A 144,179-nucleotide genomic window follows, 5' to 3' on the forward strand; every position below is an offset into this window, starting at 1 on the left:
AGAAAAAAAGGAATGTTCAAGTTGTTTTAACACGACAATCTTTATACTTACCAGTTTACATCTGTTAATCACATTTGGGCTCGTCTAGTCTCTGGAATAATTACTAAAAATGCAGCGTGCCAGCCTAAAACTTTGAGTGTATAATCGTTTTCCTCCCCCACGACGTAATGACAACGATTGGGCGAGGATGGATCCAGTCGGGGCTCTGTGTATCATTACTGTCTTAATCTTTGTTCCATAAATATTGATAACAAGAGTCCCACGTCATGAGTTACTAGTACCTGCTGTTATAAATAGAAGCAGGTTATCTCTTACTGTCAGATCCAAATACCCCCCCCCCCCCCCCCAGTATCTACAGGAAGTTGAGCTCTGGGAGAAACAAAGAGCAGACAGAAAACAATAAACAGTCTGATTACACACCAGTAGATCAAACTACTGTACCTCTTGTCTCTGCTACTCACCCTCTAATGGTCAAACAAACTGCCGTTTAGTGAAAATAAACAGCCAAGTGTAAAAACTTGTGATTTGTTCATGCGAGGTCCTAATTTCTTTTGAAATAATTAATCATAATTTCCACGTCAAAATGGCTTTTAGTGCGGTCAGCCTGTTGACAATGTGCTTCATGCTGTACATCTGTCATTCAGCAGTGCAGCTTCATAATATTTCTGTGGAGTGTGGAATTAATTATCAGGCTCGCTTGGTGACTCAGAGCTCAGGTCCTCAGAAAGTAATTCAGCCCGTAAATAATCGCCCCTCTGCCACCATACTTCACACTGATGGCGAGCACTGCATTTGTGCTAATTTCCCTGTTCTATGTATAGTGTCATGGACAGCGTCAGGATGAATGATATTTGGGTTGCCCCAGTGGCTTAGCAGGCTGAAATTGAACTGAATGTGCTGATGTGTCACTGAGGGGTTTCTTTCTAGTTTTGCAGCAAACATCATCATCCGTCCTCTCCTGATCATCCCTTACCAGTTAAACACCAAAAGTGACAATGTAAACTCTGTCTTTAGTACCCAGCGGGTAGAAATCTGTAGCTCTGGGTGTGACATATAAGTGTATTGATCTCCTAACTCTGACTAACCTCCGTCTGCACAACAGCCTGGAGTGGAGGATGCTGCCTGTCTGCCATTATCTTTATGACTGCCGGTGTGAGATGGGTAATCTTGGGCCTGCCACCGGACTGAGAGCCTGCCAAACTAAAGCAAGGAGGATAAGCACTAAAGTTTGGATTTAAATGATTCAGAGTACGCTAGATAAAGCAAATTTATTGGTCAAAAGGAAAAGTGAACACAGAAATATAGATCCAAACTTGTTTCAGATCAGATATTGCCCCAGGACTGTGACTTATTCATGACTGAAATTAATGCAGTGTATTTTAATTCTTCAGCTTGGTGTTCTGAGATGAGACTGTGTGTGTTAGTGTAAGCTTGGATGTGTACGGAGTGGTGCAAATTTGAATAGATATATTTGCATCTTGTTGCTTAGCCAAAGGCATTATTGGTTCCCAGTGGTTGTGACCTGAAATTTTGCATGCAAGGCAACCCTGCATATGGTAGCCCCTTTATGCTCAGCCAAATATTGCACAGAAGAAGTATGAGGCACTGACCTTCAATGCAGCGCATATATGTAACACATCTTGACGCAGGTGATCACATTTCATGATTGTCCCTCCCTCCCAGCTTGTCTTCTGAACTCTACAAGGAAAAAAAGGAGAAACAACACTTTAAGTTTTAAAGTTAAGACTGCTTTGGTGTTTTTTTTTATTGTTGCTGTTTGTACTCATTCCTATTTGCATGCCAGCCTCACCTACGAAGTCAGACTTACTGGAACACAGAAAGACAAAAAAAAAAAAAAAAGCAAGTGTGTGTTTTTTTTTCTTATTGCTTACAGATGTGTGGAAGTCCCTCCACAGTGATGGAGCTGCACATGCAGACGTAGGTGGGAGATTGTGAGCTCAGATATTCACGTTGTGTAATTCAATCAGATACCAGCGAGGTGAACTGAGAAACGGACCCCACCTTTTCATTCAGTTACTTTTGATTGCAGGGCAGTTTGCCAGAATATTCAGTCAGGCTTTAGGTTTCCACCATAAACACTTACCACTGTAAATAGCTTCCTGTAGAATCCAGTGTAAGCCAACTTACAATACACAGTCAGTCAAGGTCATCCTCTCTGCAAAATTCACATCAGGAGGCTTTAACACAGAACAGTTTTTTTCAATGTTTTTATGTAAAAGCCCTTTTCTGACCCCCACACTGAAATGCCTATGTGATGAATATAATCTTTATCTGCTTAAGTACTTGTGGGCGCCCAGGAACAGAAGGGTCAAGAGTTTTAACTCCATTACTGGTCGTCTGATATGAAAGACAGCAGCCTGCATAGGAAGTGGAGGCTCATAACTTTGAAGTTCAATTCTCTGAGCTGCAAAACTGGGCTCTGGCTACATGACACCTGCAAACGTGCTGTTGCACAGAGTCGCTGAAGTCCCAACTGGTTGGTTGATAAAGTGTGAGATGGTGGCAGTGTAACAGGCAGCTTTAGGTGTGACTCTGTGAGGTTTCTTCTCACATTTTCTGAAGCAGATTTTTAAATCAAGTATGGATTTCAGTTCAAATCAATGCTGACAGGTTGTGCTTCAAACTCAGTTCTGAACCGCACAACCAGACAATCATTATGTAACATCAGGATGTAGATGTGAAAGTAAAACTCCAGATTATTCGAAGTTCATTTATGACTAAATGGTTTTCCACAAAAAATTGTATGTGTCCCATTCATTTATTTTTTCAAACCCAGTTTTGTCTTATTTCCACCAACTTTTATTTTGAAGGTGACAAGTTATGCTCTTTTTTAATAATTTTAACAATTTTCCGACGTCTTATTGAGATGCATGAGACAAAATCTGTTGATTTAGGCACAGTGGCCTTTCTCTCATCCCGACTGAAACACTTCTCCTGAGAGCAGGCTGTTTGGAGGGGCAGAGACCATGAGCAGCACATCCCTCCCTTCTGGGGATGAAAGCACGCTTCTTGTTTGTGTCTATAACCTGTCATCAAAACCTGGGCAACTGGGGCACAATTTAATGGAGTAAAGGCAAACACAATGACACTATTCCTCCAGTCATTCCTTAAACACTCTACCTCTTATACAAGAGGGAAATAGTTTTGTAATGTAGCTGTAAGTTCGCAACAGATGCTAGAAAACAATGCTTTCTCATCCACAGTCATCAACAAGAGCGAGGAGAGGACCAGTGTTGTGCAGAAAACACACCTTATCCAAACACCTGCAGGTTGTCTGAATTAGGGAATATAACTGTTCGAGTAGAAAGCATTCAATTAAAAGTAATGTTAATTAATCAAAAAGTAACATCAATAACTCCTTGGAGGTTGGTATAATCACAATCCTTACCTAAGCCATTATGCATTAGCTACTGCTAAATGTAAAAAAAAAACAACAAAAAAACATGGAGAATTATTTTCTCAGATACTTATATTTCCCTTGTCTGGAGTTCATGCACTGAGAGTTGGAACTAATTCCTCTTTGTGTTTCAGTTTCTTCAGTCCATCTTTGAACTGGACCGAGTTGTTAAAACAGTCTTAATGAAAATGGATTGCTGCAAATGCACAGTCTTTAGCTAACTCTTACTGGACCTTTATCCCAAAACATAGTTTATCCACTGAGCTCTCATATCCTTTGAGGCTGGGGGGTGGATGTAAGACGCATGCTCCTCAGGGCAGCTAACAACAGGACCTTTCCACGCGTAGCTTGGCTTAATCGGACTAGCAGGGTGGATGTGAGCGGGTGGGCCTCAGAGTTCTTAGCAGAGGAGGTGGAGTGAACTTCAGGAGTGATGTCATTTTGAAATGAAAAGCAGTGCCCCTGTTCAATGAGGAACTTTCAGACAAAGGGGAACTCAAAAAAAATGCAAGGGTTGTGTTTTTGGAGAGTTTTTCACTTGCCGGAGAAAAAAGAGATTTTTCCATGATATGTTTAGGTTTAAGTTGCTATTTTACTCTTTTGTAGTTTGCTATTTGGCCGGGTGCAAAGATCAGACTTCCTTTTTGGAATTCTGATAGACCTTTTAACTATGTTAAACGCATGTTTGAAAGCTTCATTTTCCATGTTTCTACATTGCCAGGGGTTAGCACTGTTGCCTCACAGCAAGAAGGTTCCAGGTCCAACTCCCAGCTGGGGCCTTTCTGTGTGGAGTTTGCATGTTCTCCCTGTGTATGCGTGGGTTCTCTCTGGGTACTCTGGCTTCCTCCCACTGTCCAAAAAACATGCATATTAGGTTAATTGGTGTCTCTAAAAATTGTCCTTAGGAGTGAGTGTGTGTGGCCTGTCCAGGGTGTACATTGCCTCTCGCCTGATGACTGCTGGGATAAGCTCCAGCCCCCCCTGCGACCCGAACGACGGATTCAGCGGGTATAGAAAATGGATGGATGGATGGATACATTGCCAGGGTGATGTGTTCTCTTCTATTAGTCTAAAAAGCAGGAAGGGAGAGCGCTCCAACTGGAGAGGTTGTCCTTTTGATGCTTTTTTTAGCACTTAAAGCTTGCTGATGAGGATCATGTGATATGATCAAAAGTTTTAAAGAATTTGTGACACTGATCCTGGGCTGAGGTTGTTTACTCATCTGATGCATGAGCAGTGGACATCAAAATGAAGATTCATGAAAGTGCTCGAAAAAAAAAAGAAAAGAAAAAAGCTTATAAGTTAAGATTAAGATAAATGTTCCGTTTAATGACGTGTTGACGAGGATCATTTAACCATTAGCTTGTAACAGTATTCGTTTGCAAGTTTTTCTCAACAGCTGATTATTTGTTCTTTCTTAGATTACACCGGTGAATTTTACAAATAAAACTGAACACCAGAGATAATTCCAACTTTGTATTTTACAGATAGCTGCTCATTAAGTATGAATGAATTTAAACTGGCTGAATAAGCTGTCACCCACATAGGCACAACACCCAACAATAAATGCACCAGTCTGGCATATTATTAGACTGATAAATTGGCCCGGGAGACATAATGATAGATATCAGCTTCATGTAGATATATTGGCTTCAGGTTACATATGTAGGCTGATTACTGAGAAGAAATGGCAGCACGGGGCAGTCACATATTTGTTTGAGCTGATTTACAAACAATGTCAGCATTACATGTCAAGAATTATTTTTCAGCTGTAAAATGCCTGTAACACGCTGAGGTCAATGTTTTGTGAGAGGTGCTTGTTAAACGGGCTTCTCTGTCATAGGAACAATAGTATGGTATATTTGTATTAAAAAAAACAAAAGAATAAAACATTTGTAGTGCTATGATCAAAGCTCAGAACTCGCCATTTCCACACGATGAGCTACAAGCTCTTTTCTGAAATAACGTAGACGTAAAAAAGGGAACAGAATACAATGAGAATTAAAGCTGTAAGCAGCAATATCTGGCTCCTGCACCTTTGGGATCTTTGCATTCAAGGGGTTTTACCCCAGATGCATGGAGATCTTCAGGAATGAAGTGTTTGTAGATGCTGCTCAAAGGACTTAAGTCATAGCGTCTATATCATCTGTAAAACACAACCTGTACATTTAATTTAATTTGGATGCTTTTTTTTTCACATTGTGCACACTTCCTGTAAGTAAATAATACCGTCTAAGATGATCCTCAAACATAACTTGTTTACCAGTTATGAGATCAAACATAACATGTTTGAGGAGGATTAAAGCATGTACATTAAGTGTAGGTTAGATAAACTACATCTTTTACGGCACAACACTGAAATTTGCCAGGCTGTCACAGACACTGTTTATTTAAAACAACAAATGAAGTGAATTTTCGCCTCCTCTCTTTCTTTGGTGCAACTTTATGAAATATCACGTTGATCGGATAAAAATTATTCGAGAAGTTTGTGCAAATAAGTTAACTGTAAATGGCAAAATTATTGCCAAAAGGAGTGAAATCAAAAGACTTCTTGTTGGAATCGGAAAATGGGTTCCTTTGTGGTTCGTGGGATTTTTCATTTGCATACGGAATTCTGTTGCATCCTTATGGAAGAACTCAAGGAGGTTCTGTGGACCTATTCTGAAAGATCATCAATGAATATTAATATCCATCAGTCGTGACTGATGTCTGACAAGATTCCTGAACTTTCCAGAAGATTTAGTTCCTCCAAGTTGGTTGAGATTAATAAACAAATCTGGTACAGGTACTGTTCAAAAGTATTTCTGGTGACACTCCACGCTTGGATCATCCTACTTTGCTTCCAATTAATTCGACTGGATAGGGTCATAGCTTCTAGAGTAACGTGATAAACAACTTGGATGGTCCAACTCCTCCTTCACACAGGTTGCAGTGAGAGGCTATTTAAAGTTTGGGTATGACTGGACCTTATGAATGATACCGATTTCCTTTTTCATGTACAATCATGACTATAATTTAACATTGCCATCTTATATCATTTTATTTGGCTATTTATGTCAATCCAATCAAATCTTGAGTTCAGTAAAATACGGCACATGAAAATGGCAAAAACGGGGAAAAAATTGATTCAAATCAAATCCAAAACGGCTCACCTTCTGTTGGGTTTGTCTCATGGGTTCAAATTGCAGTTTTAGTCATTGGATGTTTCATCGGTGGACCAGTGAATCCAAGTAGTGTGCTGTAGTGAGTCATTCAATTTTCCAGAGGGATTGCTTTAGTAAAGCCTGAATTCTTTTGAAAAAAAAGATCTTTTAATTTGATACATTTTTAAAAGCCATGTTGTGTCACCTCTTCTTTTAACAACACACTGTGAGGGTTTGGGGCCTCTCTTGTCATATGTTTCTTTCATTAGATGTGAAGTGTTTTCCGTGTGTCCTGACCTGTCTAGGTCCTGGCGGTAAGTTTAGCATCCCGATTCTTTTACTTCAGAGCAATGCTGTTACAATATATGCGGAATGTGTTTTGGCATTGAGTTGCTGAAATGAGCAAGATGTTTCCTGAAAATGATGGTGCCTTCAGGGATGTTCAGTTACCCATGCCATGTGCTCTAATGCCCGCTAAACATTTTAAGATCTTGTCACTTTTTTTGCAGTACTGTTTTAATTTGTGTTTGTGGATGCAGCAATGAGGTGAGTTCACGTTTGTTTTTTTAAAGATTCAGTGTCTTTTGTCTTTTTATCCACACAGACTTTCATAGAGTGATAAATCATTCCCCAACTTTATTTTTTGAAAGACTCATCCTCCCTAGGAACCAAATTTTTTATTTTACCCCACTCTCAGTTCCAAACTTTAACTCAGAATCTTTCCGCTATTTTCATTCAAATTTAGGGTTATTATGATTTACAAATAGGTTGTTTTATTGCTCAGCATCCCAACATTTTTGGAACTCAGCTAAATGTCTTATTCAACACTCAGCAAGAGAGCAAATAAGCACCTTTCCCTAAATGCACCCCATCCCCCAACGTCAGACAAGATACCCCATCACAGGTGACAGACAGACAGTGGGCAGAAAGTTTAAAATAAAGGTCTTAAAGGGAATAAAAGCTTTGGAGTGAATGGTGAGGGAATTGTTAAGGATAATACAATGGAGTGGGATTTCTTGTGTATTGTCTGCGAGGGATATCCCAGCCAACGTTTCTCTATACATCAAAGGGCCGCCGCAAATAAAAGCACACTTGTCGGGCGAACAAACTGCCTCCTTTATGTCTTCTACCAACTTTGGATGTACAACACTGCAAAGAAGACAGACTATTCAGATGACATGCTTTGCTCTCTGGTGGTTTGCTGTGTGCTTTTGTCTGCCCTGACCAGGACAGATATATAATATCACTGGATCAAAATCCTTTCAGTCCTTTTTACTCTCTGGTAAAGACTCCCGTTACACTCCCTCCCCCATACACTCCACTATTCTTTCTTTCTTAAACAAAGTAAACTTGATGCAGCCAGACAACACTTGCAGCCCTCAGGCCTAATGCCCTAAAATGAGTCTCAGGTTCATTCAGGTTTCTTTTCTTTTCTTTAAGCAGAGAGCCTTAAACAAACTGTGGTCAGGCAAACTAGACACGTTTCTCAGTTGACAGTGAGTGGACTTTGTTTTGTTTTGCCATTTCTTCAAACATCTGTTGCATGGGTCTTTTGCATTCCTCTGAAGTAAATTGTCACAACTTGAAAAGTTTGTCCATGCAAATTCAAGTATGGAAGGAAAGTAGCTTTTCTGCCGGCACACTTTGACATGACTCACCCTGCACTGCCCTGCTCCTCTTCATGCACTATATGTATCATTACACTGCACCAAAAGTTATTTTTCCCTCATTTTAATTTTGATTAAATTCGACTGACATTTAAAAAAAAAAAAAACTTATATTGTGTTTTAATATGACATTGGCAGTTGTTGCCATGGAGCGTGGGTGGGGACCCCTTGGAGAAGCCACAAAATACATCAGAGGGGTCTCCGGATGACGAAAAAAAAAACACTGCTATGTCTTACAAAATATTGTTTTAATACTTCGAAGATTTCATTTTAAAATGCTCCTAAAAAAAGTTGTACATTTTCAAGCTCCCACAAATGATTAAAAATAAACTCACTGCCATGGGGAAATTTGCTGAAATGTTTACAGGTCATTGATGTTTCCCTTAATTTACTGACAGGGTGTGAAGCATTGTTGCTTCTTTTTTTTTTATGCCAACCAGTTGTTTACTGAAATAATTCTAAGAATTCTAATAAGTCCATCCTATGGTACATTCGCTTTAAGTTTTGATAAGTCTGGTTAAGAAAAAGCAGGAATGCAGCGAAGCATTTATAATCTTCATTTCACTGCACATGTAATGAAATGGGTAAAAACAGGCAATGATCCTTGATTTTTATTTAAAATTTTTTTTATATGGAAACATGTTCACCTAGAACACTTCAGCAAAACACATAATTAAAAACTTGCTGATAATATAACATAAAGTCCTGTTTGATTAGAAGCTAAAAGGAAAAAAAATCTCTTCCATCATAATTTATACGTGCGTGGTTTCAGAGTACTATTTCTACCCCACCGGATCGAACGTTTGAACACACCAACTGACTAGATATGTCTCAACTTTTGACTGAATATACAGTATATGTATATATATATATATCCATATTTGAATATATTTAACAACAGTGAAAAGCAGCGTTTCAATCTGCCTTTAGAGATTTCAGTGAGTTGAATACATAACTCTATAAGAAAAAATCTTAATCTCTGAGTGAATGCAATGACTCATCACCAGGGTCATTTGCCTTTCACTGCAAATGAGTGTGGGTGTCTGCCTAACTTGCAGTTATAAGCTGGATGTTGTTTTTTAATCATGCAAGAGAGAAAGAAAGGGTGAAAAAGAGAGACCTCGTTTTTCTGAGTACATTGTGCATGAAAAGCATGTAGAGGCACGAGTGTGTCTGAATGTGTGGCTGCGTATAGTATGTGTGTCAGAGAGACAAAGACTAAGGACCATATTTTGAGTCACCGAGATTCATTTTGCGCCTGGAGACACGTTTTTTTTTTCCTTTCTTTTTTCAAATCAAACAGGCGCTTTGGCCTGGAAGTACCGTTTCCTGCCATTTGACAGAGGGGCCCTCTGTGAGTTGGCATTGAAATAAGCCTCTCTTTCGTGTGCACAAGGGGTAGGAAAAGTGAAAAAAAGTGGGTGGGGATATGATTTGTGTAGTTGGTTGTGCACTTTTTCAAGACTAGTTTTAAAGGCAATTTTTTTTTATCATCTCTACAAAGCAGTAGTATCTTAATTTTTTAAAAATCATTTTATGCAAGTTTGTAAAACTAAAGTCGAAAGTAGGCAGGAGAATATTTAATTAACCTCTATCTGCAGAAATCCAACCCACATACAGTTGGAGTTATATCCATGGAAACGCTTCCTTTGATAAGGTGTGCACGAGGCTTGTGCTACACTATCATGACTACTCTCATAAAAATGAACACGATCAGTTCATAAAATTCAAACTGACAGTAAGCTATCAGATGCTAACATAACCATCGTGACTTATTTGAAACTTATAAACGCTTTTGCCACACAACAAAACATCATCGATATATCCGCATTGATTTGCAGGCCAATCATCCGCCTTTCACAACATGGAAGCGCTTCTGAGGCACCATAGCAGCAAAGGTGAGCAGGCACATGAGTCAGCATGTGAGCTAGGCTCAGAAAGGCACTGAAAACAACACCAGAGATTTAAATCACCAGCCGCTGGTCAATCAAGCTTTTACGCAAAACTCTAAGTGTCCGGTTGAATAGTCAAATAATTACGACCCAACGTCTTTTCCTAAGCTCTTTCCTTAAACTTGTTGGAAACATCATGGTGTTAAGTAAATATAGTAAATAAATTGTGTATAGGAAGAGATTATGGTGATGCAATAGGAATCCGACCACACTCATAAAACGCTGTGATGTGTGTGTATATATATATATATATATATATATACACACACGTGTATATATCTTTAAAGATATATATATATATATCTTTAAATATATATATATATATATATATATATATATATATATATATATACAGTGCACAGTGAAAATGAGTACACCCCTGTTGAAAAGTAACATTTTGAACAATATTTTAATACACACACAAGTTATTCCCAAAACGTGCATAGAGTAAGTTTAATACAACATCTGTTCAGCTTACAACAGAAAAGAAAGGTCAATAATATAACTTAAATGACATATTTGTCCATTTTTGTGAAATTATGCTGGTGCAAAAGTGAGTACACCCCTATGTTAAACTCCCTGAGAATGGGCCGTGTTGGCCCGAAATGTCATGAAATGAAAAGGCATTAAAAGGGAGGTCATCGTTGTGCGTTTCATCCTTGCCTTACATTGAAATTTTACATTTTGAGTCTGCACCAGGCTAAAAGAGACGTGTGTGAGATTTGACTGAAATCCTATGGAGAGTATCATGATCTGCTTCAGTAGTCACAGTACATGTTGACAAGCATGTTTCTTTTGGTGAAATTCAGCTTCCTACTGTTGATGGCATCCATACAGCCCCAAACCATGTCACTCCCACTACTATGCTTGACTTTAAGCATGGGGCACTTTTCTTTGTACAAATCACTTTTTACCACCACACATGCTTGACACCATCGAAAGCAAATTTGTTCATCTTGGTGTCATCAGATCACAGGACATGGTTCCAGCAATCCATATCCTTAGTTTGTTTGTCTCTGATGAGACAATGTGTGTATTAAAATATTGTTCAAAATGTTACTTTTCAGCAGGGGTGTACTCATTTTCACTGTGCACTGTATATATATATAAAGATCATTCTCCCATCAGTTTCCCCCTAGATAAACTCAGGGGACAGTGCTCTGGGCAGCAGAAAACAGGATGGCGAGTGGGAAAAGAAATTATTATGGAAAATCAAGCCCATCTATGAGATACCATAGGCAGATAATATTGTTGTAATGGAGTATTTTAGCAAGAAACAACCATGACATTCAAATTTAGCTGATATTGAGCAAAAGCCAAAGCAAAACTCTCATTAAAGCTGTTAATTCAATTCATTTCAAAACAATCTTATTTTGGATCAGCTAAACGATTGAAGAGAAATGTTGTTCCCAATTGCAATAAGGAAGGGTATTAATCTTACTACAGCTCGGATTGAGCGGACAGACAAGTGAGGACAATTTAAGATGAAATACAATTAAAAACGATCACATTCACGTTCAAATACTATTTGATCATGAAGGATACTGAAGATTCAGGAAGAAGAGAATTGCTCCTCTGTGTTGAAAAAACAGGAAGGGATTCACAAAAAGAGAAGGGCTTAAATACAACTTTCGACTTGTCTTGTTTTATGCCAAGGTCAAAAGCTTAAGCTATACTTGCAAAACTGGTGCAACAAAACTAAAGGGCAGAGCGATGCAGATGTGAATTAAGCAGAGTCTGTACACGCCTACACAGTCCTGAGAGGAGGTCTAATCAAGTGAAGCAAGTGAAAACACCTGTGTAGGTGTAACATGGATGAGGCTCTAACTTTATTTGAAACAAATCCAATTAGGCTTGAATAAAAGTTCAGTCATAGAATAAAAAAGGATGCCTGGATGGTTGAGGGGTCTGTGGTGTTGTGTTGAGATTACACTGTCGTACCGCAGCAGGAAGTTCACCTTCCTGTGCAGCATGGTTACTTAGTGTTGAGCGTGTTGCACTACAGCAAAAAATTCTGAAAATTATAAAAATGATTTATATTTGAGGGCTCACTTCTTTCCACTAATATTTGCCTTTTACTGTAAAAAGAATATGATAATTTCTGCATTACAAGCCTGAAAAAGTATGTTTCTACACTTAGTCCTCCACTAAAAACACAGGCATGTCCTGTACATTCCGTGAGTTCTTCTCACGAAACATCCAAGTGTCCCAAAAACCAAGTCACACGGAACAACACAAAGCAGTATTTCCCTTTTGGGAAAAATTTTGATACCTAACCAGGGTTAGACCGACATAGTGAGTCCTTTTTTTTAGGCCTTAACTAAGTAAATTAGACCAAACTGTGAATGAAAGGTAATGGGAAGTGTGATATGTATGAAACGTACCGGCCTGGATGAGAGACAACCCAGCCCTTGGTGTTAGTCCACTGCAGTGACTCCTACTGCTAAGCCTGTACTGGTCCTGTATTTAATCCATTTTCTGCCTCTTCTCCAGGTCTAAGCAGAGATACCCAGACCTCCCTCTCGCCAGCCACCTCCTCCAGTTCTTCCGGTGGGACACCAAGTTGTTCCCTTGCCAACCGGGAGATATAGTGACAAAGGGCAGCCCTGGCGGAATTCAATATCACTGGAAATGCATCTGACTTACTGCCAGCAATGAAAACCAAGCTTTCACGCTGGTTGTACAGGGACCAAATGGCCCATCGTAAGAAGCCCGGACCCTATACTCCCGGAGCACCAAAAAGGGCATGGTCATAAGCCTTCTCCAAGTCCACAAAAACACATGTTGACTGGTTGGGCAAACTCCCTTGCACTCTTTAATACCCTGTTGAGGATAAGGAGCTGGTCCAGTGTTCAACGTCCCGGACGAAAACCAAACTGCTCCTCCTGAATTCTGAGGTTCGACTACCTGTCTGACTCTTTTCTCCAGCCCCCTGACATAGCCTTTCCCAGGTACGTTGAGAAGTGTGATCCCTCTGTAATTGGAACCAGCCAAGACAGCTTAACAACATCCAGGGGTTGAATATATCCTTGATATATTCAGTCTCTGGAGCCTTGCCGCCACAGAGTTGTTGAACTACTTCAGCAACTTCAGCCCCAAAGATTGGCAAATTCCCCCAAAAGCCTCGTCCAAATGCGAGACCCAAGTTTTTGCCTATGCATCTGCCTCAGCCACCTGTCAGTACCCATCAGCTGCCTTCAGAGTCCCACAAGCCAACCAAGCTCTGTTGGACTTCCTCTTCAGCCTTCACCTCAGATGTCCACCATTGGGGTCAGGGATTGCCACCATCACAAACACCAATCACCTTACGTACCAATCCACGTACAAAACAAATGTCATATGTGAGAGCAGATTGACTGTAGTCTTAACTTTGGAGCATGTACGGAGCCAGGCTCATTTTAGTCTAGTTGAGTAAAGTAAAGTCAGCTGATCCTCAACCTTAATATTTGGGTGTTAGTCCAGTCTTAACAAGCTCTATTTTGTACGATTTTGGTCAGACAAACACTTTTACATGCATTTAAAGTCTTGTCAGACTTACGTAATATATATAAATATTTGTTTTGTGTGTGTCATTGTAAACATGTTTAGTGACACCATGTTGGCATCTGAGGTTACAGCATCCTCAACTGTCTGTTAAAAATACAAAAGAGCCTTCCCCTGTACAGTTTCTACAATAATTCAGATTTATTTTGTGTTTTATTCCCCTTCTTTTTAATACCCAAACCTGACAACACACTCCTTTGGGGGCGGCTGTAGCTTAGGAGGAAGAGCGGTTCGATCCCCAGCTTTCCCTGACCACTTATCAAAGTGTACCCCGAACCCCAAGTTGTTTCTGATGCATTCATGTGTGTGTGTGAATAGGTGAATGTGGCTTGTTGGAGTTATTTTCATAGTGACAAAAAATGATATGAGAACTTTGTGTCCCTACTTATAAGCCAATATTCCCCACTAACTAGTTTAGCACTGAAGAAGCCTTTGGGATGAGAGGACCAAGAAAAAGAAGTCCAGTTGCCCTTTTTTAAACTCTTAGGACTCCCCTTATATAGATCCACAACACAGGCAGCTGTACTCATTATAAAGTTTGGATTGGATTTTTGCTGTGTGTTACTGTGTAAAAAGTACTGTTTGGATGATGACACAATTGCACTTTTGTATGGAAAATTTCTATGAAGCAGTGTAGCTCAGAGGAAGGGAGTCATATGCTCGGACACGGTACAGAGTGAATTACACCTTATCTGTAGGACTCCGAAAAGGGTTTGAAATACTTCATCACCCTTTGGTTTCCATGGTCAAATGGGTGGATATTTCCAGCAAGAGTCAGAAGTAATAAAGTCTGCATAGCTGCGCTTTGGTGATTAAACCAAAAACGTTTAAAAACACAGATACACTCATATTCTCTAAAAAGACACGCATGCTTAATCAGTTTGTCCCAGCCCGAGGCTACAAAGTGTCTCAAATTGAAGAAAGTTGGACAAAAGTCATGTAAACTACACTTAAACTGCTTTGTAAACAAGAGGAGAACCACCCCCCACTTACGACAAACTTTATGATATGAACAGCACATGAAGACCACAGAATTACAAGATTCTGCAAAGTGAACGAGGAACTAGGGAGGATTTTACAGGGTGTTGAGATGATGCGAAAAGCTGTGGGAAATCAAAGATCATTTGAATGTGAGCATATTCCCTGACCATCCAGTAAGAGGAGGAGTCACTCATCCACTTACTGAAAGTTGTGGTGATGAGAATGCACTGTATTATGGCAGCAGGTTTGGGACTTAACACAGTCTCCATGGCAATTGCTGCAATGATGACAAATTTGCTGTTTCAATAAACAACATGACAAAGACTCTGGAGCCTTAACCGATGTGTCAGGGTTGTGTTTTATCGACATCGGCGGCACGTGTGTAACGCAATGGAGACATGTTAACGCAGGAGATTATTTTAAGGTTTGCACCCTGCAGACAGAATAAAACGGAACCAGTTTGTGAGTTTGTATTTGCAGTCCGTGGGATCAGACTTCAAGTCAGCAAAATACTTCAGTAGACTGCAAATCGTGAAATGTTTATTTGCAAGGCTACCTGCACCATGCAGCTCTTTCTCTCGAGGATGAGTCATCCACAGGCTACATACGGTATGTTTGAGGTGGGCTTTGGATAAGCTCCTGGAGGAGAATGTAGAGGGGCAAAGAACACTGCTGAGCCATCACAGATGTACTGATTTTCTGTCACATTGTTTCACAACAGGAGACATTACCTGGTAAAGGAAACTGTAAATCTCACCCATCCCCCATGATTACCACTGCACAAGGTCCTGTCAACAGTCAGCTGAACAATGATAAAGGGAGCCAGGTATTTGCTGCCACATCTATTTCCTCACATAGTTGCTTGCAGAGTCAGATGTTGGCAGAAATTTTAACCTGAAACATTTCTCAAACTGTGAAAAATAACGGTGACAGAAGCATCTAACCAAACACGTACTGCATCTATAAACAGGTCAGTCTCTAATGCAGATATCATCCATAATAAACAATTCTTGAGTCACATTTGATAGAGAACGTGTACCAGCTGTCTATAATGTTCCCCAGAATGAATGTTTCTTATTACCTCCGACTGACGTGGCCTCTTTTATCAAGTGCACCAACAACCAACATCACCTTCGTCCTCGTCCTTCTTTTTCCTCGGACAAAATTGGGCACACACCTTAAAAGACAAACGGTGCCTGTGCAAAATCTGCTCTTTTTGTCGAAAAGAACGTTTCAGATCGTCCTGTACGAGCCAATATTTAGTAAATGAAACACCATGACATGGTTAATAAAGCCTTGAGAAATCTCGAAAAGAACAAAGAGCCAAAATACAATCTTCAACAAGCATCCTTAACAATGTTCAGCGTTCTAATAAACTGTCTCATCAACTAATTGTTATTGCACCTGCTTAAATCCAAAGCTATGAGGGCTTACCTTCTCCAAAATCAATACTTCCAACTGCCTTTTGAGATGAAGTATCCCCCAATATGTGTAACAATTTTGTGGACAACAAAGCTAATCTTGTTCTCTAGTTTTAGATCTATTCTTTTACTTCCCACAGTGGGAGTAAGTGGACACAAAGGTTTGTGGCGTCAACAGCAATCCTCCAGGCCCTGCTTTACATGCCAAAGCAGGGTGGATCTCTCGTATTTCCATAAACCTCATTTAAATATTTGCATTAAGCATCACGGGACATGATCACAGGCAGAAGCAACTCATTTGAGGTTTTATGCCGAAGCTCTGTTGTCAACAAAGATCTAATCAAATCTGATTTCTCCAATATGTATCCAAAAGGTTACAGATTTACCTTTTCAAACTTGTTGTACAAGTCTTCCTATTTCAAACGGAATAGTACTGGAAGAGGACACAAGAATAAATACCAAGGTTGGTCCTCTAAGCTGCTTCTGAAGCAGAGATATTCATCTTCATTTTTTCAGCATATTCACATCGACATGAGACACAGTAAGCCGTGTGCACACTCATCAAGCACGCATTCCTTTTTAGGTGTCATATACATATTATTCCAGGCTAAAAGAGGTAAAACAGAACGAAGCCAACAAGCGACACCATTAGTGGTGAAAGGACACAGAGTGCTGGTGGTCAGCTCTCCACAAGTTGTTCCACTCTGACATATTGCTTTAAGATATCGGGTCATCTAATTAGACAGGGGGATGAAAAGTTCACAGCTGTGACGTGCGGCATTGTGGGAGTCGGGAACATTGTGGGAGAGATCATGTAGTATGCTTTTATTTGTAGTAGTCTGTGTCTGCACAAATATAAAAGCTCTTTGCCAACGCCGGATTTATCAAAACATGAGTGATTTCTTTTTAGGTTCGCACTCATGGTTCCTTTAATCAGAGTTGGAATAAAGAATAATAATTAAGTGCATCGGTGCTCCGTGTGTGATGGTATCTGAGGGGGGGGTTGTTGTTAAATGTTGCAAATGCTGATGTTTCGTCGACAAGCAACCTCTTTGTTTTCAGCTGCCTTGTCTGCTGCCTGTGTTTATATGCACTCATCTTTGACTCTGCATAAGGTTCAGTGAGGGCTAGTACCCTGTAATGTGGAGCAAATAATAAAAGAAGAATTTTCAATGACCTCATATATCCAACGGTGACATGGGGATGAAATAAGACAGTTGCATGAAGTGGCATGATGGCAATCAATCAATGTTGGGGGGGGTGAAATGCCATTAAAGACTCTGTGATCTTTGTTTAACAATGCAAAAATAGAGTTAACAACTTTGTGACGCATTTGCACAAGGGTGTTTCTTTCTTTTTTTTTCTTTCAAAAACTAACGAATGACAACAGATAGCATGTAATGTCTCTCAGGGAGGCAAGATAAAACAATGGGTCCGACATGATCTGAGATTCTACCTGCAGTTGCTAAGCAACACCCACCTCCAACCTCTCAATCTGTCCCATTGGTCAGCAAGAAAAACGCACAAAGCACCCCATTGGCTAAGAGAAAGTTAATAAACTTTAGCCAAGACCTGCCTCCCTGTGTGCTCACACACTCCCTCCCCTCCTCACACACACAATGAAGAGATTCTTGTGAATGAGAGCATGAGAGGGTGTCAGTGCTTGCGCAGTACAGTGCTGATATATGCATTGAGCTCCTGAGCTATAAATAAAGATCACACTGAACGCTGTGCCACTGAAAGTTGCAAGACTGAATTCAAAGTGACAAGTCTAGTTCTCTCCAGACAGAGCAATGAGGTTCCACCCTCATAATGGATCCAGGAGGTATCTTTATTTATTTATTTTTTTTACTTTGTTTTTCAGCAGAGAATTCTAATAAAAGATTGTTCCCAGCGATTCTCCGTGTGAATTCAGGCTAAAAATGCAATCAAGAAAAGACTGAAATATCTTTCACATGTAAATCAAAGGAAGTTTTTAAGCATCCGTTTGCCGTCTTTGTCGCTTAAGGCCGCCCCACAGCCCTGAAACGATCCCAAGCACCTGCAATGCCAAGATGATCTTGTGAATCAAAATGAAAATGGGTTTTACTTAACGTTCATGGTATTAAAAAAAACTAAGCAAGTTCTTACTACAGATGAATATTGCATTGATCAAGTTTGCATTCATGCAGCCATATAGGTGTGGAAAAAGCAAGATATTCAATTAAATTGACAGCCATTCTAAGTTATTTCTACTCAATTAAAGCCTCATTTTCTGTCAGCTCTACTGTAACTTTAGCGAGTTATGATATACTCGTGATTACATTTTAGCATAATTACACCATTATTCTGTTGCAATAGCCGTCGCCAAGGTGTGAGATGTGTTAAGTCAGCGAACACTCAGTTCGGCTTAGGTGTGAGGATCTAAGCAACATATAGGCATTTTATGGTCCATCGATCCCTTGGACAGCCTTAAATGAAAACCAAACAAAAACTAAAAGAAATAAACAAAACCTATTTAAAAAACCAAACAAACAAAAAAAAACAAATGGCAGCAAAGTCTATGCAGCCAGTTTATCTAATTTTAGGAAAAAGCGCTTTTTGTTTAGGATTAAAGTAGGCCTCAAGTATTGAGCCAAGTTAGGAAAGTCAGTTTAAACTGGCAGAACCAGACTAAGGACAAATCTTTCAACAAAGAATTTACGATCAATATATATGTACATTTGTATTTCTTTAAAAAAAAATTTATAAAGTTCACAAAAACAGCATTTCGGTGTCAGAGAAGAAAAATTTGGGTAGAAGGAAGAGTGGATTGGGGAGCGTTTTAAACATCATGCAGTCCATTAGTGAATTCAAAAGCCTGCATACTTACTTAACTAATCTGAATGCTGGATCATCAGGCCACCTGACAGAGCGGTATCACAGACTGAAATGCTTCTGTTGTTTTACACTTGTCAGCTCACCATCACGTCTTCTGGAAGCATTTTGTCAATGTAAAATTAAAGTCAACTTATTTTCTCCATCTTCCGTGGACGGTGAAGTTCATTTACTTCTCTTTTCCTAAATTCAATTCTTTGAAAAGACGCTGAGAAATTTACAAGCAAGATCCTCTCAGCTAAGTTCCGCGTTCCTCTTCATTGTGATTGTCACTTTCTCTGAGCCCGTCTGATGTCATTCATTTGGTGTCGGAACGCCTTGTAACTGAAACTTCATTGAAAGCCACACTCATGCAACAGCAGCGGCACACAAAGAAAATATTACATTTGAGAGGGATTATTTTTTTATTTATTTTTCAAAATCAACCACAGATTCTGTTAAAAGTACTTTTATTATCCAACATCTATAATCCTATTATTACCTGTACAAGACATTAAAAGTAGTGTGAAACAAAAAGTATAAAACAACTCAGAGTCGAGCAGTTTCAGTTTTATTAGCTGCCCCGGGACACTTGGTCTTCTAAAATACAATCACTGTTCTAGAGAACAGAAAACCACACCATGTGGGTGAAACAGGTTGCTCTATTTTCTGCTGTGTGTATATGAATGTTCTGACCAATATCTACTGTTTAAATACAATCAGGTACAAGAAAATAATGACGGCTCCCGTGGTCAGGTTACCATTCTGCTGGAGAAATCTCCACAACAGATTTTCTAACTCTTGAGACAAATACGGACGACGGCACAGACTGTGGAGTGAAATTGATCCTAAAAGTGAAGTGGACTGATTCAAATGCACCGCTGCTTCACATCCGCTTGGCCACCCGTTTGAACTGCTGGGATGTTTTATAGAAGATGGACCTGGATTTCTGAGGCTCGAGGAGGTTTAGATTCCCCTCAGAGATGCTCCTCACAACCCTGCGAGGCTTGTTCTCTGAACCTGACGACAGACACCAAACAAAGACCGCCGTGAACAAACAGGGAAGCACGTCTTTACTCCCCGTAGCTCGGAATAATAACCAATACTGATCCATAGGATCGTACGAGTGAAGATAAAAAGCATGGAGCGGTTACTGAAGATATACAAGACAATAACTGAGGTGGGTTTCCCCACCCCCGAAAATAATAGCTTCCCTGTTTTTATGCTTACCAACGAAGCGATGCACTCGGACTGGCTTCTGGGCCACTGAGGGGTCTTTTTTTATACGCTTTGGTGCAGAGAAGCCCTGCGTCAAGTCTTCTCTGGTGCTCCTACAGTCAACAACAGACAGGAAAACAAGTCGTCAGTTCAAGTTCCTCATTATCTCTGTAACGACGCGCTCGCCGTTACCTCCGTATTAAATCGCGGATTGAAAGGAACTGTGACAGACAGGAAAAAGACAATCTCCGTTGGCTGAGTAACACCAACGAACAGAAGAAAAAACTAAACAATAGGTGCATTACCGGCTGAATTTCCGCTTTCCTTGCGCAGCAGATGTCATCTCCATGTAAGTTGGTTTTGCTCGTCTCACATCTTGAAGAAGCGGGATCTGTTGTCTAAAGAGCAAAGGTCTGCGTTACCGTGACAGCCCGACTGTGGGAATTTTACCTGGCAATAGGGAACCTCGTCCAACAAAATAAAATGACTGAAATAAAAAAAAAAAGTTTACCAAATCTTTCATATGTACACAAAACTGAACTTGAACTGAACTAGTCACCGGTTAAATCAAAGCATCAGATATGCTTTGATTTAACCGGTGACTGTCCCTCTATTATACCTCAAAGCAGGAAAAAAAGAAAACATGTTTGAAAGTGAGCTCTGAAAACACCAGTTTCCAGTAAATCTAATGCATCAAGTCATTGAGTCTCTCCCTTACACTGTCTGCTCATCATTTAGCAACATCTAAAACTCGGGTATCAGGTCCTAACTGTTCTCCTAACATCTGGCTTTGCTTGGATCTTCAGTATTTGAGGAGAAGCATCATCTTGTATGAACACATGTTAGGTGAACAGCACATTTATGATGAAGCGATTTGGTCTGTGATGCGACGTTATTGTTCAAGGGGATGCACTTTCAATTGGAGGTTGGTTAGGAACAAAAAGTCTCCACAACATACTGTAATCCTCAGTTCTGTCCCCCCCCCACTTTCAGCTGAATTCTTGAAGACGCTGCTCAGATCAGCGTACTTAAGCCTCTTCAGCCACTCTTCCAGAATGTAAGCCCGCTGCTTGTGAGAACACTTGGTATTTACACTCTAGTTTCAGTCTTGTAGTGAATAAGGAATGGAGGATTTTCCACCTTTGGGTGGTTTAGGTGCAGTACAGACCGAGTGCTTTCAAACATTTAGCAGGCCGCAGGAGGGAAGTTTGGAAACTTTTCATAAAAAGATGTGTTCGTTCTCTGAATCTGTTATTAGAAATAATACATATACATCGCTAAATATATCAACGTTAACATGAATCAAACTGGTCTCATCAATGCAGACGACACGCAGCTGATGGAAAATATGACTTGATATATTGAAAACTGAACTCGGATTTGACTGTATGTAATACAGTTAGGCCCAGAAATAGTTGGACAGTGACACCATTTTTATTTGATTTGGGCTCTGCATGCCACCAGATTGGGTTTGAGATAAAACAACCGAGAAGCAACTGAAGTGCAGGCTTTCAGGTTTAATTCAAGGGGTTGACCAAAAATATCCAACAAAACGTTTTGGAATGGCAACCATTTTTCTACAAAGTCTCCTCAATTTCAGGGGCTCAAAAGTCATTGGACAAATTAGCTTTAATTTAAATAAAAATGTTAATTTCTAATACTTTGATGAGAATCCTTGGCAAGCATTGACTAACTGAAGTCTGGAAGCTATGGACTTCACCAAACGCCAGGTTTCCTCCATTGGGATGCTTTGCCAGGACTTTAATGCTGCCGTCTTCAGATATTGCTTGTTTGTGGGGCTTTCTTAGCCTGGAAAACCAGCGCCAACTGCTGGACGGCAAAATGTTTTGCCTGCGGTTGGGTCTGGCCTCGATCCACTTGTCATTTTGAAAATACTGCCCTGAATCTGGCAGATGGCAACTAAACCAATCACAACGCAGAGATGTGTTTTGAATCAACGCGGGCGGGCCAGAGGGTTCTGGTGCGGGGTTTTGAGGGAGTGACGACAGAGCAGTGCGACGTTGGGCAGTGGAAGCGAACATAGACAAGCGAAAGCACAACAAGAAAGATGGCGGCGGCAATGGAACAGTGCTCGTTTGATTCAGCCTTGGCACACAGCCATTATAACGAACAGCCTTGCCACTCTGTATTAAGCCCCATTGTACCGGCTTTTTGGCTGCAGTTCCACCAGAATTCCACTGGGAGCGTCGGTGGAGACCAGAATGAATGGGGCCCTATGGAGCTAGATGCTACAAATGGTCAGTTTCACCTAAGTCTCCTCAAGAGCGCTCAGATTTGAATGTAGTTTCTGAGAGCTCAACATGGGTTTCAAGTAAAAAATCTACTGAACGAGTACATATATCGCTTTGATTTCTTACTGGTTGGCTTCTTGTTGTCCACAACGCGCTAGCATTGTGCTAATGACAGCTGGTCGACCCGCTATGTATGACGTCATATACACTTCAAATCCTTTTTTTAAGCAAATGAGTGGCTCTAAAAATCTAAAACTCAGCCATGGGTATTTTCTAAACACCCTTTTTCGAAAACAACATTCGAATTACTAGAGAAAAAATTATATCTTGAGATAAGGGCACGAAAGGGCGTATAGCTCCATAGGACTCCATTCATTCTGGTCTCCAACATTGGGCGCCCCACGTGGAAAGAGGGTGGAACTGCAACCAAAATCGCCTCGTTGGAAACCGGAAATGCACCGTGAGTGGCGTATCTGTCCTATTATAGAATCTGTGCTTGGCATCAGTTTTGGAAGAGTCCCCTCCCACCAAAGCTTTCTGTCGCGCTTACTACGTCACAGTCAGTTGCGCTGATTGGTCAGAGCGTTGGCCTATAGGCACAGACGCGGTTTGAAAGACAACGGGTTGTGCTCATCAACAATGTTCCGTTGTATCCATTGATCGGTGCCAGACTAAATTAGACATCCAATCCATTTAGGCTGGTTTATCAGGCTAGGGCTTTCTGCCTTATGTTCTGTCGTAAACTAGTGAAATGTATGCTCGATCAGTGTGACTGACTACGCCATTGGAGAATATTCCACTTCTTAGCCTTAAAGAACTCCTGGGTTGCTTTCCCAGTATGTGTTGGGTCGTTGTCCATCTGTACTACAAGGCGCCATCCAATCAACTTTCTGAGCAGAAAGTATATCTATACACTTCAGAATTCATCCGGCTGCTTCTGTCACATAGGACATAGACACAATTGACCCAGTGCCATTGGAAGCAATGCATGCCCATGCCATCACACTGCCTCCACCATGTTTTACAGAAGATGCGGTGTGCTTTGGATCATGAGCCTTTCCAAGCCTTCTCCATAGTTTCTTCTTCCTTTCGTTCCGGTACAGATTGAACTTAGCTTCATCTGTCTAAAGAATGCTGTTCCAGAACTTGACTGGCTTCACCAGAGGTTTTTTGTCAAAGTCTAATCCAGCCTTTCTATTTCTGGGGCTGATTAACGGTTTGCACCTTGTGGTGAACCCTCTGTATGTGCTCTCATGAAGTCTTCTCTTTAGGGTAGACTTAGGTACTGATGCACCTACTTCCTGGCACTTGACTGGATGTTATGAAGGGGTTTTTCTCCACCATGAAAAGGATCCTGCATCCACCACGGTGGTCTTCTGTGGCCGTCCAGGCCTTTTCGAGTCCCCGAGCTGACCAGCGCACTTCTCAGATTGTACCAAACTATTGATTTAGCCACTCATAACATTTCTGCCATCTCTCTGATGGATTTGTCCTTTTTTCCCTTCAACCTAAATGACTCAATGGAAGTAAATATGGTCCGTTTCATTTCCATTGAGAGCTCCTTTGATCACATGCTGTGGGTTCACAGCAACAGCTTTGAAATGGAAATGCCACACCTGGACCCCAAGGCGTTCCCAGGCCAACCGAGAAACGTAGTCTCTCCAACGTGTCCTGGGTCTTCCCCGGGGCCTCCTCCCAGTGGGACGGGCCCGGAACACCTCACCAGGGAGGCGTCCAGGAGGCATCCTAACCAGATGCCCGAGCCACCTCATCTGACTCATCTCGATGCGGAGGAGCAGCGGTTCTACTCCGAGCCCCTCCCGGATGACCGAGCTTCTCACCCTATCTCTAAGGGAGAGCCCAGACACCCTGCGGAGGAAACTCATTTCGGCCACTTGTATTCGCGATCTCGTTCTTTTGGTCACTACCCACAGCTTGTGACCATAGGTGAGGATAGGAACATAGATTGAATCCTTAAACCCTTGCTCCAATTTGGATGTGAATAGCCTCAAATTAAAGATGAGAGTCTGCACTTTAAGCCCACATTGATTATCACCTGATCATTCCACTGGAGAGCACTGATCGTACCAGACATTAGCATGTATTTTGAGTGATACAAATGAACAGCTCTAAGTATTTTAGTTCTTCATTTGCATTAGGAAAGGTTGGAGGCACATAGGTTGAGTACGCAGCTCTTTGATGTGGAACGGGACACATTTGTTTTCATGCTGCAACTGGAATCTCCCTACATGTGGCCTGGACAACCATCTGAAAACATCCTTGGTGTAATCACATCTTTACTACGATCAGATGCTTGGAAAAAGCACATGAATCAACTGAAAAAGTTTCTACTGTGTCTGTTTCTGAATCAGTCTTTTGTTTACAGCTAATATGTTTGGGGACTGCTGATGGTATGGTCTATTGTAAGTGGCAGTGATCTGTACACACCAAAAGTGAAAATTCTGCCAACATTACCGGCATGTTTTCAAAATTGCACACATGAGCTGATAAAATGAAACAAGTCAACACTAAAGTTTGGATGAGGGCACAGTCGGCTGCGAAGCACAACTAATTCAAATTCACTACAACTAGGTAATGGATCCAGCACTGAAGCATGAGGTTCAATCAACAGTTTGATTTATCTATAGCAACCGACAATAACCCATCATAACTTTAATAGATGCTGCTGATGAACTGGCTACCGATTGGCCAAATGCTTAATTGCCATAATGTCATAATAAAACCGCCATCAGCGTGAGAGATAGAAAAACAAATAGCACACACACAGTTGTGTTGTATTTGCAGCAAATGCGTTTGATACTGCAGCCGTTACAGGTTTTTTTACCCTTTAAAATTGACATTTTAATGCAGGTCGGGATCATTTTTGTAAAAACTGCAAATACAGCACCGGCCTTGGTGGAAGATGTTCTCTCCTCTGTGATGTATGGTTTATAGATGTCTGAATAAAGCAAATGTAGAGTGAATGACAGCCCTACTTCTGAATACCATGCTGCTTTTAAGGCTTAAGTTAAGTTAAATTCACTGAAATGATTGAAAATGGCTGAAACAGAAAGAGTCCTCTGCTAAAATCCTTAAAAATCAAAAGAGAAAATAAGACAATTATTTTCTCACCTTCTGGAAGGAAGCTGGTCTCCCTCAGTGGCTGCGGGAACATGCCGGTGTTGACTAGGCCCTAACACGTCTGTGGACTTTGACTCTTGGCACAGACTACCACAGCTTATTATGATGGTTGCATTACTTGCAGTTTGATCATCATTGTCTATAACTTCAAAGGTCTCGTTCGGATCCTTGTTGCTGGAGCTTAGTGGCTGAGCCTTATCTGTTCTCTGTACAGGTTCTGGTGTGCTCTGCAGTGGAAACATGCCCTCCTCAAACACCTGGGGCTTGGTGATGGTTCGTGGGCTTTGCGGTGGGAGTAACGTAGATAAATTCCTCCTGATGGGCATTCGAGGAGGTCCATCTTGCGTCATTTGTGGTTGATTTCCTCTGTCTAGAAAAACCAAACAAACAATAAAAAGTTAATGAAAATAAAATAAACAATGCAGCAATAAAGTCAACTGTTAAAGGACAAATTATTTCCTCAAAAGATAACAGAATTACAATGTTCCTTATCTAAAACCAAATATTAGAACAGTAGAGATGAGAGTGAAATTGGAAGTAAGCTGAGTAAACTGGAAGGGGAACGTCCCCGCATGCCACATCCTGTATTCTGCATTTACTTTCTATGTCACATTGTGTATTCAGGGTTTGTTGCTACAGATATTGTGCGTTATGTGTTCTCAAGCCCAAATGTCACATGACGTATTACTACGGTATTTGGCAACAGAATGAACATCACCACCTCTATTAAAGCTCAAAGTGCTGCTGTTATTGGACTCTCAAGGAGTCAGCCTTCGTCTGTTGCCCAATACACAACGCACCAGACCCCTTGGCTCCTCCAGCAGGGCGTGGGCCCACTCAAAGGTGGTCCCATGAAGCCTCTTCAGCATTTAACCCCATTTTTGGGGTTTCCTATGGGAATGTTTTGGGATTACTGGCTACTTCTACAGGTAATTCAGACCAGTTGCAAACGAAGGGAGAGCCTGATTTACGTTGGTAGCAGTCAGTGGGTGCTGGAATCTGTCAAGGCTTCCCCTTGCCACAGCTCGTGTATGACTTTTAAGGACAACATTTCTTGAGCAAGTCAAGGGTTACTGGGTGTTTGGTTCAACAAGCTCTCTGTTGCACCTTTGCAGTGATGCAGATCCTGTACCGATCTGCTGTGGTGCAGAGAGAGCTTAGCCAGAAGATGCAGCTGTTGATTTACCGGTCAATCAATGTTTTATGTTCCCACCTACAGTCAACAGCTGTGGGTGGTGACTGAAAGAATAAGATTGTGGATACAAACAACGGAAATGAGCTCTTTCCGAAGGAAGTCTGGGCTAAAGCCAGGGAGGCAGAGTAAAGCTGAGGAAAGCAAGGTCTGGCCAGGTCTGCTTAGCACGCTGTAACGCACATCCAGACATTCAATAGAAAATGGACGGATGGAAGACATACAGTACTATTAACTTTAGAATGTAACTGTTTGCATTATTTATGTCTGCAGCAAGACAAAAGGTCTACAAATGGAAAGACATGGTGATGTTATGTCACCTCCACAGATCTGATCAACACTCAGTGACTGAGCGAGGTGTTAACAATTACTACAGGAACCTGAGCTTCAGTTGTCCGATTTTACATCTTTACAATCTAACACTATGTCTTTTTCTTTCTTTTTTCATTTCTATAATTATCAATTTTAAAACTTTCAAAAGTATTCAGGGAAACAGAAAACAAACGGGGCAGTCTGACACACTCAATCATTAATCAGTAATAAGTGCCAGCTCTGGGCTTAAGACTGCAATTTAAACAAATGTCACAATGTAGACATGAGACAGACTGCTCCCTGAAGGGGTCACAAGTGTCGGAGTGGCACAAGGCAATTAAACATTATAGCCCGCCCCCATCCACGTATATGAACGTAAACTTGGAAATATCAGAGCAGAGCTGTGACATGCATTATTCACCTGACAAGCGCTTCATTTTATAAATAGACCTGAAAACAAGGCATTTCACAGCCATGAAACTTTTTTTAAACTACAGATAATATGCAGTTAAAAACATAACTTTAAAATCTGGGAACAATCGAAACATTGTCCTTTAGGGATTGGCTCTAAATTAGTTAATTAGTAGCAATAGTTACAAGAAGATTAATCAATTAATCATAGGAATGCCAGAAAAAACGTTTACATTTAAATTAACATTGAATATTGAACTTTATTGACAACTTTGGACTCGTTAGCAATGAATAATCTGGAGTAATTCTAACTAAAACAGGAAAGACAAACTATATTGGCTAAGTCTTGGTATTATAAAGGCTATTCTCCACATGACATCTATCTAGGTTAATTTAAATACGACAGCAACTGAAAGTTGCACGGGTTCCGGAGCAGAGAGAGGTTAAATCACAATGTCGACACCACATTAGGAGCACTATTACACTCATGGCATTTTCCTGCAGAGGTGTGGTGGGGGTTGGGGAGCAGGCTAAAAAAGGAAAAATGCCAGCACATAAAGGAAGTGAGAACACGAAATGCAAAGGTGAATGACTGATTTATACATTTCCCTAAATATCAAATGCAATATTTAGCAAATGTGAGTCAGACGTCAGACATAGCTCCGTGCGAGGAAACGGTGAGAAATAGCCCTGTTCTGTGGGAGAGGAGTTGTCCCCAGCAATAAATGGCAGCAGAGTTCCTTCAATCACATATTTTTGGCTTGTAGGGGATTAATACATGCATGAGTTGCTATTTCTGGTAGAAGCTGCACTGAATTAGGGTCGCCTGGTTGCTGCTGCCTGTTTTTTATAGTGCGCCTTTTCTGGTTGGTGGAGCAGGGGAGTTTACGTCTGTTGACGTTTTTTCCTGCCCTGCTGTGGATCTGTATTTTCATGAATGAAGCTCAAGAGGGATTGGGAGGGTTAGATGCTAGACAGACAGAGAAAAAACATTTGAGGGTAGGAGGGAAAGAGAGGTAGAATGGAGGAGAATGGCAAACTAGTGCACATTTGAAGCCGAAAGGAAAACTAAAACCGAGGGAGGAAAAAGCCAATTGGAAAATTTAGAGGTAGATTATCTGTTACAAATAGAAAACTGAACACCTACCTCCTCTCATCTCTGTGGGAGATAGGTGAATGAAAAATTACAGAGCTATTAATATAAGCCTGCGAGGACATGTGACAATGATCACTAAAATCATATGCTTCCTTCACAATAATCACGTTTGTGAAATTTGCTTTTATAATGCAGCCCACAAAGGGTTAACGCTCTTTCAAAACCACGACCCTATCTAAAACCGATGAAATTTGATTGGCTTCGCAGGCTGCAGGGTGGAGCTATTTCTCATAACATGCTGCAGTGACTACCATTAACAGCTGAGGAGGCAGTGAGGCACAGACAAACATCAGCAGGAGAAGATCAGAGGAGTTTGTCTGAATGCTAAATGAAAGCCTAATTTGATGAAATAGCAGTTTTTTTCCCCCGCCCATATCATTTTCAGCCGGCCGGTGACCATTACAAAAAAAAAAAAAAAAAAAAAAAAAAAAAAGATTCTGCACAGCTGTTACAGCTGCACCGCGCAGAAGAAGCTGCGTTTTCCCGTGTGTGCATTCATGTGCCTGCAAATATGAGACCTATGTAAGACGAGCAGCTCTGCACTGAAATCAAGATGAACATGAAGAGTTGTTACAGAGATAAAAACCCTTTTTAACAATAGGGAGTTATCATTAAAAGGAACGCATGTAAGTTGTATATGCCTGGAAAATAAATTGCTATCAGTATTCGGCATACTGATCTATAATAACGAACGGCTGATGATAAAAAAGGAACACAAAGGACAAGAGGAGTAAGTGGATTTATTTTATTTTTTTTACCTTCAAACGAGCGACAGCTACACCTTCTCTGTAATCCGACACATTTTTCAGGCTATGAAAATAGTTACAACCAACTGGTTGTTCGCACACGAGTCCTAACAGCTCTGCCAGGCCCACCGGAACCTTGGTCGAAGTGGCCGAGGCCACTCTCTTTCCATGTTTCCCTGTCCCGGGAAACTCTCGTCGCCTTCCACTGTCTTGATATCCAAGAGTTGGGAAAGAGCAACAGTTTTGCTGTGACTTCCCACCTTCAAACATCGCCTTTTTGTAATACCACTAACAGAGCAGCTCTGAGAAGAATATCGCTTACAAGGAACGGAGCAGAAATTAAGATACATCGGTCAGAGACACAGAGGGGACTCTTCTGCTGGGCTTCGTGTTGAAACTAATTAGAAAACATTAACATTTTGGTCCTTTGTATTGCAGCGTTTTAATGCAGCAGCACTCCTCGGAGAAGTAACACCCATCATTTAAGAAAACATTTTTCTTTCCTAACAGAAATGTCCAAATAAAACCTTAAAAAATGCCTTTCCCTTTTAAATTCACAATTTACTCGGACTTCCCACACACTTTTACAGACAAAAGTGATTTTTGTGTGGACTTTAATCGTTCCAAATAACTAGACCTGTCGTGATATTGCTTTAGTTCGAAACTTCATCGATAAAGTCTGAAACTAGTGGTAACACATCAGGGAAAAGCGACCAAAGTTATCAATATACAATTTCAAGTGTATAATCACCCAGTTTAACTTGCTTCCTTGCATATTAAACATGCCATAGTGCATGTCAGTGTTTTATTCTACCAGCATGACTTTACTTTGGTACATTTGTTGCATTCATTGTAGAAAGAAAACCTCATGATATATTTACTCCCTGTTGTAGTCTTAAGTGTTTGCAGAAGTGGCAGAAAACTGTATTATTTTCAATGGCTACAATAATCGAATAATAGTTCCAACTACTGCTTTTGCAGCTGCAAAGTCTAAAGATTGGTAAGACGGACCAACATTAGAGAGTGTGGCTTTTTACATCTGAAAAACTTTGAAAACGTAATGCTCCGTTGGAGTTTACTTATTACAGTAAGTTTGAGGGGAAATCTAATAGCAGAGGTGACAAACTCGCTGGAGTGTTTGCATTTCGTACTCGGGTCATTTGGCAGAGGTTTTTCCTCTCAAGTTACATTTCCCACCATATGTTTCAATGAAATGTGGACCATCTGCAGTAAATATCATTACAGCCAATTTGAATGACCATATTTCACAAATGCTTTTGTGTTACCCCCCCCCCACCCCTGAAGGTTCTCCTTGTAAAGAGTTCTCTCTATTAAAAAACTCTTACGAGTATTCACATCATTTCATTGTTTGGCTGGGAGAGCATGTGTGCAGCACAGCCGTAAATCAAATTATATTACATGTCTGAGTATTATTGTGTATTTTACTGCGCTGAGCAACTTTTTTACAGCCAAATGTAAAAACAAAATGCCGGTAAAGTCTTAGGCTTGCACACAATTTTAAATTTAGATGACAATTTAAAAATAAAGGTGTAGTTTTTCTGTTTCAATTTGCCCAAATGTGATAAAGTGAGTAAAAGGTGACGAAGAGAGCGCGGATAGAAGAATGATTGAGGGAAGGGTGAAATTAATGGGTGTGCAGGTACACAATATGTTAGCAGGATGGGGGACGAGTATTTACCTTTAGGTGATGGAGCAGCATTGCACGAAGATTTTCTTTTAGTGTGTCTCTCTGCACCTGAGAATAAGAGAGTAAAGGTCTGAACACAACGCCGACACATCATCACAATTACCACACAGAAAGCTTACGCAACTCTTTGGTGGTTTACACTCATAAAAAATGTGAACTCACCGCTAAATGTTTGATAACTTTTTGTTATGTCTGACATAAACAGCTTTAATTTGGTTTTCTTTGTGCAGACTTTACAGATGTTAGACAAATGGATTCTTTTTCAATATAAAGTGATCCGACCCTAGAATGCAGAGATAGAAAATGGAACCTGAAGCAAAAGCCAAAAGGTTTACACGGTGAATACAGCAGAGGTTTCAAATCAAGGGATAAAATGAATTCCCAAAACACTAAGTCAGTGTTTTGGTTCATATACGGCATCTTATCTCTTAAACAATAAACTATGACTCACCGCAGGCTGACATTAATATCCATATTCACATGTCGTCAGATTCTTTGTTTTACTAACAAATAATTTAATTAAAAGTCAACAAGTTTTCCAAATTGAACAAGTAAACAGCACAGGGAAAGGTGCAGCCTTTCCTCCCCGACAAACAACTGACACGATCACGCAGAGTGAGCACTGTTGGCCAGCTTCAGTTCATGCTCCACCGTGTGTCATGGCTAATATGTCATGAAGGTCTGGTGCTGCTAGGTCATGCAGAGATGACAGTTAAAAATGAAACATGCAGTCTCACGGCTCACACAAAACACACAAGACCTGGACCGATGTCAAATACACTGACTCTATTGATGTCCGCTGTCCTCACAGGACACAACATTTAGAGGCCTCTTAAATCCCAAGAGTCGCATTTGAGTATTTTTTGTAAGCTCAAACCCTGATTTGACCGGTAAAGGTGGTCAATGTGAGAACAACAACAACAACAACACCCTTATTAGTAGTTGGCTAAAACAAGTATGGAACTTTTGACCCCTTTTTAAAATATATTACGATAAGCACAGCCTTACAGACGGGACTTCCTCCAGCAGGACAATGAGCCCTGCCACACCGCAAAAAACAGCTTAGGAGCAGCTTGAGGAAAATGACAAAACCCACTATGTCACTCCACAACCACCATGACCTGATGAACTACAGAATGGACAGATGCTTTAATCCTGTGGCTGATTGGTGTCTCATGAGGGAAATAATTAGCCAGTTCCTTGGCCCGGCATCGTACACAATAAGCAACAAGTGTAAGGAACCAATCTTTTAAACTAGCAGGGTGGAACTTGTCAGCTGACAATCAGGGACAAGGTTTATCTGACATTATCAACACACTATTTGCTGTTTTCTAATGTAGTCAAGCAAATGTGTTTGTTCATAGCAGACAGTTCTGCATGATGGAAAAACTAAATTTCAAGCAGAAGTGTTTCGCTGAGCTCTTTTTAAAACATTATGTCTCCATCAACTAAGATCTGTCATGTGAGAAGAACTTACTTGTTTGAGATAGTTATATATACATTGGGAGAGGAAAGACTGTTGTTGATAAAATAGCCTTTAAAATGACCACCAGATTTATCCACAACAGTATAAGTTCAAAGTTTTTTTCTTTCTTGATTTCTTCATAAGTTAGGGGCTGTGATGTGTCCTTAAAGTCCATCATTTACCAGACAGAAAAAACAACATCTGATGTTTTTGTTGGTTGAACATTTTATAATCATGTTTTCCTTTATTTCCATAATTCTCTGGTGAACCGAGTCAGGTTATGTAAAATCAATTCTAGCAATGAAATGATTAGTTGAAACAAAATGTACAAAAACTGACTGATGATGGGAATTCTCTGACTTCCCCCGACTCTTAACACATGCTGAATAAGCAGGAGAGTAAACAGGATGATGAGAGTATGATGACTTACTGCAGGGGCTATTCTGATGGTATTGCAGATGTGAGAAAGAGAGGATGGGTGCCAGCTCGCTGCGGAGCCCAACGCTTCCCACCTCATTTGTCTCCTGCAAGTCCACACCAGTCGTTTCACCTTTCAGCTGCTGCTCCGCCCCTTCCAGGTCTGCCCAGACCACACCTCTCTCCCTCAACACGAGGTGCTCCAATTCATGGTTTTCCATCTCATCTGCTGCCATGGCCAACCCAGCCCCTCTCAACGCAGAGTAGTGTCTGCCATAAGCTGGCAGTAGGATGTTCACCATTCTGAAACGCAATAGAAAAATTCTATTGTGATAAACCAGGTTGAGGCCGAGGTGAAGTGCACTTTCTTTAGACGCACTGTAATAATAGCGCACTAGAGTAAGTGGTCAACCTACTTCTGCATGCGCTTGTTCTCCTGATCCTGCAGCGTAGTGAGCTCAACCATCTGCTTGATGTGTTGTTTGAGATCATTTACCTGCAGCTCCAGCCTGTGGCAACGCAAGTCCTTCTCCAACACCTGAAAGAGAAAGAGGGGGGTGACTTCTTGAAGCAGAAATTTGATGAATGAACAATCTAGTGTGCAGAGTTAGAAAGAAAAAGTTGGTTAGGGGTCATTATACTAGGGAGAGGACACAAAGTTCAGTGTTCATCCATGTTTCATCAGAAAAGCTGTCTGCTTGGGGTAAAGGAGGGAGAGAGAGAGAGAGAGAGAAAAAACTCTGACGTAAAGAAACTATGAAACAACAGCACTGAGAACATTTGACTGGTGGGTGCGTCATAGTTCTGGGTCAGTTCCTGGAAGAAAGGATAAAGAAGAGGAAAAAAAAAACATGGACATGGTTTTAGGTAACTGGCTGCTGTTTGAGGGATGAGTAAAGGGTATTGATTTATTCTCTTCAGTGATCCACGAGTGAGCTGGAGAAATAAAATGAGCACGGTTCTAATTACTGAGAGGACAGATGGGAAGAAAACAAAGACAGTCACGACACCAGTGGAGACACAGCCTACCTTCAAAAACAAACAAACAAAAAAACAGTAAGCAATGAGTTATGATGAATGTGAAGTTTTTCCTGGTATTCAATCAGTTGTCCTCTTACGTTTCACCCTGTCCACATGGTGGGTCTTTAGTTAAACTCACTATTTGCTTCTAGTTGTTCATTACCGTCGTCATTGCCAAGCATTGTTGGGCTTTCATAAACATGGCTACAATTTCAACGGACACGTTTTCAGTTGAATTAAAATGATCAGAAATCCCAATGTAAGTTGGCATAATTTCAAGACTGGGGTAAGACTAAACCACGAAGCAAATCCGTATTCATGAAGGCATACGATGAAACAAAAGCATGTAAAGTCTATGAAACCATTAAAAAACAAACACAGCACTACTAAATGTGAATAGGTCAGAGTTGCACTTACCTCTGAGGTCTGATCATTGGCCTTCAGCAACTTAATATCATTCTCCACACGATGAAGCAAACCATCATTTTCCAGGAAACGTGTCTCTGCCTCCCTCAAACGTTTGCATATGTGTTGCTGCTGAGTGCGTAAACTGGCAATCTTCCGCTCATGCTTACAAGTAGCCTGTTGAAATCAGCAACAAAAGATAAGTTTGTCGATATCATAAACCGTCTGCTAGTACTAGTACTGCACAGCATTACGTAGACATGTGGTCTAAACATTTATACCTGGAAGCAGTAACCAGATTTCTTTGAAACAATATAGACCTTTGGCATTTGTTCGTTCTGCAATGCTTCTTCTCAAAACTGAGGATTTAAAAAAAAAAAAAAAAAAAAAACCCAAACAAACTAAATCTTAAAAATACAACACTACAAGAGCTCCAACAATTTAGTTTGTTGTGGCTAATGGTGGACTATTCTGAAATGTCTGGCGCCAGAAATTCTTAAGAAATCCCCTTTAAATTTGAAATGATATTTATGTGTAATAGGGCCTTAAACAAATAGTGGTGCAAACAGAGAGGCTGAGAAAACTACAGAGGAGAGACAAGTAAAATGATGACTCAGCGGCCGTTTCCCTGCAGCAATGATGGAATCTGGAAAGACCGTGCAGCGTAAGCATCAGCTACCTTTTCCGTCTTCTCTTTGGCACAGAAATATTGGACCCGCAGGTTGTCCTCCTCGCTGTAGCGCTGGCGCAGCTCATTCTCCTTCAGTCGTCTCTCCAGATCCAGCTGTTCTCGCCTGATTTGGGCACGGCTCGAGAAGATGCACTGCAGAGCTTCAGACACCCTAAAGGGTGAAGAGATTTGTTTTCCCTTAATCAAAATTTAACTGCTTTCTCAGGTCCTTTTGGTCCCAACTTTTCAGCAACTCAAAGGACAATCTGTTATTAAAGCATTCACTGTTATCATTGAACAACAATGTAAATGTGCTTGTAATTCTTACGATTAAGGTGCATTAATGTAAAAGGAGACAGGACATTCATTAAACTACTTTTTTAAAACATATCAACTTCTGTGCTGCTTTGGATTACCTTCTATTAAAAGGCGTTTTAGTCCACGATTATTCAAATACATGAATGGGGACAGAATATTGGAAACACCTTTTAGTGTAATGCAGTGCAATAAAAGATGAGCATCACCACAGGGATTCAAGCTAAATGTGATTAGAGACAGTTGTGTCATACATAAGGGGAAAATTAAATATTGCCATCCCAAGCTCTTTACAAACTGCTCGGTCAAGTATTTAACACATCCTAAAAGGTCATGAGAAATGTTCCATTTTTCACTTAACACCTCTGAATCGGTTTAGATACAGTCTTAAAACTGATAACTCAAATGTTCGATCCAAGGCCAACAAAAAGTTACATTACTAATATCATAAGACGATGTTAGAGCATTTAGCTTTTTGTTATGATCCGAGATGCCACTTACTCTACTAATACTGAGCAAGAAAGATATTCTTAACTACACAATGCATACATGTATCCCTGGAATAGAGATAAAGGTGCTGCTCTGATTGGATGCAAGTGGCTGTCTCGTTGAGTTAAAGCAGCCGCAGAGTCGGTGGAGGCATGCAGGTAAATAAGGCTGTCGAGCTGTCGCTGAAATGTGACTGCACTCTTCAATGCAACTCCAGTGACGTAGGAGACGTTGTGGCCTTGCTAGACTGCTGAATTTTTAATAGCGTGAGAAGCGTGCAGCCTCTATTCAGAGCCTCTCTCGGTGCGAGTTGTGAATTCTGATGCCAGTGAATGAAGTATGTGGGAGTGAGGCTCATTCAGCTTTTCCCCGCCCTCCCCACCCCCAACCCAAATACCCAGACAGATGCCACTTTATGCCTTAAAAACAAATGGCTTAATTTTTTTTTAGGGAAAATTAAAAGGAAATAAATGAAGATGTACTTTCTTCTTCTTCTTTTTTTTTTAAACTTTACATTCAAAGAGCATCGATACAGAAGTTAATGTTGATTACGGATAAACACTAGTGCTCTGGTATACATTGAGGTGCCTAGTGCACAATGGTGGCAAATCAGAGAGTCTTAAGGCTCTAGCATGGTTGCCGCTCGCGCGAGCGGTGTTGATGACGTCACGAGTTCGTGCCCGTCATAGGACCCTATATAGTGGTGCAAGTCGTTGCGCGCCAGTAGGTGCAATTTTCTCCGTCACAGAGGTGGCGCTGCTACGTGAAGGTTACCTCTACTCTACAACCACGAAAGTGGAGAAGAAAACAATGCCGCTGTCAAGAGCAAGAATACTGTAATTAATGATACTGCTGCAGTTTTCGGATCATTTTAATTTTTTAATTCAGTTAAAAGAGGTGAAGGTTTGAAGCCCCCGGCATCAACAGAGTCTCTGCCCTCTTCTTTGCCTTCACGTATCTGTCCCGTAGCTTCTTCCACACATTCTTACAGAACTCTCCCTCTTTCCCCAAAGTTCTGCCCATCTCTGTGCACCAGTTTTGGGAGTTTATGTGCTCCCTGTGCTGTTTCACTGCAGTTTCGTACAGCTGCCTGTACAAACGCACCTCCTCACTGAGCCTGGTCTCACAACAGTCCATCCGGTTCGTTGTGCTCGGCGCCGCCAAGTAACAAAAATCGACTGGTGCACGACAACGCGCTGCGCCGTCTTTTCAAGGGAAGCGCCAGGCCTGATACGTCATTTTGACGTCACGGTGCGACACCGCCGTGACAGACGCGGCAACCATGCTACCGCCTTTAATCCTTTGGCCTAAAAACATGTTTCTTATTTTAGTTGAAGCCTCCCTTAAAAACGTATCGTGACGAGCTGCACATGCTCAGCAATATGTTATGTTTTCATACAAAATGTAGCATTAATTTATAAAATAACCACAACTTGTTAATTACTTTAAAAGTAAACTAGAAATAAAGCCGACTATCTTCAAATCATCCTAAGGTTCCATGAATTACCATCACAGCGCCTGTTAATGTTTGTGTTGTATCCAGTTTCTCTAAGCAGGTCCGGTACAGGGCCGCTATTATGTTGCACCTTTAATACTGTGGGGAGGTTGGGGGTGGGGGAAATGCTGACACATAAAACTCAGTTTGAAGAAAAAGGAAATTTCTGTCTAGAGTGTAAAAAAACTATTAGTGTCTTCGGGTGGCACATTTTTTTCTCCCCAAAAGAAAACTTGATACACATTGGTTTTTAGTTTAAACAGTTTGTCAGATATGGAGGGAGACAGTTTGACAGAATGTTTTTTTGTGTGTTTGGTGGTTTTTTTGGTGCATTTTCCAGGAGGTCCGAGGGCCAATTTTTCATGAGACAGCATTTCATAAAAGTAACACAAAGAAGTTGCTCAAAGAAAAAAAAAAGTAAACAAAAACACATCAGGGAAGTAGGATAGGCTGAAAGGTGCTCTTATAGAAGTTTAGGGACTTGGTCAAGGCTTTCTTCAACAACTGAGAAAGCATTACTATTGGATCTTCAGTTCTGACACTTTGTCCTCAGTACATCCCGGGGTGGGTCAGCAGTCCAAAACTTCCCCAGTGTTGCAACTACTTACAGCACAAGCAAATAAACCCTCGCTGGGATGTTCGATTATTGATATCCACGCTGATGTGTTATTAATCAAAACATGTAGACAGCAACATTCTTCATGTAAAATTAGAGTCCTTTAAAGGAAAATATAGCAAGAAGTATAGCAACTGGCTACCCATTTGTGCTGCAGGCATAAAGTAGGAAGAGTTCATGCCATTGCGGGTGGGCTACAAATGTGGATATGGAGATAAATCAAGACAATTTGACCAAATACAATGGACTTAACTGCAGTCTCTAGAGTAAGTGCAGCGGCCCTGCAGCTAATAAGGACGATATGTGAGTGAGGCAGGAAATATGAAGGCATTATATGCTGCTTAAATAATAAAGAGTAATGTAAATTTCAATGCAATTGTAAATACACATGAATATAGCTGAAAAGTATGTTGTTAAACATACACACTGACGACACAATCGAAAGCGATAACAAGATTGAGATATTTTCTGTTATGTTGCCCAGCCCTAAATTAAACTGAGACATTTCGTTAATGAAACAGTTAAGACAACGGCTTTACAGTCTGTAGAGAAAATATTTAAAAGCCTCTGTTAAAAACAGACTGACGACAACTTTAAGGTGTCACCCAGGAGATAAAAACACTGTGTTGATTTGGTTTTGGAACAAATGGCTGCTGTGAGTGAATATGTTTGGCTGTTGCTTAGGAGTGAGGTGAGAAATGGACATGGGACTGGCAAGTGTACTGGTATGTTACATGAACCAACCAAAATATGTACATTCATTCCAAATAAAGGCAGTGGGGGACGACATCAAAGATGTCAATGAAGCGTGACAGAGGAAAAAGAATCGAAAAGATGGCTCACTGCCTGATGAAGAGTTGCAGTGTTCAAAATGTCACGTTGGTGCAATAAAGTAGCCACGAGTGAAGGCCCGCAGTGTGAGCAGTCTTCGATTTTTGTTATAAGAAGAAACAAGGGTGTTGCACTAGACTGTCATCAGCTCTGAATACTGACATAATGAAGGAGATTATGGATACGAAGGGTCAGAATGAGTTCACATGGTGCTCGGGGGCCTTAAGGGACAGGATAAGGGTTTCAGGCCTTCGGAAAAAAGACTGAGGGAGAACCACAGCTCATGTGCACCGAGTTAGTCATGATGTCTGATTTCTTTCTTTTTTCCTCCCTCCAAGCTCAGGACACCCAGAGGCAGGCTCAAAGCATGCTTTAAAGAATGTATATCCCGTTGAGACTGAATAACCTGGGAAACCTCAAGTAGGAGCTGGAATAAGTGGATAGAGAGGAAAGCCTCTACTTTTCCCAACAAAAGGCAACTTCTTTTAAACTGCTATAATAAAGATCAACAACAAAGCAAGGGTCAGACATTATTGAACAACAGAACACAGCGCAGCTACATAAAAGTTGAAATGTTAAAAGAAAACCATGATATAGTAGTCAAGTTTTTGTTTGACTGCAGGCAAATCTCATCTTAAGGGTGTGCACACTGCGATTCGGAAGTGATCATATAAAACATTTCTGTGCAGAAATGAGCCTCAAGGGATGAGGTAGGCACCTCTGGTCCCATGGTTTTACTATGATAGGTTCATTCCAGCTTGGCCTGAACAGAAGTCTCTCTTCTGTTAAACTACAAAACGCCAGCATGCATCTTGTTTCACTTTATAATGTCAATTGTAATCATGTCCACGGTGTCAAACACAGTCCTCTGCTAATCGCAAAAGATCCTGTTCAGTGATGTCTCTCTTAAAGGGCTAAATTCATACATCATGTTCAGAGTAACAAAGACAATAATCTGTAGGAATCTCATGGGAATCACATTGCAAACCATCTACAAAGGTGGTTTAATCTGATAGACAAACCCTGGACTTTATGTTTTCCCTTATGTTAAGACTTAGTAATAATCAATATGGATTAGCTGTGTCGTATTATACTGAGAGTGACAATAATCGGGACATCAGTAGAATCAAACACATCATCACTTCAACTCAGCAACTTGTTTGGGGGAAAAGGTGTTTCACATCATCTTCTAATAAAAGAAAGCAAAAATCTCAAAACATAAAAAAAAATAAAATAAAAAATAAAATCTCTAAATTCCCTTAGCCGGATATGACAAAAACTAATTTGAAATCGATATAAACCATATAAACATATGCAGTATGTGTGTGTAAATACTTGCACAACCACAGCAAGACAGCATGGTAATGCACTCACCTCATCTCGTGTGACTCCATCAAGCAACATATTTAGTCTTTAATTTTAAAATCAACTCAATATATCCCCAAAGTTATGTGATTTCTGTTGATCCAACTGAAAAGTAACAGATGTTTTTGCCCTCATGGATGATTTATAACAACACACTTGCTATAAGGGACTTTCAATAGTATATTAGCTGATTCTGATTCTGAATACTCACCTAAAATAAGAGCTCATTGATAAAAGCTAGTAAGGAAATTAATGCAAATACATAAATTAAGGTATGAAAAGGTATTCTATTGAAATATTACTATCATACAACATACCCCACTATTCCCAATAACACCTTACATTGTCTGATCCTCATTGTTGCTAGAGATCACTGAAGAGCTCGGTCACAGAACTGTATCAGAACTACAATAAATTGACAACAGAGACATTTGGCCCCATAGTCCTTCCACCTAAATTCCACCCTTCATTCCAAAAATACGGTTTCCACTGAAGGTTTTACGTCATATAAAGAACCCACAACTGACATGTTGCAAGTTACTGTGAATCCCACCACATGCTTACCTTTTGAACTCTGCTTGATTCTGGGAAGAGATCGAGCCGAGAGCCCCAGGCACAACGTTCTTCGCCTCGTATTCTTTAAGTTTCTGCTTCAGCTGTAGAATCTTTAGAGAGTGCATTAAAATCACTCAGTCGGAAGTGAACTAGAGATCATGGTGAGAGTCCAAATAAGAAAGAAAGACATCTTCTAGATTTTTTTTTTTGTGCATCGAGTCAGGTAGTGTTGGCTGTGTTACATTACCTCTTGCCGTTGCTTCTCACATATCACAGCATATTGACCAATGTGACTGTCCAGGCTTACAACATTACTTTTGAGCTGAAAGGTAAGAATAGAGGAAAATCTAAAGATTTATGACCATTTTGTATGTGCACTGTTCAGGAATCACTGCCGGTATATCAAAATTAACGACTATAAAACCACATAAAAGCTTTAGCACTAACCGAGGACTTAATCTCCTTGGCCCTATTGGCATATTTAAGCGTGTTGTGGGTGTCATCATACGACTTGGATGAGGGGCCAACATTGGCGATCATAACCGTCCTGCAGTTGCCCCCCAAGGAGTCTTTCAGTAGTCTTGTCAGCTTGCTGTCTCTGTATGGTATATGAGCCTTCTTACTCTGAAACAAATCAGAAAGCTTAGGATTAGCACAAAATAATATACGGTGAGTGTGGGTTGCCTTGTGGCATAGTCAGCTACTCAGAAAACGTTATTAAAAACGCAAAAGAAGCCTTGGCGTTTCATTGCGTTCACTTTGAAAATACATCAGATAAAAAATTTGAAAGGAACAAACACAGAATCCACTTCTCCTGTCAAACAAGACACAAATCACAATTAAAAAAAAAAGAAAAAGCACGTTCCTGCTGCTTTATGCAAAGGAGCAATTGCAAATGCGAGGTGTGCCTTAAACATGCATTTTCCATCTGGACCACAAAAAGGCCCTGTCACATAACACTGGTGGGGACCTGTAAACCTAAGAGGGAACAAAATTCAGCAGAGAGCGTACATTTTAAAGCTGAAGCCTTTCTGCAGCTGGTCTTTGAACACAGCTCCGCTGCTAACAACCCGAGCAGATAAACTCTCCAGCCGCTCAGGTGAGTCACATCACAGACACTAAAGTTCACAATTAAAGAAAAGTTAGCAGAGGAGTGAAAAATAATCTCCTTTGAGGATCACAGCTGTGCCTGCACACAGGGACAAAAAACTCGAGTTTGCAGATGGATTCAGAGATCTAGGTTGTAGCTCATGTCGGGTCAAGGGAGTTTCAGGATAACTGTGACATTTAGGAGAATCTTTTTTTAAACAAGAGCAGGCTTTCAATGTTACACCAAACTATGCATGTAAAAGTAAGCAATCGTATCTCTGAGAGGAATGTACTTCTACAACATGCTAAACCATTGCTGTAACTATGTCCCAATGAAAAGCTTCAACTAACCCACCATTTTATGGTAATAACTGGTGGAGTGACTCTGCAAGGAACCTGACCAGGTCCGAAATGTTCACGACCGCATAACAGAATTCTGAAAATTCTTGGCTTTTTTTGTTAACATTAAGCAAGCCTGGCGCTATCAAATTCCAGATTTTACAACCGTTCGAGACCCTTTTTTCCTCCCTGTGGGCGGAAAACATCGGCTTTGTGTGGACTGAAGGGCAAGCTGGAGAGAAGCGGATCTTCATCAAATGTATCTGTGTATGTCTGGCCGACGCCTAAGGCGAAGCACTTTCAACAACAACAAAAAAAAAAACTGTGCGGCATGACATGAAGATGACACACTGAAACACCCCAAACGGACGTAGGAGACATTCTTCACAATCACACGAATGGCATTGCAGGCCAGACACAAGTGGCAACATTCTTTACTGTAAAAAAAAAAAAAAAAAAAGAAGGCCACAGCATGAATTCCTTGTCTGCCAGCAATAAATAATAGTCCACCAATAACCATAGAAATGGGATGGAAAGTTGTGGTGGGTGTTGGAGGCTGAGCAGGACTACGGATTTACGACCGCAACTCCTAAGATGACGAGCGGAGTATAAACAAACCCTACAATGCAGATGAAAGCACACACATTCGGGCCAAATGATGAAGCAACCCGTTGGGTTGTGGTAGGTTTGCACAGCACTTCCTAAATACACGTGGCCTGCTTGTGCCGGGTGTGTGACACGAGAACACTCCCTGACAGGTTAATGTATATAACTGGAATGAAATAATAACCAAGTAAATAGTTGACTCACCTCCTCCCAAATTCCAGCTTCAACACTGAAGCCAGAGTGGTCAACTTCACATACATACAACCTAAACAACCTTCAGAATGTCAAACAAATGTTCCACGAATGCCTACTGTGCGATAGCCAAAAACAAGATTCAAAAGAATACTATATACACGTGCATTTAATTAATCAATTAATAGTTAGAAGTTTCTGATGCCTGTAAAATATGATACAAGTTACTCTTTTTGTGCACAAGTATGAGTTAAAACATAAACCCAGAAGTGTGTTCAAATTATGGACCAGTACTGCAGACTTATCACTTTATTCATGGCTATTAAGACCCACTTAACTATTAGACCCACAAATGTGATACATTTAGACATTTTTGTCATATTTCCCTACGCACGATTTAAGCATCTGTGATTAATGTTTGAAACATTCTGAAAAATGAAAAAAAAAAAAAAAAAAAAAAAAAAAGATTTTTTTTTTGCAAACATTTCTTTAACTGCAAACTTTCACTTTCAACTTTCTAACATGCTCAAAGGAAACACTAAATAATGACGGTTTTAGTTTTCTATGTTTTCTTTATTACTAGAGACAAAAACCCTAAGGTTTTCTTGGAAGGACTCCGCAGCGGGGCTGTAAAAATCTTGGAAAATGGAAGCAGTGTTTGCAACACAACTTGATGCTGTAATGTCAGAATGACACAGACGGCATTCACAACAACACAAATTGGCGTTTGTGTCGATAATCCCAAGCCTTAATTCCCTCATTTTGCATGATGGCGACATGCATGAAAAACAACAACAGTGCAGTTTGTGTGAGCAGGGCAACGCTTTTCGCATTATCATAAAGACGTGACTAAGCTGTCAGGATATTTCGAGGGTCAGTGGCATCGGCACATATCACTGGTGACTGGGAAGAAGAAGAAAAAGTCCTCCTTCATGTAGTCATTGTGTTTTTTCCTGCCACATTATTTGTAATATATAGTGAATTATACTGTATATGTATGAGTAACACAAAAAAAAAACAACAACTAACCTTTGGGTCAGCAAGAGAATTGATAACATTTCCCAAAGCAAGGAGGGAGCGATTGATGTTAGCACCTTCTCGTAGGCGAGCCCCTTTGGCGTTAGTGGCGCTGGCTCTCTCTGAGCCAGCAAGGTCAATCAGGCTCATTTTGGCAATGCAGACATTAGGATTGAGGCTGGCAGTTTTGTCCTGCTGTCTCAAATATATCTGAGGAATCAAAAGCGCGTGTCAGATGTTTGCAGTCAAGCAAGACACTTTCAAAGTGGGCACAGTTTGCACTAAGAGAATGAGCATTTATGGTTTTTTTTATTATTTCATTTCTTTTTCCATCTTTTCTTATTAGAAGTTATTATACCATGCTAGAGCCACATCGTCCACTGAGGTTTAATAAAAGCGGGACTGAAATACCTGAAATACAGCATGGGATCTTGAAGAGGTGGCATTCATATCAGTGGGATGCTGTGTCCTAATTCGATTGCCAGAATCCAAAGCCTCAAGAATGTGCTCTGCAGATTTGGGCTGTATGGAAGAAACAATACACCATGATTAGATACAATTAAAAGTTTGCATTTGGCGGAGCGCACTTGCGTGACACAGCGCCGAAACAATAAGGCGACTCAAAGTTAAATTGTTTGTATACGTTATCCATAAATACATCTTATGAAACACAGTCTTTCTTTAAAAGTGACTTTCTTTAATACAAAGTCTAAAAAGGTTTTTTCTCATCTCAACTGTCAGATATTGAGAGGAAATCAAGTAATTGTTTTCCTGAAATGTATTATTTTCTTACACTTAGCAAAACATACAAGAACTGCAAAAAACAAGAGGCCCCAGTGTTTACCCTTAACATACTCTACAAACAAGTTGATGCCAACCTGATGCAGCGTGAGGCCCTGAACAACCACTCCTTTTGAGGCGTCCTCTCTGACAGCAAGAGGCCCGACATTAGCTAACAAGTCTCTGATCTGTTCATTGTAAACCTGCAAACACCCAAAAAAATTAAACTGTTAATGGCAGCAAATCCTCCAAAACCATCTCATAACAACAAATATAGATTACATGGAACTGGAATGTTTCAGGCTGTAGATTAGAGAGAAGAAACAATCCAAAGTCTCTTAAGTGTGACTGGCGCTAAGCTCTTAGGCATACAGTGAGACATTTGGGTAATGGATAAATATTGCAATTGTAACACTTTGGTGAGAGTATGAAACTTACTTTCACACAAACATTAACAGTTCCTGTAGTTATTCAGATAAAACATAGACAAACACACACACTAAATATATCAGATATTCACCTCAAGGTATGAGAATGCAACAGAAAACTCTTTGTCCTCCTTGGCATCATCCATGCGTTTGAATAGGTCTGTCATTGTGCGATACATGACCCCCGGGTTATTTTGTGAGCCTAACATGGTGTGTGTCTTTCCCGCTCCAGTAGCACCATACGCAAACACTGCAACCAAAAAGTCAACTTACTACAAAGAAAATGGAGCATAAATGACAACAGTGCTTATTGCAGCAGCTGCTGCAACTTTAGAAAGAGCATAACCAGAAAGCAAGTGAAAATCACAGAGACAAGCCAGGCGTCAGTAAGACTCGCTGTTCAGAATTAAAATGTTCAATTCAGTCTCAACCTTAGACCGTAAGGATGCCCAGCCCGTATGGAAAGTTAAGCTTATGCAGAAGTGACTGCTTTCTCTTTAATGACCAACAGAAGTTGATATCTGTGGTTGGGAAGAGAAGTAAAACTGCAAAGATGTCATGAAGAAAATGGGTATCCTCATAACCTGTTGGTATTAAAGAGATATTTAGTTGAAGCATCAGACGCTTTTCTATATTACTAAGTTAAGTGCCAAAACTCAACCCTCTTCACAGCATCAATTGCCTTATTAAAATAGAAAAACTGAAATCTGTCCAGTCTGCAGAAGTGGGCTTATTATGTGTTTCTGGGGCGTCCTCTTCATCGAAGTGAAATTAACTTATCAATACATTATCAAGCAACCAGGTGGTACAGAATTCAACATATATGGATGAACTCAATGAGACTGGAATATTAAATTAATGTTTTTTTTTCGTTATAAAAATAGCTGAGTAAATAAAAAACTGTGGCTATCATGTAAGTATATTAACACCAACTAGGGAAACTAAATTTAGTCTAACATGTGACCGTTACATCCACTACTCAATAAACATGCACAGTCTCGAGAAGATATGAGATGCACCCCCTGTGTGCAATGTCTTCTTAAAAGAAAATGGAAATCCCCGAAAAATGATGGTTTATAAACAGACATCCGCAAACCAGGTAGCTTGCAGCATGTGGATTAGAATAGAAAGCTGGTCTGTCTCAATACTACCCAAACCAGACCATAAATGAACAGAATACAACCCAATCAAAATAGGCTAGGTAGTAAACAGCAGCATTAGGCACAAAGTATACAATCTGTAAATCCAGTATGACAAAATGTCCATCTCCTTTATATCTAAGAGGGTAAGTCAAATAGTTGTGTAGGTTACAATGAGCAAGCCTACACAAATAACTAGTATGTAAGCGAGTTAAACTTCCAGTCCATGTAAATTCTTTTATAGCTGGCAGCAACCATGGCTGTTGCTGTTATTTTTTTTTTTTAAGTATTTTTTTGGGCTTTTTTTATGCCTTTAATGAGAGGACAGTTGGAGAGAGACAGGAAGCAGGGGGCAGAGAGAGGGGAAAGACACGCAGCACAGGACCGCTCAATGCGAGAGTCGAACCGGGGCCAGCTGCAGCGAGGACTGTAGCCTCTGTACATGGGGCGGCTGCTTAACCCACTACGCCACCGACCGCCCCGGCTGTTGCTGTTATTAACAGAATTATTTTCTGAATAATTCAGCTTTGGCTGTTGCCGACTCTGGTAGGAGTAACAGCTTCGCCTTGGTAAAAATCATGCCTGTGACACACTTAAGAGGACCGTAAAAGTGACCAGAGTAGTTGTTGGTTGTGCTAGCAGGCACTGTTGTAAAGCCACTCCACACTGACTGACACTCTTTGTAGTGTCCGCAGGGCATTTCCCATAAGTGGACAGGACCCACGCATCAGTTCCTTTAAATCATAAAGAATGCAAAAGTAGTTCAAGGAAAATTCTGTCATGACCCATTGGTGGCCCAGAATCTTATAAAATATTAAGCGAAACCAGGAAAGGTGAGGTGAGGCTCATGCTTCCTGTTAATGCGCAGACTTTGTGCTGTTACTGTGAATCTATTCAAACTGATTTACTACTTCTAATGTTGGGCCATTTTTGCAGTAATGGTACTGCGTTGAGCCTAGAATAACAGTCTCTGGAGATGGAGACAGCTGCCACCAGCTGTAAACACAACACAAACATATTGTCACCATGTTCAGCAGTTTAACTTTTTTCATTTGTTACCTGTGCAGTTAAATCCATTCATCACACCATCCAACACTCCCTTAGTGGTGTTCTCAAAAATGTCCTCTTGAGTGGAGTTCTCATCGAAGACTTGGTCAAAAACAAATTTGAGGTCTTTGTTAGCCTTCTTGTTAAGGTTTCTGTTCCTCAGTCTTTGCGACCCAAAACACGACATGTCCTCTTCCTTGGGGTCAAATATGAGCATGTGGTTATCAACAACCTGGACCACATTTCGGCAGTTTTCACGCCTCTCATTTTCATTGGGTGGTCTCACTCGCACAACCACCTTTACATGGCTACACACATCATTTGCCATTTTGGTCCCTCTGAAATGACCGAAGTGTTGCTGTAGAAGAGGGGGGAGGGTAAAAATGTGTCAAGTACATTTTTGTAAATAGCAAACAGCATGGCAAATATAATATTACAATTAAAAAGAAAAATCAATAACAAAACTGCAGCAAATTATAATTTCATCTAAGCTGACCACAATCATTCTGCGTCATCAGCAGCATTGTCTCCATTTGCCTTGAAGGAAACAGCATGAATATAATATTATCCTACATCTTTAGTTATCAATAAACTAATCGGTCTACAGATCATTTGTCCCTTTATGATTTTCATCTGCTAGCCGTAGGCTATATTTAAGAATGAAACATGGCAGCACAATAAAATTATTTCTCCCACAAATAGATAGATGGATAAAAGACACTATAAAATCAATATACACATCCTATACAGTATAGTATTTGTCAATGTGAAGAATACACATGAACGGCACCTTGTTTGTTCCACTGAGCTTGTTCATTAAACAATGTATGATTTTTGCCAATTGAATGCTTATCTTATGTTTAGCATTACAGTTGAATAAGGACAATGCAGGTTCTTTCCTTTTAAAATGACGACAGAACACATTCAAATGTTGCCTTACAGATAAACAAAGTCCAAAGTCACAAAAAAAGTTGAAATTAGTACTGTCAACTAAGTGCCGTTTAACATGGTTATAAAAACAGCATGAATATTCGAACTAAAGCACACATTGCTTTATGATGAAAAACCTTCATCCGTTAACTTGGCTGGGTCGGAAAACCGCTGCTAGCTAGCCAGCTAGCTGGCTCTCGCATATTTTCCAACGGTACGTTGGCTTCGTTCTCACCTCGAACACACTTGTGTGTGTGATTTTGTCTTACCTTTTGCCACTAACGGTTATCTCTCATTTCATTAACACTGTAACGTTTTGTGGTGACACCCAGTGAGTTCGTAATATAAAAACAAACTCGTTATCCATGCATAGCTGTTGGTAATTACCACGACAAGCGCCAATATTTTCAAACACGAGCTCTTTTCCTGTGTGGCAGCAGATTGGGTGCGAGCCGCAGGAAGCTGGGCGTTCCATAGTGACGCACAGAGCACGCAAGTACTGCTGTGCTGAAGGTGGGGCTACTCTACGGTAAGCTTGTAGACAGCTGCAGATAGTTTTCTGAAGAGAAGGCATGTTTCTTAGGTAGAGGGCACCATGGTTGTGATTGAACATTGTTTTAACGTGACACAGTAAATTGTTAAGTCCGTTTTGTGTGCCTGTAGATTATTTGTGTAGCTCATGTGCATGATTATCCAACGTGGTAGCATAGCAACAATATCCACTGCGTCGCCCGATTTTCTAGTTTTAAAAATGCCCTGTCGCGTTGCTCTGGTATCAGCACAGCCAATACAGTCACTCGTGACAATGAGCAACGTACGTTACTAAACACACCCAAGCAATATCAGCCTTCATCAAGCAATTGGCACGTATTTTTTTAGCACCTGTTAGCGTGTGCAAACTGAACGTGGGCATTGTTGCAGATTAGATAAAAAACCTGCTTCACACCCAGAACCCCTGCCTTTGCTAATTTTGCTTCAACATGCCAACAATGTTTGGATAACTGCAGAAATCCCACCTATAGTTTAGTCCTTGAGGTACTGTTGTGAAGGTGTGCTAATGTGACCTCCCTCCAAACCCTAGCTTAAGGCTAGCTGCCAATATTTAGAAGCCATGCTAGTTATGGGAAAGGCAGGAGAGTTGCTACTCATAAAGCTGTTGTGGGGCATAGGCCCCCCATTACTGAAACCATAAAGGGCCGTTCACGCCATAACAATAAGTATAAGGAAAACTTTAGATGGATGGTTGTAAATCTTGTTCTAATTCAAGTTGGGCTCTCACGAGAGAGCCATTTTTTTGTAAACCCATTTTTTTTGGCGATATGTATATATGTGTGTTTATGTTAACTTTTGCTAATCATTTTTGTTGTCCTTCACTTTCATACAATCACTAATAATTCTGATTAACCTAACCCTAGCAAAGAATGTCAGACTTTTGTTGAAAATTATTACAAGATCCTAAAAGAAAAAAAAATATGCCAGCTTTTTCTGAAAGGCTTTCTAAACAAAACAGGACATGGGAGAAGGACTATATTGCCAAAAGCATTCGATCATCTGCCTTTACACACATATGAATGTAAATGACATCCCATTCTTAACAATGTAATGTAATGTAATTCTTGATCCATAGGGTTTAATATGAAGTCGGCCCACCCTTTGCAGCTATAACAGCTCCAACTCTTTTGAGCAAGCTTTCCCTTATGGGAATTTTTGACCATTCTTCCAGAAGAGCATTCGTAAGGTCAGACACTGATTTTGGATGAGAGGGTCTGGCTCACAGTCTCCGCTCTAATTCATTCCAAAGGTGTTCTATCGGGTTTAGGTCAGGACTCTGTGCAGGCCAGTCAAGTTCTGCCACACCAGACTGGCTCATCCATGTCTTTATGGACCTTGCTTTGTTCACAGGTGCAGCAGTCATGTTGGAACAGGAAGGGGTCAAGCCCAGCTCCTGAAACACAACCTCACACCATAATCCCCTAATAAATGAGTATTTGGTACGCACAAATATTAAAAAACCCTGATTCAAGTAATTTATTGGATTCTTCTTTGTTCCAAAATGTTAATAGGAAATAAAACTTAATAACTGGATGAGAATATTAACGCTGGGCTGCTCTCTTTTAGTAGTTTTGCACTGGAACATGTAGTTCCACTCTGGACTAAGTTAAAATCCCCTGTTCCTTTTGGAAATATTAAAACTAATATGTAAGCTGGCCACATCAAAAAGTTATGTTCTGCACTTTCCTATTTGCTAAGTTTTTATTAATGTTTTATACCACTTGGTGTGCATTTGATTTGATACCATTTGATTGAATGTTTTTCTTTTTGGTTATAAACGTTGCATAACTTTAGTCTTCTTTTCTTCGTAGATCATTTCAAGAATCATGGTTTTTCACGCAAATCCAGTGATACGGAAAACAAACCTGGCCGCGTGGAGAGCATGGAGGACGTTTACGTCTGGCCTGCATTCCTCAGCAGTTGGTTTGTCATCCGGTCCTGGTGCGACGGACAGATCCGAAGAACTGTCTGCTGTTTCATCTGAAAAGCCCCCTCACGCACCTGTCATGGTTAAAGAGGTGCTCCATTACTTAGACATCCAACCAGCTCAGGTATGTTTACACCGTAGTTAACTGTGCGAGCCTTTGGGGTCCTTGATGGTGTTAATGTCTGTCTTACGTGGAGATTAATGTTTGACTCTAAATGTAAACAAGCCATTTCTATGAATTTGGCATTGGTTGCCTTTCTTCCCATGACATATTTATTAAGAGAGCAGGCAAGAATCCCGAATATCTTTTGGTGTTTCATAGCACAGATAAGAAAGCGTTCAGGGACCCAGTTTGACTTTAGTCTTTACTTTGATATAACTTTTTCTCACGTTTGTCAGTAAGAATATTGTCTTCTTGATATCTTGTACCTCAGCTTTAATAGATCATGTTACAAAAACCATCAGTCTCGACCACACTGAGATGTCATAAATCTTTAGCAATGAATCGCACAACAGTTGCTGCAATTACTTTTGAACTTGTGGCTAAGTTGTGGTGTAAAAAAATATCCTCTGTGCCTTCATCTCGTGTGTTGATCTTGCTAATATTGGCTGTTTTAGCGTTCACCTGTTGCACAGACGTTGTGCCATCGTTGTACTCAACCAAATCTCTGCAAACCTTATGAACGGGCAGACATGGGTCCAATTTGTATTCCTTCCGATGAAATCCAGATATTTTCCTAAATTTAATATTTAATTGTGCAGTTTCAAACCGTAGGAGTTTGTCGGACATCTTGTTTCTAGTTTTTCTTCGCATTAAAAGGTGGTAGGCATGCATGCTGTTTTTTCTCCGAGATCTCTTTGCCTTTAGATCTAGAAGACTCTGCTTACTCTGTGTGTTGTTAGGATCAGGGACCCGGAAGACTCTGCATCAAAAACCTTAGTCAGATGACTTTTTACTGTAGAATCAGCCCACTGGCTGATTCATGGTGCATTTAAAATGGCCCAGATGCACTCACAGGTGCCAAAATTTGGCACTGATTTGTATGACATATATTAGTGGGCAGTAATTCAGTTGCTACCTTTTAAAAGTATAAAATCTCAATTTTTTTTTTTATTATTGGTTTAATGTCACACTGTTATGTTTTGCTCAAAATGTCAAATATTTTTTAATCTTACTTGCAATAATTAAAAGAATTCAATGGATTAATTTTCCTGCTTCATTTATTACTATTGTTTCCAACCGCAGTCCCCTAATGTCTTGCTTTATTAAAAAGTCCCCAGAATGTGTTCTGTCTATAAGCAAATCTGATGTTTGACTAAACTTAGTCTCTACACTGACACTCCATGCTGATATTTGCAAGTAATTAGGCCAAATTTGTATTTTTTGGCATTGTTATCCAGCCTGCTTTGGTTGCTGTGGTAATGGCAAATGCATGTAAACTCACGCTGAGAGGTGTTCCTCATGTTCCTTAATTTGTTCCTTAATTTAGCCAATTATTGAAAGTCATTGCGTGCGTGACTTTTGTTCATTTTTATCTGCCTAAAGAACTGATGATATTACTTTTCAGAAATAGTTATACAAATGTGCATTTCTGGAAAATCACACAAATTTTTATTGCAACAACTACTGAATGACTTCCTGACTGATCATTTTTCTCTTAACCAAAATGGCTGTTGAAACAAGGTTCACACATCACAGAACAAGGCACTCATGAATTGGACAGGTTGCCAGTATCTCTGCTTTCACTTAATGTATGCACTACCAGGACAGATGGGCATGAGTCAAAAGCCTTCTGGTGTGGCAGGCAGCATAGGACAGGAAGTGTTTGCCCCCCCCATATAATGCATGGTCAAGGCAGGTGGGGGCCATGGGTCAACAACTTAGTCGGGAATTGTGCCACTGTAAGGCTGTTGGCAGGACACAGGGTGCTGCGTCGCTCCTTCCTGAACTTTAGCACCTCTAAACTCCTCCGCTGCCCGCCCATTTGCCAACTGTCCCAAGACAGCTTGCCAATCAGATGCTATTAAAAACAGTTTGATAGTTTTTATAATTATTTTTTTTTGTACAGTACATTTGTACAGACCTTACTCAGTGTGACATTCTGTGGAAATGCTTGGTCACATCTAGAAGGCTTAAATGTTGCTTCGCTACCAACGTTTTTTTTTTAACTTATTTATTTATGTGAACACATGCAGCGTTGCTGCCTCACTCATTCTCCCGACTACAGCAACACTGGAACCTCTTTAGGGCACCCACACTAAATATAACTATTACTACTGGGCTCATTTCATAACGACATCGACCGTCAGAAATCTGAATTCTGACATGACTCTGAGAGCGCTGCCATTGAGGTGGTTTAGTGATGGCGTCTCTAACAGAGCAGTTGCCGTGACGAGGACAACCTGCCCCCAGTGTCAGACAAATGTCCAAATAATTAATTATTTGAATACATATTATGATAATATGAAAATCTGTAATACGTGACTGCTCGTGAGAAGCATATGTATGAATTGAGTGAAAGCAATTATGGTTGTCAGTGCAAATCTTGCAGTCAAACTAATGCGTGTAAATGGAGCCTTTTAGTGCCCTGCTGCCTCCCACACAGGACATCTGCCTGCATATTTCTATGCAGGTAGCTCATTTGCGTTTGGAGCTGGCATGATATTTTCTCAGTTTCATAAATCATCATAATGCTGCTTGGATCTGAATTGATAGTTTGTCATATTTCTTCACATGAATCACACATTGGCCTAAAGAACCCCAAGTTGGTGAGCTGCTCGACACTTTGTTTCAGACTGAAATGTGTCAAAACTGTTTTCCAGATCCACCAAATCGATTGGCACAAAGTGTTGAATTTCGTGTGTCGGTGCCAAAAAATGCACCCTTACAACCTTGGTCTTGGCATTTTCTCTGGTGCCTAATTGAAAAAGTATTTAAGGGATTTGAGTAAAACTTTTTTTCCTCATTAAGTGACCAGAATGGTGTGAAAAGTGGTTCTCTCTCATGTGTCCTTCAGAAATAATTATAACTGCAGGGGGTAACTTCATCATGAGTTTTTTTTCTTTTATTATGCCCAATACTTAAATATCATATGCAAATTTAACGTTTGTCCCGTTAACCTCGGTTAACTTCCTACCTTGTAAAACCATAAACGAACACAGAGGATGTGGCAGATATTAACATCTTATTGTGAGCAGTGCTGTCAATCATCCTTTACATGGTTCAGACACTTGAACTGGTCACTCGTTTGTCTTCCTTTTCCTCATTTTGGCTCTTTTTGTGTCGGCCCCTCAACCCTTTTGCTTTGGTTTCATATGTTGATTTAGAAGACGAGGGCTGGCTCAAATCCAGAGGAGACGCATTAAACATTGATTGCATGGTTTTTTTTAAGTTTTTTTTTTAAACAAATTTAATAAGTAAAAAAAATTTGTGATTAAAAAAAAATCAACGTACTTCCATTGCCTAGACCTGCATTATCTTATATAAAATATTTACAGAGGGGAATAACTGATAGGCATGGGTTTAGACTCGCAGCTAGACTCATTTGAGTATACAGAGCGAGAGAGCGAAATGGCACACCCCGGGGATGCAAAACATACACAATGGGAGACATTTTTTTTCCCATTTTGCGGTGTCCATTTGGGAAATTTGACTTTTGTTGATTTTTGACTGAGAGGAATGTCACAAGGTTTCCTCTTCCAGTTGATGGTTTCTGCTGCTTTGTGTCACAGTGTTGGAGTGAGATGTAAGCGTTTGCAAAGGCTTTATTCGTGTTCAGTAACCTGATTGCAGGGAATTGCTGATGGCGTCTCTGCACTGCTGACCAAGTCATTTAGAAACAAAACTGTAGTTTGGATTGATTGTAAAGCTAGCTTCTTAGCAGCCTTGAGGTCATTATTTATTGTGCGAATGCAATCGAATATTAAATTATGATCACTACCCTTCTTTAAGTTTTGACCCCCATATGGTTGGATTGCTTTCAGTTTTTCTTTTCTTTCCCTTTTTTCTGTCGGTCTGTCTTCATGAAGCCGATGTCTAAGGCAGGATATCTCCACAACCACAGGCCAGACATCCATGAAATTAAATATTTATTTTCTTTTTCCCCCAGGGGATTTATTTATATGTACTACAGATCAATTAAATATTGAACAATGACGTTCTTTCCGCCTTGCTTCTTTTATGGAACCTATTTTAGAATTTGTGTCCCGTCGGACCTATTTTTAGCCAAGTCGGCACATCCAGAGATCTTAAGTTACTTTGGTGAGCAGTCATGCAGTGGTAGCATTTATCTACACTCCATCTACAACATTAAAACATAAACCACTGACCAGTGAGTCCTCAGATTTATTAGGGAAGGCCGGTGAGAGCTGGAGGGACAGTTTGTAAGCAGGAACAGAGCTGAAAGTTGAGGTGCAGAGAAAGTAACAGAACCTGTAGCCTGTTTGAATCACAGCGCATTTCATTTCAGTGTGAAAAAAAAGTCGATTAAAAGATTTTGAAAAAAAGCTCACTTAAAGTGAACCGCTTAACTGACTTGTCTTCGTGAATTTAAAAAAAAAAAAAATCTGTAATAAATTCAAACTTTTCGAGGTTTTCTCATTTAATTGCTTTCTTCAGCTCCCCTGTGTAGACAAAGTAAATATCCTGATTGAAAATGACAAAGTGGGAGATGTCCTTCGCTGCTGCAGGCTTTTAGTGAAGGAGACGTCCCCTGGAATAGATTAGTGAGCCATCAGCTTGTGAGTCCAGGGGAAGAACCCGGTGCTGCTGCAGAAGGAGAAACAAGCGGACCACTCTTACATTTCAGTCTCAAACACACTCCCCCTTGTGGAATTGATGAGACCGTAATTGTTGAGTTTGCTATTTTAGATCAATATCAGAGCAGTTTTGAAACCAAACTCATTTTTTAGCACAATTAGGCACAGCTTTTCTGTTTAGAAGTTGCGTGTTATACCTTGTTTTTGACCTGGCATGAAAACACAAGCTTGTTTTCTACAGCAAGGATATAATAATGAGCCTTCTGATTGCAACATGGATATTAATCAACGTTTTAGGGCTGGAGTGATGTTTTGTGTGCTTTTACCTTTCATAACGGGTTCAAAAATCATTGTTGTGACACCATTTTTAAGATGCACTTTTTTTTCTTTAGGAATCAGTAACGAACACGAGAACAAAGACAATCATTTACAGTGAAATTTAGCGACTGCTGATCAAGCTGCGCCCCTTTTTCCCCCCCTGTTTCTGTGTTCATATTTAAGGGGACCTCATAAGCGCTCATAACTTTACATCTGTACCATGATACCAAATCTGAGGCAACAGTATCCATCCATCCATCCATCCATTATCTGCCGCTTGTCCGGGGATCGGGTCGCGGGGGCAGCAGCTTGAGCAGAGAAACCCAGACGTCCCTGTCCCCGGCCACTTCCTCCAGCTCTTCTGGGGGACCCCGAGGCGTTCCCAGGCCAGCCGAGAAACGTAGTCTCTCCAACGTGTCCTGGGTCTTCCCCGGGGCCTCCTCCCAGTGGGACGGGCCCGGAACACCTCACCAGGGAGGCGTCCAGGAGGCATCCTAACCAGATGCCCCAGCCACCTCATCTGACTCCTCTCGATGCGGAGGAGCAGCGGTTCTACTCCTCCCGGATGACCGAGCTTCTCACCCTATCTCTAAGGGAGAGCCCAGACACCCTGCGGAGGAAACTCATCGGCCGCTTGTATTCGCGATCTCTCACAGGAAACATGTCCGACTTACTGCCGGCAATGCGGACCAAACTCTGACACCGGTCATACAGAGACCGAACAGCCCATATCAAGGAGTCCGGCACTACATACTCCCGGAGCACCCCCCACAAGAGTCCCCGAGGGACACGGTCGAACGCCTTCTCCAAGTCCACAAAACACATGTAGACCGGTTGGGCAAACTCCCATGCACCCTCCAGGATCCTGCCGAGGGTATAGAGCTGGTCCACTGTTCCACGGCCAGGACGAAAACCACACTGCACCTCCTGAATTCGAGATTCGACTATCCGGCGATCCTCCTCTCCAGTACCCCTGAAAAGACCTTACCAGGGAGGCTGAGGAGTGTGATCCCCCTATAGTTGGAACACACCCTCCGGTCCCTCTTTTTAAAGAGGGGGACCACCACCCCGATCTGCCAGTCCAGAGGCACTGCCCCCGATGTCCACGCGATGCTGAAGAGGCGTGTCAACCAAGACAGCCCTACAACATCCAGAGCCTTGAGGTACTCAGGACGGACCTCATCCGCCCCTGGGGCCTTGCCACCGAGGAGTTTTTTGACCACCTTGGCAACCTCAGCCCCAGAAATGGGAGGCCCCGCGTCCGAGCTCCCCAACTCTGCTTCCTCATCGGAAGGCGTGTCGGTAGGATTGAGGAGGCCCTCGGAAGTATTCCCCCCACCGACTCACGACGTCCCTAGTTGAGGTCAGCAGAGCCCCGCCCTCACCATACACGGTGTTGACGGTGCACCACTTCCCCTCCCTGAGCCGCCGGATGGTGGACCAGAAACTCCTCGAGGCCGTCCGGAAGTCGTTCTCCACGGCCTCCCCGAACTCCTCCCAAGCCCGAGTTTTTGCCTCAGCAACCGCCGAGGCCGCGTTCCGCTTGGCCTGTCGGTACCCATCAGCTGCTTCCAGAGTCCCACTGGCCAAAAAGGCCCGATAGGACTCCTTCTTCAGCTTGACGGCTTCCCTCACCACTGGCGTCCACCAGCGGGTTCGAGGGTTGCCGCCACGACAGGCACCGACCACCTTACGACCACAGCTCCGGTCGGCCGCCTCAACAATGGAGGCACGGAACATGGCCCATTCGGGCTCAATGTCCCCCACCTCCCCCGGGACATGGTTGAAGCTCTGCCGGAGGTGGGAGTTGAAACTCCTCCTTACAGGGGATTCCGCCAGCCGTTCCCAACAGACCCTCACAATACGTTTGGGCCTGCAAGGTCTGACCGGCTTCCTCCCCCACCAGCGGAGCCAACTCACCACCAGGTGGTGATCAGTTGACAGCTCCGCCCCTCTCTTCACCCGAGTGTCCAGGACATACGGCCGCAAGTCCGACGATACGACCACAAAGTTGATCATCGAGCTGCGGCCTAGGGTGTCCTGATGTCAAGTGCACATATGGACACCCTTATGCCTGAACATGTTCAGGCAACAGCAGTATTTGGTGAAAAACCCAAAGTTTAAAATGAGTTCTCCTGACTTTGGTAATTGTCAAAGATGTCACAGCATTAGTGCAACTCCACTAGTTGGAGCGAAAGTTCCTGAACCACAGCTTTTGTTATTTTGGTTGCTGCAAAATGTTTTTTCTTTTGTATTTTTTCCGATAAACAGAACACCAGCTTTAGAGATACTCAGCATGGTTACGTGCACAGTTAGGTTGAGCTACACTTAGAGCCCGACTTAGCCATTTAACTAGACCACCGTTCGTGTAACAGCACACATGCACAGGAGGGCAAGGTCTATTGACTAAACTATTTCCGATACCAGAATGAGCTGGTCTAAAAAAAAACAAAAAAAAAAAACAACCGTCAGGACATTGTGCTGCTTCTAATTCTAATTGTCTGTTCACGTAAGTACAGTATAGCCAAAGTCACTGCACAGACGTTGTCTCCAAGCTACTTGAATGGCACTTTCGTCAGATCTGGCTGCAGTTTTAAAAATCAGGGTTGAGTTAGAGCAGCGACAGTGACAATCTGGAAAGGCTTTGAGCGACCGCGAGTTGACACAGCCTTTAACGGTCTGAGTTTTAATTGCAATCTCTGACATGTTTAGCCGCTTGATAAAAGAAACAGAAAATTTACGTGAATGAGAACAGCTTCATTGGGAATTTAGCGATTTTGATATATGCCTATACTTAACTGTTGCAAAAGTATTGCACTCTGGAGCAAAGTCCTGTTTAGTCAAACCTAATTTCTTCATGTATTGCCAGGAAAATCTGAAAAGGGTGCATAGATTCACTGAAAATACATCATGTGAAGGAAAAAGAGACTTTGTACAGTTCTAATGAGCTTGAGTCAATATTTGGTGTGACCACCTGGTTTAAGTAGTCTTCAGGAACAGTTCTCCAGGCTTCTTGAAGAACATTTCAGAGCTCATCTTTGGATGTTGGCTGGTTTTTGTTCTCTGCTTTTATCCTTCACTTTTCCAATATCCTCAATTTCTCAAGTACATACTGCACACCATGCTGAGACTCGCCACGTTTTCAGCAAATTCTTCCTTGTGGATCCCTTCGGTGGTGTAAAATACGATTTTGATGTCTGTCAAATTGTGTTATTTTTGGCATTTTTCATAGATTCAACAAAATAAATATGAACAAGTTATGTGATTCTGTGACAGGCTGCTAGTAACAAAGTGCTGAAAGATGCGAGTTAGAATTGGTTCCCTTCCAAGTTGTCTGTCATATGTAGACACCAAACTGTTTCATGCCTTACGTTAGGGGCCTTTGTGATGCTTGAATGATTCACATATCGATGTTCAGCGACTTAACAAACAAAAACACATTCCTCTAAAAATTTTTCAGGTACAAGGACTGGACTGAATCTTCAGAAGACCTTTGAGAAGCCTGAACAACTATTGCGCAAGACCATTTTAAAAGATTATGAGAAAGTCTGGCTCCTCGGAAGCTAAATGTTAAGTCATGGGCTATGGCTTTTTCACAGCACCGTACCTCTTGAATACATCTTTGCTGCTGTTAGTTGGCTATCATTTTCAACGCCATCAGAACCGATGACTTGTGCTCCTCCTACTGGCTGAAAATCGGTCGGTACTCCTCCCCTCCTGCTAAACAGTCTGGAAAAAAATGTAAACTGTGAAACGTGCCGTGTTGCACATTTGAGCATTATGAGTTCACCCTTTGATCACTCATAGTGCACCACACATGGTTGGTGTCAGTGTGAACACACGTATGCACTTAAAGAAGCATGTGGAAGAGAGCAATTTGAGACGCAGCCTAAGTCCACTGTTGTGAGAGGACTATATACATTTATGCAAGACCTTAAAAACTTTCATCAGGCAAAGATGAATTTTTAGCACTTGTTATATATGCATTGGTTATTGTTAGACTGTAGCATTGGGAATGTACACTCTTTGAGATGGAAGCTTCTCTTTTTGTCTTTATATGGGTTTCCTGACGTACATTTCCCAGTATCAGCATGGTGAAGGGCTTTTGTAAACACAAGCAGAGGAGAAACATGATCTAGTCTCTTCAAATTAGTTAAGAGCCTGAAGTTGCCGTTTCAGCCATGCAGGCAATGGGTTAAGAGTAAATATTAAGTGCACGAAGTCGGAGTGGTCGCATTCCGAAGATGCCGTTTTTGCATGTTGTCTCAAATAACCGTGCATCATCATGTGTCCAGTATTGTTTGGCTGAGCAATGACATTTGATTACTTTTCAGTCTTTTTAAATATTAGGCAGTGTCTTGAGTTTTTTTCTTTTACATATTTATATATTTTTTCATTGTCTGTCAAATTAGCATCTTGTTGATATCCCTGATGATAAACTCTCATTCAATGGCTTCAGTTCTTCATGCGGTCTAATTGCAGAAAGGCCCACATACTTAAACACGGATATTCGTGGCTTGTTTAATTGGACAAAACCTTGAGAAGTTTTGCTTTGCCTTTTTTCTTTTCCTTTTCTTTTTTCATCTGTTATGCCCAGTGCACGGATTAAAGAGCATGTGTATAATCTGAAACCGATTTTCTCTGCACAAAACTTTTGCCACCGCAGTTTCTCCCAGATCTTGTCAGTGTTTTTCCTTTTCTTTTTTTTTTATTTCTTTACACTCCTTTTTTGGGAGTGCTGAGTAGTGAAAGAGGATGCTGGTAAATAATTGATCTTTGTAATTAAACACTCCAGCCAGGGATGCTGGGGTTGATTGACGGCCAGATATTAGGCCCTTGTCTCGTAAGGTTGCAAGTTTAGTCTGAGGTTATCAGTGGCCAGAAGAGTCTTTCTACCTCCCTGTCTCATTACTTTCATGAGTAGAACATTTCATAGTGGAGCGGTGGGTGGGGGTGTGGTGTGAAGACAGTCTGGGACTTCATTAGCCAAATGGGGTGCCTTGGTGTACAGAGCACCAAATCGTTCAGGCTTGCTGAGCAGACAACCTTTTTGTGGGCGCCTCACCACACCGCCCTGTTGAATTGTTTTGGCCCTTTCGTCTTGCACACTCGTCAGCTTCAGGTTCACTTAAACAACAAGAGGAACAAATAAAGAATGTTGTCTTAAGCCAACCGGAGCAAATGTTATTGCTCATAGCTCAGCTTAACTAAACATCCCTCCTCACCTCCAAAAATACAGTTCCTCATCTGTCCACATTAGGTCCAAAGCTGTACCTTTTTTTTCCTTTTTTTCTTTTTGGGGTAAAAACAATTTTTTTTTATACAATCTAAAGTGAGCATATTCCCAAAGGTTGTGCCTAATTGTTGTTTGGTTGAACTGCTCATCACAACATCCACTGTGTTTATGTGTCTATGAGAGAAAAAGAAGAAAAAGCGGCTGTGTATGTGTGTGTGTGTGTGCGTGCGTGTGCGTGCGTGTGTATGTGTGTGAGAGAGATAGACTCTACAACTGATGTGTACATCGAACGGCAGTGTATGACATAGAGGTAAACTGGGGAAGATTGTGCTGCTACAACGTCAGTTCCTGAGAGTTATATATTACTGATATGATAATAATTATTTAAATGCAATGACTCAATATCTGACATGCATCTAATATCACAAAACTTGGTTAAAACTAAACTGGAACACATCATTGATGTTGAACTGATACAGCTGCAGCAAGTTTATTGGAACATTTACATTTGTGCCTGGTGTGTGAGTGTGGATATGCTAATCAGATACATGCCCTGTGGACAGCTGGATTGAGATGACTCATTCTTGCAACACATCTTCATTCGGTGTGTGTGAGGTCCAACTACATATTCAGTAGGTTTTGGTATAAATATGGTCAAGATCATTATTATTTAGTCCAGCTATTATTACTGTCTGCTGTCACAATTAAAGTGTAATTGTAATGATACACTGTAATGTGTTCACAAATTTTATGAACTTTTTCTAATTTGATTCTTGCTTATATTGGGGGGGAAAAAAAGGTTAATTTTTAGACTATGAAGTTGTGTAAAAAAATCATCAAGACATATAGACGGTGTGGCGCTGTAAAGTAAATGGGGTAATTCTACACTTTAGCTGACACCTGATAGTCCAGACAGAGGGGGAAATGATTGGTGTAACCTTACCAGTTGTAAAATCCACTTAAGTAGATATTTCAGCCTGAAAGTGCTGAAGGTAATCAAACTGAAGATAATTTAATTATCTTTTATTAATTTCTTCAGTGTCAGTTTGGTTCTTCATGAGCACAACCGGTGGCAGAATCACCCCCCATCTCGTACTTTGAAGCGGAGCAGAGGACAGATGCCAAGTCCTATGGCTTGGCTTATCCTCTTGTTTAAAATGATGCTTAAAAGGCCAGTTGTGCTTTGGATCAACACATATTCGCCTTTTGCTGATGAACACCCACTATAACTATGAATTCACTGTAGCACCCTCTGATCCAGCAGCTTCATGCAGAGTGGAAACCCTTTCAAGCAAACCGTCATACCCTCTAGACATGATGTTTGGGATTGAAAACGAAACATAAAAAGTTTGTCCATTTCTACCATTAAGATTGGACAAAATTACAATACAGATTATGTAGGAAACAGATTAAGTAGATTTAATAAACATTAATGCTATTATTGACTGGTTAAATGAGTGAATAAGGATGTCATCTTCTTGTCATTGAGCCCGGTCACTAAAAATGGGCACTAAGTGTTTTTAACAAATGTGTTTAGTCCACCAGAACATTGATATAGATATGTCAAACACTGCTTACAGGTCAGGGCATATTAATCCTCCCTCTCAAACAGAAAAAATGCTGACATTGCAATCAGGTCTGATACTGAGGTAACACCTTGCTACAGTTCTTCCTGATTAATGAGCTAATGCTATCTGAATGGCTCCCATTTACAGACAGGCAATCAATATGGAAGGGCTAATATGGAAGGGTGTTTAGCACAGTTGCCTCACAGTAAGAAGATTCCCGGTTTGAAACTCGGCTGGCGCCTTTCTGTGTGGAGTTTGCGTGTTCTCCCAGCACATGTGTGGATTCTCTCGAGGTACTCCAGTTTCCTCCCACTGTCCGTCCTTGTTTGTATCTATGGTGGACTGGAGACTGGAGAATGCCACATGTCTCGCTCTGTGGTAGCTAGAATGAGGCTCCCACCACCACCACCTTCCACCACGACCGTGAAAAGGATAAACTGGGTTAAAGAAAATTAATGAGCAATCATTATGTAACACACACACACAAACACACACATACACAGAATTGAAGAGACACTGGTTTACTTAGAGTGCATCCATTTCCTTTTTCAGCTTAACGACAATGAAATGCAAATAATCATTAGGCTTTTACAGCACCACTAGCTCTTTTTGACTGGGTATCATACATAGAAATTTGTTTACTGACAGTAGTACAAGTCATAGAAAGGCCTATGGCATTTTTATTTTTATTTTTATTTTTTGTAGAGCTCTACGAAGGTTCCCTCCAAAGCTTCCCTTCAAGCCCACCCTCTACTTCAAGCCTCCTCCACAGCCCCCACCCCATTGCCTAGTTCTTTTCATTACATATATTGTCAACCCAGTCTTTAAACTACTGGTAGCATCATTTTAAATGCCTCTAGATGTCTTTTTCCTATTACCAAGCCTTCTACCATGTAGCCCTCATTTAGCTTGATTCTTCTTTGCCTCCCTAATGGACTTGGCCCTGTTCTTCTTTTGTCTTTCTTTAGTGGCATGAAATTCACCTTCAGGAGAGAGAGCCATCTTTCCTGATGCCTCTTTACATTTTGTGAATATAGTTAGATGATTCTACCTCCTCTTTTCAGATTGGCTCGTGTTTTCTCTTGGGCTTTTATATAGTTATCATTGTTTCCTCGGCACACTTTATCGACAGCAGTGTCACGCTTAAGAGAAATCTTTCAGAGCATGCACCACTGAAGCACATAGCCATGTTGAATGGATCCAGGGCATCATTTTGACCTTATTTTGTGTTTCCTGTTAAAACAAAGAAGTAGTCATTCATGTCATAGTATATGGCATTTACTAACTGGTGGAAGGTAGGAGTCTGTATTCTGTATTTTAAACATTTCTCATTTGCAGAATGTCACATTGGAGACCAGAAGGATACATTTTCAATTTGGGTGGCCTTCCATTTAAAAAAAAAAAAAAAAAAAAAGATAGCAGCAGTAGTTCTGCCAGTGTTTACACTCAGTGTCACAGCTATAGGTAGTGTGACGCACAGGGCAGCAGGTTGTGGAAGGGAGGGGTAGCCATATATAGCATTTCCTTCAATAGTTAAGACGAGGGATTGCATTTTCTCTCCTTCCCACACTCAACAGTGATTTCTTTTCTTTCTCTAAACATTTGTGTGGGTGATCTTTTCTCAACCTTTTTTGAAGCAGTTTTCATAGTGGTAGTAATAGTTGAACTTTTTTATGATATATTTGTCAGGTTTGTCTGCTTATGTATTACCGGTAAAAAATTTTTTTTTATCTAAACTTCAACTCCTACTACCCTTGAGCCATAAGACTAAAAATGCTAATTTGTCATTAATTTCATTAATGCTTCTAAGCACAAATGAGAAGTAATACTCGTTGAAACACCAACCTGCTCAGATTTGCGACAGAACCAGAGTTATATAACGCCTGACAGACCGTTCTGTTGTTTCTGTTGAAGCTTCCATTGATTGGGCCTCATGCAAGAACATTTTCATATTTTTATTCTAAATTTCTCTTACTTTTTTCGTACGAAGGTCTCATACGAACACGCCACGTCAGATTCAAGAAACGCTCCTAACTTCGGAAAAGGTGTGTAAACGACCTGCGTAAATGATGAATGCCACCCGTGCATATTTAAGTGAACGTGCACGAGGATAGTAGATTTGCATACTCCACGCCCAAAATAATACCATATAAGGCTGTGCTTCCTCTCTCCTGTGCCGGGAAGTGTTTAGTGTTGAGTCGTGAGAATGGCATCAAGGCGCAAAAAGAACAACTTTACGGGCTCTGAGATTGAAGTTCTGCTTTCAGAGATCCAAAAAGGAAAATCTGTCATTTTAGCAGTGTCAGCAGTGGAATTACAGAACCTGCTGAAGCGAAGAAATGGGAAGCAATTATGAGTGCTGTTAATTCCGTGTCACCTGTAGTTCGTAATGTGACCGAAATAAAAAAGAAATGGTTTGATATGAAAATGGCTTTAAAAAACAACGTCTCGCCATGGGCAGGCGATCGATGACTGCAACTAAAGCCGTGCAATCAGTTGTTGCCTCATCATGATGGCTCTTTGATGGGGTGGTCCATGAGGGGGGTCTTCTGGCACCACACCTTCTGGTCTGCCTGAGCTGGTTCAGGTAGTAGGAGACCCTTATTCATGGCAATATTGTGCAAATATGGCATGTCTTCTGTGGCCTATAGAGCAGTTTGCCCCCAGCTGTATCGAGACACACCCACCTGGCCTTCAGCTCAGTGCTTTTAGGCATATATGTGTGTAGTCTAGTGCTCCGATTATGTTTGGCATTCCAGCCATGGCATGAAAGTCCCTCTTAATTTGTACTTGTTGGACAGCGGTGTATGGGAATTTGATGTACCATGGGTGATAAACTGATGAGAGCTTTGATGACCAAGGGGAGCACGACTCACAGAGGACTGGGACACCCCCGATCTGTCTCCAATCTCCCTCTGAAAGATTCCAGTGTCCAAAAATCCAAGGATGGTGAGGACCTGGACGTGTGGTGGAATTGAGTTTGATCGGCGTGTTTCTCTCTGGAGTTGTGGTTCTACCAAGCTGCATATTTGCAGCAGCACAATCCTTGGCAATCTTAATCACGATGTCAGCCATTTGTTTGTCTCCGCAAGATATCTACACGCTCTCTTTCAATAGCCTGACGCGCTAAGGCATCCAAAATTAGAAAGTCAGCCGCTGGTTAAACTTCCCTTTGACCTTGTTAAATTAACCTTCAATTAGTGCATAATTTAAGTCAAACAGAATAATGTCAGCATTGTTATGGGGTATAATGTATATATTTATTTATGTTTGCTTCAAAGTAATTAAATATACAATCCATTAGTCAAGCAAACTTGATTGGAACAACAGCGGACTATTTTACTAAACTCCTACAACAGGTCTGGATCACTCGTAAATTCTGTTCGTACCTGAAAGAAAATGTAAAATACGAAAAGATTGTTGAATGCGCAAATTCTCTTAAATCACTCGTATGCACGATTTAAGAACATATCTGTGCGTACGAACGGTTGTTGCACGAGGCCCATTGTGTTACACATTACGAGCAAATTTATGAAAGCATTTGACCCAATCAGGCAGCAAATGAAAGTCTACTTTTCTGAATAGTTGATGACAGAGTAATTGAGACTGACAGTGAAATTAAACAGTGTGCATCCATCTCTGGGGAAAGCATATCAAGACTCAAATAGTGTATGGTTTTACTTAGAAATTAACAGTGCATGATGTATTTTTAAAGAAAATCTTAGGTATTGTCATTTGTATTGTCCTGAAGACAATAAAGCCAGAAATCCGATTATGTTGTGTGGGAATATAATAGTCTTCTCGAAGATCCCCTCGAGATGTATTTTAAACTGTATAAGATTACCGTGTTTGAAATAAATACATTTTTGTTATGACTCTCCCACAAAAAAGGTTTACTGCCTAAAGTGCAAATATACAATACTTCTGCGTTCTTACAAAAGAAAGAAGTCACACTCTATGTGTGTGTTGTACTACGAGTCTCTTGGCTTTATGTTGTGGATGCTAGGCTGGCTGCGTATGTATGTGAGTTATTAAGCTAGATATTCATACGTCCGGTGAGATAAGACCTAAGACAGATCAGTGGCAAAGCTGCAACCAGCTTCTAAAAGTTGGTTAGGTTTTGCTGTTAGTTTAAACTCGGTTTGTTTTAGGCTGAGAGGCTGCTGCTCACTTGTGACACCCAGCGGATTACTAAGTTTGCCTATTTCTCCGTTAAATAAAATTTCGTAAAAATTTGACCTACTTCTATACACTCGGCTATTTAGAGAAAAAAAGCAACTTAAATTTGTCTTCATAACGATTCCAAGTTGGAAACCCTTTTTAGTATTGAATATAAAAATTGCTCTCAACAATGATGTCCTCAAATAAAGTTGATCTGTTGTTCCAGTGAAAGCATAAAGTTCTGGTGACTTTGAATCTTCTTTACTGTATGTATTGATGTCTCATTAAAGAATACTTGCTTTGTGACTAACAGTGGCTGTTAGCTGTGCAGATAAAACTAGTACCATCAGATTACAACCATAGTGGAGCATTCCTACATTGATGCAATCTCTGCATTGTTTGATGATAAAAAGAACTATTGTGTAACAAATACTGACATAGTGGTCAAGATGGCAACCATCTCTAATTAACTCATGTCCAGAGTTGACAGATTTTATGACGGTAATAAACAACCAGATTTGTAGAAATGTGACAGGCGTGCTTACGTCATACTTACGTTTCCCTGTTTGGTGTGGGGTAGTCTGAGCTTTGTTGTGTGTGCTAGTTTGAACTTTCAGGCTGGTTACTGTTTGCCCTCTCATATAATGATTACATACCTCAAAGGTTATTGAGTGTACTAAGTTCCCAAATGTATGTTTTCATGGAAGAGCAAAGCTCTATCACCAATGTTAAAGAAAAAAAATAGTCACACCCTGCAGAAGAGAAGAGTGAGTTGACTCATCCCGTTACAGCAAGCTGCTGTAAACAGAGTTGTAAAGACTTGATTAAGAAGGGTGCTAGTGTACTGTATCTCTGTGGTATTTTTACAAAAACATGTCGCATTTAATTAAGCCCTCCAAAAATTGTGTCAACTCGTGGAAAAAGTACTTTATGTCTCCTTTAAAGTGCCTTTGACAGGAACGCTTTTTGTTGGAATTTGCTGCCATTTTTGTCAACGCAAATCGATTTCCAGGCCTCACCAGAGATGATATACTGGACTGAGGTCTGCACTCCTGCATGGTTACTACAGGACTTAAATAGCGTTCCCAAACACACTCTTGTGCTTTTTTTTGCAGTATAGATGGCTCGTTGTCATATTGAAATGTAAACTTTTGTCCCAGCTCGACATTCTTGGCACTCTTTAAAAAAGTTTTCATTGGAGATTCTTTTGTATTTTTCGGCATCAATCTTTGCCCCATCTTAAACAGTCTCCCATTCTCTGCCACAGAAAAAAACACATCCCCTGAGAATGATGTTGCCACCACCATGTTTGACTGTAGGGATGATATTAATGAGGTAATCCTTAGTGCCTGGTTTTCATTCTGAGCGTTGCTGAGAATTGTGGTCAAATAGTTCAGTCTGTGTTCGAAATTATGGCCAACTAGTTCAGTTCAGATGCCATTGCCATTTGACAAATTCCCAGTGAGTTGTCATGTGTGTTTTTTTTGAGAGGAGCGGCTTCTGCCTGGTCACTCAGGACCATAAAGGCCTGATTTCTGTAATGTTCCATCTTCACAATAGCCTGGGAATTCCCATGCTGCTTTGCGCGCAATTTCATTCTCACTGCAAAGTCAGCCTGGAAACCACCGCCCTTATTTTTGCCAGAGTTTGGGAACCAATCACAGAACGGGGGGGGGGGCAGCAAGACGATGACAACGTCTATGCGCTACACCGAAGCTTGTAGAGTGTTAATCCAACATGGCAGCGGACACAACGTTACCATTCGATGCAGCCTTAGAAAGTGTTTTAAGTAGCTTAGAGTGCAAGTTTACTTTTATTTTATTTTTTTTTTTCTTCTTCTTCCTCGTCGAATTTCTGTCGTCATCTGGTATAAGTGATACAATTGGCTATGAATCGTGCGCAAAGCAGCATGGGAAGAACCAGACGCCATTTGATAGACATTCGTAGCACCCAATAAACGGCTCTAGGCATTCGTAAACCACGCCTCAAATACGAGAAAATGCACACCTAGTTCCCAGACCACCATCTCATCGCGATTGTAGACGCGTCAGCCAGGCTATCTTCACAAAGGAACTCAGGCTATTGGTAGTTTGCAACTTTTTCCATATGAGAATGATGAATGCAGCTGTGCCTTTGGGCACTTGCAACAATGCAGATGTTTTTACATCTAGTATTACTACTTCTACCTTAACTAAATTATCCAACATTCCAAAAACTTGTTTTTGCTTTGTCATAGCTGTGTCATTATTAAGTGTTATTAAGTGTAATTTGATATTTATACTACAGATCCCTTGTGACAACTGTGACGTTACAAGAGTAATCAAATTAATGATGAGGTGTTCACACAACAAGACTGTTTTGCCTGTTTTGTTCTTCAAACTAACCTGCAAGTCTTTCGGCAACATTAATTTGATGAGCACAGTCTCCCACAGGCAGAGGAAAGGCTATAGTCTTTGTATAGTCTTTATAGTTGCAAAATCCTGGAGCCCCACAGCTGAGTGGCACAATTGTTTTTGTGACGAATGTAGTCGTATTTATTTAAATAAATTTCTAGGTATTAAATTATTATAACTAAGAACAAGTTGGAAATAAATGCTTATGTAACGTACAAACACAAAACGTATATTAACATTGAAAAAAACTTTGTCTGTAAAGTCATTTTAAAAATCAACATACCTTTATTGTTATGTATCTACAGTTTATCTGCCTGATAAGGTCTGCATTTAGTTTTATGCAAAAAGGAACATTTCACATTAGAGGACAAACAGCTCAGTAAATCTCCATCCTGCAAAAAAATAAACAAAAAAAAAGAGAGAGAGACAGACACTTGGACTAGGGGCTGGGAGTGGAGAGTGATGACTCATGTACGCAGTAGAGGTCCCTCCCTTTCCATTTTTTTTCACTGTCCAATCAGTTTTTTCACAGTTACCACCACTAAATCAGACCTACACATTGCTTTACTTATTTTTGCAAAGGTTTAGGATATGCAAGTTAGATTAGAGATGCTGTTGCTATCTTATAGTCTCACAGATTATTCCTTGCTAATGTGACAACCCCAGAATGCAGATGACAATCCTCCGCCTCTATGATGGCCATGCTGTGGCCCCAGACTTGATTAAAATACACATAAACACATTTCCTAATGCTGTAAAATACCTCAAAGTTACAAAATGTATTCTAAGCTGTGTTTAAAATATGGCTAAAATAAAGTCTTAGACTTGATCAAAACAGATTGAAGATTGACTCGTTTTTTTTCAGATCTTTATTTCCATTCAGTTGCTCTCGGATTGCTTCTTGAGAACAAAAGCTGCCCATAAAACAGTAAGTTATTATTGAGTTATCGACTCATAGTTTCAGTGATGATACAAGTGTCTGCCATCCCTGTTTCTCCAGGGACCTCCTCAGCACCGCTGTGGTGTAAGAGCCAGTCTTAGGACTCTTTGAAGTGGGTGGATACTTGACATGGGTTTTATGAACCTTTTCAATGTAGAGGAGGACAGGGACTGGGGTTTTCCTCTTTACAGTAATAATTTTATTGAAAACCATAACAAATGTATCCACAGAACAAAGACAGAGCTGCCATAGATTATCTTTAAGGGCTGGTGAGGAAAGTAAATGACTTAATGAAGAATTAGACAGAAGGTAGGTGGAGGATGAAATGGTATTTCATTTGAAGTGTGTAGAGTTACGGAGAGATAGTATTGCAGCATTACGAGAAGCTTCATAATTAATGGATAACTGTACACGAAGCTTTAGAAATACTTTCTTTTAAAACATTAACCTAAAAAAGACCGCATCTAAAATAGGTAGCCGTTTGTCAAGGGGATGGTGACCCTAAATGTAAATGAGATGACAAATAGGTCTCGTTTCAGACTTGAGGCTGCAAGGTGCAATAATGCCGGACTCTTCTGTTGTGCTACCAACATTTTGGGTGGTGACACCTTCAGGTTCTTTGGTCTTTTGCACACTGATTGTAAAACACAAATGTATTTAAATGTCACATTGTTGGTTGATATGTCTAAAGATGACTCACAGTAGATAATCTGTAGTCATGGTCATAGGCAAATAATACATTCACAATTATACATTCACACCGTCAGTTAATCATTATTTGCTGTCAGCTTACCTAACTAAGGGGACAATGTTGAATTTTTTCCAAATGCTCCCATAACCCTGACGGTCAAAGGATCAGCACCCTGGACAGCGGTCATAGCATGCTTATGTACAAAATGCTATGATAATCAACCAGTAGTAAAAGAATAAGCTTCTATTGATACTCTGGAACTTTTTCCACAAATGATGACTGTATTATTCTGTTATTATCAAGGCCTTTTACGGGCACTTATTGGGAAATAAACCCGCCCCCCCAAAAAAAAGCAAAAATGGAAACTATATCTCATAAGATATAGATAAACTGTTATATATATGTTAGCACTTTCACAATAGGTTGTTGCAGGCATGTTTTGTGACATAACAGTAGTTTTAATTTCCAACTTACTAAGGAAGTTAGGAAGTTGGTTTCCTCCCATTAGAACTAGTGCTATTACCTTTTAAAGATGCATTTAAAAAAAAAAAAAGAAATGAGACATTAATATATTTTTCCAAGTATCATTTGCTGCCATTAAGTTTCTCTGCCTTCAATTTTTTTTTTATATATTTGGGGAAGCTCTTATTATAATTTTGTAAAGGGGATTTTTTCTTCTTGTCTCACTAAAGGTTTGCCTCCATTTGTCTAAACAAACTGATTTTCGAAACTCTGAAATTAAAAGGTCTTGTTGACCTAGAGGCTGCCACTGTCCTGTGTGATTCCTCTTCAAGATTTGCAGCTTAGTGTTGTTCTCCTCTTCCTCATCAGCCCCCCACCCCAGGTTCAGTATTTATTCAGTCTCTTAATACTGTTAGAGGTGTTTTGAAGTTAAAAGTAAACCCAGAGCAGGACATGTCTTCATTCCTTGCCTCTGCATCCTTATGTCTGTACATTAGAGTATTTTTTGTGTATGATGACATCTGTGGTGTATATTGCCTTGTTTATCCTCTAATTTAGAGATGTTGGCTTGCATGAATTGTAATAAAGCAGTTTAGTTTCACAGTTTGAAAGGAGATTATTTACTGATGTTTATGTTGGCTACATTTTTACACAGGTCACAGATTTGACTGATTTACTTGTCTCTTCACAAATGCTTTTAATGAGCTGCTGTAAGGCGACGGCTATGTGAACCAAATGAATATTTCTGGATCGTAAAGCAAGATGACATAAGTGGAGACATAAAAGCACTTAACCAGGCCTATGTGTTTCATAACATCCCGAATTGTGCCTGAAATTTGCTATATAAGGTGTGGGGAGACACCATGACAAACAGACTAGCCAGCTTCCTGAAATTGTTTAAATAGTTTTCCAGTATCTCCTCAGCCTTGTGTTACCCTGTAGACCGGTAGCCTATATCACGTCGCAGCCAATCCAAACAAGGACTGTCTTCAGAAGAATGATAATTCATTGGCTAAAAAGAAGACAAGAATCCTGAGCCAAGATTTCGTGACTTTGTGAGGTGAATTAGTGTAGAAGGTCCGACATTTAGCAGCAGTTTATAGTTTTTTCAGCTGTTACTCACAAAAGTTCATTTTTTCTGGAATTACTCCCTTCTTTCACATGACTTACACTGAAAGTCCCACAGTCCCATTTTTGCAGCATATGCAATGTATTCTTGTGGGTATGGAATAAATGATACACATACACTTTTGGTTTAGTTCGTCATCTGCTCTTCTTCCCAGTCACATTTTCCTCCGGGGGGAGATGCTTGATTTAAGATTCAAACTTTCTGTTCCTTCCTTACAAATGATGTCGGTATCATTTTTAGGATGTTATGAGTGTATCCACATGACGGAATCAAAAATTAAACCATGAAAGCATCGTTCTTGAAGGATGACCAGGATGGCTGCAAATGCCTTTTTTTTTTTTTTTTTTTTTTTTTTTTTTCTTCTTCATATTTTTGGTTTATTTAATGAATGTACCTCATTAAATGCATTTAATCTACAACTATAGCTAATAACGTCCACCGGATTAAGATTTGATCCTTTGAAGACCATGAATATTGGCCGAAATTTAATTTCAATATAGTAATCCCTTGATTATTGTCGGTGACATTTTACTGTGGTCCAAACACATGACCCCACAGGTGGACTGAAAGGCTAGTCGACAGACAGATGAGAGCAGAGCTTGCCATCCTTGCACATAAAGCAAACATGAAACTCACAGCATACACTTGATTTCTCGATGCCTTCTCACAGTTATATTTGTAGTTATTAAACGTGAACAAAAGAGTTGCATACTGTGACATGTTAGTTCCCCCTCACTGAAACACCCTCAGTACGTACAGGTGGAATGTGTTGAACCACGAGAGTCTTCTGCTATAGTTGGAGTGTTTACAGTATCATTATGCAATTTTGACCTTTCTATTCTTGACAAAAACTTTCCAGTGGTGAATTCATCTGCTAGGATAAGTACTTCAGTTCATGCCACTGGAATAACATCATCTCTTAATATCCGCGCGTGAGCTCCAACACAGTTCTGTAACAGAAGGCTACTTTTTCCCTCACAAGAATTCCCATGATTAATTTCTGTCTCTGATTTGGGTACTCCTAGCCTTCTAACACCAGGGGACACTTAAAAAAAAAAAAGAAAGAAATGAAGTACTTCTAAGTTTCTTGCATATGCACTGGCAGACACTGAAAAAAGACTGGTCCTTTTTCATCGCTTGTTAGTGCCTCAGGATCAGTTCATTCTTCATTCTGGAAATGACCCACAAACCTCAGACGGGTGTTTTTGTCGGAAAATGAAGCAATGCTGTTTTTACCAGAGACGAGAGACATGTCATGTCTTGACCAGCTGAAATACCTCGTCGAGTACTTTTATTTAAACTCATGCCAAACGAGTGCAAACAGTGCTGGATGGATGAGGAATGAAAGTATTTGTTGTAACTCTGCAGCATTCCTTTGACAAAAGAGAGATTAGTTTAACATCCAGAGATGTATTTGGAAGGAGCCTCCTGGTTAAGAGTTTCGTCAATGTTTTTATGCCCCTGTGTCACTCTTTCACACACTCTCTCTTACTGACTTGGAAGTGTTGTACACTTACAACTTAGGCAGAAGAGGCAGAAGACTGCATGCCTCTGAAACTTGACTGATCGCCATCAACATTATCTCTTGACAGGATAATTGAGGGAAGCTTTCATGCCTTTCAAGTTTGTCTGCTCTCACTGGCCATCTGTTTAGTGCATTCCCGCCTCCTACCTGCTATACCTGTGTACATAGCAATTACATTAGTTTAAATAAAGTATAGAGAAGAGAAGCTGTGCTACACCCATCTAAAAGTTAAACTGAAATCAAAACACGTTTGCGAGCTGTAGAAACGGCTTTAATGCCATGGTGACGGCATTAAAAAGCAATTTGCTATATAAGATCATCTTGATGTAGTTGGAACTTAGCAACAGTTACAAGTGTGAGATTTATGTCTCGAGTCAGGTGCACCACTCTCTGCAGTCAGTTAAACCAAGATCTCCCCCATAATCCAGACTTCCACATGTATCTACTCATAACATGCTCTCATGCTGCAAAGCTGCAACATTTCTTGACACTTGTATCTTGCCATGAACTTTGTGTGACAGAGAAAGAAATGCAAACCGGTTACCTCCACTCTTGCCATGGCAACGGACGCGACAAGAAAAGCGATCCCGTACCTGTGTATCTGTCTCCCTAATGGTCTGTGTGTTAGTGTAACAAGATCTGTAAAAACTCCCCTCAATGACATTTTAGATCCCCCACTGTAACTGACCTGGGCTGGGGAGTCACAAGTAGGATTTAGGTGAGTACTCAGGCTTCTCTCAGGTTCCTGCTCCCCTTTTCCTAATGAATTCAACCATAAGAGTGCTTGAGATGAGGCCCCTCGTTTTCCACATGCTCATGGTATGATATACCATACCATGAGCTATGTTTTATGTGCAAATCTTATTGGTGTAAAAAAAACTTTTTTCCACATTACAAGTTTGTGAAATCTCTCTGGAGACATTTTGGACTTAACAGACCAAATGAGAGTCATTAATGTGTTTATCTTTTCCCCTTTGGGATACAAAGCTCTTATTTAGCATGTGGTGACTGCTTAAGTGTCCGGCATTATTGCACCTTGCAGCCTCACTGTTGGACTGCACCACTCGGACCACTCCTAACTCTCCTGTTCCCTCTGCTGGGAAAGGCAGATATTGCACACCTTACACAGAGTACAAAACCCAGACAGGAGCAATTACTTTTGTTTTTGGTGTCATCTCTGCATTTAAAGTCCCAGACACCTCGCGTTGTCTTCTGGCTTAATCCCAGTCTGAATCTCTCTCTGCAGGGACGTGGTCGAGGTGAGGGCCTCCCTGACACCGCTCCGTATGAAATATCAATGTGAATGACTCATTCCCAAGTTTGGTGTCAGCCATCATTGCAAATGCCAAACCCATTATCACCAAATCTTTTCAAGAAGTTGGTTTGTCTATAAACAGGAGGATTTTCACAACAGCATTCAGGTGTTTTGGAGAAGCTTTTTCTCCTTAAGGATGATGGGGGGAAGGCTTAACTAACCTTGTAAACTTCCAATTTTGCTCTCATTGTTTCTTTTAGCAGAATTTATTTGCCTTTTGCATGATTAAAGTGTCTGAAACTAAGAGTGAACCTCATGAAGGTGGATAGTGTTTGTGCTCCACGCAGCAGTGATCCAAATGAGAATAAACAGTGTTCATATGTCCAACGTCTTACGACTTAAAACATTAAGAATCAGCTGTCTGTCCTTTGCACCGGTTAGATGAATAAGCTTTACCTCTGTCCTTTAGGCCACAGCTTCCTCGGTATGTAACAAAAGACTGTTGTGACAAGTGCCACCCACTCCAGTAGAGAACCAGTTTGTCTCCTGGTTGCTTGTGTTGACTGTTTCGATAAAAGCCAGCCTACTTTGCTGTTTGTGTTTTCGTTTTTTTTTTCTGGGGGTTTTTTGTATTGAATAGCACAACAGGCAAGTTCATTATGCGTGTGACTCATCCCACTAGCCCACACCCCCTCCCCATCTGCTGCTGTGCGCTGGAAAGGAGAGGGAACCGCCATTGATCACTTCTTCCCTCACACATGCACGCACACACCCCACCTTCAACGTCCCTATCGATCGGCATGTTTAATGTTTTTTTGTGGGGAATAACTGGCTTTTCCTTTTGTTTCATGTTACGTCTGTTACCTGCCATTTGCGGACACTTTGATAAATGCCAGTGTATACATGGAAAAAAAAAGAAAAGAAAAAGTGAATTTGTCTCAGTTTGTTTAAGCAGTGATTTGAAGGGCTAAGAGTATTTTTATTTTTTTTTCAAACTAGAAATAATATCTTGACAGGATGCTTCTTGCATGTTATTCCTCGATGCAGCTGATGACAGCTGCCTGCCCAACAGAAAAAGTGCTGCAGAATGGTTGGCATGCGTTGCTCATTTTTACCTCTCCCTCACTCATGCGACTCGATTGAAACACTGTGTTCAACAGTTAAATGCTTTCAACTCTTTAAACACTTACAGTGACTCACAAGAATAGGCGCAAGTAAGTGTTTCCAAATTTCTAAACACAGAGCTCTCTGATCACTTCCTTTACCAGGAAAGGGTTTCAGGTCATGTTGGCTTGTCTTTTTGTTTTCAATTTCACGAATGGCGGACAGCTAACTTTGTTCGGGGTCAAAATCAACCTGAATCAGAATAAATAGGTTGCAATGGAAAGCATTAATGAACCGGATCCGTTTAGTTGTTTTTTATTTTAGTTAAAAAAAATAAAAATAAAAATCTGTTAAACATTATGTTTCACATACACAGGCAAGATTGAATATATGAAGAGACAAAAGGGATTTTTTCCCTTCTCCAACATCTCGTGATTTGGAAGGACTGAAACGGCATCATGAAAAATAAATGCAGGTTTATAGAAATTACTTCGGCAACTTGTAAAATAAAGTAGAACATTTATTTATGCAATAATTTATGCATAAAATGTTAAATGAATAGATAGTTCTGCTTAATAATTTTTTTTTACATCCAACTTTGTGTCAATACCCTTATTTATTTCCCTTTTTGATTTGTATATTTGTACTTTATTACATTATGCTTTATTTTAGAAACCATCCATCCATCCATTTTCTATACCCGCTTAATTCGTCGGTCGGGTCGCGGGGGGGCTGGAGCCTGTCCCAGCGGTCATCGGGCGAGAGGGGCGGGGTACACCCTGGACAGGTCGCCAGTCCATCACAGGGCCACACAGAGACAAACGAGACAAACAACCACACACTCACTCCTAGGGACAATTTTAGAGACATTTATTTATTTTTGTATTTACTTTGAATCGTGGTAGTTTTGGTCCTCATACACGGTGGCCTTACATTTAACACAGTATTTTTCAGGCCCTGAGGGCCTTAACTAGTTGTATTTCTTTATGTTGTTTTAATCAGTAACCTGCACTTTTTGTTGAGTGTCTTTTGGAGAAGCATGAGCGCATGAGACAAAGAGCGAAAGACTTTGTTGGCAGTTGGTGTATTTGAATTCCTTCAGTGTGTTATTGTGGCAGTTCCCAGCTGCACCTCCACAAATCGAGACGGTTTAGACCGTGAATTTACAGCTGAATGATGAGACATAAACTATTAGGATCTGTCTGATGGTGTCTTGTAAGTCCATGTGGTCGAGACACTTGAATGTGCATAACCTAACAGCTTTGTACCTAATGTGTCTATATATAAAATGCTTATTTGGTCGGGTAATCTCATGGATTGAATCGATAAAAGGGTTGGTAGAGATGGGAAAGATTCCCATGGAAACGACTTGTGACTCTCTACTTCATCAAGGAAGCTGTGGGATGAAAGAGTTGATTGTGTGAGGATTAAGGTGGTGTGTATGAACTAACAGCAATTTCATTAGTTTGGGTTCAGTTACACTGAATCAGTCTGTCTGACGTCGGGAGTTCACTTTAGTTTGGGGGCACAGAACAAGTCAAATACGCACACGTGTATCAGTGCTCTCATCAAAATCTAAGTTTCACGTTGCAACCGAAGGTTTGAGGCTGAAATGAATGTTGCACACAAGTTGCATTAACGCTTTTAAAGATTTTTTTTTATGCGAACCTTTTTGCTGGTCAGAGCTTCCTCTTGCAGCTGGAAACTGCACCGACGAGAGCGGGAGAGGTGAACCAAAGTTCAGTAAACAGCTCCAACAAAGTGAACGGCAATGTTGGGTTCCACGTGGCTAGTTCATTACCTATCCATAAAGAAACATTCATTAAATCAGCTACAGCGGATCTTGAAAATATTGATTATGAAATATTAATATGTTTAGTTCTGACCTAGGTTTATACAATATCCCTTGAATTTGAGACCCGCTGTAATTAATTTGTGCTACGGTGTCAGATTACTGCAGAGGAGAGTAATAACGGTTATGTTGGCCAACAGAAACCTTGTGGAAATAAAGCACTGTCATCACTGACATTTGCCAGAACTTGCAAGAGATTATAACCAATTTAAAGAACGATTAAACAAATGCTGGCCCTGTCATGTTTTTCCTGTAGAGTTTATTTTTTGTGTTACCACAATCATTTCTTATCCGTCAGAGCTTTCAAAATGTAAAGGTCGGAACTAAAACAAATGCCATAAGAATAGCTCGTAGAAGATTTTAAACCTTACTGTTTGATTCCCATATTGGATGGAACTGTCTAATCAGAGGAGTATTGCAGTAATGATATGTGTAACTTTGCTGTATCATACCCTCTTTTAATTCAAAGGTTTCAGGACATGATGAAGATCATTTCGTCCTAACTAGGTTATAACATTAGGTTATTGCAGCCACAGATTACGGGTCGCCTCAACATTTTAGTCAGGCTGAGGTCTGGACTTCGACTGGGCCATTACGACACCTTGATTCTTTTCTTTCTCAGTCATCCCCTTGTAGAGTTTCTGGTCTGCTTGGGATCATTGTCCTGTCCAATGTCAGCCAAGTTTTTAGCTGTGAGGCAGTCAAGCAGATGGCCTCACATTTGACCCGAGAATACTTTGGTTTCAAGAGGAGTTCATGGTCCATTGCAATGACTGCAAGGCCCCAAATCATCACCCCTTGACAGTTGGTATGAGTTGTTGGTTGTTGCCTGCTGGGAAGATTAGCAACTGTCTTGAATGTTTTCCACTTGTCAATAATCTTCCTTACTGTAGAGTGCTGGACACTAAATAGTTTGGAAATGGTTTCACAACCCTTCCCAGAGTGAAGGGGAAGCGACAGTTGTTTCTCTAAGATCATTGCTGATGTCTTTCCTCCTTGGCAATGATTATGTTTTTGTGTCCTGATCTATTAAACCTTTAAATTGATTAAAAAAAAAAAAAAGTTTTATACTTTTATAACTGAAATTTTCAAGTTCAGACACAACACCAGTTCGAGATGTATGTATTGAGGATATCTACGTTAAGCTTTCATATCACTTTAGGTTTGCCTGAGATGAGAGAGACAGAAAACTCTGTCCAAATGGCCTTACAGCGTCCAACTGAGAAAGAAACACTTAAATGATGAACTAACATCGTGATGGTGATGATGAATTGTTTATATGGCGTCCTGCTGTGAGAAGAATGTGTTGTTTTTTTTCTTTCTCGCATGTAGGTGGTCCTGGACATGACATTTGGAGGTGGTGGTCATACCAAAGCAATACTGAACACTATTCCCGAAGCCACGGTCCTGGCGTTAGACCGAGATCCGACAGCAGTTTCTCTGGCCCAGCAGTTAGCCAAGGAACACTCGTAAGTGATTTATTGAAAAAGACCAGCCTGACCAGAGCACAAGTTCCAGCTTAAAGCAACACACTGTCTAGACAAATGTTTATGCTCTCTCAAAACTAATGTTTCACTATAAATTTTTATTGTCACAGTTGACAGCTTGAAAAACTTTAGAAATGTTTGGTTAGTGGTCATCATTTCTTGAAGCATACTGTGGGTTTGACATACAGCAGTATTGCAGCCTTCCCTCTGTTTCTCAATTCTTCCCTTAGCCCGATCCAATACAGCTTGCCAAGATACAGCCCCTGAGTTTCACCATCCAATCAAATCCATTCTTCCTTCTTAACTTAAAGCTTTCTCCCCCCACGCAAAGCTGGTGGGCCCAGCATGTCATTTGTCAGACTGCAGGCCCACGCCTGCTGTGTGAGGGAGAGCTGCCTCCCACGTAGGATCTATAAGTTATGGGGAGGGCGGTGTTAAAAAGTGAAGAGAGAGAGAAAAAAGAAAAAAAAGAAACTGAAAACACGAGTGAGAGAACAGGGAGACATGAGGACACAGTGCCAGGGTGAGAGGGAGTGTGTGTGCATGAGCAAGGCGCGGGTGGATGAAAATGAGATGTTCCTTAGACCATGGCGTGGGAAGGAATCCTTTTACGTAGATTCTGGGGAAACCTCTCTCAAGGGAATCTGCCGGAGAAATGTGCCTGTGAGCAGAGAATGACAATTAAGAGAGAGGGAGAACGAGAACACTGTATTCTGTCAGCAGCAATGTACCCCCACTGTAAACTTTTCCACGCCTACTCGTGATGCAAGTTGAGAGAGGCTCGAGAAATCTAGCAATTAACCAATATTATTGGGAGCCTGAGTAAAAGACCCTGCCTGCCTACGCAGTGCAGCCACACAACAGGGTTAGAGGATTTTCTTTCTCCTCTGTACTCCCGTGGCTTAAGGAAAGTATAACCTCAAAGCAAACTGTTGAGTGTTGATGTCAATCTAAACAAAGTTTTACCGCACTAGGAGAGTATTTTCACATCCCAAACACTTAAAAGCATTACCTTATAATGGTAGCTCTTCTCCCCGAGTAATATTCACCCATGTCTTTAATGCGATTTGTCTCCTGAATGTTGAGCCTTGCTGTTCTCTGCACCATTCTTCTTGTTGCTATGACTTCCCTGCACTTGAGGCTCTGCAGTAGTTATGCCCACAATAAATGTAATAAATATGAAAAGACACAGAGCATCGTTGAACGGATGAATATTGTATTGATGTTTTTTAAGAAGGGGTCACACAGACTGATAGAATGTTATGAACTATAATGGACTTTGTTGATTAGAAAACAGACACCGTGTTGGCTGCCACATCAGCTTTGTAGGATACAAAAACTTTGAAGACCATTTTGTTATAGTTTACCGGTATATCCAGGGACTTGGTTTATTTGAAATGTTGTTTCCATAATGGTAGTTAGTCCCCCTTGGTTGTGGGGTTCTCTTCGGGTACTCTGGGTTCCTCCCACTGGCGACCTGTCCAGGGTCTACCCTGCCTCTCGCCCAATGACAGCTGGGATAGGCTCCTGCCCCCCGTGACCCTGAGTTCGATAGAAAATGGATGGATGGATTAATTCTCATCTACACTTATTGTGATTATGTCTCCACACATTCAAGAGCTGTGAAAGAAAGCATTATGTTTTTATACCAACTTTCATGTCCCAATCCTGTGAATGTAAAATTTAAGTTAAGTTCAGACTACAGGCTTTTTAGCATCGTCCGATCATTTAGTTGCTCACAGTACACAAACGTGTTTCTGTTTTGGACTTTTAAAGTTGTAGCATGCTCATGTGACAGAACAGCGTTCACACGACATGCACATTCTGTGGCTAGAGCTTATAAACTTCAAGATTTTTCGCCAGACTCAAGGCCAGACTGTGTCCGATTGATCTTGGAAGCAGTTACAGCGGTCACGCAGATAAGTCGCTCCGTTTACAATAATGCTGCTATACACACAATAAAAGCAACTTCGGCTGATTAATTTTGTTCTGCTCACCTGGTTTTTAAGGAGAAAGTAGCACTTTCTCACCACAGCTTCTTCATCTTCAGTCTGTCAAAATATAGGAAGTATGGGTGGCTTCACCAGTATTTAACCAAATTCTGCTGAGTGTCATATGCAGACCATAGTCTGTGGATGTTATGTTGATGTATGTTTGTTTTCTTTCCTCTTCCTGACCTTCACCTGACACTCTATTTCGCTCTAATTGGAAGTAGCTGCTCGCTGATGTCTCGGGGTCTGAACATGCTTCTGTGGGCTCTTTGTTGTGCTTCGCAAATGCACGTCTACATGTTATAACATTTTGCCGTCACTGAGGGGGAATTTTGAGAAATATGTGGAGCAACATGAGCTGTGGGCTGCTCTTGGTTGTGTTGGTGCTGTTGTTGGTTCTTTAGCTTTGTTCTGTTATGGAACAGTTGGAGTGAAACTACACTAAGTGTTGAATAATGAAGACTGTCCAGTGCAGCTGTTGTCTGTTCATTTCACCTGTGCTTCTTGACTGTTTATTGATTTTGGTACCTTGTCATCTTTATTCTGAAATCGGTTGTTGTCAGTCCCTCTCAGCTCAAGCTAACATTCAGCCAAGAGGCATTTTACCAACATCATCTCCAAATCCTATAAGTTTTCGCTTTTTGGAGGTCTGTGGGGGCTGAGAGTGACGCAGAGAAAGTACTTCTGTGAAAGTATAAGTAGGCTTTCCCACTCACACTCAAACAAGCTCAATATTAAGTTGGAGGCTGTGATGTCCCTGCTAGCCTCTCAAATCATTTATTTCAAACTTTCACACATAGCAACTGATATCCATTGATTTGATATCCAGCTTCAGATCCAAGCCATTTCTCTGCGACTGAAAAATCAGGCTTATAAGCCGCTTTCAGACAGAGCAGTTCCAAGAACGCCGTTCTAAAAACAGTCCTCCTCGAATTCCGTTCTGATAACTGTCCTTCCCCAGCGGAACTCTTTCAGTCTGCATTCACACATGAGTCGGGACCTGATAGAGACTGATGCGACGCAACCGTCTGCGTCAGTGATGTGTTACTTTAGCGCCACATTCAACAACAAAACAAAACAAAACCCGCGAAAAGTAAGGAAGAAAAAAACACCACAAGCTAATATGGAGAGCGGGGAGGCCACCGTGTTCATGGTCTGCATGATGGTGATATTAATCATGGACGATCACATTGGGCGTCTAACATTGAGGCTGGAAGAGCTCACAGAGAGTCAGGATCGAGCGCAGGCGATACTTCTTGGTTTCATGAAGCGCCGCAGACAAAGGAGACAACTGTAAGTTTAACTTATTAAACACGCGCCGGTTGTGTCCGTGTCGTATGAGGAAACATTTCAGTCGTGACAACATGACATGGGGCGTAGCTTCCAACCACCAAACACCTACGTCAGATGTGTTCCTATAGAACATAGAAAAGACCCAGCTGAGGAGAAGGAGCTAAAATGGTTATAGGAACTGAGGGAGATGGCCCCGAGTTCCTGTATGTCCGAATGCGGGAGAAAATGGCCCCGTTCCTTAAAAGGTTATAGGAACTGCCAAAGGTTCCTACAGTGCGAATGCGGCTATAGTCTCGTAGCGTGAACTGGCCTTTGGAATGCTGTAAGGGATTTTCATTGTTTGTTTTATGTCAAAAAATTTTGCTTGAATAAAAAAAATGTATGCGTTACGTTCCTCACAACAAAAATCTAGAAATGTTAGTACTCTTATTAGTTATAACTATGTAACAAGTTACCGGTTACCATGGTAACATCTTCCTTACCCTCTGAAGCATCTGTCTGACACTGCTTAATTTCCCCATTCATGCAATCAACAATGGATCCATTCATTTGTAGGAGTTTAGACGATCTCAGCAGAGACTGTTTTCCTGGAAAGACTCTTGGTTCATTAAAAAATTGGTTCATTACTCGCGGACTTGAACACAAACGCTTTTATGATCCGTCTGTCATTAGTGTAATGTGGATTCATCCTCAGCTCAGAATTAAATCGATGCATTTTCCTTCTGTATAATACAGTAACTCATGGGCATAAATGTAACCGTTAGGTTGTCAAGCAACAAATCATTTATCGTATGATACTGAGGTGATCACTGTCTCAATACAACTTCAGATTTAGAGCTTCGGATACACTCATCGAGGATAAATCACCTTTCATACTGCAATTGTTTGCAGTGAAGTAAAGATTTCAAGTAAGGATCATTCTGATTTGCTTAAAAAAAGACCTAAAACAACCACTAAAACCTGAAAAATAAAGAATTTAAGAGGTTAAACCTTCTGCTTTTATAGTAGAGTGTTGAGCTTCGCGTTTGTCGATATTAAAAGAAAAAAATTGATTTATTTGGGTGTCTTGAAAACGTTGATGTGGTGCACATGTTGCATTGAGCTTCAAAGATTAAAAGCACTCATATGTTGCATAAGGTAGTAATGGCAAGATATTTTTAGGAGGAAAAAAAACTAGCTGTGAGTAGGCGTCTTTGCATTATTCTGTGTAATGCACAAATTGGCAGTTCCAACTAACCAGGTTATAACTTCAATCAATTAAGGTAAGGGTGGATATTTGTATTGGGAAAATGAGTCTTTTCAGTCAGGAAATAAATATTTTGAAATCAAACTGGAGAAAGCAGCAGGAAAAAGGATACTTGTAGAGGAGGATGGGAAGGCCCCCAGTGAATTAACAGACATGCAGTTTGAAAAACACACTTTTCCTCAAGCTTTGATAATAATTAAATAAGTCAGAGAAAGATCTTTCATAACCGTCTTTAGGTCAGTCGAGAGTGACCCAGAAAAAACATGTATTTTGAAAGACCAGCCTATCTCTTTCTTGTATACCTCTCCTTCTTTTATTATTTTTTTTCTCCTTCACTCACCGTAGATATTTTCATCACTGCTCCCCTGCTGAAAGCAATCAATCAGCATCTTGTCTTAGGCTTCAGTGACGCAGGTAAAGGAACTAAGCAGGTCAACACAAGGGAATATTTCAGGCTTGATTTGTGAGGAGGCAGCTTTGTGTTGAATGAGCATGCGCTCAAACTGAGGTTGCTGTGAATGTTCCTGATGTCCTCTCTGCGTGTTTCATTTATCAACAAGAAAATATGAAATAACAGGAAGTATTAAGTGAGCAATGTTTTTTGTTTTGTTTGCATGCTGTTAAAACTGGTTTGATAGAAGTGTAGATTAAAGTTTATAGTTTATCAAAATAATATTTTTATATATATATTTTTTCACGTCATTCAGGAAAGTCATTGTATCATATCTTAGTATCTGAGTAAACTATATGCTTCGGCTGATTTAAAGGACGCTTGTAGACAGTTTGTGGCATCCTTCGGCTTTGCATAGCTTAACAAGGCCGGGTGTCTAGCAGATTTCAGTGTCCGCTTTTTATTTCGTGATCCCAGTGTGTGGTGGATTAACATGAAAATACCTGTGACTGTGACCTGAATTAGACCTTGCTTTGAAAATTTCCATCCCCCGCTTTGTCATTTGTGTTTTCAAATCTCATTTCCAGAAAAGTTGGAAGAATCAGAATCAGAATCAGAAAAGGTTTTATTGCCAAGTAATTTGTACATCACCAGGAATTTGGCCTGGTCTGTTTGGTGCCATAGGAACAAGACAAAAAAAATATATAATAATAATAGAATAAAGTAATAATAAATGTAAAAAAATGTAAAAATATGTGCAAAGTATTTGTAAGAAGAGTGCGTTAATGTAACGCACTCTGTACAGACAGTGAGACAGAACGTTAATATATAAAGTGTCAGTGGGAATAAGGGGTCATGTCAGTGGGGTACAGCGGGCCTTGTTGGTGAGGCCAACTGCAGAGGGGAAGAAGCTGTTCTTGTGGCGGGAGGTTTTGGTCCTGATGGACCGCAGCCTCCTGCCAGAGGGGAGTGCCTCAAAAAGTTTGTGTCCGGGGTGGGAGGGGTCGGCCACAATCTTGCCTGCACGCCTCAGCGTCCTGGAGGCGTACAGGTCCTGGAGAGATGGCAGATTGCAGCCGATCACCTTCTCCGCAGAGTGGATGACATGCTGCAGCCTGCCCTTGTCCTTGGCGGTGGCCGCAGCGTACCAGATGGTGATGGATGAAGTGAGGATGGACTCGATGATGGAGGTGTAGAAGTGCACCATCATCGTCTTTGGCAGGTTGAGTTTCTTCAGCTGCCGCAGGAAGTACATCCTCTGTTGGGCTTTCTTGGTCAGGGAGCTGATGTTCAGCTCCCACTTGAGGTCCTGAGAGATGATGCTGCCCAGGAAGCGGAAGGACTCCACAGTGTGGACTGGGGAGTCTGTCAGGGTGATGGGGGTGAGTGGGGCTGGGCTCTTCCTGTAGTCCACCACCATCTCCACTGTCTTCACAGCGTTGAGCTCCAGGTTGTTCAGTCCACACCAGGTCACCAGATGGTCAATCTCCCACCTGTAGGCGGACTCATCCCCACCAGAGATGAGTCCAATGAGGGTGGTGTCGTCCGCGAACTTCAGGAGTTTGACAGACTGGTGACTGGAGGAGCAGCTGTTTGTGTACAGGGAGAAGAGCAGAGGGGTAAGAACACAGCCTTGAGGGGAACCGGTGCTGATGGTCCGGGAGTCTGAGACCTGTTTTCCCAGCCTCACGTGCTGCCTCCTGTCAGACAGGAAGTCTGTGATCCACCTGCAGGTGGAGTCAGGCACTTTCAGCTGGGAGAGCTTGTCCTGTAGCAGAGCCGGGATGATTGTGTTGAAAGCAGAGCTGAAATCCACAAACAGGATCCTGGCGTAGGTTCCTGAGGAGTCCAGGTGCTGGAGGATGTAGTGGAGGGCCATGTTGACTGCGTCGTCTACAGACCTGTTGGCTCTGTAGGATACGAGAGTAAGAAGATAAAACAACAAAATGGAGGTTGTTTCTGATTGGAGACACTTTCGCACTGGCTTTTTCACGCGGAGTTTCACGTGGGTCGAAAGTTTGAAAAAAGAACTTAAAGAAAGAAGAAAAAAAATGCTTTTCTTACAGTCTAATGGAGACCTAAGGAGACAGTTACGTGCTATTTAGTCATAACTTGTCCCACCAAATAGTTTCTTCTTGAGATCAATGACTCTTCTCACGCTCAGTTAGCATACTCGCCTCTTTTTTCGATCACTCTGCGATGTAATCTGCGAAGCTTTAAACGGTTGCAGGGCAATTTGAAGCAAAAATCCTACTCAGTATTGGGCTCATTCACCGAGACACCAGGAGAACAAAAAAATGAATTGCTCTGATGTCAACGTTGTCGGAGTTGCAACTAAAAATAACCTGGATCTCTGAAGCAATTTTGAGCCCACACTTGAATCTCAGCACATAAACCACTGAAAATTGTCCCCTTTAATAATATAAGACCTTACGTAAGGCATTTATATCTCCAACTCTGTTTCGAAGCCAAATAAAGAAGTTAATAATTTAGACATGTTATATAACTGTTTTGCATATTTTTACATCCTTCAATGGCTCACAAAAATATGTTGTGGAATAAGTCGCAGTTTTTTGGTGCTAGGTGTATTCATCACCAGCAGGTGGACGGACACTTGCGCTTCAGATTTTTTATTTCCAACAATTAAACTTTTTTTTTTTTCATGTGAGGCAGTCACATAATGAAATGCAGGTGTTTTCAAGCTCTTTGTTAATGTGAGTTTGAGTGTGAGCTAGCTAATACGAGACCAAGATCTTTATTTTTGTCAATGTGTCTATTGGCAGTGACACTGCATCATTGTAGACTGTATCATGTCAGAAAATACATAGAGGGCCTGCTTAATTTCTTTCAATTCTCCAAACCATTAAAGTGAGGAATTCAGCAATAGTCTTATTTAGTTATTTGTTCAGAGGCTCGTGGCCTCAGTAGTCGTCCTTTCCCCTGTCTCGCTCCTGTCGCTGTAATCTGCTGACATATTAAGCCACAATCCGACGAGTCTGTCACTGTTCAATGGAAAAACAATTGGTAGCACTTGGCTTATAAATTTGACAATTTGATTTAGAGCTCCAAATGGCTGATATGCTAGCTTGTATAAACGACGGCCATTTACTGAATTTGAAAACTCTAAGAAAAGTGTATGATTAAAGATCTTTAGATACATTAACTTTATTTGCAAGTATGTTGCACTCGTCTGAAAAGGAAATGAAGACTCGATTCCCACCAACTGCGCTTGTTGAGTAGAACCAGAGGCATGTCATGCATATGCAACGTGCATTCAGTATTTTTAGATTTGTAAATCAGTTCAGAATCATTGACTGTAAGAATTCTGATTTCTGTTTGAATTTTCTGCATCTAATTGTGTCCTTATAAAGTTTATTTACAGATGCATTCATAGAAATGTGATTAAAAAGGTTTAATTAAATAAATGTGTTCTGTACTGGCTCAGAGAAATGGAAAGAAAAGAGTATAATCTAAGACTGGAATTTGCTCACTTGTGTGCTACCTTATGCAGCACCAAACATCAGATAAATTTAGCAAACAGCTTTGAGGACTTAACAAAGTTGTCATCAGTGCAGCTCTGCTTGACCTCCAGCTGTCAGCGTAAATAATCTCCAAGTAGAATGCAGGGTTACTTAATATTTTAAAACCAAGACGATTTAAAAAGATAAAGTTTCTAATCTCTCACCAGAAAGAATTACAGTGCAACAAAAAACATGTAGAGGATGGATGTGGTCGGTAAGAGTGCAACTGAGGAGGCGGTAACAGCAAGGGATTGCATAGGTTATAGGGGAAAACAGCAAAGCTTACTATAGATTTTTCAACAAACTAATCACTGTGAAGGATAGTAAAAAAAAAAAAAACAGCAGAGCAAAGGAAGGCCCTGGCAGCGTGGGTGAGGTGCTCCCTTGCCGTTTTGTCATCAGTGGGTTTTGAAATAAAAGACCTGCCAGTTTGTGTTCTTTTCTTCGGTGCCCCTAGTTAATCTTGAGAGAGGTAGAGTCATCATAATGCTCATAAAGAGTTCAAATTGTGGAAAACTGCATACAGTCCTGTTGTACCCAGGAGGCAATTTGGCTGTCAGACAGCGGTCAATAATAGTAAGAATACTGCAACCAATTACTCATTACAGGGCACACATGGATAAGAACAAGTACTCCGGTTACACCGTCACGCCACCCTCCTGTTACGTCGAGAACCATAAATAACATGCGATAACTAGTAACAGGTCAGATGCAGAATACACTGTTTTTTTTAGAATTCTGGTGCTGCTAGTGTCTGTACTTTGATTAAGTACTCTTGCAACAAGCTTTCATCATCTTCTGTCAAAAAAAAAAGTTTTTTTTAGCGTAAAACCGACCAACGGGCATCGTCAGAGCATCGAAGCAGGCGCTACTTTGAGACAAAAAGCAATATATAATTTTTCTAAATAGCTCCAGTTTACAGCCGTTTAGTTTCATGCACAAACTCGTGGACAAAGATTCATATCGAAGTTTACCTAAAAAAACGGTTACATTTGTTACAAGAGGAAGGAGAGGTAATTAGTAATGCTGTAGGTTGTTTTCTTTCAGCGGGGAGTGCTTATTGTGGTCGCGCTTACACAAGCATACACTAAAATCAACTAGCCTTCTCCTTCACGCGTTGAGAACAGTGACTCGATGTGTGTGCACAGGTTGCTTCATAGATGGGTGAGACATCAGATTTAACAAGGCACAAGAAAGTGCACTGCATACGTTCAAAGGGAAAGTTCAACCTCAAATGAAATGTACTTTTTTCTTCTTTCTCTGCCCATAATGCTATTTATCTAACTAGGTTGTCTTAGAGTGAGTTTCTGGGTGTCCGAGGTGCCTGCTGCACGAATGACTCTTATCTAACAAATACAATGAAAATGTATGGCACTCGGTTTCAGGTGTTTAAAGAACCAAAAACAAATTGGTAGAATTAATCAAATAGATACATACATACTTGCATACGTAAATAACATTTTCTGCAACATTTGAGAACCTCAACAACAATTTTTCTCTCCAGAAATCTTGACCCAGCTCTGTGAGAAAAAAATTCACATGCTTTGGTGTGATCACTTTAATGCACTTTAACTGTTTTCTTTCCATTCAATTCAGTTCAATTTTATTGATCAAGCGCCAAATTACAACAAATGTCATCTCAAGGCACTTTAAAGACACAATCCAATTCAAGCCAAGTAGAATCCATTTCATTGTAATCAAATCAAATCCAATTCACTAAATTCCAAATTAGTTAATTCCATACATACAGAGCCAATTAAAAAAAGTAGCCTTGCTAAGGAAACCAACAGATTGCACCGAAACTTCTCTTTGATCCAATCTCCCAACCTGAGCATGCACGGGACGACTGGAGAGAAACGACTCCCTTTTAACAGGACGAAACAGGAAAAGAAGGGACAACAAACACCAATTTAAAACCATGAACTGCATCGCTGTGCGATAAGAAGCCAAGTTCCTAGCATAAAATTGACTGATGCCACATCAAGAGCTGGCAAGCTAAACAAAGTGCAAAATGTAGAGAGCAACACTGTTGATGTAGATATGACGTCAGTACATTAAACACAACCGAAGACACAGTGGACTAACACAGAACATTAAGTGTCAGAGCAAGTTTGAGCAAGTTTATAAGTAATATAGAGACTATGGTAAAGCCCTCATTTACTGTTACCGGCTAACACGAAACAGCACCGATGGGAGGGTGCAGTTCTGCAGGTGACATCCTGAATTGATTCACTAACTTGGATGCAACCAGCTCATTCTGATTATGACCACAGCATTCTACCAGGAGCAGCACAAATTAGAACAGAGATCAGACCTGTTTATAACCTGGAGGATGTAGTTCACTAACGACACGGATTGTTTCTTGTTACAACACGGGACATATAAGCATGATACCCGTTCGATCGAGATGTGTTTTCGATTTAAAAAAAAAAACAAAAAACTTTTTATCGTTTGCAATTGTTCAAGACAGCACGCATAAGTGAAGAAGAGCCACTAAAGCCTAACATTGAATTAATTGTAAAGAAAGCCTTTTGGACTTACCAGCAGCCACTGTAACCATTATCCTCTGTACTCAGGGACAATCCAGGTGAAAATGTATAAGACGATGTCCCAGCTCCAGAAATGATGGTTTTATAAAGATAAAACGTACATAAATAAAAGATGGAACAAAACGTGAAAACATGTAAAAAGTTTTGGTGCAGCAGAAAAAAAAAAAGATGCACGACTCCTTCTAATCAGAGATTTCAGGTTGTCTTTTATTCCCTCTGCTTAATTGAGGATAACATGGATTAACAGTCATTCTAATAATGCCTTTTTCTAGTTTTCTGATTAAATTTGCATGGAGGGAGATTCGCCTTTGTCACACGCTCTCTCCTCTCGCCAGTGTTGCACAAAAACCTGAGCTTCCTCGTTCCCTGCAGCAACTATTAAAGCAGTGTGAAGTTAAAAAATTTAAGCAAAGCCTGTTTTTTGGCCATTAACAAGAGTGAAGTCATTAGTTAATTGTAAGCTCGCAGCTTTGTAAATCAGTCTGCATGAATCATTTAGATACTCTGCCCCCCCCAAAAACACATATGCAACAGAGCCAGGTGCGTAGAACAATATGTCCATACCTTTCTAGGGCTAAATTACAACCTCTTGAAAATGATGGAATCGCTACACTTGAAGGACATTCATTCAGCTTTTTTTTTTTAATTTAACAACAAACAGATAAACAAAGCACTGATATAATCAATCTCTTTTTAATTTAAATAAGCTTTAACAATCTTACCTAAAAACAACAAAAACAAAAGTCAAATATTATTGCAGCCATTTTCTTAGTTAAAACTAACTGACTTCATAGCACCTTCCCAGGCTTTTAAAACAACTAAAATCATTTTGACAATATTCTTAATCACTCAGGTTCCAGCATTTTTGCATAGCGCTTTACAGATCAGTTTGGCAGAATGGAGCCCTGCCATGGACCATAGATTTTTCAAGTGGATAGAGGGTGCTTCATGCTAAAATTTTATCTATTATTTATTTTTTTTCATTTAACCTTCATTTAACCCAGAAGAGCTCGTTGAGATTAAAAACCTCTTTTTCTCAGAGTGCCCTGGCCATGGCAGCAGCCACACAATTTGCAACAGCCACGTCTCAGGCTTACATAAATACTAAAAAACAAACGGTGAATCGTAAGTATTTTCATCCAATGCTAAAACAAACAAAAAATAATATAAGAGAAACATGAATCAATAAAATATATGAAACATCCAAAAAAAAAGACACGAAAGCAATAATAAAAATCAATGAGTGAAAGTGAGCAAAAGTCTAAAAGCAAATGACCTCATCACACGAGAAGTGATTCACGCTTTCGGCCAGGAGAAGATGTCGTCAGGTGACGTCTAAACTTTCCTCAAGGGATTCGACCCTGAACCACAACGCCCTCCAGATGGTGGGTCGGCAGTGATGGCCAGTCACTGCCCATCTTCTCCTGGCTTCCAGCTTAACTCCTCCCTCCTCCTCCATAGCCAGCAAGAGGCTCTCTCCGCTGCCTCGCCCAACCTGCGAGCAGCCATCTTCCTCTCCCTTCCTGCCATCCCCAGCGCTGTAAGGGCCCTCCAGACCGACTTTGCAGTAAAGCCCCTACAGCCGACCTACAGCGGGAATAGCCAGGCTTGTCACCCTTTGTCTCTGCATTGCTGGACCAGGTCCTGGTATTTGGTGATCTTACATTTTGAGGCCTCAATGCATCCATCTTCCCAAGGACCGTTAATTCGATCAGGATGATCTTCTTGGCCACCTTGGACCATATGACTGCGTCAGGGCTCAGGGAGGTTTGGGCAACCTGGGGAATATGGTGTTTTCTCCCCAGTTTGACCTTCATCTCCCATGATGGTGCTGTGTGCAGAAGGCCGTTCATGGTTTTCTTGGAGGATGGTGGTCTCTCCCCCGCTCTGACGAATTGGGTGGATGGTGCTAGGCGTGTGTGGGCCAGTGTCCTAAGGACCTTGTCATGGCGCCATCGATATCTTCCTTTGCTGAAAGCAGTCTTAAATCCAGCCAGTATGTTCGCCATTGCTCCTCTTTCTCCACATAGCATGCACAGAGGGCCCTCCCTCAGCCCCCACCTGCACAGGTTTGTTGGTGTTGGGAGGGTGTCATACACTGAAGGGAGCAGGAACAAGATACGGAAGGGCTCCAGTCGCCGAGTTCCGGCCAGGTGATCTTACGTTTTGGCAGGTCCCACTTCGTCCAGGCCCCCTGTGATCCAAGCGCCACAGCTCGAGACATTCTTCCCTCCTCCTCTAGCTGTCGGATCTCAGCTTGGACCATGTTTTTCCTCTGCCTTTTGTCTGCTTACCCCCACTGCTGGAAATGGGTTGTTCCGAGTCCCTGGCGCCCAATACATGGGTTGTCGATGATGTCCTTCAACCTCAGGAGGTTTTCTGCCTGAGTCACGAATGCGTCCGCTGCCCATTTGCGTCCAGATTGTGTAGTGATAGTATTAAAGTATTAATGTACAACTGTGCATTTACTGTGAATGTTCTATTTTCAAGGCATCTTGCTTTTATTTATTTATTGTCCTGATGCTTTGATATTGTCCTTGTATTGACCTGTATGTTTCCCTTTTCAACATTCCTGTTTTGTTTGGACTTGGCCTAAATTTTAGACACAGCTGACTGGGAGCAGCCAACATCTTTGGCCACTCTCCGAGCTGAATCACTTTCTTGAGGGACTTCCAATCCAATCCTTTCCATTGTTTCCACTGACAGCTCTCTCGTTAGGGCCATGTTTCCTGCCAGTCAGCTTGGTGCAACAGCTGAAAAAGAAATTGCAAAAAATTCCAATCATTTTATTAACTGTTATCTGATAAGGACGGCTACACTGAAATTAAGTCCTCCTATCATATTACAATGCACTGAATGGAAATTAGCTAGGATCTCTTAAAAGAAACACAAAAATAAAAATCCCTTTGTTTAGTTCCCCTTTGACATTAAAACCCAACCTCAACTCTTTCAACAAAGTGCTGAATAAGTAGGAGCATCTCAGCTTTTTGCTGGAGTCTGTTTTATATAAATTGAGTTGTCATTTAGAGACTGTGATTTAGTGTGATATTTTGGTCTGTTATCTTTTTGAAGGGTTAATAACCTCGCCAATAAACCTATTTTCATATCTGAATATATGGAAGATGGAGAAAGCTGCAGAATAACTTTTGCTCCTTATGTATAGATGCTAGGTCTTGTTGCTTTCTTCTGCCATCATATTTGTTTAAACAATGTTAAAAGGTCACATGAAAAATGCATGAATGTGGTAAGGATCTCACCACTTGTGCAGGAGGAAGTTGGTGCACAGTCTTTCTCTGTCAAGGATGAAGAGGGATCTCAACAGAATAGCTAAGACGGTTTGCTTCCAAACAAAAGAAACTATCATTTTTAGGTTCACAGAGAAGCTAATCCAGCTGCTGTCAGTTGAGTTGGTCTCCCATCAAACTCTTTAGGTTTACTGTATTCTTTCACGATTGTACAAAGGTTTGTGCACTGAAATTTGAGGCGAGAACTCGATTTACTATTCCTGTTTAGCAGCAGTTGGGGTCTAGAGGTTGGAATAAGTGAAAGAACTATGACTGCTGATCTCTATTACATACGGTGGCATAGGATCAAACTGCTTGTGCTTAATGGTCGGTTTGTATGTGTAAAATGAGATGTAAACATAACGACTAGTTTATATTTGGGTTCACGTGATTCTCTGGATGTCAATCACTGGGATAAACTCGCAGACCGACCGTTCATTTCGAGTGTGATTCTTCTCAACTTCCTCTCGCCGTGTGGCGCAGTTTCAAAATCTCCTTCGCTACAGGAAACGGAGCGGAGAAGCCACAGTGAAGAGGAGAAAGTGCTCTTCAGCTCCACTTAGAGAAGTCAGCAATGCCGCACTTACCTGCAGTGTTGTGTTGTGATGAGTTGTGGGTATTTTCATTAGTGATTCGAATGCTGTGCAATAATCAGAAAACTTTCTTTTTCTCTGTTCCACTCCTTTGTTGTCACAGTCGCTGCTGCATCTCCTCATGCTTCATCAAGCTTACTTGACCACCACAGCATCCAATACGCTGTGTCCCTTGTGGGCATTAATGGCTGAGTCAGAATTTTGTGGTACAGTGAGATTTATACAATTTAAAGTGAACAAAAAGTAAGCAGTTTAAGGTCATGCTGGAGACTGACGGTAGCTGGGTCTTTGTTTGATTTTTTTGATTTGTATTTTGAAGGTGTGAATAGAAACAGTAAGTGGAGGAAAAAAAAGAAAAATGGTATACTCACTGGAGCTGTTTTTTTTTTTTTCTTCTTTGGGGCCAATCCATTGGGGAGGGGCTAGGGATCTCCCAGAAAGCTGGAGACAGGGGGACCTGGGAGGTTTTGCTTTCCCCTGTTGATACCATGACACTAAACGGGACTAATGGGTTTGGAAAATGGACGAGATTAGTTGCATAATGAAATACAACATTCAGCTGAGAAAATAAATTAATGTAATTTGCACCCGCATGCATGCATTTGTTTTATTTTTTCATAATCTCTTTCCCCCCCTTTTTCTTTTTCAAGTGGTCGTGTGAAACCATTGCTCGGCCGGTTCAGCGAACTCGAAGCCCTGCTGTCTAACATGAACATTAAGCCAGGCAGCATTGATGCTGTCCTGTTGGATGCCGGCTGTTCCTCCATGCAGTTGGATCAGGCGGAGAGAGGCTTCTCCCTCAGCAAGGATGGGCCCTTGGACATGAGAATGGATGGAGACGGGTAAGAGATTTGCAACATACATCTGTTCTTACGTTGGGAGCTGCTGGATTATCAGAGCCACTGATCCCCTTAAATTCTTTCAGTGCTCACTGGCGCAATAATAACAAAGAAAAGTGGTGTAGTCAAAATGTGATACCAACAACAGGGGCTGACATTGGTCCTAAAGAATATGCTTTATTTTAAAGCTGTATCTATAAAAAGAGATTCTATGTGATTCTTTACTGTAGTCTTGCAGGGGACTTTTTTCTTGATCTTCCCACTTGCTCCCGCTGAATTTCTGACCATCACTGCACATTTCTGTGACGTGAGTCCCGTGGGATCCTAAACCCAGTACAGCCCTTTCGTGTGAATCATCTAACAAATGAGCTGCTATTTAAAGCAACACAGTGATAAAGAAAGGCACAGAAAAATGATTATTTACAGAATAAAGTCTACTGACACCCTAACATAATAGTAGGATGAAGTCACAATTGGAGAGCAATACAAGTCTTGTTTGCTTTCTAAATCACATGCAAATAACAGAAATCAATAAATAAGGGGTACAAGTATGTGCAGGATAAACTGTCATTAAAACGAAACCTGCCATTATACTTATTTCCTTTATCAAATGTACATCAGCATTAGGCAAAATGGTAGTAATGTCTCAAAGCGTGTAACACTCTTTGATCTGGAAGGTGGCAGTAATTCACCTGTGAGCTGTTTGCCGACTGTCACTGAAAGCGAAGATGAAGGTGGTGTGAAACACAGCTGAACGTCCGAAAACGACGCCAAATTTTGTTCTGCCCTCAAGATCGGCACGCCGGCGTCGAGCGACACTTATTAATACGACTGCTCCGGTGCAGAATTGCGGCCTACGTTGTGGGAATGACCAGTCCCCACGAGGGGCGTGGCCTCCCTAGCTTCTGTAAAAAGAAACCCATACTGTAAATGTCATTGAGTGTTTATAGAAGATTGAGCCACCATGATGTTATCTGTTGGTTGTAAACACTTCACATACTGGCTATGTCTTTTTCACCCTCAGAGGATGCTGCTTGGTAAGCACTCTGTATGCTTGCTGTTTAATGGTAACTTTAAAACAACCGACTGTTTGTCTTCTTGACAGTTTTGTTTTCATGCGCAAAATAAAGCAAAGTTGCCTTCCGTTGTAAAGTCTCATTGGTAGAATACGGGTGTTTTCACACATCCACTTCAGCTCTGAAGGTTTGTAGACGTGTTATGCAGGGAATGCATAACTCTGGAGACTGACAGAGCGAGGCAGTACGACCATTATGCTGCTTTCCGTTTGCTTATCAACACTGTGGATACGACCAAATATATTGTATGAAATGTTAATAACAACACAGACAAAACTAAGGTTGTCATGGGCAGGCAGGGAGCTCCTAATCTGCCATTCTCGAACATAATCTGAACAAAACTGCAGCATCATTTTGCCTCATATCCTGCCCCCTGTGCCGTTATCCAGGCTCTACCCCAAAGTATTTCCCACAGCGAGAATGCATGTCAGACGGAGAATCCCTTTCAGGGAAGTGGATGGGTAAATGGGAAACTGCCGAGAAAGTCCAAACCTAATTCTCTGCACATTTACCAGACATTCTCTGTTGTTCACGTGTGGAAATGGCATAATTGGGTGGATAAAACCAAAGTCCACTTTGATGACCCATCTCCTGTCAACACTGCATCTCGTTTTTAGCCATGAAGTGTATCTCACCACAAATGTAATCCTAACCATATTTTCTGATGGTGCTGTTGGATGTGAATAAAAACAAATTACAGATCACGGATGTGTATTATTACTGAAACGTTACTGGGTAATACAAAAGCTGATGGGGAAACATGCTGACTTGTTTTTATCATTAATCAAGTTTAATGTGTAGCAACACAATGCTTCTTGAGCATTTTCAAAAATATATCTAGTTTATCTTCCAGCGTCAGCAAAATCTGCAAAGCAACCAGACAACATAACCTCATTAAAAGCTGTTGCACAAGCTGCACTTTTTCTTCCCCTTGCCTCACAATCATTCTATTCAGAACTGTCAACCATAAAGGTTTTCAGCTCTGTCTCAGAGTTGTCAGGATTTGCCACTGTCAGCAAAGACATGACGTCAAGTGGCTTAATTGGGCTTCTCTTTGTGCGTAGGTACCCCGACATGCCCTGCGCTGCTGACGTTGTGAATACCTTAGATCAACAGGCTCTAGCATCCATCCTCTTCGCATATGGGGAAGAAAGACACTCCAGGAAAATAGCTTCAGCCATTGTGGAGGCACGCCGTGTCAACCCCATCACCCGGACACAGCAGCTGGCCAGTGTGGTTGCAGGTAGCTACATACTCCACTGATTAATTCCCCACAGCCTTCTGGAGGCTGCAAGGGGAAATAAAACACGAGTGGAGTTATTAAGGCTGTCTCCCAGTGGGACACGAGTCCCAGAAAATTACGCTGACTGTGATCTCAGTCATCATCCTCTGCTCTGCCTCCGTTTTTTTTTTGGTGCTTTTATTCCACACCTTCCTATGAGAGATAGAGATGAGGCAAAGACAGAGTTGGAGGTGGCTGGAACAGAATGTGGTTAATGCCCAGAGAACAGTATCTCACATGCAGCAGCCCGTCTCTCCCTCCACACTCCCTCTTTCCCCTCGTTTCTTTGCCGGCAAATAAAGACGTACACCTGACACAAATGCAAACACCCACACGCGCTCACAGAAGTGACACGCTCGAGCAGCAGGGGTTGGTTATTTGTCTCCAATGATTGTTGTTGTTTTTTTTTTGTTGTTATTTTTCCAAGTGTTTTTAGCCATATGACGCCAGATTTGAGATGCAAGATGTCGTTGCAACAGCGATTGAACAGAACAGCGAGTGCGTCAGTGTCACCCAGGGAGAACAGGTGTGAGTAAGAGCAGCTGTTTGATCTCCTTTGAAGAGAAAGCCGAGTTAACACTAGTGTTTATTTGCAATAGTCCAAGAGGTCTTGATTTGAGAAAGTTCCAGGGGGAGCTCTATGACCAATTGTGACAGTGACGCGTTCAGGAAAACAGTCTCAGGACTAATAATGAAGGCTTGTGCGTTCGCTTGTGGTACTGAGTAGTAGAAGAAAGATTTCGTGGTTTAATGTTTTTCTCATTCATCACAGCTGATGTTTGTTAAACACTGCACGGCTGCATATTATCTATTTAAATTGCTGCATATTTCTAGCTATAAACATATGAGCAGACAAGATGTTACATTTTATCCATATCAGCGTTTGTTGTGAGTTTAATTCAGTTGTTGAGGTACATACAAATTTAGCATGCAGTCCTATTCAGAAGCATGTCTTTGTGAATAACAGGGCTTTGTAAACAATGTGTACCCATGTAAACCATGTAAACATTGGCTGGGTTTCCATTGTCCAGTTTTATTTGCTTTTGAAAAAAGTATTGATGCGAAAAGATGAATGAAAATGGTCGAAATTGGAAAAAAAAAACTTCCCGCCAGATTGATCCCCGAAAATGATTGATATGCTAGCTTGAGGGGGTTGTTACCCGTTTCAAAGATGATTTGAAGCGCATCAGGAGTAATTTAAACAACTTAGTGAATCATATCTGACTGACAAAGGCTGAAATGATGTGACTCACCAGCTTGTTTCCAGTCGGAGCCGGCAAACAATACGTGAATAATCTTAACAGGCACACATGGAAAATTAAAAAAGGCAGAGTGAATTGTGTTGGATGAAGGACTACTTCGTTAAACAACATAGTGTAGAACATTCTTTTTTCCAGCCATTGAAATTCAGGGTTGGACTTTTAGCGTTTTATTTGTCTGCCCCACTGGTTTCCCAGTAACTGAGACAGTATTCAGTCAGAAGTCTGTGGATTGAGCGGCTAGATCCTGTTATCAGGGGTTCCCTCCAACATGAAAATCTAAGACCGACTTACGAGAATTTTTTATGCCAAAGCAACCCAAGGCATCAGTTTTGATTAAGCATGCCTTTACCCTCTGAAGCACAGTAGCCCATTGACTGTGAAACATGACCTGAGTTAAAAGCTGAACTTGTTCCGACACGAATGCTGCTTTACAGGGAAATTCTGGCGGCATAAAGAGCTGATGGTTTTTAGCAAGACATAAAAAACATCCAGTGTCTGAAAGTTGAATTTGTCTCTTCATTGCCCTCATAAGCAGTCTTTTCCTCACTGGTTCGCTGTCAGGTTCCGTCTGTTGGTTGAATAATGTCGCTTTAATGTTGCAACCACCAACATGGACAATCAGTGCGGCCCGCAGTGTACAGATTAAATGCTAACGGTGCAGAACAGTGCTGAATGGTGCCAGGTGCTTCAGGGAGTTCCGAATGATTTATCCCTGGTCCATACTGTACAGTCAAAAGTTTGGACACACTAACCCACTCATCTTGAATAAGTGGTCCAAACTTATAAGTGGTACTGTCCGTGTTACATTTTATATCAACTCCAAGCCTTTGTGTATCTTCAGTACTGTCACGTCTCGACTCAGGTTGAGATTGAGTTGATTGGTAAGGTTGTTGTGCAGCTGAGAATCCCATGTTGTAAGCACCAACCCATGTCCAGGAAGTGCTTATTGATCCAGGATGTAAGCATAGAACACAATTTGTGTTAACTCATTCAGAGGGATGGCGCTTAAGTTTGTACATGACTTTACGTCATTTAGACAACATTGTAAGCAAACGACCCTGGTGTGCTGTTGCAACAATCTAGCTCTCACATCTCCGGTTAAACTCCCAACCAATGCCAAAAAGCTACCAGCTCTTTCAGGTTCCAGCAGAACCCAATTCAAGTAGACTCAAATAAATTAGACTGGGCAACCTTACGGTTTGACACTGAGCATAAATTTGACAAATTTGTGGTGATCCCACTTTATTCTCATCAGTCCAGCAGGGTTTCTGTAATTCCCTGTGCTCAAACCAAGTTACATTGATAGTTTTCTGTTGAATTTATTTTGTTATGAACAATCTTCAGCCCAAAACACTGAACACACTCTCTGTCTTCTCTAAATAGCCTGTTGTTGCATACATTAGTTCATGCCTTTCTGGAGTGCGACAAAAACATGAAATGCAGCAACTTAAGAACAGACATAACACAGAGCAAGAGTAAATACAAAGCCATGATAGTTTTTTTTTTCTTTTCTCTACATCTGTGTTAAACAGTCTCAGTGTTGTGGTTCACTCCTAACTACCTGATTTCCCCTTTTATGTACACATCCTAATCTCTTCTTTTCTCTGCGGATCTGCCCGTAGGACCTTTGAAAGATGAATTAGAGACAGAGAGAGCACATGGCTTGGTGAGGCCAGACCAGGGCTGGTCCTTGCCGTGCAGGCATTGTATTGATTGCAGTGTGAGTCACACCTTGGGCTGTTTAGCGCAGGAGGAGAGAAATGCCACATCACTCACTTCTCTATTTCTTGCAGTTTCTCTTTGGGTCTCTATAAGTGCATTGTTCTTTTGGTCGTTTGTGTTTAGAGGTTATGAGTTGGTCGAGTCACACAAGTGCTGTGTTCTACCACTCCTAATACCTTCCTATGTATTGCACACGCAGTTTGTTGGCTCAAAAATTGGAGTCATTATTTCTTTTTTATAATGTCTTCTTTATAAAATAATGTCTTTTTTATAACTTTTAATAACTGCCCCCCCCGGCCAGTCAAGGCTGAGTGCATTAGGTTTAGAACGCACAGCACACACAATAATTTTTTAGTAGTATTGTGAGCGGGGTGACAAATGTCTTTACAGTATACTAAGGTTTAACTTGAATTTGACAGTGACACATAATTAGTGACACATAAGCCATAACAACACCTTCTCCACCCTCCATCTGCTCCGCACAGTGCCGCTGATGGACCTGCCGCTCAGTCCAACTGTAGCTCTTTCTCAACTCCTGATATTGGATTGTATGTTTTTCATAAAGCTGAATTTTTTTTCGTTAATTGCGAAACGGTGTATTTTCTCTCAATTTACTTTTATCAATCAGACTGTTATGTCTGATGTATTTCAGAATCAGAAAACGGTGTACGTATGAGTATTAAGTTAAAGGCAGCTGGATTTGTTTGATTCTTAAAAAATATTTAGTTCTCCTGACAGATGGAGATCCAGAGAATATTTAACCCCTGGTTTCCATATCAGTAAATCTCAAAATGGTTAATCAGGTTTTGATGTATGGTGTTTGGAAGCCAGGTCAATGGCCTAGGATCTTTGTTATGTTACTGAGGGGCCCTGCCCTGCTTTGGGGAGGGGGCGGGGATGTGTTTGGTCTGCAAAAATGTTTAAGTTGGTGGTACCACGAAATCATCCACTGGAATGACAGGAATTAGAAATACCTGAACAGATCATTCAACTTTAATGAGCTATTCAAAGAGACGCTCAGGGAAGAGTCATCCTACTTTGTTATAGTTTGTTACATTCATTGAAAACATCACAGCTGAAAATACAGACAATGATTAGCCTTATAATTATGATCACCCACCTAGAATTGATATGTCCTCCTAACTCCACCAAAATAGGCTCTGCTCGGGGCGTGGACAAAGAACATCTGAGGGTTCCCCGGAGTGTCTGGAAGAAGGACGTTAGCCGTGGATCCCTTGAATCTAGGATCTATGGCTAACGTCCCTTACTGCTATACCTTCATTTCAGCACCTTTCACTTCATACTTGACACATACACCATTTTATGGTTGACTGAAAAGCATCAGACTTAAATGTTTGATTAATTTCTCAAATGAGAGAATGGTTTTAACTCATTTCAAAGAAAAGCCACCACCCTTTTCTTCCTTTTTGCCATGTCAACTGCAGTCCTGCCAGGTAAGAGGGATGCTGTTGCCATATGTGATGTGACTGCTCAGCAACAATGTTTAGGTAGATGCAAAGTGTCAAAGTGACATCCATATTAATGCCAGGATGCGGGTTTTCTCAGCAGAACATTGTAACACATCCTCCCTTAAAATGGCTGCACTTTGAGTTTGAAATGTTGTTTGTTAAAGTTTAGTCAGCCTGAATGAGTGGGTGCAGCAGGGTTGCATCAGTGTGGCCTTGAGATGACAGCTTCAGGGAGAGGGACAGCAGTGAAAGGATTGGTTTAGGAGACTGTGGTAAGATCTGATTTGTTTCACAGACAAAGTGAGCTGAGACAACAGGGACAGTCTTCCTGAATGAGTCTTTTATCAGTCGAACGCTCAAGTATGAGATCAGACAAAACATTTATTTTAGCACTGCGTAGTATGTATGTTTTTTTCTCTTTCTGTGTGCCGTATTCAACCTTTTCATACTCTAAGACAAAATGTAGTGCATTACTTACAGGCAGCTTTTACAAGATCCACTCACTTCCATTTCCTGTTTCTAGGAGCATTTCCTGCTGCTGTCATCTATGCACGAAAAGACCGACTCCACCGACCTGCACATGTGGCCACTAAGACCTTCCAGGCTCTGCGCATCTTCGTGAATGATGAGCTGAATGAACTGCACGCAGGCCTGCGGGCTGCCCAGGATGCACTAAAAGCTGGAGGGCGTCTCTGCGTGATCACATTTCATTCGTTAGAGGACAGACTGGTCAAACGTTTCCTGCAGGGAGATGACTTGTCCAATCTGGACCAGTACCACTTCGGCCCAAAGAAGCAAGAGGGCAGAAAGAAAAAGCTGGAGGGCGAGAAAAGAGACGCGAAAAGTGTCCACTGGCTTCCTCTGAGAAGAAAAGTGATCACCCCTGAAAAAGATGATGTCAGAGAGAATCCTCGAGGGCGCTCCTCCAAACTCAGAGCGGCCCAACGACTTTAACTTGGCAATCTTAATTATGAGAGATGAAAAATTCAGTTTTATATTACCAGAAATATCTAATTGAAAACTGCCTCAGCAGAAACTCGGGGAGGGTTGTCCTTGGTGCTGAAATGAGGGACTCCTACTGGTTGGTTGGGGTACTTCACCGTGATGCTGCTCCACAGAAGAAAGAATAAATCCCGCAGCCATTTTAGGGATTAATGCCCGACAAACACAATGTCTCACAAAAGGAGCAGCAGTGTCGAAGAGTGTAAAGCAGGTAATGAAAACAATCAGTGTCATTTATAATATCCTGATCTAAATCTTACGATTTACGATGTCCACCTTGAATGAATTATTAAAAAATATTTTTGCTACATATATATTGTATTCAGCTTATTCAGCAGAAACTGTTCTTGAGTTTAGAGACTCTCTCTCTCTGTGGGTTCATGACGAGTATATCATATTTAAGCCATTTTAAAACTCTTTAACAGAAAACTTTCTGTTGTCCCTTTTCCAACCACTTTTATGGCATTTGACCAAACATTGTGCAAAGGGTTTATATTTCTATTTCATGGATTCAACCTGCTACATCTGTCCACAGTAACATCGTCAGTGAATACCATTGATCTTTTTTTTTTCTTTCGAAACTTTTCCTTCTTTTTCTGTTTGCAAGCGTTACCACTTTGTGGTTCACATCTTGAGGTAAATCCTCTGAATCCAGACTCGTAATACGTGTGCATCTTTGAGGGTTTTTGACTTGGTTACATGTTGAGCAGTGGCTTCCATGCGTCTCATTGTTGATAAGCTGATCAGTGCATTCACTCTTTTGGGCAATTCCACAAATTGCTGACGTGACAAAGTTTTCTCTCAAGTGGGTCTAAATTTGTATTTTTCAGCCTAACAATGTCCTCTTTCTCCTGAATCACTGCTATTTTGGACCCACATTGACAAGTCATATGAACAACTACCAAATACAAAAACAGGAGTTGTGAATTCAGACCCTTTTTTTTTTTTTGGTAACAGGCTGCATTTCAGTCAGCTCAATTACTTCTGGGCTTGTGAAAGTAAGAGGACGATGTAAAAATATTTCAGAGAATGTTAATGCAGTACTATTGCGAAACCTCTTGAATTAGACCCGACATGTCAATCACTCCCTGATCACTTAATGTCAAATACATTCACAAATACATTTCAAATCCAGAGTAAAAATGTCCAAATATTTATGGGCCCGAACATGTATGTATTTATTGTGTTTTCAAGTTCTGTTTGACAGCGCGTTACGTGGTTGCTGTTCAGCAGCTCAACATATGAAACTCAGGAATAAAAAATCCTTTCCTCATTGACGTCTGTATTTTCCCTGAACCCCCCTTGATGAGTAGCTCGAGTGCAACCTCTACTGCACCATATGAATCAGTAATGCCACTAAATACTGAATGACGCAAGTGTCAGAAGTGGTGCTGAATGAGCTGGGTGGTTGTTCTTGAGCTTTCTCTCACCCTCGACTGTAAGCAGATGAGATGTTTTGATCTTTACTATTTGACTTTGACTAATTGTAATTGCTCCATCAAGATTATTAACACCTTTTTTTACCCCCCCTTCTTTCTCAGTTTAGTGTTCTCTAAATATACCCTTCCTCGTTACCGTGGAAACTAAGTGGCGCAAGTAACACTCAAGTGGATCTAAAATTATATGGTGTTTTAATCTAATTTGAAATGATGCCACATTGTGAGTTTGTGCATCTGTGGATGTCAAACTTCTGTCCCTGCTCACAGAATTGTTGCTTCTCTTTCATTGCCACAGACTGTTCTCTGAATCACGCTGTTTGCCGTGCTACAGGAGGTGAACGTGTGCGGGAAAATGTTTCTCACGACTTCGTGCCTGACAGTGTCCACATAGATACAAAATAGAGAATCGTGGGGGAGGTGTACTTTTATAAACGTCATCATAATCCTCAAATAATTGCTATCTTCTGACATATCCTCGCCCCTTTAAAACAGCATGGAGTCACGTTTGTGTGTTTCGATCTAAAGCTTTTTCTGGCTTTTAAGTGAGCATTTACAGTTTAAGGGAGCATCATACTTACCACACGTTTTCTCTAGCGGCGGCACTAGTGAGATCAGACCGATGCCTTAATTGCAGATTTCATAGAAGCATTTCATATCCAAATGATCAAAACATTTGAAAAATATCTGGAGGTGTGGAGTTTGACAGAAGTGAGTCTGAAGGACATCTGCAGCTCACCCCTGAGCTCCGCTTGAGGCAAACAGCTCGTCATCACACAACTGAAAAAAGTCAGGAATAAAGACCAAAACACTCCTGTTTCTGCTCCGTAGCTTTTCATCTTTTTCTTTTTTTAATTCAACTGACCATAACTGACCAACTGACCAGGCCGAAATGTAACGCTTTTAATTACAGACATTTCAAACAGCACTTTAAAGCCCGTCACTAGTTTGATCTGTTTCAGAGTAATTGTACTCGTATTTCCTTCAATATTTACCACCCTCTTTCAGGAAAGGTTGGAACACTGTGTACTGTGTAAATATGTGACATTCAATTAGTTGTTCAAAGAAATCAAATGTTAAAAGCGGGACTATTTTTGCTATTTGATAAATACTGATTTTGTATTTCATGCCAGCGACATGATTCAACAAATTTGCGATGAGGCATGCTGGAGCACTGTGTAATGCTGAAAACAGTAACACACCTGTTGGAACATCTCCCAGCTTATGTGAAGCAAAGAGTCACCATTACTCCATTCAGAATGGGTTCATCAATATTCAGTTCTGTTTGTTTATGTAGCGCCGATGTACAGCAAACGTCATTGGAGGGAATTTAAAAGGTAAACAAGTTAAGCACAAGTCCAATTAGAAACAGCCAAATTCAATCGAATTCTACTCGTTGTTATAGTTCTATTTATAGCTTTATGTAAGAAAAAAAGAATTTGCCCGGATAGGGAATTTTGGAGTTAAGTAATAATATGAAAGCGGTATAAGAAAACAATTTAGGTAAAATAGATGACATTGTATAGATTGAAAAGCACCTGGGTATTATATCATCTCCAGTGCAAACAACAGAATTAAGAATGAAAAAAATCCAAATATCTGGACAAATGACTTTAAGCAAGCGACAAGGATGAGAAAATCATTGTAAACGTCTATAAAAAGATTTAGAATTGTTGCCACTTTTCTCTTGGGTTGAGGGTTGGTTGGGAGGGATTGTGGCATTTGTGTCCTTTAAACTAAAGGAGAGAGGGGCCATCCAGCTTGTTACCAGCTCACAGTTCAAAGTCAAAATCTTTGTAATAGTTTATTTAACATGAATTATTTGCACCTCTTGGAAGGAACCGTTGTTGGTGAACGATATATATACTGGCTTTGCAGTAACAGACTGTCATGAACACAATGCATTTTTGTGACTTGTGGAATAAAAATTACGACAAAGAACTCGTGGAAGTGTTGAGCAACTGAGATCCTGTATCGGGCAAGAATGGGCAATAGTCGGCCCTAAAGGAACTGAGGAACTTGATTGTTGTACTTTTAGGTTTGAGGGCTGCCTTTGATGCTGTCGATCACAACATTCTGCATCATTTACAGTCATGGGTGGTAATTAAGGATTCACTTCTTATGCTCATATTTCTTGAATAGAATCTTTTCTGCATAACCTCCTCAACAACTCAGCAAACGTGTGGCATACCCCAGAGCTCATTCTTTGTTCCCCTTCCATTCTCTATTTGCTACCTTTTGGCCAGCTTATTCAAGACAGATCAAGACATTTATGTGTAATATAATGTTTACACTGATGACTCTCAGCCATATATGCCAATAAAACCCAATGATATAAGCAGCTTTGCAAAAAAAAAATTTCATATTAAATCCTGGAATAAATATTTTATAAAAAATGATGGACACTTTTGTCTATTCTCCCTTTGACCACTATGATTTACAAAACTCAGGTATTAGTCGAGGCTCCCTCCATTGTCTCCACTTGTTTCAAAACACTGCACCTATACTCAATACCGGGACCAAAGGACATGAACGCATCTCCCTTGAGCTTGCCTCCCAGCACTGGCTCCCTGTTAAGACTTCAAATTGATATCAAAGTCGGCACCAAAGAATGTACCTCTGCACACTGATGAGACATATCTACTACCAGAGGAGGACAGATCACAACATCAAGAGGACACAATTAAAGCAATAGATGCACTTTAGGAGCAATTAACAAACCACACAAGAGCTGTAGAAGATTGCTTGGCAAGGGAGGTCTGGGGATCTCCGCTTAAGCTACTACACCCACGACCTGGTCCTGTAGAAGTGGCTGAAAATGAATGGAGATGAATGAAGTTTCCGATTGCTTGTTGGAGATAAAGAAGTGACGCAACTTAGCGGTAACAATGTTTTTATCAGTTTTTTATTGCTAGCGTTGAATTCAAAATGCAAAGCAAAGCAGTAGCCTATGTTTTATTTACTATTCAGGGAATGTCACATACTTTCAGAAACAGGGTTGTGAATAAGGGGGAACGTTACTGTTCTTTGTTGTGTTGTTGGTTCAAAGCTAAATATATAGAATTACTTCAAATGCATTTGAGTCACATATTGCAGTTTACACACCACAACTTTTATGAAACAGCTCATTTTGCCATATTACAAATTGCAGATTCAATTATCAACACGATACCGACCCCAAAAATATATGTTTTTATAAAATAGCCATTCCCATGAAATCAACACTTTTACCCTCAATACTTAAACTAAATTATTAAAGAAAAATGTATGCAAACGTATAAAGAAACAAACAACTTGAGTGTTAGTATTTTTAATCGTACTATGTTTCAGATGATGGACCTTACCTCATAGACAGGTGTTTGATATTGCATGAATTTCGTTGTATTTTCACCTAATAAAGATGATGAGACAAGAGATGGACTCGGCTATGAATTAAGTGTCACAAGTTTAAAAGAAAGAAAGAAAAGGAATCAGTGTTTTCTGCTTGATGCAACAGACAACGATTGAAGACAGGAACTTCACTGATTACAGATGACTGTTATCTATGACCGCAAATTCTCAATCACCATGGAAACAGTATGGTTCAGATAACTGGAAATATACTGCAGGTTGATGCTAATCCAGAAGACTTGGATCAATCCATAAAATGACTACTATGTACTACTAATAGCAGCTGTTGTAAAGCACAGGTGAACAAAAGTGTGTGTGATCTGTTTTACAGACCTATGGACACACCAAAATAAGTCTTTGTCTCATTTGTCTCAACAACTTTGGTGTTGTTAAATTGTTAGCATTTTATTTGTAGAGATTTGCGGTGCTAATGGATGTGGAGCAAGTTTGACTTCACCAAGCTGGTGGAAAAAAAAGGAAAAAAAGGAAAAAATAATGGTCAGTTCACTTGTCTTATGAGGTTTATTATTTATTATTTATAATAAATTAATAATAAGTTTATTATTCATTTGGTTACTTTTAAACAGGTTGTCTTTACATTTGTAACCCTTCCCATCCACATTTAAGGCATTTTATGCATGTGAAACGGTCTGCAAAAGGACAAAGACTGAACCAAGGAGATTTTTTTTCTTCTAAACTTCCAGAAAAAAAATTTTGCTACCTAAGGACATCACCAAGTGACCCCAATGCATGATGCCAGCCAGTTTAACGTGCCTCTAACAAAGACTGAGAAGCTGCCCACTCCATCTTTTCTCTAACCCATCAGCTGACCAATCACCGCAAACTGAAGACAAGAGGCTCATGTGAAAGTAAGTGAAACGGTCACAAAACAAAAAACTTTTCATCCACTAAGATGAACACAAAATCACAGCATGATTTTCAAAGATGTATTCCAGTCGTACATCTAGTTAGTCTATCCAACGCGTTGTGTACGTTTGGCCAAAGAGGACTCGGCAGTCGATAGTACTGAAAAAAGGTATTTTTATAATGCAAAAAGGCTATAACAATGTTGGTTTTTCTGTTCAATTCACTTTCATTTATATAGCGTCATCTCAAGGCACTAAAATAGCATTTCAAATTCAAGTAATTTTAAAACATCAGTGGTATGTTTGCTGAAGGGAGCCGATCTCGAGTTGTTTGTGAACCCCCTCCAACACTGGACTTTCTTGGCTCTTTGAATTTAATTTGGTAATAGTTTTGTCTGTCATGGAATGAAGTGGTCTGAATGTTTTTGTTTCACGTTCTGCTGTGATAACGGGTTGAAAGATCAACCTCAAAGACCTGGGGCTAAAGCATAAAACTGTGTACATATGCAATCACCATGAAACTGAACACGCATCCACAAAGCTTTCCAGTCCCATTTTAGCCACAGATGGATGTGGACACTCTCCTAACTTGCTATTTGCATATCAAGAAATCATTTGGATCACAACTAAATGTGCATGATAATGAAAGCAGCAATGAAAAGTAAGTGCATTTTCAGTGAATATACTGAGACACTCAACAGTGAAGTGGGGTAAAGGAAATCAGTTTTCTTTTGTGATCTCACTTTGGTTATCAGGAACACAACAAAACTTGCTGAATTTTGGAAAAAGTGACATGAAGAATGACTGCATGCAGAGAAAAAACCCAACAACAAATGGTTGGATCATAAACCATTGGTCAAACAGCTCATTCATCATAACGGGGCTCCGACTTGTTTTCATCAACAGTCCTCCTGTTATAACGGATATAAGGATACAGGTTATCATGACAATCTTATGCCAGAAGATCAGAATTACCAGTTTATTTTGTTGTTTCTTTGTGTGTTTTAGGTGTCAAGGTGTGAAGGAGGTCTACCTCAGCCAATATGCACGATGCAGGTTATTTATAGCGCCCACAATAACTATTAATAGGAATATCTTGTGAAAACTGAGGATGAAAAACAAGATCAGAAAATGAGAAACGCTCACACTGAGCATGCTCGGTGAAACTGTCCATTTTGTTTTGTGTTAACTCGTGTGGCCTCTTTCTTCTGTCCCCACCTCATGTCAGGGTTACATTGTTATGAAAACATGTGTATGTATGGGCTGAACTAAGAATGAGTATGTCACCATTCAAACTCCCTTTATAAATACCAGAATATGTGTTGGAAAATGTGTTTTTTTGTGCATATGTATAGTTTATACAGCTGGTCCCTTGAGATTGTTGGATAGAGGAGTTGAGGTAAATGCTTGTGGATGGATGAAAAACTTTTTTGATTGCTGTGAGAGCAATTAAACAATATTGCATAAAAAAAGGAACTACTAATAGTCCAAACTGTGGTTTGACTCTTGTTTGTCCTAAAAAAATTGTTTTAAAAAAAGACAAAGCAGAGGAAATCTGCCAATCAAATAAAAAGTATGAATCAGAATTTGACTTGAGGCTGAGTCAGTTCAGCCTTAACTGTAGTAGGAATAAAATATTAGTCATAATAAAACTGAGTGTGTAAACGGGCACTTTTACATGAGGATTTTAGAAGAGCAGGTTGGACCACATGCTAACACTCAGAGCACACTCGGGTTTTAAACAGACACCTTGAACCATTTTATGACATTCAAAAGACTATTCAAGAAAACAACTGTAAGATTTACACAAATGCTTCATTTAAATCTGTCGGAAACAAAAACACAACTGCAGCCAAAAGGTCTCAGTCTCAGCCACATCTAATACTATCTTGCCACAACCAACAAATAGTCAATATCCGTAATTATTGTTGTTTGTGTGATATACATTGATTGTACTAGATTATAAAATAACCTAATAACTACTTATTTACTAGACAAAATTATGGCGAGAAGATGAGGAATAAGGTAATCGAGGGAAATTGTATGATGGCTTTAAGATAAAATTAGCACTGGTGCTGAAAATAATAAAATAAGTCAATAAGAAGCCAGGAATAGAGAGCATCTGCTGGCTGCTTCTAGCCTGGCGACGCCATCCTACGTACTTCCGCCCAAAGATTTTGGCTCCGCACATAGTCTGGCCAAATCCCCCTACCTCGGTTCGCTCAGTGTTTTGCCAATCAGCAAACAGTTGCGAGTGGTGACGCAGAACTCACGCGCGGACTCCATTGTAGTCCATGTAATTGTAGTTCAACCGCAGCGGAAATAAACATGGCGACGGAAGAACGCTAGAAGCTATCCATGAAGTTGTCTCAACCCTGGAGATCATTACACAATTAAAACGAGAGCAAGAGGAGAATGCCTTGTCAATTTTGTTAGTGGCAAGGATGTCGTAGCTCTCCTTCCAACTGGCTTTGGGAAATGTTTGATTTATCAAATGGTACCGGTATAATGAAAGCGGATGTGGGAAGCGTGATTCGCGAGCTAGAGCCTCGCGAGAGTAAGCATGAACCTCGGCGCATAACCTACGTCCTTTCTAAACATTATTGATTGGTTAAGGGAACTCCAATGAATTTAAATTGCTGAGTAAGGTCCCACCCTCCATGGAAACGGATTCCTCTTGGGTTTTTCCAGATTGTTTGACGGAGTCAACAGTCGGCTTTCGCCCAGGCTTGGCTGCTTCTGTGGTACATTCAAAGATTTCATGACATCATAAATAAATAATGTTTTGATTGGATGATTAAATATAATTTTTGATGCTTTACAGATAAAGCAATTTACTCTAGAAGAGACCAGACTGAGCCCTTAAAGGGAAGTTTGTTTTTTTTAAACCTGGACCTTATTTCTGGCATAAAATACATTCATCTGCTCGCCGATAACAGTTAGGTGAAAGTCGGCGTCCTTCGGACGATATTTAGATCACTCGAGATCCGCGTATATCCATATAACGGGAGAGAACGGGGCATAGACAATACAGCCTCTAAATAAGGCATTATCTGTCTTTATTTCACCAATACTTTAAGACGAATGAATGAACGTACTATTGCACTGTTAGTTCACAGCTACCATGTTGTTGTTATTGGTTCTATCAGGGGGCTTATCAGGGGCTTTCTACACACGCATCAACTTGGAATACGTCATCGCCGCGCGCCGCTGCAGCACAGCTTATTAGCCCCCATAACCCCCCTCCCCGAAAAATTCTTTGAAAATTCGAATTGAGAAATCTGAAAAAGATAACTAAAGCAGATGCAAAATGACACGAGACAAGAAAAAAAATACAACTGCAAGGAAAAAATGTCTCATGAGCTGAAGGATGAGGTGTTTCAACATCTGCCACCGCCAAAATGAATGACTATGCACTACCTCTGGATATTCATCCTCCCCTGACTGGAGCTTTTTGTTGTTTCTGTCTGAGAGAAGTGAGCCAGGCGCTGTGACCATTAACTCTCACTGTGAGGGGAGAGACATGCGTCAGCCGGTGGCTCCCCCTCTGACAGACTGAAGAATGTATGAGTTTCACAGCGTTACAGAACAGAAAGCTCCTTCTGTCCACATTTTCACTCCCTCCTTCCCACTCTGGCCTCCTGCCCATCTCTTCGGCGCCGCCTGCTATATAAAGACGTCTCCCTGCACAACACAGAGGTCAGAGCGATTTGAATAATTTTTGTGATTGACGCCGGGCCTGAAGGTCTTTAGGGGAAACAGATTCCACTGTGAAAGAAAGACCGCCATGTTGGATAATGGTGCGTGATCAAAGCTAGGCGCTGCCATCTACGCTTTGCAGACTTTCGATTTGAAACTTTGTTCAAGACGTTAAAGTATAATTATGATATCGTTGCAGTCCTCGCTTTGGAGTTGGCCAAAATGCATCATGTTTGAGCAAACAAAAATAAATGGAGGATGCTGAGTGCATTTAGGGCTGATGACAGCTTCCTGGTTACGTTTCATCCATTACTGGGGCACCACTCGCCGCGTTAGGTGTTGTACAACTGATGGAGACACACCATTATTTAACTGCCAGTTTTTGCACCTGAATATTTACCTCTGGTTCCATAACAGACCTTGTCACAGTCATCCTGTCCACAGCAACAAATAAAAATAGAAAAACAACGACAGCAAAAAAAAATGTCTTTTTTTTACTGCTACAGACTTGCAGTACAATGAACGTCACTCCTCTGGCGTAAGATACTAAAAAGACAAATTTTTAGTCCACCTTTACAAAACACAAGCCAACATAAGTCAGAATGTGTGCAACGTGGAGGTGGCGCATCAAATGTGGCTCTAAAGGGCTGTTTGCCTCAGTTGTTACCTTCTGTTATATGCTTGTTGATTCGAAAGTTGCCATTATTCTGTTTGATAGTTTGTTTGTCTTTTGTTACGTTTATTAGCATGAAAGAATGTTGATTATACCCTGGTAGAAAAGGGGTCAAACAGAAGCAGAAATAACAGAAATTGCATAAGATGCTATTATTTATTTGTAGTACGTAAAAAAAAAAACTAAAAAAAACCACCTGATTTTTAAACTTTTTTACATATATTGACCATGCGCTGTCTGTTAAAGAACACTCTACCATTTTCATTTGCTTTTTCAAGTCGTACGAGAGTTTGAGGATACACCTTTATATAAATTCTTCTTTATTTTGCACTACAGAGGATTGTTCATCCAGGAGTTGTCATGCCTTTTCTTTTTGTTTTCAGGGTGAACAGTTCTACAGTCTCAAAACATTGTTATGGAAAGTTTAAAATTCAAAAAAAAAAAAAAAGGACCCCCTCCCTCTCCTATTGAAGTATGGCGTGTAAAAGTTCGTCCTTTAATTAGACAACACATAAATCCAAAAACCACTCAAACAAACAGCAAGTTGTTATACAGAAAGATTTAACTCTTGATCTTCTATCCCTCATCTGTTCTGTAGAAGTTATTTCAGTGTAGCGGTGCTATCTTTTTGTGACAAAAGCTAAACTTACTGTTAATGTCTGCACACCTATTATGTAACATAACTGAAAAAAGATGTGAAATCATTGATCAAATGAGCTATCTGTGTATACATTAAGTCCAGAGAGCACAGAGCATCTTGCTTACAGTGTAACTACTTGCATTAATATACAGTTACACCAGAGGACAAAGCCATAAGAAATAACAGCTATGGCATTAGATCAGATGGTTTTTCCTGTTGTGTTGTGGAGATATCTGCTGAAGTCCCTGAAATTGGACAGCGAAAGCAACCCAGGTACTTGGAGAGCGATGACTAAAGAGCAGCATGACCGGGAGAAAAGCTGATCTTCAAATGTTTACCTTGCTGTACTCCTCTTCCTCCCTTAGACACGCCCCTGCCAACACCAGAATCATGACACAGAACTGGAGGCCCGGTTAGTGCAGCATACTGAGGACCATACCACGGATAGGCATTTTTAGGCAAATATTTCTCAGAACGAGAAGAGTTTAAGTCATTAAACCGTAAATGGGGCCTCGTGAGTGTGGAGCATAAGAGGCCCTATGAGGCATGAGTCTTAAAAATTAAATGGGACTTAAATTGATGCTTATAAATATGATTAACTACAACGGGAAGCTCAACTAGGGTGTAAGCTTGAATCCATAATGTTACCATGATATACTTATGCTCATTTCTTTCATGTACACCACTGAAAATGGAAGCTGATGATTTGTTTCTCTTTAACCTAGATGTCAACAAAATGTGTTTCATTTGAAAGATGCGAGAATGCGTTCCCATGAAAATAACTGGCAGTTTTCCTATGTAAGTAAAAAAAAAAAAAAAAAAAAAGAGACTGAAATGGAGAAAAAACTAAAAATGACTACCTTAAAATAAGGTTGTAGGAGGTAAAGCCTAGAAACCAGGGGCAGTCTGTAATCAACACCAATGAGGCGATATATTGGACGGTGGCAGCAGAATAAAATCACCGCACTCCAAGTAGGTGTGCAGTATATGACTAAATCTTTCCACCCCCCCACTTGCTGCCATTATCCCACTGTGGGGAAAATTGCCTCTCTGAGTACAAGCCTGCAATATTCCCAGCGGTCGTCCATTTGACTCTTAGAGAGGCTCCACTCTCCACAACAACAGTAAAATGGAGGTCACACACTGAACAGTCACCCTGGGGTTGAAATGATAGAGCTAGTGCAAGTGTAAATTACTCAATAACACAGGACAGCCTTACCAGGCCTTTCAATGGATACCTTCTCTTTTTTTTTATAGTTATTGGTGCAAGCCCTGTTGGCTTGGGGAAATTGCTGTGACAGTGTAAACCTTGTTATTTACTGTACATTAGACTTGTCCATTCTGGCGTTTTGGGAATTTTCTATCCCAATGACCGTAACCAGCGAGCACCAACAATGAACGACTTCATTGTCAATTTCTAGTTGAGAAATGAGTGATACTTAGAATCTTTAGGATCTCTTTTAGCCTTGTTTTTTTTGTTTGTTTGTTTCAACCAGATAAAATTCAGTCAAAACATTGTGTTATGGACAACTGAGTATCAGGGTCACATTAAAAAAAAAAAAGAATAAAAAATTTGAGAATAAAGTCATTATTAAATATGGCGCATGGCCTGCTGAACTACCACCGTTAAACCTGCAGTCGACCATTTCCAGCCATTTCCCCCTCCACAAAAGCAGCGATTTCCTCCAAGTCCGCCTGGTTCTTTCTGCGGAAAAGATGCATTTTCTTGCATATTCTTTTAAGTATCTCCTTGTTTGTGAAACCTATACTAAAGTACAATTGCACGAAATGCTCCACAGCCCTCATTGTAACAACTCTCCTCCTCTAAAACAACAGGTTAGAATATTTACAACTTTAATCTCGTAATTTATTCTCGAATTATTTACGACTTTAATCACGTAATTTATTCTCTCTTTTTTTTTTTTTTTAAATGTGGCCCTAATACTCCGTCGCTCAGTCGCACTGAGCTGAAAATGTTGCCCACACAAGCACGTAATTTCAACACATTAAATGTTCTATCCAAATCAAGGTTCCTGTTCGTGTTGCGTTGTGCACACACGTGATCCATTTCGGTTTGGTTTCACACTGCGTTTCATACAACACCACGTGACAACATAATATTAGTAAACATAACATGAAAGGCGGCAATTGTACCGCAACACTATCCAGTCACATGTCAAACTTACTCCTAATGTTGTCACCGAGGCGATCGGCGTCACTCTAAACATGACACTGAATAGTTTAGAGATGGCTGTATGTGTGGTCAGCATGCTGGTGGGTAGCCTGGAACACACTTCAATAAATGGAGAAAAATAAATGAAGAGGATTCTTTCATTACCATTTTGATAGTATTATTATGATGATATTGCTACCAGCAGCACAAAATCAATCAGGGTTAGTTTGAATTTGCCAAATAAATGTCTTCATCTTATTAAAGCACTGACAGACCAAGAGGCAAAGATCTTGACCACCCTATGGGACTTGGATGCTCGGTTTTGGTACAGATTGATTGGGAGACTCTTGAAGAACATTAGATAAACCTTTTCGTCTCTCCAAATGCTTCCGCAACTCAATTTTCCCTCTCTCTAGTTTTGCCTTAAGCCACTGTAAACTCCTGTGAAATACAGAAATACTTGTTGTCGATTGTTGTCACGCAAAAACAACAAACCTACCCACCGTTCAGTTTAATCTGGACTGATGTCTCCTCGTTTTGTTTGGCCAAATTTCCTCTGAACAGGGGGATGTTTCACCTATAATTTCAGTCTGGACCACGGTGAAATGTCTAAAAGTCTGAATCAAATGAGGTAAAGGCACCCTGAAAGTAAAAACCAAAAGGGCCCTAACTTAAAGCAGAAAATAATTTAAATAAAATAAAAGGTGAATGTATTGTTTTTTCCCTGATGCATAACAGCCACACTTTCACAATATATAAGAGAAGGTATTATAATCCTTTGTGAAGGTGCCTTCCTCCGTATATGATGACTGGATACGTATTTTGATAGTGTGAAATGCGATTTAGGGACGATACATTTTAGTTAAATTTGGTTTCTGACAGGTCTTAAAATTTCCTCAACACTGCTGTTCGTATTTCACTGTGAATGAAAACAAGTGATTTCTATAAATGTGGCATTGTTTAGATACCTTCAAATTGATATGGTTGATAAAAAAGGAGAGAATAATGCAGAAGTAGTTCTAGGACTTCATAGAACCTAGAAATAATGCATTTGATAGTTCCTAATCGACTTCATGCTTTGATTTGAAGAACAAGTCTGGCACACATTTGTACATGTCAATTTTTAATGATCTTTAGATTAATGCGTTTATTGTAAATTGTTTATTGTACAGGCTAGCTGTTAGGCTGCTTTATGGTGCATGGACCCCACTCATTCGCACACCATCGCCATGTGCCAGTTTACTCTGACATTGACTTGGCAAAGGATCCGCTTCCAAACCTTTTTTAACCCCTATGTATTTTTAAAGATAAGTGTAAATATATTTGCCTCCTGTAAATTGTGTAGGAGATTATCGGTTCATATGGCAAAAAAAACTTTTGAAAATAGATACCGGAAAGGAAAGGGAATGCCATGAGAAATACACAGCCAATGGCACAGTCTTCATCTAGTGAGTCAGACCAGTGGGATGCTAATCCTGATGCAGTTTCCCAAGAAACACTTAGTGTTCAAGACTTGCTGTTTTGGGTATTCTGCCCACGCTAAAGACGTATAGCGCCAGAGCGCATGGGCTGTTATCTGTTTGTGAGGAAGCCTCCGAAGAAGCGACATGGCTTGTGTGAGAGCCATATTTGTTGTGCCGTATACACTGTAAAGATGTGTCAGCATATGTCAAGTATATAATGACCAATTCTTGACATATGGCACGATTCTGGATGTTTGTATGGCACCAGCGAGAGACCTGTTGGTGTCTGTTTTCCTGTGTTGTGCAAACTGGTAGATCACTACTGTAGTGGCTAAATATATTATATCTAAATATGCTGTATAATCCTGGTGTTTGAAATATATTGTTTGAGTCATTCAATCTTTCCATCGAGTCTTTGAAAATGAACCCATTTAAGTTAAATTGCAGTTGACTAATTGGTTGTTTAACAAAAAACAATCAAGCAGGCATTTTACTACCTCAGAAGGGATTTTCTGTGGCCTCTCAAATTTCTGTTGATACTTGTATGTTTTGTGTGCGTCATTCGATGTTGTCCTACTTTCAAGCATAGTTGTCCCTGAAAAAGACATTTTTTTACTTGAAGCACTTACCCGCTCCAACAATTGTCTGAATGTGGCTGAAAACATAAAGGTACACATCTTATTGTATAATACAGACAAGTAACATTGATAAATGTAAAATTAATTGTTTTTTACAGTTGAAGTTCATATCGAGTCTCACTAATATTATATATAAGATATAAAAATAGACAGCTACAATAAGGAACGTATATTTAAAATCAACATAGCCTACGATTTGTGTGGCTAGTGGCAGCATTTGATGTGCATCATATGAAGCACGACGGCTGTTCATCGTCCGTGTGTTGTTTTTAATTGCTTTTTTAGTTTTATGTCAGAAACCTTGCTACCTTTCGAAACCCTGCATGATCCTCTCAAAGCTTCACTAAGCGACAACGTGACCAAGAAATGCTGAGATTATCCATCGCATCTACAAGCATAAAATTACAACATTTTACTCCAACAACTGGGCTGAGCAAAGCAGGGATGTATCCGAGATTGTCACTCTTGGCAAATCAATGCGACATCATTTATATGTCGTAGCTATGAATGGTACTGATTTCATTGTGTTAAATTTTGAATATTTTCTCAGCGTTTTCTACTTTCTAGGCAGTCTTCATCAACATTTTATTTAATATACTTAAAAAAATTATTGGTTGGGAATATTCCTAAAAAGCACACAGGGCTATTGGCACCATTGAAATGCTATTCTCAGTTTCAGATATAGCCAATAGACCTAACTGAATCAGTGAAAAAAGAGCTCAGTGAATGTTGTAGGTGATTGTATTTTCACCTGCCCCACCTAACAGTGCACACAGCTACGTGTTCAGAGGAAAATACATGCTAAAACAAAAGAGACATCGATATCTGGAGGTTCATTATCAGGTAACAAAAATTTGTCAGATGATTTAACTCTGGGAAAGAAAAGAGTCAAAAGTATCAATACCAATGCTATTGCACATACTGTCCCTTTGCTTGACAGTGGTGGACGACAGACAAAGCTCGATAGATAGCTAGATAAAAAGATAAATATTGAACACGAAGATAAATGCGCATTTTCACAGACTCTCAGATGTGAGAAAGGCTCAAGTGTGGCTGCTGCACACAAAGAAGTTGAAGCAGAGAAATGCCACAGCGCACACTGAGTGACGTCAACCAGGAGGCCCCGTGGGGATGAGGTGAGTCAGAGCCAGGGCCGCGGCCTCGCCAGCTCTCCGCAGCCATGAGCGCGTCATCACCAGTCTCACTGACACCCTCTCACATTTCTCTGCATCTGCTTCAATGTGCCTCTGCCTCCCTCCATTCCTCCGCCTCCTCAAGAGGATCTCTTCACATCCATGGCATACGCCAGTCCTAGCTGTGCCTGTCTGTCTTTGTCTCTCTCCGCACTTTGTTGTGGGTGCTCACCGAGCATGAACTGTTTTATTTCTAATTATGGCAAAAGCTTTCTGTCTTTTTATAAATAGTCGAGGAGAGATGATACTAAATAAAACAGGTAACATGCAAGGGAAGGTCCACAGTTTGTCGTCAAGCGAGGGGTGAAAGAAAGTATTTCTTAAGACACCCTTACAATGTGAAAATGATCGTGTTGTATTGACTGTGTTCAGTCAACAGCGCAGTTTAGTGTTGCAAGCACAGTGAGTCACACTTTGGCTCTGCGCTGTTTGTTAGACATAGGAAAGCACAGCAGACCAGCATCCTCCAATATCTCACAGACCTAAACATGTTCAGGTTAAGAGAGCAGATACATCAGCAGTGAAGTTTTATGCTGATGAGGAGCTCATTAATGCAGGATATACTGTTAGCAATGGATAAGTGCTAAGGTGATTTACCTCTCATGAGCAGAGCATTCAGAATATTTTTGTTGAACTGCTTAGTCACTAAGCACCCCATAAACCTTCATTACTGAACCCACCCCAGGGCTTTCCCAGCAGTCTTTGCCCAGACATCACTGACTGATAATTAAATGCTTAAAACGGGTATAAAAACAGATTAAAAACAGGATTTACTGAATTTGATTGTCACAGTTCCTAACAATCAGGGATAAACTGTTCGGTACCAATTATTTAAGTTTAAATGACCTCCCTCTGACATTGTGTCTCTCAGGCATATTCGGCAGAGACATCCCATTTAAGTGTTTTTTTTAAAGCTTTGTCATGACGAAACTGAGAATATGTAACACTAGTTCGAAAATAAATACCCTTGATTTTAACAGCATGACCTTTCATTCACATTTAACATGTACACATCTCTGTCATTTTTTTTACGTCATTTTAGTGCATTAAATCGCATCAAGGTTTGTAAAAGGTCCCATGCAGTTGAGACCACATTTAATGACACGTCTGGTCTGTAACCTTAATTATTTCACTTTGCTGCAATTCAAACAATCTCAGTGAGTTAAAAACAAACAAACATAAAAGTCGTGCTAGGAAATGTCATGATGTGCTACACAGAAAGATAAGAGAGTCAGTGGCTCCTGCAAATGCAAGGTGCCGGCGGTCAAAATGAAAACCATGGACGGAGAGTAATGACAAATTTCAGATGAGCGTTCTGAGTCTCATTTATTGTCAACATTCTCAACATGAGGAAAATGAAAATCCTTGGCCTCATTTAAAGGACCAGTTCACCCTCAAGTGCAGTACAGGAACATCGTTATGCAGCGTTTGCTTTGTTGTTGCGATATTTTCATACAGTAACCCTGAATGCAGCCTCCCCAAGCACGTTCAGGTATGTTAATTAACTGCTGCTGCATGATTTCAGATATATCTTTGGTAATATTCTATGGCTTTGATGTTGCTGGTCCAAAAGTTCAAAGTAGCACATTTATAATCAATCAAAAATATTTAAGTTATGATTATTTCGCATTTGAATGCTTTTTGCAGGCAAATGCATTTCGAACAAATTATTACTATTTCCTTATTTAGTACATTTTTACACAACTAATTGGACTTGACTTCACCACAGTGACACTACAGTTCCCCGAGCAAAATATATAAGCACTCTTGACATCCCTTGGCACTTAGTTAAGAACTCGTGTGACTAACTAACTAATAGTCAGCTAAAAATCCAGTTAATGTAAAATCTGTTAATGACATCCCTAATCCATGTGTCCATTATCTGTTTCTACTTCATCCAGCTCAGGTTCAAGGAAGCCAGAATATCTCGATAAAACCCACACAAAGACCCACACACGGAGAAAAAACTAACTCAAAAGCCAACATGATTTCCATTTTCACTTCTCTACTGTGATATAGATCCCGACATAATGACGAGCGACCCTACCCGAAAGGTTGTTATCCCACGATATTTTTAAGCCTAGATTGTAAAACTGTTACATGTCGGACATGCGGATAGATGTTCCCGTTTCTAGTGAGACTGAGCTGCGACTTGATCCAGCAGCCTTCAGCTGTGAGTCAGCAGTGCTGACCACCACACCACCATGGTGCTCTGAAGCAAATCCATTTGTTTAAATCTTTTGGTGAATATTCACAAACAATATTTGCAAACAAAACCTGATTCAAATGGGTGAAAGGGAAGAAAAGAATGAGAAAATATCAGTGATACAGCTCCATCCTTTTTTTCCTTTGCTTTAATTTGCTTTCATTTTAATCACAGCAAAATCGTCAGTTGCAAGGATTGGACTTTTCAGGATTTCCTAGACATAGCCGTGAACATTTACTTCACTAAAGAATTTACCACAGGTTCGTTTTGCTCAGCACTCCACACTTGCACACGTCCAATTCTCTGTAGATGCAGTACACCAGCAATACCAGTTGCTCTGCAGAGAAGCAGCGCTCCGGCAGCATGGCACACACAAGCCTCTGGTGGCTGTGATTGCAGTAGATCCAAAGGAGAGGTGGCAGATACAGAGATGCTGAATTAATTTTTGTATTGGTTGACGCCTGTCTGCCAGGTACAGGCATCAGCTGGGAGGAGCATGAGTGCGTCTGATGGAGGAGTGACGGTGGCGGAGGTGGTGTGGCTGTTGGGTTGAGAGTGGGGTGGGGAAGTAGCTTGCCCGGAGAAAGAGGTCTGCATCACATACAACATTCAAGCGAACATCTGACGTCAGTACATCAATAATTAAAGCATTTTATTCATAGCCTGGGAGCAAAAGAATCAATTGACAAATCACATATTCACTTTGAGTTACTTCAAACGGTGAGACAATTAAAATGCACAACATGTCCATGTGTGTGTCTGTGTGTGACGCCATTTACACATTTTCTATATATAGCTTCTGGGATATTTAGGATGCATTTCCCAATATATGGTAAGACAAGCATCAAAATTGTGGCTCACTCCTTCTCCACTCATCTGCCCTTGCTTTCCGATTAGTTATGAGCTGCATTCAGCCACAGTATTTGAGGCATCTATCATACTTGAACACGACAGCCTCCTCATTTGTTTTCATTTTATTGCTGTTCCTTCTTTCTAACAATATTCATAATTTTCTTATGCTACTGATAGTGTGTGGTCCACAAAAAAAAAAAAGAATGCTGAGCTGAAAAGGACAGGTATTCAATTAGCACAAGAAGTCAAAAAAGGAACTTTCGTTAACAAGAAATTCTCAGAAAAGACCAAATCTTTTGGGGGAACAAACTGAATAACTACCCGAAAAGTTAGAATATTTGAACTAATTTCAGTTGAACTCGCAGTTCTTTAGTAATGAACATAGAGTGAGTAGTTGGAGACACTCATTGGTTTGGTCATTTTGCAAAAAATGTTGTTGAAGCAACCCTATCGGTATACTGATTAGGGTCAGGTTTTATGCCAATAAAAACAGCTTGATGACAAAGGAGCATGTCAAATGACCAGGTTGAGTGTTACGACAGGATTATACACAAATGTCCTTTTAATGTAACATCTGAGATTCACATGACGTAAACTAGAAGAACAGCGTTAGGATGCTGTGCGTTAAGCAGTTCAGTGTAGAGTAACGAGCACAATGGAGTAAAATCCTGTTGGTGACAATAATCACTGTTTTGCAAAAAACAAAATCTATGGCTGATTGACGTACACAAAATTAATCTAAGTGTGGGTATGATCAAAGTGCGGAGAGTGGAAGAATTTGCTAACACTGGAGCAACAACACAATTTACTTAAGTATTACCAATCCAACAGTAAACGGCCAGCTTGGCAACCCAAGCAACTTTTTATATCATGGTGCTTGTCAAAAAGTAAAAGCTAGTCCAAGGTTCACCCCTGTTCAACTTCTTTGGCAGTCTTCCCTTTTCTCTTCTTGACATCCTCCGCTAACACTTTTTCTGGAGTTTTAACCTCTGCCACATGGCAGTGTTGGGTTAGGCTTGAAATGCATGTACATTGCTGAACCGCTGCCACATGGCTGCATGTGTGCATCCCCACTGTCGACCTTTCCGTTGCAGCACTGCTGCCTACACATCCCTTTTATCAAGCAAAAACTCTGGTAATGAAATGAAATGGAGAAAACACTTTATCTATCCCAAAGGGAAATTGTATGGTGATTAAAAAGAGAGTCTTCTGTAATCCATGGTTGATATAAGTAAAAAAGAGAAGACTGTAGAGTTAAACAGTTGCAACTTAAAGGGATAGTTCGCCTCTTTTGACATGAAGCTGTATGACATCCCATATTAGCAACATCATTTATGAACATTTTCTCACCCCCCGCTGCGTCCTGTGAGCCGAGTTCCAGCCTCGTTTTGGCGTTGACGAAGGTAGTCCGGCTAGTTGGCTGGGGTCCCGAAAATAAAGCGTTTTGCTTCTCAAAACAATATGCGTTCAAAAGAGTAATACATTCGCATCACAAAATCATCCCTCCAGAAAAAGTCAGACCTCACAATCGCTTAGCGCTATTTCTCTCTACCTTTGTATCACTACGGGCTGTGTAAACCTTGCAGACCGAAGTGCAGACCGAGCAGTCCCCTGCTTCCCAGCAGTAAACACCGTAACAGGTGAAATGAGCTGAAATGAAAAGAAATTCATCATCATAGTAGGTAATGATATATTTTTAATGTCTCAGACACTGTACATCTCAACTATGGGGAAAGGTTTATTGCTGCAGATTTGAAATCAATATGATGACCAACAAATGTTTTTTTTGTGTATTTTTTGCCATCAATAACTTCACTGACGTATGCATGATAGGCTTTAGATGGCACATGACTACCGTTTTCCAGTGGCCGCCTTGATTTTGGGTCATTTCCGTCTATCAAACTATCACAGTAGACCCGCACCCTTATACATATTCAAAGTTTATAGCCTGATATTAAGGCAGGTACTGCTTGAAAGCAACACGTTGATTCATTTATTAAGATTTGGTGTGATTTTGTGTATGTGTGTGTTATCTATACCTTTATTTAAAACTTGATGCAAGATATTATTCACAATATGCGTAATTATGTTGACATGAAAATGTTCTGATCCTTTCTGTTCCTTAGTGACATACTTTTGAAAGGTTGGAATGTAAATCCATTTCAGCTTGCTTGTTGAAGGAACTAGGTGATTGTATTTGAGCTTGATTTAGCTGATGGTTAGCCTAGCTACCTTAGCTATACTATTTAACCAGTGATATTGTTAATATTGCGTTGTCCATGTTTGTCCATGCGTTTGTCCAGAGACAGCCCCTGGGAGAGAAGAACAAAACAAACATGTATATAAGAGTGTGCTTCACAAATGAAAATTTATCAGCATTATTTCTGATTTACAAACAAGACCTATGAAGTTGCAGTCAGCGGCATGCAGCTGACAGCTACAGGTCCAGCAGCTTGTGCCATTTTTCAGCAACCTTACACTGCAGACCCACTGGCACGCGGCCCATTTCCAAATGACCTTCCAGTGCATATCCAGATGCATACAGCACAGCTGGAGCATCACACTGAACGATAACATGATGGATCTCGATACAAATCTGGCCAACAACCGTTTCAATTAACTATTTTAGTGACTGGGCTCAAAAGGATCCTAAATGCTGCTTGGGCATCAGTATTATTTTTTATTGATGAAACAATTTACATCAAATATGCCTGGCACACTGCATACAGTAAGATGCAGCTCGGGTAACAGTTAATCATCTGGAAATGGTTCCTTGGTCTCCAATAAATTTATGTCTTTATTTTCTTATGGCAAAGAGTAACTAAGTGGCTGTATTCCTGACAATGCCCTCATTAAAGTGGTGTAAATCATCACTCACAGTTTTATGGTCCGCCTCCCAACTGCTTTGATTCACTGGCACTGCTTTCATTAGTCATGTTTCAAGCTGTAGCCGGAGAACGTTTTTGGAGAGGAAGCTCAGATAAACTCATATACAGAACCTTCCCAGCAGCAGAAAGTGAACTGTTGATGTTCGCAACTTGCTAGTGCACCTACATGTCTATACAGTATTGTGCAAAAGTCTTGAGGCACCCCTCAGGTCTTCATATATTGCCAGGAATACAGGTGCACAAACTAATTGAAACATGTGAAAACACAATGCAAATGCAGTACATAAGGCAAAAACAGAGTGTATGCAATTCTAACAAGCTTAAAAGTGTCACGAAGCAAGGTAGACATGAGGACCCAAATGGAGACAGAACACCAGGAGGCTGCTGGATCAGAATGAAAAACACTTTTGATAAACAACTGAACTGAACAAAACACAGGCAGAAATATAAAGCAAAAACAACAAAACAAAAACCCTGATGGAGAAAAGGAAACACGTCTGGCACCACACAAAAACACCTGGGCTGAATACGAACAACAGGTGTGATGATCAGAAACTGAGAGTGGAATTAACTAGAATGTAACAAAGGAAAAAAGGTTTAGAAAACAAAAGAATAACATCTAAACCAAGCCACAGCAGAAGCCACAGACTATGACAGAAAGTCTAAATTTGGTACAACAAGCTTTATTCTCCAACACATTCTCCAACCCTCTGAGACAAGCTTTCTTGTAATTTCTTTAAGTAGTCTTCAGGAATAGTTCTCCAGACTTCTTGAAGGACATTTCAAAGCTCTTCTTGGGATGTTGGCTGCGTTTTGTTTCGTTCTCTGTCAAGATGATCATGGAGACCATTTCTGATGAGGCTTCAGTGCACAGCAGATGGATCAACCAAAGGTCCAGATGCATCTCTCAGGTCCTGTGGCAGGTCTTAGCTGGATTTCTTTTCTTATTTCTTACGGATGTCAAATGGCCTAACAAGCAAAAAAGCACATTCCCCTGAAAATGGAGAAAGCAGCCAATGTCTAAAAAAAAACTCAGGAAGATCTTCAGAAAGCCTGAAGAACTAGTTATTGATCAAGACCGTTTTAAAAGATTACAACAAAGTCTGGCTCCTTGGAAGCAAAATATGAAGAAATGTGGGGTGGATTTAGACTTTCACACAGTCTTGTACATTTTGCCAGTCATAAAAGATCTGTTACAACACTTGTTATACAGTAATACTTTGAGTTAAATGATAGTTTGAAACTATTTTGATCTGCATGTCGTGTCATTCTGCTTTCAGGATTTACAATTTTACACAGGATTCCAACTTTGCGATTAAGATGTCGGACAGAGTATTGTGAAGGAATGATAATGCTTCTAGTTTTTCTGTTGTTCCCCAGTAAGTATTTGGCATTTAACGTTAAATGCGCTGTTGTTTAGGTTTAGAAATGGTAATAGATTCCCCTTTAGGGCACATTTGCATCTCTGGATGACAGCCTGCAGAAGAATAAAGATGGTAAATGGGGGGGAAAAAAAGCTAAATTAAACAATATGCTACGGTATCTCATGACTTGTAACTCTAGCTCCCCCTCCCCAGCATCCATGGGAATGAAAAAAACAGCTCATAAACACTAATTATCAAATGACATAGCAACCTCTAACTTTCAGAGACGTTTGATTAGGTTTCTCTAACATGTGCAAGGTTTGAACCAACCATTAAGTCAGTACGAATGCTGACTTTATTAACTTGCCAAGCACACCCTCTTTGTTCCCTATCCAACTGTCTTTCCCTTGCATGCTGACCCACCGCTGATCTAAGCTGACCTCAGCTCTGCCTTTGCCAGTTGCTGCATCCTGACCTTTGCCCCATGAAACCTCCCAGGACACCTCTGCATGCTTTTTCTGAGGGTTAAGAGCGTGTTATCATCATGGGTAGAACCTGGAAGTAAGCTTTATTTCAAGGAAAACAATATCGCTCTCTCTTGCAAACTAAATCAAAACAAGATTCAAACAGATGGCTGCAGGGCTGAACAAAAAAAGACAGAAATATGTCGATGATTTATTTTTTTCTCTAGATCCGCAGCAGCTTGAGCTGAGTGAAGCATATTCAGTGGATTCAACCATCAAATTATAAGGTGGTACAATGGGATGTCGGTGTGGGAAAATCTGACAATTGTTCGGCTGTCTGATAACTTTTAAATGTGTGGCACGACTACGCATGCTAGACATTCAAATTCTCTATCCTTTTATGTACTACAGCTTTGTTTTGCTGTACCATTTTGCTGCGTGTACATCAGTGAAATCAACTGGCCAATAATGTGTAGGTGCTGCCAAAAAAAAAACCCATCTGGCCCATCTAGGTAAAGAGTCCACGACATTTCTGCAGGTGTCCTGTGATTATGGGCACATTTGGTTGACTTTGACTTTGAGCGATGGAGCGAACACCTATGTGAGCGAGGAGCGGAAATTCTTACCGCTCAGCTCCGTTCACTTGCTCTGGTAGGTATTTATGGTGCCTACTAGTTCATATCAAACTTCCAACTGAATACTGACAAAGACTAGCGACTATATGGCGTGATGCTTGCCCCATCAATATAAATGGATGGCATGATGTAGGCAAAGTAAGTCAATTCTGGCACAAATGAATGTGAAGGATTTATGCTGGAAACGGCTATAGAATGGTTTGACCACAATGAGATCATGCGGATCGAACCACAGAGACCTGCCTGACCTCTTCCTGCACATCAAAGGGCCTTGGACATTCTTGTCCCTGTTGCTGGTTCATTGATTTAGCTTACTTAAACCACTTTTGGCACGTTCCAAAGACTGCAGACTGGCCATTTTGGAGATACTTTGAGCTAGTTCTCTTGTAACTATAATGCGGTCCTGTGAAAGTCATTTACATCCTCACACTTCCCATTTTCCAACACTTAAACTAGAAGAACTGACTGTTCATTCCCTGCCAAGTAGACTCCAGACCCAAGAGATACTATTGTAACTTCACAATCTACAAGTGGTTTTAATGATGTGATTTGAACTGTGTAAGTTTGGAGAATGGGATTCACATAACAGAGTTCACAGAGTTCAGCATGTCATTTAGTTTAAGGCTTGATGTTTTGGTTTGGGAAAAAATGTCTTCTCTGTGAAATATTCAACATATTCCTCAAGTTTTAGTTTCCCAAAGAAAAACTAGCACAATAATGGTTCTTTCCTTTCATTTATGTTTATTTCGAAGTCCTGTGAATACAGTAGGAACATTTATCAACTTTTTGTTTTGGTCGGCTCAGAGGTCCAGTGGTTAACACTGCTGCCTCTTAACTAAAGGACTCAGTGCACAGTTTGTATGTTCTCCCTGTGGTTACGTGGGTGCTTTGATTGCCTTCCACAGTCCAAAGACGTGCATGTTTCAGTGGTGATGTCTGCATTCCTGTATGTTCTGTTTCCTGTTTTATTGTGGCGTCTCCTCCTCTGTTTCCAGTTTTCACCTTCTCTGTCTCCATCAGCTTCCTCCCCGTAATTAATGCTCATTTATCTGACCTGTGTCTCGTTGTCGTCTCTGTGTTCAGTATATATTCCCCCGCTTTTCATCCATTCTTTGCCAGATTGTCACCTCTGCTCCCTGTGTGTCCAGTACTCTCACGGCCTTTTGGTTAATAAATACTCTGAACTTTTACTGTTGGTCTGCAAGGCGAGCATATGGGTCCCCATCCTGCCTGAGCTCTACTTGAAACAGGTGATTTATGTATTAGTTTAAGGTGCCAGCGTGTGTGTCTTCTAAAGGATAAAGCAGGTGTCGCAAATGGAAGCATGTTTTAATTTCAGGTTAATAAGCAGATTCTTGTGTATCAGGTTGAATATCTGGTCAGTGAACATTCTGCAAATGCATTCAATATCATTGTTTTTTTAGCTTGGCAGACAGGTTCATTGACATGTTTCTTAATGATGAAGAAAAAGCTGTCCTGCTGGTGGTAAATTTCTGCGTGCTTCTGCAACTTGGCTTTTCTTTTGATTAAAGTGGTTGTTCTGCTACGTTCACTTGAAAAATGTCCCACAATTAACTTTTTTTTGGGGGGGGCTTTAATTTCTATCAGTTATCTATGAAATGTGTCAACTTCTCAGCTCCAGTGACAGAGAAATGTAACGCCTAGTGAAGAATGTGAGTTTTTGGGTCGGTCATTTGACAATAGTAAAATCTCATTCCTGCCCCTTGAAATCTTTGACCAGTCACACAGGGCTTTGCTGGTAGACCGATGTGGCTTCCAATCTGATGATCTTGAACTCTCAAAGTTTGCTCAAACAATAACTCAAGGCTTCTCAAAAAGAAACGTGAATTTGCTTAATCCGCACAGTGCAATAAAGCCCAGGCTGAATCTTTGACTCTGTGTGAGGTTGGCCATGCCACTCATGTCAATGTGCCACATTCTCTGACTCATGGTGTTGCCTACGGTGGGGGAGGGAAACTCAGGAGGCAGAAAGAGAGGGGGAGAGAAAACCAAGAGCTCAGACACCGATGAAGTCGGATGAGGTGTTTTCTCCCCCTGCTGACTGAAAAGCTCTCTGATATTTGCAATGGAAAATTCACACAGATGCAAAGGCTTTCACACATTCATTCATGTCTAGGCTACATGTCCTTGTTTTGATTATTTTCCCCCCCATTTCATCACAACACTGGCTGGTTTTAATGAAGAGCAGTTTCCAGACAAGCATGCAGCGTTTTGCTTGGATACATGTTTTTTTATGTTATCAGATCACAAGATGGAATGTATTAAAATATGCAAAAGAACACTTTTAAACTAGCAGAAATGTGAAGCATTGTCAAGTTAATTATCCAGTCATTCTTTTGAGAATGCTGCTTTTGTGTTGTGAAGAACATGCAGTCCCTGTATAGCCTACTGCACTGTGTGTCTGGTATTATAATTTCTTTGTAATTCTGCAGTTTTCATTCATCAATTCACCATTTCTAAATGATAAAAGACATGTTGCTTTTAAGTATTTGATTTTTTTTGCCATTTATGTTATTGGTCAGAAAATGTTTTTCTAGCAACTGAGTAGTTTTAAACAATGCCCAATAGGTTGATCGCTTAGCTTCCACTTTCAAATTAAAGCAAAACCTGTGTCAGTGGTGTCCCTTTAACATTTGTGAGTACCAAAAATTAGAAGTTAGCTATAATTAAGAGGAGCAAGAGAAAAATTAAATCAAAAGAGATGTGAAAAAGTTTTTATTTAACAATAATGAGTTCTCTGTGAAAACCAAAATGAGAGTATGGCTTCTTTCTACTGTGTCTCAGTTTTTTTTTCTCTCAAACAGAAAGATACAGTCTCAAATTAGCCCCTTTTTTTTTTAAAAATGATAGTTGAGATCTCATCAATTCCCTCAACTTTGGCCCTCTTTTTGATCTCAGACTCTCCTTGTGAACTCAATCTGTTCTCACCCAAACTTTTGTGAAACTTAAGTTTTTCCTCCCCATCGGGAAGAAAAAAATTGATCGATAGATTCAGGCCGTTGACTATGATGAGGTTGTCAGCTGACCTCATTTTAGGGCACATGTTGTCGTTGAACCAACTGTAGCAACTCCAGATCACAAAGGTGCCCCCGCAGGTTTGTACTTTAGCCATTTAGCGTAATGAATGCAAAACTTAATCCACTGCTCTTACCCAGATGCACTCATCACTCACAGGTTAAATCTGGATTTATCAGACCACATGAACTTTTTCAATTGTTCCAGAGTCCAATCCGTATACTCAGTGATACTCAAAAATCAAAGCTTTTTTTCTCTGTACAGTATAAGCCCATATGATAGGTGGTTTTCTTAAGGCTGCGCAGCTGTTTATTCCCAATGCCTTGAGTTCCCTTTTAAATTCACTGGGATTTCTGCTGTTGATTTTCTTCAATTTGACTAAATCAAATATCAAAGTGTCACGATAAATCTATATTTTAATCTGATTGCATTTCTTCCTAGAAGGTGATGATTCCCCACTGTCCCTACAGGCTTTAAATGATGCGTTCATTTACAATTTTTTATCCACTTTTAATAGTCTCTGGTCTCAACAGTTATTTGGTTTGCTTGATGCAAACCAATAATTGAACTTTTCCGAAACAAACAGATTTCCTGAAACATGTCTGCTGTGCTTTTACAATGAGGGGCTCTTCCTTTTTTGGATCATTTCTTGCTGGGCAGTGTATTTTCCAGAAACCCATAGACCAAGACCCAAGAGGACAGGTAGCTTTGTGGATTACAATGTTGACTCTGAGATGAAAAGACACGGTTCAATTCCAAGTTGTGCTGGTATCCAGTGAAAAAACAAGCATCTGTGTCAGGTGGAGGTCCACTGTAACGTATGTTTTACTCATTTTCTTTTTCAAAGGGAGACATAAAAGGAGCCTTTAATCTATTTTCTACTCAACTCTCAAGTATAACCCACTGTTACTAAATATCCTGGCTCACTCATGTCTCCTTGTGAATTTTAAGAGAGAAAAAAAATATCAGAAACTAATCTGACAAAATAAAAACCAACATTAAGCTGAAGTGAGAATCACACTTTAGTCTCCTGAGCATCAATATACAACACAAGTTCTAAATAACTTAACTAAAACTAAAATCTACTGTAAAATTTTATTTTGTTCTCTGAATGAGCAGAAATATTTAGCCAACTAACCGTTGCATATCTTACTTTTTAATTGGCAAGAATGAAATTTTATGATGAACATGCGAGTTAATCTGTGACCAACTGACACCCATCTTGGCATGACTCATGATGGTACCGTGATGACAGAGAGGGGCCCTCTTACTTTTTCAAACAGTCCTAAAGTGGAACTTGCAGGTTAACAACCCAAATGACTGAAAGCGTAGGAAAATGAAGCAAGTGCTAAAGAGATGGGGAAAATGGGGAAAAAACATCTATATATGCTATACAAAAATGCTTAGAGGTGTTTTAGTATCAGCTAAAAAGAAAAGAAAATAAAGCTTTGCATAATGTCGCAGAAGGCAGAGTGGCCAGCTCAAGTTTAACTTATAATATAAAATATGGATTCACACAGGAATTTTGAAGCTGAGGAGATCGAAAACACACGTCAGACCCCAGTCTTGTTATTTTGAGCTCGATAAGTATCCCAAGAGACGATGAAAGGAAAATAATTTGGGGAGAAATTAGATTGTGGTGTGAAGAGAACCAGTGGAGAACTTAGCTGGCGTTTTCGCAACCTTAGATTATGATTGCTGATGCTGTTTCTTTAAAGTTTGTGGTCGCATATTAGTGTATAAGAAAAACAGAGGAGGATCCCTGTCTGAAAGGGGGGAGGCAACTGAAATAAGTTTGACCCCTACTGTCATATATATATATATATATAAATATATATATATATATATATATATATATATATATATATATATATATATATATATATATATTTCCCTTCTTAAATACTTCTTTCCAACCACATCTAACCCCACATACATTTCTTGCTGCACACACGTATTTAATGTTAACAGCTTTTCACACATGTTGGACTGAGTTCCAGGAGTCAACAGGATAATTCCAGTTAATGCTTTTGAGGATATTTCTGGTGAGAGCCATGTGGACAAAGCTTCCATGTCTGATGCAGCTGGAGCTTCCTTCAGCCCTGTAGTGTCTCCATATAGTTCACAGACATAAACACAGCCGTCCCTTTGAGCAAGTGCAGACAACCACATGTGCAAACAAATACTGTTCATCAGCAGGTGTGAATATACATGTCTCAGGTATTTAGATAAAAACTCTCTTCTACGTGCGCACATTCACACACACACACACACACACACACACACACACACGCACACTCATACACACACACAATGATCTGCCCATGTGCAGATGGGTGCATCAGTGTGTGTATGTTATGTGTTTGTATTTTGATTCTAACATGAAAAGGCACTTCCACACCCATATATTACCTTCTAAAAATAAAGTCATGACGTCAAACAACGGTTATTTCAGTTGGTCAGCTAACATTTCCCCTCCCCTCTCGAAACACACTCAATAACTGAGCAACTTTCAGGCTTAAAAAAATAATAAAAGTACCAACTCTTTCTTAGTAAAGAGGCAACATAAAAAGATAACTGTGACACACTAATCTTATTGTGCATCATGAATTAGGAGTGTACAATTTTCAGATTTGATATGTCGTGGACAGTTATCAATATACTTATTGAAAGCAAACATGTCCTCCAGCTGATTTACAACAGGGGTGAAAGTGTGGAAACAAGTTTAGGATTGTTGCCTTGATAAGTATTCACATCACATATAACTCTCTGCAGTGAGGCTTAGATATGAGTCATAGTCTAGAATGGTAGGAGGGCACATTAACAGGCTGACTTTTTATCACCATGAAAACAAATGTCTTCCATGACTAGAGGGATTACTGCGCACCAATAATTAGGAACTAACTAATTAGAAAAAATAGTTAATTTTGAATTGAACTGCTGAATTGATTTGATCAGTGAATCATTAGAGGATTTGTGTCTCTTAAATCTTTCGTTTGAGGTTATCAAACATCAGAATTGATTTTTTTCACCAGCTAGAAATCTAGTTTGTCTGAGCCCCCTAGTGACAGTAGAAAGAAAAAAAATATATCATTCTGAGGCCTAACTGAATTGAGAGGCTGAAATGCACTGTGTGCGTTTGTTCTCAATCTTGCACACACTTTATTTTATTTTATTCGTACGTTGCAGTGAATTTTGTTTGAATGTTTCGGCTAACGAGGCTCGGCTCCTCTTACTGAAGACACAAGTTTCACCAAAAACACGATGCGTGGATTTTTAGAGGGAAATATCGACAGCATGCGTTCATATGTTTCATGGATAATGCATAAAATCGACAATTAAGTTTAGCTGAACCTTTCTCATCGCTGTTCCCCACGAGTCCTGAAGCACATTCATGTTTTATTTTATAGGCATAACTAAGAGAACACCACGTGCTGTGACAAAATACCGGTGTTTGAGGGCCCTGGGAACGATAACAGGTTTTGTGGGCTGCTAAGAAATCATCAAAGATGACACATCTGCTTCAAGTTTTTGGAAGGAACCTTTCAAGGAGCTATGCAGGAGAAAGTTTGCAGCATTCAAGATCAAGGTCAAGATTTTTAGGCAGTATAGTGTTAGGGACTTCAGCTCTGCAGCTCTGCACTAATGTGGCATTGGAGTCCACACTAAATGACATTGTGTTAGGTGTTATGTATTGATTTATTCGTTGCTATATATTTTAGCTGAAAAAAGCCATTTTAATGTCATTGATCATCTTTGAAAAATAATTTGTTCAGGCACTGGTGCGGTCAGGGTAAAAGTCAGGGTAGGCAGAGTGCTGCATGGTAACACGTTATTATGTGTGTTAGGCATTAGTTGTTTTAAAGCATGTTCAAGGACTTAGTGTTGTACTAAATTCTATAGCTGAACTGTTATTTTCATTCATTTATTTTATTCAGGATTTTAGGGTTGGGTTTGAAATCAAGGTTCAATGAATTATTGGAGTAATACCTTCGGCAAGCAAAAGCTGACCTTACCCCTAATGCTATAACATTTCAAACAGGTCTACCAGGTCTGCTTCATTGCATTCGCTGAGGACTAGCCAACTACACCGTTTAGATGTGTATCTGACAACTAACTAGCTAACAGTTTTGCCTTCATCATGGAAATACACCTTCCCTGGATGCCAGAATTTGCAGAACTTGGCCTGCTGACTAAAAAGAACGAGGTTAAGAAGAAATGCGTTTATCTTGTGAAGGGTTGATACGTAGTTGGGGCACACCACTGAGTTGAATAGCCAAGTTAACAATCTACTCCTGTGGTTGTTACAGAGTGTATGTCCACATAGGGGTTAGGGTCCACATGTCCACATGCTGAAGTGACACAGTGTGTGAGTAAAATGTTGTGGATTCATTTTGTGATGAAGTTTAGAGGGCTACAGCAGTGAATGAGTGCTGGATGGATTGATTTTGTGCAGAACCATGGTAACAAAGTTCAAGATCATCGGCATCAATCGCCTCATGTGGTAGTTTTACAAACTTTCACCAGAAATAGCTGAGATTAGCGGGTATGCTGCTGCCACAGTTTATCATAGGTGGAGCTTGCATGTTCACATTGGCCAGCAGCTCAGCTGAATCGTTAGCATCAATCTAAATGGAAGTTGCTCATTTAACAATGTTAACTTAGTCCACAGCTGGAAGGTGACCAAATTATTTCAAACCTGCAGTGTGTGTTTGTGTCATCAAAGCAGTTTGGTTTGATTAAAACGAACTCTGCTCCTTTGTCACACAGCTTGTTGATTCAAGCTGAAATGAAATCTATCAAATAGCAATTGTTTTAATCGATCCTATTGCGTGATTAATAGCTATTATTTCTGTAAGGCTGGAAACTGGAACTTTTAAATTCAAGCTGTGTGGAAGAAGTTAACCTTCCGAATTAAATACTTCTGCTGTAGCCATATCATGAGAATCTTTCATCATTTCTAGTGCATTGTCTGCATATTGGCAAACAATCAACATCTTTATTTTGTTTGATATTGAAAAAGTAAAAAAGAAAAGAAAACATTACGAAATACAATCAAAGAAATTCACAGCAGATGGGCTGTGCTTAAATCTTACAGTAAAGCAGAAGCTTTGCAAGGTGCACACTTAGTCTCCATTGACCACTTAAACCCCCAATTCCAAGTTGGGATGCTGTTAAAGATGTAAATAAACAGAATGCACTAACCTGCAAATCTCATCAAATAATATTTCACTCACAATAGAACATAGAAAACATTAAACACTGAAGCTGAGACGTTTGACTTTTTCAAGAAAGATATTAGCTGATCTTGAATTTGATGGCAGCAACACATCTCAACAAAGTGGTACTTAAAAGGTGATTAACATGATCGGGTATAAAAAGAGCACCTCAGTGAGGCAGAGTCTCTCAGCAGAAAATATAGGTGAAGGTTCAGCTAGTGACAAAAAATTCATTTACAAATTGTGGAGCACTTTTAGAATAATTTTCATCTACGTATAATTGGGAAGACTTTGAATAATACATCATTTACAGAACATCATTTTCATCAGATCTTGTCAAGTCAAAGTCCTCTAGACTAAAGATGCAAGGGACCATCCGCCTTGTTTTCGGCTCTCAGTTCACTAGCCTGCATCTCTGATGGTATGGGGTTACACATTTTTAAAGGCACCTTCAGTGCTAAAAGGTACATACAGGTTTTAGAGCGTCATATGCTTCCATACAGAGAAAGTCATTTCTATGGAAGGAACTACATATTTCAGCAAAACAATGCCAAACCACATGTTGCATCTATTACAACGGCGTGACTTCAGAGTGGGTGTTGGAGTGGCCTCCCTGCAGTACAGAACTGAAAACATTTTGAGCATCATGAAACTACATGAATCATGAATTACTACAAAGAAGACCAGGACTGTCTGATAAAACCCTCTATCAGACAGGTTCTGATTCCTATGGAAGTAGTAATGCAGTTTTTCCACACAATGCTTCAGCATTTTGGGCATATTTTTGTGAAATAATGTGTTGTTGTTCACCTGGGGTTATATTCACCTTATTTTAAGACACGGTAAGGAAAGGAGGATTGTCCAGAGATGTAAAACATTAGAATTCACACTGAAATGTTCTTTCTTTCTCACATGATTGTATATCGAATGACATCGAGGGGCATCCTGTGTGTCCATGTGACAACACTTAAAATTCTTATAGGATGAGGAGTTGTTTCCTTGTGAAGAACAAAGCAAGAGCTCTGCTTCATATCCATCCTTCTTTTGTTCGGTCTGCAGTATTTTCATGCCACAGAAAAATGTAAATATTGAAACTTGTCATGAAGTGCCGTGGGAGCGGGACTCGAAGCCAACTAGCAGTTTACATATTTTAGTTGTGAGACGCATATTCCTGAATGAGTCTTACATAAATATCTCGCATCACGTGGGCCGATACGGCGCATCGCAGTGGGGCATCATGACTGCAGCGTTTAAATGATGTCACTAAAACAGACTGCTTGCTGTACGCCTTGTTAAGTTTTCCATTGACTTGTCTCACAAGCAAACCGCAGTGATTGACAGTTTTTGTAGGCCCACCTCCTGGGATTGTTTGTTTGACTTCAAATCACAGTTTTTTCTTTGTTTGTGCTTTTTCAGCTGTTTATTCATTTTTAGTTTAGTTTAGTTTTCCACAGTTTTTAAAAAATATACATATTATCATCATATATCACCGAACCATCCTCCACCATGTTTTTCAGACCAAAACTCTCTACAGTGAACATATCTAGCTGACAGCTGTGTGAACGTGATTAGAGCAGTTGTACCCAGACTGGAAATGACACAAGGTGCTTGTAGCTACAGCAGGAGAGGAAGTAATAACTCCTAATGTTGGGGCACTTGGGAGATGCACGAGGTCTCATTATCTCCCTAAACGCTCGAGGCTTTCCGATGTTCTCACCTTACACCCACTGCTGACCTATGACTCACCAGCCCCTCTATCCTCATAGTAAACCTTTATTACATTACCTTAATCGCGTAGCATCATGTCAGAAGGTTGGAGGGGCGAACCCTTGGCTCCTCATCATTTATCATTTCTCCCTCTTCTTATAAATGATGCATACACAACTTGCATCTTGTCTGCTGGGTAAAATACTGCACATGCTATGCATTCCTCCAGCATGATTTACAAAAGAAGAACCGGCTCACTTTTATCTACTTTCACTAGACTACGTTGTCGGCTGATGTCTCTGAACGCCAGAACACAGACGTGTCCAAAGACTGACGTCACTTCATTGAGATAATCTGGGGAGTGACTGGTATGTTCTTGTACATTAATGTGTCGGATACTAAATGTTTCCCTTTAAGAATTGAGCCCTTTGAGTCAAATGAAGTTCAAAAACCCACAACCAAGTGACATGGACTCATACTCATTCTCATAAATCTGAATTTTAATCTCCGAAATTTCTACACTGCACGCATGGAGCACCTTTGATTAATTCCTTGGGGAATTTTCCTTTTAATCAGGGATTTTTTTTTAGATACAAACCATTCTTTCAGCCCAGTTACTCAGTTTTCACAGAATAAGTGTATCCCAGAAGGTTTCAAGGGCAAGTTCAGCTGCCAGACAATTTGAGCACATTTAAATATCAAAGATGAGCCAGGTTTCCTTGTACTGTTATATGACTTTTCTCTTCTTCCCGTACTGAAGTATCTTGATTCAAATGGGTTCATATAAAGACCACATAAGACAGGAACTTTTATTTATTTATTCAAATACTTTTATCAATAGCATCAAAAATACTAGGTGTTAAGCAACATCTACCGCTGCTAAACAGGGTTTTCTGTGTTTGTTCTACCCATTTCTATCTGACAAGTTCAACTCTGGATCGACAGCTAAAATCGCTTCTCTGCCGTATGATTAGTTGTCTACAAATTAGGGAGTGATGACACAGAAGCTGTCTGAAAATCCGGGTGCAGCCACTGCACAAAGGGAGGACTTTGGAAAAGAAACTGGATGCAGTTTTTATTTTTTTTATAGCTCGTTTACGTACGCTTTTTACGCATTTGATGGGAACAAAGTGAAAAAGAGATGCTGGTGCTCAGGAAAAATAGAATGAATAAAATTAAATTAAAAAAAACACTTCGTCAAAACAAGCTGTTTATTTCCTTTATTCTTTTGTGAGCGGAACACCGGCACATCTTGTAAGCTGCCCACCACAGATCTTTTCAAAGCTCCCGATCACCCTCTATAGCATAGATTAGAAATGAAAAACACCTGATTGCTTTTCAGTATTTTATCAATTATAACAAGGCAAAATGACGACAAGAGTCATTACAGGCTGAACCTTTTCTTTCAGTCTATTAGTACCCCTTTAAAGAGGTGAATATGATTACCAGGGGTGGTTAATATGGCTGATTTATTTAATGCAGTGAGATTAAACAATTACAAGTACAGTGAAGTTACTGCTTTAGCATTAATGTCTGACAAGTGTTTGTGCCGTCCCACTTTAAACCAAATCTGGCACCTAGAAACAAGCAGCACAACGTTTGACGTTGTCATTAAGTAACCAAGAGCTATACAAAAACTGATGTGGCTGTTAAACTTTAAATGATTCGATAATATCTCAGTAACATACTCAGTGTTTTTAAAGCACATTCGAGAGGGGGCAGACAAATGATGGACCTACGTTGGAGCAGTATGCACTAAAATCTGTTTTCACCTTTTCTTTTTAAAGTCGTTAGCATCGCAGTGTTCCATCAAAAAACAGCAAAGTGCAAATTACCAATTTAAAAGACTGTAGATAGCAAGCTAACAGCTATTAGCTCTTTAATAGCAAATATTTTAATTAAATAAAGGTTGGACAGCCGCTGTGACATTAACATGCCCAGTTGTTCCACTGTTCCACTGTTTTCCAAATGCAAGGCAGGAATCTTTCTTTGCCTAAGACAGACATGATTCAGGACCCTCCTACCAAGGACCCATCCAAATGAAATGGTGAAGACTTTCAAAAGAACCACATGTATAGATTGCATTACTCCCTTCACACCACACAGGATGACTGACACTGACAATCTGCCCCAATGCAGAAAAGCTCAGTTTCAGTCTTCTGAGGCAACTTGGGGGAGACATTATCTGTGATGCGACAGTACAAACCAATGTCAAGCCATGATATATTTTGGCCAAGTGCATGCTTTTCTTCTAAAATGCAAATGTCTTACTTTCACTCTTCAAATAAACGCTGTGATAAAATAATTAAGGTAAGTTATCAGGTATTTTAAACACCGTTACATACCCACTTCCTGTATACTATAAAATTAGACTAAAAATAGTAACCTTGCCGTTGATGGAGAGAGCTAAAAAACTAATTGTCACAGTGGAACATTCACAGACTCATTCCAAAATAAGTCAAAGCTCACTGAAATAACAAGGGAATCAGCATTCTTTGGTGCGAGCTTAGTTGCACAGGATTGTGTCTGTTTCTCAGAACCAGAGGTTTTCATCTCAGCCAGAGGCCACACTCTCCACATTCCTTATTTCCAATCCTCACTTCCGCTGATGACTCATCCCCCCTGCCTTATAACAGGGAGCAGCACTCACTCTCCATTGTACTCCAGTGCACACACCTTTATAATGAAATGGAGACGCCAATACAAAAGGTAGAAACGGGCGTCAAATTGATTATAAACTGCTTCTGAATATCTGTTTGCATCACAGAGGGTGATTGTGATGAGGGGAGCATTTATTAAAGAGATTTACGTAAAAATGGAATTTTGGACAGCTGCAAAGAAAAATATGCTGGGTGCAACATACAGTTAACATGGAAAATGGTCTCTGCTAAAAACAGGTTGTTGAAGAAGTGTTCCAGAAAGACCTGGAAACACATAGGAGCTGATATTTTGGGACGTTCAAATCTGATAGAGAAAGATGTGAAGAGCCGGAGGTATTCCCAGAATCAAAGCAATGATGTTGTCTATGCACTATAGCTGAGACAAACCTATTTATGTTGCACTGCTGTCACAAATCTAAGCAACTCTTCAAACATACTCTTCATGCTCATAATGAAATTGCAGGTTATTTGAAGTCGAGGACATTTTGTGATTCATATACCTGGATATTTTTCTTACCACATGGTGGAGAACTAACCAGAGCAAAAAAAATGGAAAAGAAGCCATCATACTAAGGACATCATCACACTCCTACTGTGTCACATGTTGCTGTCGTTATGTTTTTCGACTTGCAGGTTAACATTGTAGAGGAGTATATTTCAAGCCAAACCATGATCTTTTCCTAACCATAACCAAGTTATAGTGCCTAAACCTAACTGAACATTAACAAGCAAGAGTCACACCGCAAAAACAATGGTTTGTCACAGGACTCCCAACATGATTAAACTTATTTTATTTTATTTTATGACTTTATATTCCAGGATCTAGGTTATTATAACTCTTACTGTCATTCTTATTTTTTAAAGTTGTTCTTCTTTGGGTGTCTCAGTATTCCTCCTTGTGCATTGTTTCAGTTTGTATCTGCTTGGTTTCTTTTTTTTTTTTGTATTATATTCAAGAAAAAAAGCTTCTAAATATGTATTGTTGATCAATAGGTGTGAAGGACATGATTAAAAAAACATCTGGTCGTGGCCAGGTCTTAAAATAGGATAAATACAACCTCACAACAAAAAAAGACATGTTACTCTGTCTTTTAACAAAAACTAAGCCAAAACGCAGAAACGGCGTGAGAAAAAAACAGGTCTTTCCTTACAACTTCCATCAGAATTAAGAGGTACAGCCAGGTGCTGCTAATCAATTGTAGTTGATTGATTGATCATCATCGAGTGTGAGCACTTCTACAAAAGCGGAAGTTGTGGCAGTTTGTGGTCTGGATCATTCGGGTGTGTGCTAACGAAATGGTTATGGTGTTAACATTATTAAAACCGTGGGTCATTTTCTGCTATCTGAGGCTTTTTTTAAATGGCAAAAACCTCAAATTACGCAATTTTTAGAAAAATGTCTAAGTTGTTAGCGGATCAGAAACTGCTGGATAGGGACTTTGCGATAGCAACCCAGTGGTATAGTTGCTTAGCATGTGTCTCACAGCAGTTATGTGCTCAAGCACAAATTCACATCACAGAAGACCACCAAACAATCCCTTTGGAAACTGCAGCATTGTGGGATTTTGATCCTAAAATACCCGCTCGGCCGAGAGAGCCTGTTTGTGTGTGGCACAGTCATGGTGGGGAGACAGCAATTTGAACAAATGGCAACATCTCGAACATAGCAAAAAGAACAAAGATGAAAAACTCTGCAGAGAAAAGCACCAACACACACTTCTTATGTGTGTCTTCCCATCTCACATAAGGAATGGTTGTTTTGTTGTACATTTTGTTTTGTGGGAATACAACCTTTAGGATGCCATTGAAATGGAAAACCTGTTAGTTAAACGTTCTTTATTTAAACATCCAGCAGTTATGGGTAACTATGTTTCAGTGGGGTTCATACTTGGGCTTCACGATGATTGTTAAATGCTAAAATCCTTTAGCCTTCCCCACAATAAATTTCTAATTTCATCTGTCTGAAGTATTCCATTATCTTATTTGGAGAACTAAGCGTAAGAAATGCAACTCCTGTAGGATGAAACTGTTGTTCTGTGTTTCCTGCATGAGCTACAATCCAACACCAATCAGCCATGTTTGTTAGATTTAACGACTGACAATAATTTGGTAGTATTGCAACTATTGCAACAAAGTATTGAAGTGGAGTCTCTGTAGTCATTACTGAAATAATACATCGGAAGTTCACTTCCACATCTGCGCTTTGCTGTCAACTCTGTTTAGATTTCTTATTGATGTCATCTCCTATTCAGACATGACTTTTAAAAATATTCTTATCACATACAGCTAACAGCTGCCTACTTAGACTTTATTACCTTGTTTACTGTATTCTCTTTATTTATCACTGGCACATGCATAGGGCCCAGTATGTTCAATAACGTTGATTTTTCTCTTCCTTTATGATTTAATCAGTGAATGTTGGCAGGAGTCTAATAGCAAGGCCAGTGATGAGTCAGCCAGGCTGCAGTTTTGGGAGCTGGAGGTGAGAATAACACTGAAGGAAGGAGGAAGGCGGGGACAGAAAGAAAACGCAAGCAGAAAGGAAGACGAGCAATGAGAAATAGGATTGTTTCTAACACCGAATATGGAGACAAGCTTTTTTTTTTCTCTCTCTCTCTCCTTAGTGGTCACACAGCTTCAGAATTGTTGGAATGCAAAAAAGGCTTTTGCTTCAGAACACCTCATCAATGGTCATTCTTGAAATGTTTTACATCATGAAATGCCAAGATGTGTGATGATGATTCTCCAGTCCAAGGATGCCTTTCCTTAATCCGTCATTTGGGTTGGACGTGCTGTTATGCTCTGTGCTCATGTCGTCTGTACACAGTTAGGAGAACATGAATGTAAAGGTTGCTTTAAATATTTCCTTGGGAATGCATAACCACGTCAGACACATTTATATACCTCCTATCATCCTGATTCATGGGCCAACCTTGAAGCATTCTTTCCATATCATACAAAAGGCCACGAAGGCATGAGCGCTTTCCGTGACCGAGTTTACTCCACATCCCGATGTCCTCGTTTCCGAGAAACATAAAAATAAACGAAATAATGAATGTAATGTTTATTATGGACGTAAGTGTCTTCACTGCCAGAACAATCTAGAGACATAGTGCATGACACACTACAGTTCAGACAGTATGGTATTTTCATTCAAAACACTTGAGCTATTCCTGTTCCTGTTATTTTCCAAAATAAATCAAATAGGTTAGCTTTAGCTGTTGTGCAAGCTGTTTTTAGAAAATGAATATTTAACTGTCATTGAAAATCTGTCACAGAATTTGGACACATTCTCACTGTTTGTAACAACAACACTACACACGTTAAAAAACCTTTGTGTTTGTGTACTTGAGAATCTATGATTCTTTCAGTTTCAGAGTCCTGGTATTGTTTGATGGCTGTTGCAGTTTCAGGACTTGAAACTTGACTTGAAACACTTGAACTTTCCAAGTTTGAATATCCCGAGATATATAATTCATCAATCAATTAAATGTAAATCCCCCCAAGTCTAAAAATGTCTGTGCTACATTTTTTTTAAATTATTGTTGTAAATCGTGTGTAATGAATTAAAAATGTCATAAAGCTCAAAAAGGTTCTCAATTCAGTCCAATAGTTGTGACAGTGGGATCATCCCATTACAAACCTGCAACTTGGTGGCGGCAGAAGGTGTCAATGTCATGTCTGAATTTTGTTCAAACAAATGCACTCAGCTTTGACACTGGAGACAGAGTCCCCAAGTGCATTAAGTCGTCACTGGTGCACTGCTCCTTTTTTTTCACCACCCCTGAACACA

At 40.4% G+C, this 144,179-nt stretch overlaps 2 protein-coding genes across 3 annotated transcripts; one reads left to right on the plus strand and one right to left on the minus strand.

The window, feature by feature from the left end:
* Positions 1 to 19,413: 19,413 nt before the first annotated feature.
* On the minus strand, positions 19,414 to 48,715 carry kif18a (kinesin family member 18A). Its single transcript, XM_075470915.1, has 18 exons — positions 48,576 to 48,715; positions 47,389 to 47,734; positions 45,283 to 45,440; positions 44,861 to 44,965; positions 44,394 to 44,504; positions 43,995 to 44,192; positions 41,187 to 41,363; positions 40,987 to 41,061; positions 40,749 to 40,849; positions 35,083 to 35,245; positions 34,416 to 34,580; positions 33,395 to 33,516; positions 32,992 to 33,281; positions 31,088 to 31,144; positions 25,563 to 25,941; positions 20,484 to 20,576; positions 20,191 to 20,291; positions 19,414 to 19,980 (listed from the first exon to the last, which is right to left on the minus strand). Exons 2-18 carry the CDS (start codon positions 47,702 to 47,704, stop codon positions 19,847 to 19,849), a joined length of 2,745 nt encoding a protein of 914 aa, XP_075327030.1. The 5' UTR covers positions 47,705 to 47,734; positions 48,576 to 48,715; the 3' UTR covers positions 19,414 to 19,846.
* A 76-nt stretch (positions 48,716 to 48,791) lies between these two features.
* Positions 48,792 to 104,458, plus strand: mettl15 (methyltransferase 15, mitochondrial 12S rRNA N4-cytidine). 2 transcript variants are annotated; one of them, XM_075455380.1, is made up of 7 exons: positions 48,792 to 48,835; positions 50,209 to 50,297; positions 50,670 to 50,909; positions 79,510 to 79,646; positions 95,183 to 95,374; positions 97,512 to 97,690; positions 102,706 to 104,458. In XM_075455380.1, exons 3-7 carry the CDS (start codon positions 50,685 to 50,687, stop codon positions 103,134 to 103,136), a joined length of 1,164 nt encoding a protein of 387 aa, XP_075311495.1. In that variant the 5' UTR covers positions 48,792 to 48,835; positions 50,209 to 50,297; positions 50,670 to 50,684; the 3' UTR covers positions 103,137 to 104,458. The 2 variants fall into 2 exon arrangements, with proteins under 2 accessions (XP_075311495.1, XP_075311574.1); XM_075455459.1 differs by lacking the exon at positions 50,209 to 50,297.
* Positions 104,459 to 144,179: the final 39,721 nt, after the last annotated feature.

The sequence above is a fragment of the Odontesthes bonariensis genome, chromosome 1 (assembly GCF_027942865.1).
Source record: "Odontesthes bonariensis isolate fOdoBon6 chromosome 1, fOdoBon6.hap1, whole genome shotgun sequence".
NCBI lineage: Eukaryota > Metazoa > Chordata > Actinopteri > Atheriniformes > Atherinopsidae > Odontesthes > Odontesthes bonariensis.

What these genes read in the sequence shown, in the direction of transcription:
- kif18a (XM_075470915.1), bottom strand. Translation starts at nt 47,704, where the DNA reads ATGGCAAATGATGTGTGTAGCCATGTAAAGGTGGTTGTGCGAGTGAGA. An exon ending in GAGAACAAGCGCATGCAGAA is followed by an intron (nt 33,282 to 33,394) that starts GTAGGTTGACCA and finishes ATTGCGTTTCAG; the next exon opens with AATGGTGAACATCCTACTGC. An exon ending in CCATCAGAATAGCCCCTGCA is followed by an intron (nt 31,145 to 32,991) that starts GTAAGTCATCAT and finishes TCTTATTCTCAG; the next exon opens with GTGCAGAGAGACACACTAAA.
- mettl15 (XM_075455380.1), top strand. Translation starts at nt 50,685, where the DNA reads ATGGTTTTTCACGCAAATCCAGTGATACGGAAAACAAACCTGGCCGCG. An exon ending in TAGACATCCAACCAGCTCAG is followed by an intron (nt 50,910 to 79,509) that starts GTATGTTTACAC and finishes TCTCGCATGTAG; the next exon opens with GTGGTCCTGGACATGACATT. An exon ending in GCTGGCCAGTGTGGTTGCAG is followed by an intron (nt 97,691 to 102,705) that starts GTAGCTACATAC and finishes TCCTGTTTCTAG; the next exon opens with GAGCATTTCCTGCTGCTGTC.